General features: G+C 46.5%; 4 protein-coding genes across 4 annotated transcripts; all 4 read left to right on the top strand.

Annotated features, from left to right (window-relative positions):
• The first annotated feature begins 4,586 nt into the window (after positions 1 to 4,586).
• Bpifb6 (BPI fold containing family B member 6) lies at positions 4,587 to 15,244 on the top strand. The gene is made up of 15 exons (XM_051194192.1): positions 4,587 to 4,686; positions 5,743 to 5,842; positions 6,699 to 6,803; positions 7,136 to 7,285; positions 7,424 to 7,478; positions 7,943 to 8,003; positions 8,630 to 8,721; positions 9,354 to 9,527; positions 11,099 to 11,149; positions 11,502 to 11,675; positions 12,160 to 12,227; positions 13,254 to 13,299; positions 14,008 to 14,071; positions 14,418 to 14,494; positions 15,106 to 15,244. The coding sequence occupies exons 1-15, from the start codon at positions 4,587 to 4,589 to the stop codon at positions 15,136 to 15,138; spliced, it is 1,350 nt and encodes a 449-aa protein (XP_051050149.1). The 3' UTR covers positions 15,139 to 15,244.
• A 7,191-nt stretch (positions 15,245 to 22,435) lies between these two features.
• On the top strand, positions 22,436 to 36,368 carry Bpifb3 (BPI fold containing family B member 3). Its single transcript, XM_051194180.1, has 15 exons — positions 22,436 to 22,547; positions 23,316 to 23,472; positions 24,949 to 25,053; positions 25,313 to 25,453; positions 26,626 to 26,689; positions 27,592 to 27,652; positions 28,464 to 28,555; positions 28,680 to 28,859; positions 31,012 to 31,065; positions 32,530 to 32,703; positions 33,189 to 33,256; positions 34,384 to 34,426; positions 35,128 to 35,191; positions 35,373 to 35,449; positions 36,150 to 36,368. Exons 1-15 carry the CDS (start codon positions 22,436 to 22,438, stop codon positions 36,177 to 36,179), a joined length of 1,422 nt encoding a protein of 473 aa, XP_051050137.1. The 3' UTR covers positions 36,180 to 36,368.
• A 7,277-nt stretch (positions 36,369 to 43,645) lies between these two features.
• Bpifb4 (BPI fold containing family B member 4) lies at positions 43,646 to 67,054 on the top strand. Its single transcript, XM_051194170.1, has 16 exons — positions 43,646 to 43,780; positions 44,671 to 44,733; positions 45,226 to 45,739; positions 46,494 to 46,598; positions 47,261 to 47,404; positions 49,711 to 49,774; positions 50,150 to 50,210; positions 51,128 to 51,219; positions 51,782 to 51,985; positions 53,420 to 53,473; positions 55,706 to 55,876; positions 58,474 to 58,541; positions 60,178 to 60,220; positions 61,666 to 61,729; positions 64,059 to 64,135; positions 66,961 to 67,054. The coding sequence occupies exons 1-16, from the start codon at positions 43,675 to 43,677 to the stop codon at positions 66,982 to 66,984; spliced, it is 1,854 nt and encodes a 617-aa protein (XP_051050127.1). The 5' UTR covers positions 43,646 to 43,674; the 3' UTR covers positions 66,985 to 67,054.
• A 19,087-nt stretch (positions 67,055 to 86,141) lies between these two features.
• LOC127228974 (BPI fold-containing family B member 3) lies at positions 86,142 to 100,275 on the top strand. The gene is made up of 10 exons (XM_051194051.1): positions 86,142 to 86,201; positions 90,411 to 90,510; positions 92,253 to 92,473; positions 93,733 to 94,019; positions 94,573 to 94,677; positions 96,346 to 96,486; positions 97,527 to 97,590; positions 97,974 to 98,034; positions 99,310 to 99,401; positions 100,213 to 100,275. The coding sequence occupies exons 1-10, from the start codon at positions 86,142 to 86,144 to the stop codon at positions 100,273 to 100,275; spliced, it is 1,194 nt and encodes a 397-aa protein (XP_051050008.1).
• Positions 100,276 to 123,182: the final 22,907 nt, after the last annotated feature.

Genomic DNA, 123,182 nt, shown 5'->3' with positions numbered 1-123,182 from the left:
ACCTTCCTTATCCATCATCTTCCCTCTCATCAGTTTACCAATCTGCTTATTTCATTATTCCTTTCCTCAGTATTCAGTCAGGTGCCTGCTGGGTACTGGGTGATGAGAGGTATGGTGAGTGCCACAGGGTGGGACCAGTGGAAGAGAGAACCATAGAGCACATCAATAGGCACTCCCAGCAGGAAGCCTCACCACTCTGTGGAGACTGAGGCTGTGCAGAGGCTGAGCAGGTCCACACTCAGAACAGATGAACGCCTCAGAGCAGAGTGGTGGCAAATTGCTATATGATACCAGGGAGCAGAGAGCAGCTCAGGTTCGGTTCCTGGACAAACACGCCATTGCCCCCCTGCATGGTCCCCTTTTAACTTTCAACCTGGAGCCCACACAGGTCCCCTGAGGCCTTTGCTGCCACTCCGCTCTTTGTGGCTATGCTTGCCACAGCCTGATATCTTCTGGGCACCAGCTCTTATGTGGCCTCTTCTAGTCACAGAGTCTAGGCCCTGCAGCGTATTGTCCTTTAGTCCTCAAGCCTCTTTCCAGGTTACTCTGATATCCTTCAACTACAGTTATTGGAGTAGATGAGCTAGATATCAGGGGCTTCTTTCACACTCGATTCCCTGCTCTGGCCCTTCCCAGAGTTCATCATAGTAAGTTTGCAAGGTATGAATTGCTTGTACATGACTGTGCTGGAGCCACTTGCAGGAGTCATCTGGGGTGGATGGAGGCTGCTGGGCTTGAATTGCCCTTGCTGGGTCCTTGAGGGCCTGAGGGGAAGGAAAGAGGATGCGGAGCCTCAGGGGTCTGAGACAAGGGAGAGGAAAGACACAGGCTTCCTCTCTGGAGGAGGAAGAGTCCCACTGGCTGAGAAGGGTGGCTGGACTTGGAGCAGTGATGGGACAAGTTGTAAGGGTCCCAGAAGAGGACACAGTGAAGGGACATTAGAAAGGTGGGCAGGAGCCCACTGGGTGAGCCTTGGCAGGTTTTCGATGGGTTCTGGAGCTCTTAGACACAGGCAACTCCTGTCCAGGACACCTATTTGCTGTGTGATTTTGGGCAAATGGCTTGTCTTGTCTGAGCCCCAGTTTCTCTCTATATATAAAAAAGGGGATATTGTCATGTGCTTATCTCTCTGGGTAGTTTTGACTCTGGCCCAGCTGAGCTGTTCAAGAGATAGTCACTTATCACTGAATCATAAAGTTCTGCCTTTAGATTGGGAGAAATTGTAGCTTAAGGAGATAGAGAGAGCTGCCATGGCAACATGACTTGGGAGGACAGCAGCTGGGATGGGGCTTCTAATCCCTTAATCTTGTAAAGGACATTTTGTGCCTTCTCACAGTAGCATCCTTCAATTTGCCATCCTTTACCTTCCCAAGTGCCCAGTCTGGCCGAGGGGCAGTGGGTGTTTTGTGGGCTCAGGAGACTGAGCCACCTGGCTTCTCTGTGTGTGGTGGAGTGCAGTGGTAGGAAAAGAGAGATGCTCGCTGAACCTCGCAGATCAAGATGGAGCCTGGGCAGGCTGCTGGAGCCAGCTCTTGCCTGTCAACCCTGCCATGATCTCAGCAGGTCTCATCTACTCAAGGCCTTATGTGACCATGGGCATAGTGGTTCCTGTCGACTTCCAGACTGTGGGTTCCTTGAGGGGGGAAACATGAAAAGCCAAGGCCCCATTAGCTCTTTGGATTGTTCACCAAGCATAGAGACCCTTGAAGTATCCCCAGGCTAGGCCTTCCCAGGAACTCCTGCGGACCAAAGTTAAAGCTGGGCACCCGGAGGCTTAGGACCCTGGAGTCATTTCTGCCTTCATGGGCACTGGACTCCTTTATTATGCCCCCATACAACTTCTAGGAGGGTTCCTCCTAGACTTGACATGTCCCCTCAAGAAGGGAACCTCAGGGACAGTTCCTCCAGGTCCATCAAGTATCTTGGTCTTTGCACCTGCCCACCAGGGACATGGTTCCCTCGGGCATCAGCGGCAACATCTCGGCTGTAGGGATCTCCCAGCCCCCATAGCATCTCGTCCTTCCATCTGTCCCATTCCCCTGGCTTAGTGGCTTCCACCTGCCTTACCTCCCTCAGGAATGATGTGGACTTGTGCTGGTGACTTGCACAGTGTTCTTTCCGGGATAGGAACCTCAACTGTCACATACACTGTGGTCATCCCAGTGCCCTGCATAGGCCTGGAACACAGTAGGTGCTCAATAAGTATTGCTTGAAGTCCTGAATGTATACGTACTGTGTGTTCAACCTTGGGGAAGGTATAAGTTAGAGAGAGGGAGAGCCAGGGGCCTGGTGTCCTCTGGGTCAGTCACATCTGTCTCTTATACTGGTCTTAGTGCAGCCCTTGGGCTGCCCAGCCACCCTCTTCTGTGCTATTTGTGTTGGAACAGAACAATTGCTCATGTGAGCTCTGGGGCTCCTGTTCTCTGTGACTCTAGATAATTATCTACCCCTTATTAAGCCCTTAATTATCCAAGCAGCTAATCAGGCTCCAGAATATAAGGGTTCCCTCGTCACAGGATTGGAGGCAAGGGGCTGTCAGCTGCAGGACTTCCCCAAGCTTGGCACGGTAAGGACAGTTGCCCACCTGCAGCTAGCTCTTCCTTGAGTGTCTCATCTACTCAAGTTGGTAACTGACATTTTACAAAGGAGAAAGCCGAGGCTGCGGAGGGGAAGGAACTTAGCTGCGGCTGTTCAGCGAATGGGGGGATGTAGGGCTTGTGTCTATGACCTTGTTCCCTGTCTGCTGCTCTCACTCACAGGTAGCCCCTGAACGCTGCTGTCTTCAAACACACAGAGCTCAGGGTGGCTAGGTGGGCAGCAGAGTCAGCAGGCCCCTGTGGCTCCAACCAGGGGCCCAGGGAGAGGAAGGAGGGAAGCCTAGTCTGAGCTATGGAGGCTGAGAGCTCAGCTGGCCCTCAAGGGCTGGAGTGGGCAGCAGAGCAGCACAGTGGTTAGTTCCTATTGGTTCTGAGGACTTTGAGGCTGTGAGTGGGAGAGGAACCTTGCTGGTGGTGGAGGTGAGGGCTGAAAGGAACCCTCAAGGGCAGGCAGATGGGAGGTGGCTGAAGGGCAGGGATTGCAAATGGGAGGCAAAAGTGCAAAACCAGAACCCTGTTATCTCCATGTCTCCTGGGAATACAGCATGGCCTTTTTGTTCTAACATGGTGAAAACTCTCCCTGAGCCAGCAGTGAAGCATGGCATTGGCCCTGGCCTGGGAATGGGAAGTCTTCCGGCAGGGCTGTCTGACTGCCTGTGGGATGGCTGAGATTGGAGGAGACTGTTCGGAGCTCCTTTGTCCTTGCACAGAGCCTTGCGACAACTTTCAGAAAGTTTTGCCCTGGAGTGACAGCCATGAGTGCTTGCTTGGGGCACATACATGTGGCTGGAGAACCCCTGGCCCATATAGTTTTAGAGTTTGCTAGGTTTCACTTTCACTTAGGGACTTATAGGGCTGTTCTTCAGACTCTGCCTCTTACATCCTCTGCATCCCAGGTTCCTTAGCTGCTCTCTCTTTGTCATTCTCACCCTTCTCATCAACTTGCCCTCCTGACTTTCAGATCCAGAAGCAGCAGGACTGTCTGCTGGGGCTACCTTGTGGCAGTATGCCATTAGGGGAAGCTGGATGGGTGAATGAATTAATAAATAAGTGAATATGAACTAATGGACGAGTGAATGCATGAATGAACAGATGGGTGGGTGGATGAATAAATGAGTGAATGCATGAATTAGTGGATGAATGAGGGAATGAATGGAGGAGTGAATGTAAGAACGAATGAATAGATGAATGGTTAGATAAATAAATGTGTTACCGAATAGATGAGTGAACAAATGGCCATAGCAGTAAAGAGAGGAATTGATGATGATGGATGGGTGAATCAATGAACAAATACACGAATGAATGAGTGGATACAAGCTCACCTCATACCTGGGCTGGGAAGGTATACCCAGGGGGAGATTTGGTTGGGGTCGGGAAACCTATGGGTTGTGTGTGCTGTAGTATGTCGAGATGGCAGCCGCCCTCTAGGCAGACACAGGCCAGCTATGTGGCCCCTCCTTAATTCCTTTCATTCAGAGCTCAAACCAGGACTGCACACTTGGCTCCTGCTGGGAGAACTTCAGGAGTTGGTAAGTAGAGGGCAGGATTCCTGGAGGGCCAGTGTAGAGCATGGCTTTCTTGAGAACAGTGAGGGACCAAGCTAGGAGGTCATTACTCAGCTTGCCGTTCTCTGGCTATGAGGCCCGGTGTCTCTCAGTTTCCCTATTGGCAAGACGATGTCTCAGGGGACTTCCAGGGGCTGAGTTGGAGTTTTGGACTCCAAAGGTAAGTGAGGCTGGGCTGGAGTAAGCGAGGGACTTGGTGGTTATGTTCACCCTGCAGGAAGAACTACTTGATGCAGATGGGTTCGAATTGCCCTGCGGGTCCAGCGCTGAGGGCACTGAGGTGCATTTGAACTCATACTGGTCTGCAGCTGACCCTCCCACTGCCCATATGGCAGACTGGCCATTGCTTTATGGCTATAGGAAAGGGAATGTGTGGAGAGTACACTCCCTGAAGTGGCTTCATGCCCTCTGCACAGGTGGAGGCATGCTGGGGATCCTGTGCCTGGTCCTCTGTGGCCTGCTGGCTGGCACTCAAGCTGACCCTGGGGCTCTTCTGAGGCTGGGCATGGACATTATGAACCATGGTGAGTGGGTGAGTCCTGGGCCGGGGCCAGGGAGACATGGGGCAGGTGATAATGATTTCTCAAGTCTGTAGGGTTGAACATCTGTGATCTGCAGTCAGTCTAGAAGCAACAAGCTACTCTTAGCCTTCCATTCTACAGAAGGGAAAGTGGAGGCCCAGGGAAAATGAGCCAGCTTCCTAAGCTCCCTCTAGTTAGATGTAGAATCAGAAACCCTGCTTCCTTCCAGTCCCTTCTTTGCTCTAATGGACGGGACTGATGCCCAGGTGTGGGCTGTGGAGGTGACAGGTGTGGGTAAAATCCTGGCTTTGACAGCATGCTGTGTGACCCCAGGCAAGTCCTGTGCCCTGTATATGTTGTTTGCGTACCTGTAAATGTAGAGAAATACAAACAAGGCGACCAGACTTTCCCTGGCAGGTGGAGTGATACCTGGGAGTAACTCCTCTAGGAACCATGACTTGTTTTGCACTCTGCCCAGCTCCATGGAAGAGTTGAGCTCAGGTGCAAGAGGTCAATGGCGACTTACTCAGTATTTGCCCCCTCTCTGAAAATTAGGCTATGGCTCTGATGGGGGTGTTTCTGACTGGGTACCACTAGAAGTTTGGACACCCGAGTCCTGGGAAATCAGCATCTCTTGGTGCTGGGCTCAAACCTATAGTAACCATCTCTCAGAGAAGCTTTCTGGTCACTTCTTATGCGGGTGTTCCAGGTCTCTGTAGCTGTGCTCTGTGTATACCTCCTTACACTTTAGCTAGGTTTCTCACCACAGCCTTGCTGCCCTTCCCCCTGTCCCCCCCTGCCCCTCTCCCTCCTTCTTCCCTTCCTTCCTCTTTCTCCTCACCTAGCCCTGCCTCAACATCCCCGGCCCCCAAACCCCACTGCCTCAGTCCCCCACCTCGGCCACTTCCCTCCCCATCTTTGCCCTCACCACACCCTCTGTCTGGGCTGCTTCCAGTGGAGAGTCCCATTCTTCCTCCAAGAACCAGATAATAGTTGCCACCTCCTCCTGGCAGCTGTCGGCTTCTGTCTAAGAGTCAGTTGTCACCTTTCCCCTGCCAGAGGTTCAGAGTGCCATGGAAGAGAGCCACATCCTGGAGAAGATGGCCGCTGAGGCTAGCAATCCACAGCCAGGGGGAAAGGCCATTAAAGGCCTCAGCAAGTAAGCAGGGGTCCACAGGGAGGACGAGGCATGGGGGGGGGCAGGACACCAGGTACAGATAGGCATTTTCCCAGCTTTGGCCTGGAACTCCTCACTCATTCCTTGAGAACTGTTCTTGCCTAGAGTCATTTAGAGGAGAAACTGAGTTCATTAAATATACATGGAACAGTTCTAATGGTGGGGTTGGAAAGATGTTGACAGTCGTCCAATAATGGGAGGAAAAGGCTCCTTGCAAGCATCGTTATGGCTGGTTGGGGCTGCTCTGACTGCTGTCCCGGGGAGGGTCTGAGGCTCTATCTGGATTTAGCTGAATAGGATAGATTAGCAATGTCTATCAAGAGCTCAGGAAGGGCAGACGGAGGTATGTGTGCCATGTTCTTATAATTCTGATTCTCAAATGGTGTTTCCGAACCAGAGGTGGCAGTATCTCTGGGGGTGGAGGGGCATTTGCCTAGAGGCATTTTTGGTTGTCTCAACTTGCAAAGGAACAGGACAGTGCTCTTAGTATACATGAGCTGAGGCCAGAGTTATTACTAAACCCCAAATATCAAAGGTGACACTGTTGAGAAACCTGGATCCAATCCAATCTTTCTAATTTGTTGTTGGAGTGTTTGAGGACAAAAGAGGAGATGAGACTAATAGCCCAAGGTCATGTAGAGTCAGCCATGTGTCTCCCTTCACACATGAGGGTTTTCTGTACATAGACTGGTTCATGTCCAAGCCTTTGGTTTACGTATCACATGGCCCTAGTAGACGTGGGATAGACGTTTACCAAGTGAGATGGTGGAGGAGCATATTGAGGGCCTGGGTCTTGTCTTCTCGGTTCTCATCACTGTGCATGTCTGTACCCTCCAAGTATGAAGGTAAAGGATGTCCTGGAACCTGTGATCACATTGAACTTTGTACCTGGAGCGGGCATCTTCCAGTGTGTGTCCACCGGCATGACCATCACCGGCAAGAGGTTGGTGCGGGAAGGAGACTGTCCTTGTTTCCCCCTTCCATGAGCATTCACTGAGTACTGACTGTTTATTATGAGGGTGTGGGGATCTGAGTCACTGGTAGAAGGGGACAGGACTGGGCAGTGGAGGGATCGGTCAGGTTGGCTCTGGGGAGGTGATTACAGTGGATCAATGTTTCAGATGTGTCAGAGTTCATCGGAGTAAGAGGGGAGTGGAAAGTCCCCATCCTGGGTTTTCACTTCTTAGATGCTGAGGTTGTGGGCAAAGAGGGCGGGGATAATAGTCCCTGTAGAAGAGATATTGACAGTGCCTGTCTGTCTGCCTGGTCTTCTAGCTTCACTGGAGGGAACATGGAGATCAATGTGGTCCTGAACATCACAGCCACCAATCGGCTTCTGAAGGATGAGGAGACAGGCACCCCCATGTTCAAGAGTGAGGGCTGTGAAGTCATCCTGGTCAGCGTGAAAACCAATCTACCTAACAAGTAAGGGGCTGTGTCTGGGAAGCATGGTGGTCCTCATGCCCCTCCCCATCATTCCTTTTCCTGAGCCACTGAACTATAACTGTGTCCAACTTGGTGTCATTGATACATTGTTCATCTGCTCTCCCACGCCTGTCTCAGCAAGGCCATCAACAAGTTTGTGGACAGCACCCTGCGCAAGGTCCTCCCTGGCCTGGTGAGTGACCCTGAGCAATCCTCCATCCCTTCTTGGTGCAATTGCTGTGTCCAGGGCATCCGGTGAGTTTGCCCTTAAGTAGGGACCTTGATGGGTTGATAGTGGCTAAAGAAAGTTCAGTGTCTATGGCTGGCTCAGGAGAAGTGCAATGATCATCTAGTGATGTCTGCCACAAGCACAGGTATAGGCAACAACAGTGTGTGTGTGTTCCAGCCTTGACAACCCTGCTCAGCCCCAGGCCAGCCCCAGGAAATGAGGCCTTGGCAATTTTTGTGTGCAGCCATCTGGATCCTAGTCCTAGTCCAGGCTTTGCTGTTGATAGTCTCATGACTTGGGCCTCAGCACCCTCCCTCTCCCCCCCAGCTCCAGCCCTTGCCCTGCTGGGGTTCTTAGGATTCCCTGTGGAGTACTATGGAGTCTGCTTGTGTGTAACCCACTCAGGCTGGTGCTTCCTTTGCTTGTAGATGTGTCCAGCCATTGATGCTGTCCTGGTGTATGTGAACAAGAAATGGATCAACTTGACTGGTGAGGACATCCCTCTTCCACACAGGATGCCACATTAGTTGGATTTCAATGCCCATGCCATGGCTGTTTCTAGGACAAGAGGGGGATTGAGATCATGGTGTCCACACACTGTTTAGATGAGAAGCCTGAAACCCCACAGGGTGCCTGAGTCCTCTCATTTCTCTACCTGAATTCCATGACAGCCACTCTGCCGACAACCCCAGACCTCATGACCTAATGAGTTATTTTGACAGGGCATTCCTGAATCCTTTGCTGAAGAGGTCTTTTGTCTGTACCATTTGGGGTCCACAGGGTCCCCCAGGGTGGGAGAAAGAAATCTAATGGCTGTTTCTGAAGATCCTGCCTTCGTGTCCTCAGCAGTGGGGACCGGAAGAAGTCACCTCACTTCCCCCAGCCTCAGTTTACTCAGGGGTGAACAGCCCATAATTCCAACCTCACATGTATTATCACTGTTGCAAGAGTCCTGGCAAATGAATGCCCAGACTCTGGGCCAGCCAGAATCAGGTTACCAAGGTCACTTCTTGGGTCACACAGAGGGACAGGATGGCTCAGGAGCGTGGCTGCTTCTGGCTCTTCTAGTTGCTCCTGAGGCTGGTGTCCATCAGAATGGAACCTCTTCTCCACAGACCCCATGCCTGTGAACCAGATGGGCACAGTCAAATACGCATTGACAGCCCCACCAGCCACCACAGCTAGCTACATCCAGGTGGACTTTAGTGTAAGTATTGAGGGTGGTCAGAGTGTTGAGCTCAGGCTTGGTGGGGCTGGCGGGGCTGCTTCTACCTGACAGCTGGCTGAGAGGTGGTTAGTAGTTGCTATGAGAACCTCCCTCTCACCCTGCTCAAAGTGAGGCTGCTGGGGCTGGTGGCTTTGGTCTCTTTTCTTGCAGGGCTGTGTTTTTCAGGGTGTGGCTATGTCCTGATATTGTGTAGATGGGGACACTGAGACAGGGAAAGGCTTCTGAGGTGAGTTAGTGACAGAGCTGGGTCCTCACTCACACGAGCAAGCCTCTTGTAAGAATGCAGATGAGAGGGCAGGAAGTCACCTCCCTGAGTGGTTTTCCTCCCGCCGTGTTGGGGCTGTTCTCCTTACTTGTGAGAATGATGTGGTTGGGCCCAAGCCAGAGTCAGAGTCACTAAGGTGACCTAAACACACTTAAGAGAAACTGCCCAGGACCTAGTGGCTGATGCTCCTGTCTTCTTAAGCCACATCTATCCACCTGCATCCCTCTCTGCTCTAACAACGTCCTGCTGACCTGAGGTCTCACCCGAGCCCCAGTGGTTGGAGAAGCAATACTCCCCTGGCTTCATTTCCCGCATGGCTGAGTATTCCCTCCTATTGTACCTCCAGCCTATGGTGCAGCTTCAGGAAAGTCAAGTTATCCAGCTTGCTACTGATGGATCAGTCCCCGAGTTCCCCGAAGGCTCTGCCAAGGGCTCACAGCTGCTGCTCTCAGCCTCCTTCCTCACAGCCGAGCTGGCCCTTCTGCAGAAGTCCTTGGATGTGAACCTCAAGGACAAGAGGGTGAGCCACCATTGCACTCCACTGCTTTGCTCTTGGAGTGACAGGCTCTGCCTGCCCGGTGTCCCTGGGGTGATCCAGGAGTCAGATGCAGAACCAGAATAGAAGATGTGAGGCTGCCTGGGGTTTCAATGGCAGTTGCCCCTGCACGCTAGTCACTCATTTGCCCACGTGACCTGTCTACCCATCTGTACACCTGGCTGTCCGTACAACCAACCATTTAGTGACCCACCATTTTTTTTAAAAAAGTAAATAAAACCATGTACATGTGGAGGTCAGAGGGCAACTTTCTGAAGTTGGTTCTTTCCTTCTACTGTGGGTTCTGGGGACTGGTCAAGGCTTGTGTGGCAAGAGGTTTCACCCTCTGAGCCACCCCAGCACCCCTTTCCCTACATTTCTCATGCCCTGGCAGCCACTACCTTGCTTTTACCCAAATCATCACCCACCCACTGCGTCTTCATGACCTGGTTCTATTCCCTACCTCACATCCTTCTGTCATGTCATACCATCAACCCCACAGACGGGTGGTTCAGTCACCTCTACATCACCATAACCTACCATAGACTGGTGGATAAGTCACCTCTACATCACCATCAACCCCACAGACGGGTGGTTCAGTCACCTCTACATCACCATTACCTACCACAGACTGGTGGATAAGTCACCTCTACATCACCATCAACCCCACAGACGGGTGGTTCAGTCACCTCTACATCACCATTACCTATCATAGACTGATGGATTGATGGATAAGTCACCTCTACATCACCATCACCTACCATAGACTGATGGATAAGTCACCTCTACATTACCATCAACCCCACAGACGGGTGGTTCAGTCACCTCTACGTCACCATAACCCCACAGACGGGTGGTTCAGTCACCTCTACATCACCATCAACCCCACAGACGGGTGGTTCAGTCACCTCTACATCACCATTACCTACCACAGACTGGTGTATAAGTCACCTCTACATCACCATTGCCATACACCGTTGTCCTTCCTGCTACTCACCTGTTCATCCAGCTGTGTTCCCACCTGCGCATCCTTTCCCCCTTGTCCACTGCTCCATCACAATATCTCACCACCCACCCATCCTCTCACCAATCAGTCCATCTATCTTCTTCTCAGGCACCATCTGGTTTCCACTCAGTTACTCAGCATTCCATCCCACCCATTATCACTCACACTGGTGCCTTCCCCTATGCTCCCATCTACTCATCTACCAACCCTCCCCATCCCATCACTCATTTGTTTTTCTGTCTCCCCCTTCCATTTGCCTACCTGTCTATAAACTTTCCTTACCCTCTCATCCACCACACCTGGCCATTCTCCCATCTATCTCCCTGCTTTTCCATTCAACATTTTCTCTGCATTTGACAATAAGGGTCAGAAGCCATGGGAGCTTGAATGTGTAAATGGTGGTTGGGGGCTGGAGGTTCCTTCCCTAGTTGAGCATAGAGTTGTGTGTGCAGGTGAAGGAAGACTCTGAGGCCCCACCTTCCTGAGGCAGAGAGATGGATGTAGGGGTAACTGGACCTTACATAGTGTCCACTTTGTCTTTGAATTGTAGGTTGGTAAGCTGTCCCAAACCACTGAGACACTGGCTGGCTTCATCCCACAGGTGAGTGCCCCAGTTTCTTGTGACCACTGCACTCAGTTTGACCTCCAGGCAAAGGGGACTAGCTTGGGAGTCAGCTGCTCAATGTGTGCATGCCATTTGCCCATTGTGGAGACAACCTGTCCACAGAGCACCCTCTGTGTTCAGCCTATACACAGCTAAGCCCTAGTATCTTGTGAGTCCTGAGCGCATCACAGAAATAGCTAAAATGTCACATTTTTCTCCTTTCCTTTCCTGAGAGGCACACAGCCAGGTTTTTGCATATTGGACTTCCAGCAGAAACCAGCTATTTCCTGAGACACCCTTGGGCTGAAGTCCAATGGTTGGCTCTGAGAACATGTCCTGGTCTTCACAGGTAGCCAAGAGCTATCACAAACCAAAGCCTTTGCTGATCAAGGTCAAGATAAGCAAACCCCCCAAGGTCACCATGAAGGCTGGAAAGAGCCTGATGCACCTCCATGGCAGCCTGGAGATGTTTGTAGAGCGTCGACATGGCAAGCACCCAAAGTCACTCTTCCTCCTGGAGACTGTGAGTGAGGCCCTTCGGTAGCTACTCTCACCTTGGGGATGCTCCCTGGCTGGAGGATGCTAGGATTTTAGCTGAGAGTCAAGACACAGATGGAATGACCTGAGCACTTCCTCTCTCCCTCTCAGTCGCCAAAGACAATAAAGCCTGCACCAGGAGAACTATGGAAGCCCAAAGAAACCCCACACCAGGGCTGGCTGAGAGATGTTTGAAGGGTTGAAGAGTAGCTTTGCAGGGGAGAAATTGATGCTGAGAAGCCTGGGGACACCCTAGTTAGAGGGCAAAGGCCCAGAACTGTTATCACCATGTACAGACAGTAATCATGGGTCAGGTGCTTATGAAGGTTCATGCTGATCCAGGATAAGGAGAGACAAGGATCCTGGGCTAGGTTTGTGGAGAGGCTGCTGGGTTCAGTTCCTGGATAAGACAGGAAGCAGAGGTGCCAATGGAGGGCCCACTGCCTTCTCTGCTCCCTTCTCTATGCCAGCACCTTGGTCTGGAAATCCACTACTCAGTGCATGAGAACAGGCTGCAGATGGTCACCTCTCTGGACAGGTATGAGCTTTGGTCCCATGATGACATCCCTGTAGCAGCTCTGGTTCTATTCCCCACCTGACACTCTCCATCTCTCCATACCACTTACAACACACCCTGGAAGACAAGTGTATCTCTATACCGCTAATACCACACTCCTCGGACCACTGTCTACTCTTCCCCTTGTCCATTCTGGTGATGCCTCTTGGCTTCCAACTCCAGGTTCTCACCCAGATCCATCCACCATAGCCCACACTACCAAGCTGCTCTTGTCATGTAGCCTGCTCTAGGACCCTCAATGGCTCCATACTGTCTACATGGTCTTATCTTAAATCTTAGCTTGACACTCTGAGCCTTTCTCAAATCTCCTTCTGCCCTCACTCTTCCACTTTGCTTTTCCGTAGTGAATTTGGGTTTGAACTTTCGTCCCCTCCACTCATAGGCCTTTGCTGCCTAAATTCTCAGGCAGCCTCTCCTACCAGGTAGTAAAGGGACCCCGGCAACAATAGGTCACCAAGGCTTGGAGTCTAGTTTGGGTTACGAAGGCAAGTCTAGACCAACCATAGTTACTAAGAGATGGAATGCTTGGGTGGCCTGGTCCTGGGCTGTTGTCTCTGCTGCGGATTGTTGGCCCATGTGGCTGGCTTAAAACAACTGTAGAGATGCAGAGTCTTGTGCTAAGATGGAGTGTGTCCAGGCAGAGTCCAGATGACTGCCCATGGCCTGTTCTAGTACTGGTATGTGTTAGTGTCTCCTGGGAGCTTTATTGGGGAGGGGACTTACCTTGTGTCCTTCAAGGATCTGAGTCTGGACTGTTGGGTTGTGAATGGAGTTGTGGACATGGCCAAGGACCCAGAGTTTGGAAGAGCAGGGTTCATGAGAGGCCATTAAGGAGGGCTGTGAGCCATGGGGACAGAATGGGAGGTAATGAGTGATGGTCACCATGCCATCACAGATGTGTGCAAACAGGCTGTAGAGAGGACACCTGTGAAGCCGAGGAGCCCCTCTCTCAGCGGTTCTCTCCACATCCTCCCCTCTCCTTTACAGTTTAATGAGCCTGTCCCGGAAGTCTTCCTCAGTTGGTGACTTCAATGTAAGTGTTCCAAGTGCTCCTGCCTAGCCATCTGAAGGCAACACTGAGCCCTCAGGGGATGGGCTCTACAATGAAGCCAGAGTTAAGAGAACAAGACCACTCACATGCTTTGGGGCTCCTGACACACTATCTGACCTTGGAGAAGACCCTTAGCCTTTCTGAGTCCTTGTTTCCTTTTCCAGATAGTGCCAGCAACTAACCTGTAGATTGATTCTAAAAGTATCGCCATGGTAGTGGCTTGGATGGCCTTAATTGGCCAGGATGTTATTTCAATTAGTCTTTAGCCACAGGGCTCCCAGCACAGCACTGGATCCAGCAGATACTAATATGACACCAGCAACTATCCTTGTGGATATGTGAACCTTCCTGCAGCCCTGTGAGTAGGCACTGCCATAACTCACATCCATGCCATAACTCGAAGGTGGATGCATGGCCAGTAAGAGCTCTCAGCCTTCTGTCAGCTCAGGAGTGAGGCTACACACACTCTCCTGCCTCCTGAGTATCCCCATTCCTGCACCAAGACCCATTGCCCTGCATGTCACCTGAACAGAGATTAGGAGCATGGTGGGGCCCAGCCCCCAACTCTGAGGCTGGTTAGACAAGCTGTTTGCTGTCCCTAGTGTGGTCTTTTGTGTTCCCTAGGCCTAGGTGAGGATAGGGAGGAGGGGCGCTGAACTGTATTGGGTTTTCCCTGCGCTTCTTTTCCAGGAGACGGAGTTAACCGGCTTCATCACTGATTATCTCCAGAAGGCCTACATCCCTGTGGTGAATGGTGAGGCTTCTCCAAGAATCAGGATGCACTTCACCAAAGGGGCGTCCACCTGTGTGGTCTCAAAGCCTTGGGAGTAAATGACCAATGCCTAAACACTGAGGCCAATGTAGGCTTAATGTCACCTTCTTGGAGACAAAAGCCCATCTCATAATTTGGGCTCTGACCTTGACTTCCCATAGTGAGCGAGATTTTGGCTTGTGATGTAAACACAAGGTAGATAGATGCTTTCCACCTATGTAGCCAGCAGACATTATGAATCGATCATGACAATAATTCCCACCATTCAGCTAGCTCTAGGCAGCTTCTTAATTGATTGCCAAGCAGTTTTCCTGTGTTTATTTCTCAGATGTACTCCATGTTGGGCTTCCACTCCCAGACCTTCTGGCTATCAATTACAACCTGGCTGAGTTGGATATAGTAGAGGTAAGGGAGGGGCTGGGGGTGGCCATGTCAATTAACACTTTGGCCAATGGGAGATCAGCAAGAGCTGGCCTCTGCCAACTGGAGGGAAAGGGTGGGAGAAGGCAGAGGGCCACCACTGTAATCCCTCCAGTCCCAGAACAAGGGCCCTGGCTAGGATTGCAGAGAAGGATACTTCATTTTACTACTCTCTTGCTGTCACCATGATCTCTCTATGCCCCTCCCCCATTTCTGGGTTTAAATGGGAGTGAAAATGTGGACATCAGCCTCATAGAGCTGTCCTGATTTTCTGAGGCATTGAACCCGAAGCCATATAGTAAGTGTTCAATACATACAAAATTCTCGTTGCATGTCGGACTTTGAGCATGGAGTATTAAGTGGACATTTCTCCTGTGCCCTCTCTCTACCCTAGAAGGTGGCAAGGCATGTTCCTATTTAACAATTGAGAAAGTTAAGGCTCAGAGGGGCAAATGTAATTTCCAGGTCACAAGGCCTTTTGCTTTTATAGTGTTGCCCCATCTCCTAGCCATGGCTGGTTCCATCTGTTCCTGAGCCTGGGTGAATCCTTCCATCATTCCCAACCCCCTCTTCACCTAGCTCTCTTCTCTCATCAGAGTGCCCTGGTGCTGGGCTTGAAGGTGGAATGACCATGGTAAGACTCTGACAACTGCCTTCAACTGCCATGGTTCTGTACCAGCAGAGGAACCCAGATATGAGCCAGATGGGTCTGGCCCTGCCACCAGTGGTTACTTCTTGTGACCCGGAGAAAGTAAGAGGCCTGATGGGCCTCAATAATAAATGGGAAGAAGACTCACACACAATTCAGTGTCTCTGTCTCTTTTTGTAGCCAATGAACATGTGGTTTTTGGTCCCCTTTGATGGGTTTTAGGGTCTAAGATCAGCTTGGGATGGGTTAGGCACACGCCAAGCATCTGCTAATAGTTATTCTCCATTCTTTCCTTGCCCCCACTCATCCAGAACCCATGGGAATGACAAGTGGGGTCACCCTATTCACCGAGCAGATGGTGGAAGCCCAGGGTGGCATACCTCCCGTGTAAGACCTTCTTGCCTCAGCTCTGTGTCCCAGATCTTGGTAATTTGAAGATGTCTCTATTCATGTGGAGCCCGTGCCCCCAGGAGTTTCTCAATGTTACCTCTTTTAGTCCTTATGGCAGAGGAAGCGACCGTCAACATTTCACAGACAGGGGAGTTGAGGCTCAGAGGGCTTGATTGGCACATTAGGGCACAGGGCTGGGATTGAAACTTGGGCTCTGCAGCTAGCCAGCCTTGACTCAACTCAACTCTGCCTCTTTGTTGCTGTGTGTTTTGGTTGAATCACGGCACCAATAAGGACCTCATTTTCCTCACCTGTGCCAGTGCCAGCAGGGCTGCTGTAAAGCTTATAGGACTGGCATCATAGGGAATGCTCAGGCATAAAAGTGCTAGCTCGTCCAGGTGTCTCTGAGCTGGGGTGTGGGCTGACCAACATGGAAAGTGTGAACATCTGGCCATGTACAGTGGGTTTTGGATCTGGGGTCACCATAAGCACTAGAGGATCATGAGTAAGAGATGCCTGTGTGTCTGTACGACATACCCCTCCGTTTACACACAACTTGGACAGAGTGCTCCTGTGTCTCCCATCGGCACCCCCATTTTCTTGGGATCCTAATAAATATTAAGTTTCATTTTCTTTATGGTACTAAGGGCCTCACATAAGCCAGGCAAGTGTTTTTACCACTGAGCAATATCTGTAGCTTCATGGTTCTTAAATTGACTTTTTTTTAATCCAAGTGCACATTTACACGTAGCTAAGTTAATGGTGTATATTTTAAGTCATTGTTGAAAATGAGTATAACCTGCTAGAATGTAAAAATCACACATAACTATCCATGTCTTTGAAAAATATGTATATTGGACACCTCTTATGACCTACTGTTGCTCAGCCCTGGAGATCATCAGGGTAGTTAGTGGCTGAATGTCTGTGCATCCATACTCCAGCGTGTACATGTGTCACAACACTCATGTCTGCATATGGCAAGTCTCTGATGTAGCATTTGCAGGCAGATGTGGGTGTGGGTGGGTCTAAGTTTGGCAATGCAGGTACCTGTGTTGTGCACAGAGGCTGGTCAGGAGGCCAGTGTTCCTCAAGCCCGTGGGGCCTGGCAGGTGGCTGTCTTCCAATCTGGCACAGATCCATACCACAGAGGAGGAAGGCCCGGATGCCAGGGCCATGCCCTTGCCCCTCACCGTCACCTAATCCTGTCAGCCATTATCCCCTGGGCTGTGAGACAATAGCAACCTTGAAGCAGTGCTGGCAGGTCCCGATGTCTAGTTAATCCATGGGTGGTGACACTTGACACGGGTGTGTCATAGACTCCTCCCATGATCTAACTCTGTCCCTGTGTGCTCAAGAACACACTCATAGCCACTTATAGCCTTAACAGCCACCTTCCCAGGCCCAGTGTGCAGCTGGGAAACCAAGGCTCAATGTATTAGAGGGAAGGCCTGGGTTCTACTGGGACCCAAGGCATGGTGTAATGGTGTAACCTCTCATACATGGCAGGTCCTGCCTGGGTCTCTGTTTCTCTGGGAAAGGTCTAGATGCTTGCTGTGTGGTTGAACTCTTCAGATTGGCTCCGGGAAGAACAGGACCAGGCAAGGGAGCTTGGTCACCCTACTCCTGGGGCTCTATAACAGATGTTCTCTGCCCCAGGCACCTTTCAAGACTCCCCCAACCCTAGCCGATGAAAGGGAGGCTTAGAGAGACAAGGTGACTTCCCTGAGGGCCCACACATGTGTGTGAGGCTGGCCTTGAATTCATCTGCCGGAGTCCCACCCAGTCTCCTATCCACTCCTCTCTAAGCTCCCAGCCCTGGATATATCATGTAAAGAAACAGATGCATGGTCCCAGACAGGCGGGAAGCTGAGCTAGGTCTTCAGTACTGATTCACAGCTACCAATCCCCAGGAACCTGCCAGGACAGTGGACCCGGGAAGGACATAGTGATGTTCCTCAAAGTGGTGTCCCGCCTCCCCTGCCTCTCCATTCTCTGCCCATTGTTTGCTCAGGCGCCTGCCTGGATGTCACCTGCCTCTCCAGCACCCTTGCCTCCTCCATTCCCTGATGCTCTTGTCCAGCATCAGTCTGCAGTAGGGGCAATCGCAGGAGACAAGCCCTCTGCAGATGGTGAAACGACAAAACAAGGCAGGTCAGCCATTAAGAATAAACCCTAGGAATGCACAGGTGTCAATGCCCGTGCAAGGGGCAGGGGTGCCTTTTGCTTCCTCTTCCCCGACCTCTTCCATGGTTCCCATAACCACCACCAGGCCTGCACACTGCCTTCCTAAACATGTAGGCTACAGATCTCAGGCTGGTGGGTGGGATCTGTGAAAAGTAGGACCCTAAGATAGCATTTCAATGAGTTTCCTCTACAGGCAGAACCGTTCCCTGATCCCGCATGGGTTGGTGGAGGCTACCTGGGTTGCAATTAGGGATGGAGATCTTGAGAGGGGGATGTAAACCTGGAGGAAAAAGACAGAAAGCAAGTCAGAAACCAGTGGTATTTTCCTGCCTTCCAAGAGGGTCAGAGGGGAGTGAGAGAGCTCTAATTGCTTCTTGTTCTTGTTCTTGTTCTTCTTCTCCTCCTCCTCCTCCTCCTCCTCCTCCTTCTCCTTCTCCTCCTCCTCCTCCTCCTCCTCCTTCTCCTTCTCCTCCTCCTTCTCCTTCTTCTTCTTTTTTCTTCTAGCAGTATTTTTTTTTTGAGACGAGGTCTGTCTACATAGCCTATGTTGGCCCCAGGTTCACAGAAAATCATTGTGACATGGTGAAAGAGGGTCCTGGAAGGCAGTAGTGCCTGTGATCCTTCTCTGAGGTTCCCTGGACCCTCACATTCCTTCTTGTCTATGTAGTTCATTGGGTGGCCAGTAGCTTGAAGGCTGAGGTTGGATTGTGATGGTCGTGGGGACAGCTGCTTTCCTTTGGCCTGGCCTTGGCTCCCGTGGGAGTAGGAAATGATAATAGAATTAAGCTCACTGGATCAGGATGGCACCACTTGCGATTACACACACAGAGGCTGTGTGCACAGTCAATGCTGAATAAACGAGGGAGGTGCTACTGTTCCTTCTTCCTCCTTCAAAGTATCTTCAGTGCATTGTGGCTACCGGGTGCTGGCAGGCATGATGAAGCATCAATGGTGGCACTCACACACCTGGCTTGGAGTGAGGGACTACTTAGAATGACCACTCAGGAGAGGCATAGCTGTTGTGGTTATGCAAGGTGGTTCCTCACTCCCACTCAGGCTTGTGAGTGGACTCATGGACTCTGCTCCTAACTGTTCACCCAAAAAATGGAAGCTATAAGTACACATCCATAGAAAGATGTGACAAAAAACTACATTGTAGCTTCATTCATAATAGCCAACTACCAGGAGGCCCCAATGCTTCGAGACAGAAGATGGCAAAAGCAACTGAATGGAGCATCTGTATGTGTGGTGGTCCCTGGCAGAGACACACCACTCCTCACATGACCACGTGAAGTAGTTATGTAGACATGGAGTGTAGGAGGAAGGAGCCTACAGAAGGTCATAGACACCATTGTACCCTACACCCCATCCACTGAGTCAGGACAGAGGTCAACTTTGGTGGGTCATGATTTGGAGGAGACATGGGGGGGCTTTGGGAGCACCCAGTTTAATAGTTCATCAAGCTACACACTTGGAACTCAGGGATCCCTTTCTGCTCGGGTCCCAAGATGCTTTCTGTTCAGAGAGCTGTGGTGGAGGAACGGGCCAGGTCTGCATCAGGAAGAAGGTGGGTTCTAGCTTCAGCATTGCTGTGAGCAGCCAAGCGAGTGCCGTTGCTGTTCCTCATCTCCCTGGAAGGGCCTGAAGGAGACACCACAGGCACATGGAGGCCACCTTGACTGTCACAAGCTCTCAGACAGGAAGGCCCAGGGCACAGAGCTGGGCTCAGAGGTGGCGCCTCATTCAATATAGAGTTCCAGAAGACTTCTTGGAGGAGGTGATGCTGCAACAGATACCTGCGGATCTAAGTGCATATAAAGTTGAAGCCAGCTAGGCATGTGGCTTACACCTGTAATCCAGATACTGGGTAGGCTGAGGCGGGATGGTCACAAGTTCCATGTCATCCTGAGCTACAGAAGGATCCTGTCTCAAAAAATGATCGACAACAACAACAACAACAACATCACAGCCCCAGCCCTGGGGTGCACACTGTAGCCTGCTGGCCACACATCCATGACTCCCTGGGGCTCAGTACTGCTCTGCCTGACAAGCTCCTTCCCAAGTACCCATCATACTCCCTCCCACTTCCTCTTTGGATCAAGAGGTCCCACTCCCATTTGGGGTGACTGACCAGCATACTCAGTTACCTTCTTATTTTATTTCTATCCCTGGTTGCTGATTGGTTTGTGTGTGTGTGTGTGTGTGTGTGTGTGTGTGTGTGTGTGTGTGTGTGTGTATGTGTGTGTGTGTATTTTCTCTTCAGGGCTGTGTGCTCACAGGCTGCCATTGCTGGAAAAGGAAGGAAGGCAGCTCATCTCCGGTGTTCTGCTGAGGACACATTAAATGGAAACATGCTGGCTATCTGTGTGTGGTTGGTTAAATGAATCACACTATGAAGATTAATTTTAGCATCGTCTGTCATTTCTAATTCATTGCTGCTGAAATGCTAACGGGTGTGGAAGCCCCTGGAAACATGGTTGCTCTTCTGTTCATAGGGACACCCTGCATCAGGCAAGCAGTAGGCACCCCATAAAATGCCTGCTGCAGAAGGACTGACCGACTGATTGACTGAATGGATGTGCTGCACCATTTTCCTGAAACTGCTTGCTCTGGAATCCTGGGAGTCCAAGCCACGGAGGATGGTTGGAGTTGGTGACCATTCCTCAATAGGCTCCAGTCCCTTTCCCCAGGCCTAGAATTCTTCATGGTTGGCCTGTGGACTTCTCCATGTTGGCCTGTGGCTGCACTAGAGATCAAGAGGGTCCAGTTGTTTTAAGCAGCTTCCTTCCTTCCAGGCCATTTTAGAGGGTGGGCAAGGGAAGCAAGGTGGATCCTGTGCCACTGAGGTGATTGTTGGGGACATGAAGAGAACCCTGTGCGGCTGCCAGAGCCCCACCCATCCTAGTTGGGCAGAGGGGCTGGCCTCTGTGGCCCCTATGCATTTCTTCCTGCCCCTGGGCATTGACCCCAGCCCCCTGGCTCCCCAACAGAAGGAAGGCTTATTTCAGGCCCTTGGGGAAAACCACAATTGCTCCTGACATGACACACTGACGGGTTTCTGGCGCCTGTGCCCCCTTTGTGTATCCGAGCTGCTGTGGATATATAAGGGCCGCCCCTGGGCTCAGGTGTGGAGGAGTTGACGGGAGGCTGGGAACCCACCTGCAGAGCAGGAGGAACAGGCTGGTAAGGTGCCTCTAGGGGTCCCCGGGGGGCCTGGACCCATCCTGATCCCTCCACAGACCCAGTGACTCGTGATTTCCTGTCTGAATAATGGACACAGAACAAATCACTCTCAAAAGGGAGAGGGGCCTGGGAGTAACTGGAGAGCAACAGGAGGGGCCATCCCCCGTCTTACAGATCTGGAGTCCTTGCGATATAAGGCCGTGGCAGGGCTGGCTGGGCTAGGGCCCAAATCATCCATGGACAGAGTTTCAGGCTAGCCCCTCTCTCCCTAAATGGTGGGATCCGACTGGCCTCCTCCCATCCCTGTATTTCCTCCTGTGAGAGACCCTAGAGTGACAAGGCCACTCAGGACCACATCTTAGTAAACAGGATGTACGGTCAAGTTTGCTGCTGGGTCATGCGGTGCCCATTGGACACCTTTGTGCCAAGGAGAAGGTGCCTTCTCTGGGTTGACTCAGTCTGTACTAGAACCTCTAGCTTGCTGAGTGAAGAGCTACTGGATCCTACCCTCACCCCATGACAGGTGCCCTTCCAGCGCACATGGGAGCTGCACTGGGACCCAAGGCACAGTCCTCTCTTTCCTGTAGCTTACAGAGGCGGCCAGCAAGGATATGGACACATTTGAATAAAAGCAACTTGTGAGAAGGGACTCAAAATAAATATCCCAGTGACTGGTAGAATTCTCCAGACAAGGCAAGCGGAGGGGCCTCTTCCAGAAGGCAGTGAACTTGACAGACAAGGAGTCAGCTGTGAGGTTTCACAGAGACTTCCTAGCAACTGGAATATCGTATGCAAAGGCCCTGGGGTGGAGCAGGATTTAGTATATTTAAAACTAAGGTGATGAAAGAAATTTGTGGGTAATGGTGAGGATCTCTGGGCAGGGGGAGCCACTGAAGGGTATCTGGTGTGAGGGGATAGATAGAGATATGTCTAAAGAGAAATCGGCTCTGTGGATTTACACTTATAACCAGCTATCAGTGCCCTGCCTTTAACCCATCTCCATTTCAGTGACAATTGGAATAGAGGTGGGCAGGAGGGATACGTTAGGCTGAGTGCTGTGTGTCTCTGATCAGCCACTCCTCTGAAATGACATTGGCAGCCAGCAAAGAAGCAACCCGGAGCCACGGCCCTCCCTGTTGTCATGGAGGGTCTCACTGAAGTGCTTACACCAGACCCTGCCAGGCTTACAGCACCATGGAACAACTTTTAAGCCATGTGGATTCAGACTGGAATGTTGGTCCTACTGGTAGTTAGGTCTTGGTTGAGTTCCCTCCCATTTCTGGTCCTCAATTTTCCCACCTGCCAAAAGAGATCCATTGCAGGCATTGGAAGCTGTGTTGGGCAATGCAATGCTTCCCCTGTGTGGTGGCTGGATAGGGCAGGAATAAAGCCACACCCAGCTGTCCAGGAAGGAAAGAGGCCTCCAAAACAGCAGCGACCATGATGGAGAGCTAAGGCGACAGGCTGGGTGTGCAGACCTGGTAAAGTCTCTCCTCCCCCACCCAGGTGTGCAGCTGACGATGCTGGGTGTGTACACCCTGTTTCTGCTCTGGGGCCTGGCCACTCCGTGCCTGGGGCTGCTTGAAACAGTGGGCACACTTGCTCGGATTGACAAGGATGAACTGGGCAAAGGTGAGCCAGGAACAGGTGGGCAGGCTGGGAAGGAGCCGACTGCAGCTGTCTGCATGAGAGACAGATCGAGCTGAGGCTGTCGGCCCGCAGCTGACATACTCTGCTGTATCCCGTGAGGACCCTGGAGGGGCGAGCAACACACACCCTGGCTCGGGTTTGCTCTCCAGCTCCTCCAGTATCCCTTGATGCCCTTTCCTCTGAACAGAGACTGGATCGTGTGCAGCTGCCTGGGGCTGGGGACAGGCATGGAGAAGGGACTGGCTGGGTTGTATCCCCACCTCATGGCTTTGGGGTGACCATCTCAGGGACAGTGCAGGGCTACCCACAATGGGTTTCCTCTGCCCTGCCCTTCCCACAGTCACAGAGTCAGGCTGTGGACCTCAAGGTTGGGGTTGCTCCTGCATGGCCATCAAATCCCTGGATCCACCCTTCATTCCAGCTGCAGGGTAGCCCTGGGACCTGGAGCCCAAGTTTAACTCATGGCGCACACATCATCTTTGCTCTGACACTGGGCAAGTGTCTGCCCCCTTTCGGTCTTTTGTGTGTCTTTAGGTGTAGGGATTGTCAGGGGGTGTGTTCATTTATTCCTGGCACTCTCTGGGTACCATAAGTGGGCCAGTGGGAGGAGTTCCCACCCTTTGAGTGTGACATGTCAATCCTAGTGGAGACAGCTCCTGAAGCTCAAAGGAAAGGGCAGCTGCCTCCGTCTTGGTCCTCAGGGTGGAAGAAGAGTTTATTGACCCTTTCTCCTTCCTACCTTCTCTGCAGCCATCCAGAACTCGCTGGTTGGGGGCCCTATTCTACAAAACGTGCTGGGAACAGTGACATCAGTGAATCAGGGCCTTCTGGGAGCAGGAGGGTTGCTTGGAGGCGGCGGCCTGTTGAGCTACGGGGGCATCTTCAGTCTTGTGGAGGAACTTTCCGGGTGAGGCCTCAGGGCTCTGGAGGGTTTTGAAGGAAGGCTTGTCCCCACTGGTCGCTGGGAAGGGGGCGAGGGATTGTGACCATTGGTAGGCAGTGAGGGTGGTGCAGGAAGGTGGTGGAAATAATGACCTTGAGCCTGGCAGGCATGAATAGCCTCATGCCACTGTCACTCAGGGGCGGTGGCTAGAGACAATTGTATTTCTTGCTGCGTGACCCTGGGAAGATTGCTTGATTTCTCTGGGCTAACCCAGGCTTTTCTGGCTCCTTCCCTCATCCTTTTTGTGTGTCTCCTGAGAAGACCCTGGTCCTGCTCCTCTCAGCCCCTCTACACTCCAGGGTCTCCGGGGGACCCTCACTCTGTACACACCATACATTTTACTGGCTTGTCTTTGTTACCATAGCAGATTACAAAACCAAGGAGCTGTTCATCAGAATGCCCTCAGTGCATAAACAGGGCCTTGCGATAATTTTAGGATGAAAGAAAGGAGCAGGTGACTAATGCTTTTAGCAGAATAGTCATCCAGCAGGGGTTTCTAGCTGACCCTAAGCACTGCTGGTAAGTTGGTCTACCGAGTGCAGAGATGGGACAAATGTCGACTCCCTCCACAGGTGAGTGGGTGGAAGCCCCACAGGAAGGTCCTCGCTGTGTTCACTCAGTGGTGGAGGGGACCATGTTTGTGTATATGACTGCAGCCCATGCTAGAGTGAGTCAGGGCAGTCAGTCAGTAGAGGAGCACAGGCTTGTGATGACAGAGAAGGTGGAGCCTGGTCCCCACATAGCACCTGTATCTACAAAGGGGCTGGTGATAGCTGATAGTGCTGTGATTCATTGAGTCACTCTGAGGTAGACCTTGTCACTGTCTGGGTTTTACACACGTACACACTGAGACACAGCAGCAATGTGATACTTCCCCAGTCACAGGTAGCCACAGAGCCGGGCTGTGAAGCATTTTGGTTGGATACTATGATGTCAGGACAGCATTAATATGTATGCAGCAGGCCAAATACTGAGTGTAGTGGGCACTCAGTAAATGTTATCACTGTTAATAGATCCCACATCTCTCCATACCTCTCTGGCTGGATGAGCCTCACATTGCTTCAAGGAATGTGCCAAAGCCTGATATGGCAAGGCTGTAAGCTGCAGGCTAAGAACCAGGAAGGAGGACTTCCTGGAGGAGGGGATGTCTGGCTGAAATCAGGAGACCCAGGAGGACTCAGCTAGCTGGAAGAGGATGCTAAGTTAAAGAAAGTCAGGAATAGTGAGAATGAGCTGGAAGGATAGTAAGAAATCTCTTGTAGGGTGTTCCCTTTATGTGGCCCAATGTCACAGGCAGAGACCTAATTAGGGCCAAGGCTGCCAAGTAGGATAGGGCCTCCAACTGTGATATGCATGGACCATACCAGGAATCTGCTGGTCAGGGTCCGCCCAGGCCCCAGTGTATGCAGGAGTGAGCAGCCCACTCCACCCCTTCTCCAGGCTGAAGATAGAGGAACTTACTCTGCCCAAAGTGTCAATCAAGCTGCTGCCAGGGTTTGGGGTGCAGCTGAGCCTGCACACCAAGGTTAGCCTGCACGGCTCCGGGTGAGTGCACTTCTGGGGCCCCCATTCATTGTCCCCTCATTTCCTCTACCCTACTTCCTCCCCAAGGAACTCCCATTCTGTTTCTCTTGGGCCCACTGTGTTCCCCAAGCTTCCATGGCATTTCCCAGGCCCCCCTCCATTGCCTGAAGGGGAAGAGGGGAATGCAGGCCTCCTTCCATCCAGGCCCAAGGATGGAGTAGGCATGGCGAGATGGGGAGGCTCTGGGAGGAAGGTTGTACTCATTTTGGGGGTCTTGCAGTCCCCTGGTGGGCCTCCTGCAACTGGCTGCAGAGGTGAATGTGTCCTCGAAGGTGGCGCTGGGCGTGAGTCCACGGGGGACACCCATCCTGGTCCTTAAGCGCTGCAACACGCTTCTGGGCCGCATCAATCTGATGTCAGGGTGAGTCTCTGGCCTGGGACCAACTTGTATACATCTCGCATGGGGCACCTGTCACCCAGCTCTGCCTGCGAATGTCATGCTGCCCTGCAGTCCCAGGCTGTGTCCCAGACATGAGAACCAAGCCACAGCTCTCAACACATCTACTCCAGACTGATGTCTTTCTCCAGTGTCTAGAGTCCCACTCAGGGCTCCCTGTCTCCCAGAATCTCTGTCCCTGCTAAGAGCCTCAGCCTTGCCTCTGGCTTGTGTGACTCTGGAACCATTGCTCCATGTTGGGGGTCTCAGTGTTTCTTCTGTGTGCATATGCAGACACCTTCACATCCAGCCCTTCCTGCGGGGACATCTGCTCACCTGCCCACCACACTCATGACTAACTTCACTCCAGGGAGTGAGCAGAGCCCCCCATAGGACAAGGGGACTGCCCAAGGTCTCTCACACACAGATGAGGCAGGCAGAGAAGCTTGTTTCTGGCTATCACACTGCCCTCCCCTGGCCTGTTCTTTCTCTGTCTCCCTGGCACTGTCTTCATCCTAGGCCAAACCCCAGCTCCCTGACCTTGCTGGCTTAGTGTTAGCTCCAGTAACAGATCCTCTGTAAAGGCTTTAACAAGGGTTAGGAACTTTGGGCTCCTTCAATTCCAGTGTTTGTTATGATGCTCTGTGGGGGTGGTGGTGGTAAGTCCAGGGTACTGCTGCTGTCTTGGAATGTGATTTTGTGGGATGTGACCCTGTATCCCCATGGTATCCAGGCAGGCCCCAGCCCAACTAATATTGTGTATCCTCAAGCCATCTACCCATCCATCCATCCATCCATCCATCCATCCATCCATCCATCCATCCATCGTCCATCCGTCCGTCCGTCCATCCATCCACCCATTGTTTATTGAGCCCCATGCTAAGCACATGCAAATGACCCTTGCCTACAATTGAGTGAGACGGGGGTCAGACACTCTGGAGCACAGGCTGCATAGTAGGCATGTGTGGGCTCCTCTCTAATCTGGCAGTGGCAAAGGAGAGGGTGGGGCTGTCTAGCCAGGGAAGCTAAAGCCTTGGCCAGGGCTTACACACAGGTCCCCAAAGCCCTAGCCAACCTCACAAAAGGAAGAAACAGGAGAATGGCAGAGCCCCTGATCCAGCTGCCCTGCCATCCAGCTTCATGTCTCTTCCACCCAGGCTGCTGCCCACGCCTATCTTTGGTCTCGTAGAACAGACACTGTGTAAAGTGCTGCCTGGACTGGTGAGTATGCCCCCAACCCCAGCTCAGGCTGCCAGGGGAAGTTAGCAGGCATCCCTAAGTCACTGTGAGGAGAGCTGTGTGGGTGGAAGTGGATGGACTGAAGGTAGCAGTGTGGCCATGGGAGGGGAGAGGACTCAAGCAGGCAGGTTCATTCCGGACTCTGGGGCTGTGTGCTGGAAGCACTTGCGTCAGAGCCCCTGGCTGTTATTTGGGGTGGGGTTGTGCTTTGAGGTCAGTGTTGTGCTGTGGCTTCTCTGCCGACTCTTCTTCCTGGGCTGCCCAGTGCTACAGGATACACTAGCTGGCTGCCTGCAGCCATTCTCCTCCCGGTGCAGACCTGGAGACTGGGGCACCAGTCTTGCCTCAACCCTGTCTTATGCGTCTTCCAATAACTGACCTTGGCAGGTAGCCCTTCCTTCGTTTCTGACTCCAACTGTAGACTGAGGGGCTGGGCTGGAGTCTCACTTGGGTAGCAAAGCGCCTGCTCGATGCACTCACAGCACAGGGTTCAGTGAGTGTAGGGCAGGGTGCGATGGGTCTCTTGGATGACAGGGAAGATGAGGTCCCTGGGACTTCTGACCGACTCCACACTGGTGGCAGGATGGACTTGCGGCCACAGATGGAATTGCAGCCACTCTGACCTTGCTTCAGTGGCCCCTGTACTTTCTACTGCACACCCCTCGCAACCATTAGCACCTTCTAATGGGGTTCATATAACAAAGATGTGAGTTCAGGTGCCCATGTGTGCCCTTGCCACCCCATCCTCTGCCCGTCTTCACATTCTGCTTTGCTTTGAGCCTCAGTGACGCAGAACCAGGCATTTTGGAAGAGAGGCAGCCGTCCCCTGCCCCAAGCAGGGTTCACCCTTATCTCTCCAGTGACCCCCATCTTCTCCTGTACAGCTGTGCCCTGTGGTAGACAGCGTGCTAAGTGTGGTGAACGAACTCTTGGGGGCTACACTGAGTAAGTTGGGTCCTGTGCCTCCTCTGTGACCCTTTCTCCCGTCTGCCTTCCTTTGCCATTGAGCAGGTGGCCATGGAGGGAAGGAGGGGTACAGGGGTACTTCCTCCTCAAGACCGTCCACTCCACTTTGGGGATATCTCTGGAGAAGCCGCAGGATGGAGAACTAGGAAGGGGTGCTAAGGAGGATGTCTAGGGAGGATTCCAGCTACCATAGGGTGAGGAGCCTCAGAGCTGCCACATCGGAGATCTCCACCTTGCAGCTGCCACAGACAGACACTCACTGAGCACCCACAGTCTGCTGCAGACAGAGACCCCCAGGGTGACTCTCAGACAGACAGACACCCACTGAGCACCCAAGATCTGCAGGTAGACAGACACTCACTGAGCACTTGGGGCTAAAACAGGAGGCAAAGGTTCTCTGTGGAGATGGAAACCCCATGCCCAGAGGGCTTCAGCTAGGCAGCCATGGCCATGCAGCCCAGTAACTCGGTCTCTCTGCTTTGTGGAGACCTCTACACTTGGGAAAGTATGAGAAGGCACAGGGTGGGGTGGTGCCTGGCCACACCTCCATCAGGGAGTCCGGGAAAGAGGCCTGGCAGGCAGGAGCCAGCCACAGCAGGCCTAAAAACAGGAACACAGGCATTATCACTCTGTGTGGCCTTGGTCTGTAGACCTCCAGCAGCTAGGGTAACAAAAGCACACAAATGAGTTCTGTGGTAAAGGTAAGTATGCAGTAGGTGCTCAATAAGTGACCGTGGGACTGTTTCTGGTGGCTGAGTTGAGGTCCTAATGTCTGTCCTCTTTCTTGCAGGTCTGGTGCCCCTTGGGCCTCTGGGTTCTGTGGAGTTCACTCTGGCTACACTGCCCCTCATCTCCAACCAGTACATTGAACTAGATGTAAATGTGAGTGCTCCAAGACCAAGGCAGCAGGGTCCATGAGGGAAGCACAGAGGTGGATGGAGATTGTGGGCAAGGCCAGAAGGCTGAGCAGTCACAGACCTTCCTATCTCTGTCTGTCGCCTGGTAGCCCATTGTGAAGAGCATAGCTGGCGATGTCATTGATTTCCCCAAGCCACGTCTCCCAGTCAAGGTGCCCCCCAAGGAGGACCACACCTCTCAAGTGACTGTCCCACTCTACCTCTTCAACACTGTGTTTGGGCTCCTGCAGACCAATGGTGCCCTTGACCTAGACATCACCCCTGAGATGGTGAGTTCCCAGGATGGGGATGCTGAGTAGGAACCCTGCTACCAGACCTGGGCAAAAGAGTTTTTGTGTAGTCATTCACAGCCTTGCTTAGCCTGTTCTCTGTAAGTGAGGGTTGGGTGTGTTTAGAACACACACACCCTGTCTTCGAGGAGGATGTCCATAATCCTTCATACCTTGTTGGTGCTTCTGAAGCCTTCTAAACTCAGCCCTCCAGAAAGCCATCCTTAATAGCCAGAACTGGCATGGAGAGTGAAGCCAGCTTTCCTCTCATCCTAGCACCAGATGAACCTTTCTTGAGTGTAAGCTATTTTACAGTGAAGTAGGAATGGCTAACATCCTGTCTATTTTCTTTTTCTTTTTTTAATGAGTTTTTTTAGTTGGTTTTGGTTTGTGTGTTTTTTTTGTTTGTTTCAGTGTTTGGTTTTTTAAAAAACATTTTATTTATTATGTAAACAACATTCTGCCTCCATGTATGTCCTGCATGCCAGAAGGCAGCATCAGATCTCATTATGGATGGCTGTGAACCACCATGTGGTTGTTGGGAATTGAACTCAGGACCTCTGGAAGAGCAGCCAGTGCTCTTAACCTCTGAGCCATCTCTCTGCCCCCCCCTGTCTATTTTCTTAAGAGTAGATGCGAGTTGGAGCAAAAGAAAAAGAAAAACAAAAACAAAACCCAACTAGGGTTCAACTTGGTCAAAGGTCACTTGCACTTTTGTTCTGTAGCTTCTGGAACCCCCTTGATTCTGTGCTGGCCACTTGTCCCAGTGGCTTGGAAGGACTAGCAGCCCCACCAGAAGCGTTTTCTTGGTCTGAGCCCTACCTGGAGCAGTGAGCTCTGAGCTATACAGAAACCTCACATATAGCTTAAGCTCAGGCAAGAGGGCTGGCCTATCACATCATGTAGGGTGGGGAGGGATCTCCCTGGGACATAGGTAGGAGTCTTTAGCTAGGGATAAAGCAGAGTCTGAAGGAGGGAAATGTGTCTATTGTGGAATATTTGTTTATATTGTAAAGATGTGCCTTTGCCAAGGTGCCTTCTGATTGATGTAATAAAGAGCTGCATGGTTAGTAGCTAGGCAGGAGGTATAGATGGGCCTTCTGGGTAGAGAGAGAGAGGAAGAGGAATCAAGGAGTTTTTTCTGTACTGCCAGTTCCCAAATAATGACACAATAACTTACCATTAAATATGAAAACTTGGCCTTAGCTTAGGCTTGTCCTACTAGCTCTTATAACTTAAATTAACTCATTTATTTGAATCTACATTCTGTCACATGACTCATTACCTCATCTCTCCATACTGCTCATGCTGCTTTCTCTGTGTCTGACTGGGAACTCCACTTTTCTTCTTCTCTTAGTCCAAGAAGTTTTGCCCAGCATCTTCCTGACTAGCTGTTGGCCATCCATCTCTTTATTAAACCAATCACAGTGATACACCTTCACACAGTGTAAAGGAATAGTTCACAACATGTCACTGCATGGCCCATGGCTGGGGCCGTTAGCATTGTGATGAAAGGCCCTCCCAGAACATATATTATGTGTTGGCTGACCCTGAGAATGCTCCAGGAGCTCTGGAGGGACAGAGTGTGGACAGATCTGTTCTGATAGGCGGTTCATGTGGGATCACTATTGCTTAGCAACCTGGTAATGAGACCATGGTGACCACTGCTACTTAGATCACTAATGTTTTAGTTAGAGAGAAAATGAACCTCATGTCTTATGAAGACTGGCAATGGTCATATTCATGAGTGGTCACTGGGGTGATGGATAAGAGCACCTGGGGCCAAGCCTGTACTTTCTGATATGGTCTGGTAGTAATGTGAGGGGTCTGATAACAGGTGGCTCAGTTGCACATCCTGCACAACCAGGGCTGCTATTAGCTAAGGATAGACCCCAGGTAGAGACTTAGCATCCCTTGTATAAAGTGAAGGTAGCTTAGCTCTTAGCTGAGCTGCTGTGTGGGCTGTGCAAGGGAAGATGGGAAGAGCTCTGCACACACATCTGGTGCCTGGTATGGGTCAGGCCCAGTCTTCACTGAATAGGTGGGAGTGTCTGCAGTGTGCAGAGGTGGGAGGGACATACTCTCCTATTCTGCACATGTGCCCAGGGATTCCTTCCTTCTCCATCAATCTCTCGTTTGCTCTTATATCCAGGTTCCCAGAAATATCCCACTGACAACTACCGACCTGGCAGCTTTAGCCCCCGAGGTGAGTGGCACTCTTAGGGTTTGTATCAGTGTAGCTCCTTCCACATGAATCGGAATGGACTCAACAATCTTTCTCAGAGCATCTCTCTACTCAGAGAACAGGAGTCTTTCCCAGGACACTGATTGCTGTGGTCCTTCCAGATACTTTCCTTTCAGTTACTTGGTGGATACTCAGTGGAAGGAAGCACACAATTAGATCATTCTGCTTGTCCCAGTGACACCCAGCCTTTGAGAAGTGATGGAAGTCAGGATCACACAGCATTTTAGAACAGAGACATGCCCCTACCTCCACCTAAAGAAACCCACATCCTGGAATCTGAAGGCCAGTGCCCCAAGCCCAAATTCCTGAATTACTGAATTATCAACCCAGGGACTCATGAGATCCACCCTCAAGGGTTCCCAAGACCTGAACATGTCCCCTGCTGCTCTTCTCTGTCCCGGAGAGACAAAGGAGAAGGGTCATAGGTGGGGATAGCAGACATTACTACATGATCCCAGGGCCCAGATTCCCCAAATTCAGCTGGACCCACCACTGTCCAGCTGGGAAAATCAGAAATCATACCACATTGAAATGACTACTGTCACTTTAGGGATCTTAGAGGAGCAGCAGTCTTAGAGGGGTTGGACAGAGGGACAGAGGATGCTTGTGGCTGCTGAGTTGGGTATGGAGGACAAGGTCTGTGAGTCCGTAAAGGAGATGGCTCCAGTCAACCTTAGAGAGAACTGGGGAACACGTACCTCTCAGAGTCTCAGGGCAGAGGAGGCTCGGGAGAGAAGGGGCCTGAGGCTGGAACCTCACTCAGGAGGAGGGGGCCTGAGGCTGGACACTCACTCAGGAGGAGGGGCCTGAGGCTGGACACTCACTCAGGAGGAGGGGCCTGAGGCTGGACACTCACTTAGGAGGAGGGGCCTGAGGCTGGACACTCACTCAGGAGGAGGGGCCTGAGGCTGGACACTCACTCAGGAGGAGGGGCCTGAGGCTGGACATTCAGGAAACCCTCCTGAAGGCAGGAGGAAGGTGCACCAGGGGTTGAGTGGCAGAGAACCAGGAGGGCCCTCAGGATGCAGCAGTTTTTGTTTGTTTTGTTTTTGATACAGGGATGCAGGTAGCCCAGATTGCCCCTGAACTTGTTATTTTAGCGAAGGCTAGCTTTAATTCTTGATGCTTTTGTTCCTATCTCCCAGTTGCTGGGATTTTAGATGTGTGTCGCCACACCCAGCTTGCTTGGGGAAGATTTTTGTCTGAGCATACAGTCTGATTTAGGGGCAACCCCCACCCCGGTTAGAGTCTTGCCACCTTGATGAGACCAGGTGCCTGCTCTCCTAGATGGACTGTAACCTTGATGCCACACACAGGGCCTTTTACCCAGGGGATGGTCAGGGAGTTCGTTGACTGACTGACTGTTTCTAATAGTGGGCATCTAAGCTGCCTTCATGCCCTCTGCTCATTTCTTGTCTCTCCCAGGCCCTGGGGAAGCTGCCCCCTGGTCAGCACCTCCTGCTGTCACTGCGGGTGACCAAAGCACCCATGGTCACGCTGCAGAGCAAGAAGGCCACAGTCTCCATCCCAGCTGCCATCCATGTGCTGTCGTCTTCTGTCCCTCAAGGAAGTCCTGTGGCCCTCTTCCAGATGAATGGGGTAGATGGTTGGGTGGGGGGAGAGTGGGGAGCCCCATGTGGCACAGCAAGACCCCCCATATCTTCTCTGAACTAAGCCTAACCGTTTAGCCAGTTCCTCCCAGCCCCTAATCCTTCTGTAGCTCAGTGGGCCCACACTGTTTTCTCGAGTCTTGAGATTGTCCCTCAATGGCCTGCCTCTGTGCAGTGTCTTCTGGAGAACCTGCTGCCTACCATAGCCTGATGGTCCCAGCATGCCTTGTGCCCTGCCTGTTTCCTCTACCATCTTCCTAGGTTAGCTCAAGTGCCCTGGGGAGTCTTCAGCTCCCCCATGGGTTAAACACTGGGTCACTCCAAGGTCTGCAGCCCAGAATGCCCACAGCTCCTGCCACACAGTAGGGCCAGCGCAGCCCATGGAAGCAATAGTCAGAGGTTCTTCTGGCATCTAGGCAACTGCCCATATGCCTTTCAGAATCAGGAAAAACATCTGCTCTCTCTTCTTCTCAGGTTATGACTCTAAATGCCCAGCTGGCTCCATCCACTACCAAGCTGCACATATCTCTGTCCCTGGAACGGTAACGTGGGGTCCTAAGGTGGCCTTGTCCCTCTCTCTAGACACAAGAATCAGGAACTGGCTAAAATAGGGGTCACTTGATGGGCTTCACTGAGCTGAGTATTTAGTGGATTTGTCTCACCTTAGGGCCCACAGGGAGGGGACACGGTGATCACTACAGATCAAGCAGTAGGGCTCAGAGTAGGTGGCCCTGACTGGCCCCTCCACTGCTCCCTATGCTCAGAGGCTACCCTTGGCAGTGAGCCTTACCAAGGACATGGAGGCTGCACCCTGTGCCATCAGCCCGAGGCTGACCACTGGGACAGGAGCCCCGGAGTGCTGGCAGAAGCTTCTGCTCATATAGGACCCCTTCCTCAGATCCCTCATCACCTGCCTCATGTTAATTGTGCATCCAGAGAATCCAAACAGCCAAGATGAAGGCAGGAGACCATTCTCCTCTTATTTGAACACACTTCCCAGCACACACTTTACAGCTTGTAAAGTTTACTGTAGCCTAGACTCAAGCAATAGACCTGTGATCCCGGCCTCCCTTTCCAGCTGGTGCTATGGTTATGATGAGATCTGTCTGCCCTCTATCCCAGTGGTAGAGATTTTCCCAGGTATCATTGAGATTTGCCTGTCCTGAGCCACAGGACCCAGTATTGCACACCCTGCTTTGGTACCCACAGCTTCCCTGTGGTTCCTTCCTTTGCTGCTCCCCTCAACCTGGCCAGCTGCCTGCTCATCTCTGCCTCCTGGTGGCAGTTTATGCCACAGCACTCCATAGGTGAAGATAGAGGTCCAGGCTTGCCCTGGTTTACAAGGCCATTAGTGAGCTCCTGCTGGATGGGGACTGGTCCATGTGCAGTGTCAGGCTAGGGAAAGGCTACTGGTACACACAGGCAGCTGGGAGCCCTCTAGGAGGTGTCTTATGGAAGGTCTCAGAAAGAAAGTGAGGGTCTCTCAGGCCACCAAGGAGGAAAACAGAGACCTTGGGCCATGGCAGGAGAGACATGAACTAGGCCCAAGTCCTGTTTCCTGTCCCTGGAAATCCATGATTGGGGTTGGCCAGGGTAAGCTAAGTGAACAACTCTCAGCAGGAAGTGAAGAGCAGCTAGGACCTCTCAATATTTCTCTTCTCTCTGCTAGGCTGAGTGTCCAACTGGCCTCCTCTTTTCCCCAACCTTTTGATGTAAGTCCCTGGGAAGAAGGAGCTTGGCAGAGGGTGGGGAGTGGGGACTGAGTCAAGGTCACGGCTGCCTCTGTGTGGGCTCATCTCCAGCAGATCAGAGCAGAGAAACAGAGGATGTGTGCTAGTGTTCATGCCTGTGTTTGCCTGTGCACCTATGTTTGTGTTGCACCCATGTATGCGTATTTGTGTGTGTGTGTGTGTGTGTGTGTGTGTGTGTGTGTGTGCAAGTGGCACTGATTATCTTAGGAGAGCCAATTCCGTGTTCTTCTGAGGTCAAGTCCAATGATCTGGAACTTCACACAATGTACTGAGCCCAGAAAGTTCTAGCATTTTACAGTCCCACAGAGCCCTAAGGCTCCTGTTTCTCACAGACTTCCGAGGTTCTAAAATATCAAGGACAGTCTCAGATTCTAGAATGTTCTGAGAGCTCCTAAATTGTCTAAATTCTAAGGCCAGACTTCACACAGTTCTATTGCTCAGACACATCCATCCTAACCCACAGAATCTTCTAGAAGGGAATATCTTCTAAGATCTTAGGCTAAGGGCAAAGCCTTCATTAAATAGCCTCCTTTAGTATTATTGGGTAGATAGCCTAGTCTAGGGGATCCATTACCTGCCAGAAACTGTTTCTCTAGGCTTGCTGGAGGCTTCCAGGCCTCTTGTTTACCTCAAAGTCTCTCCCATACCATCCTCTGTTGCAGGCATCCCATCTAGAAGAATGGCTAAGTGATGTGATCCGGGCTGCCTATGTGCAGAGGCTCAATGGTATGGCTTAACTGCAAATGTGACTTATAAAAGACAGGTTTTGTCTTGTTTTGTTTGGATATGGTGGCGTAAGTTGGAATTTGCCAATGAGAAGCTGAGCTCCCATAGGGAGAAATGTCTGTCCACCATCAGGTTCTTGAGACAAACCCATCTTTGTCTTCAAACATTTTTTCCCCCACAGAACACCTGGAGGTTGGGATACCTCTGCCTAAGATTCTCAATGTCAACTTTGCCAATTCAGCAATATCTATCATTGAGGTGAGCTTCCTTCCTTGAGGATGTGCCCCCGATGACAATCTTATGCCTGGAGAGACATGTTTGGCATGTCTGAGGGGCATGTCCTGCCTTGTCTTCTGACCTGTCTCTGTATCACTTTTATTTATCCCAGAGAAACAAAAATCACATGTCTCAGAAATAGCTAATATATAGCATATATATTTCCACCCTTTCCTTCCTTGCCCATGGCAGATATTGATTAATCACAGAATTCTGTTGAATTATGGTATGTCTGACCTGAAGAAGGAACCTCAGATATACTCAGAGAATCACCGTTCTTTGGTTCACAGATAGCAAATACTTGTTCTGAGCTTCCCTCATCTTGTGCCCATGGCAGGCATGACTAATAGATTACAACATCCTTAAGCACTGATTATTTTTTTTTTGTTCACAAATCCGTTCAAATCAGCACACCTCTGAGTCTTGGGACAGCTCTAGGAAATGAGCATAACAGGGGTTTCTCTATGAATGGAAGTCCAGGGTGTCACGGTTGTTCAGTATGTTATTTGTAAAAACGGCCCTTCAACTTAAGCCTGAGTTAGCAACCTCACCCACACTGGACACAGCCACCTACTCACCCCTCATTTAATGCTGGGTCTCAGAGCAGGCAGCCAGGCACCAGGTGAGGCAGACACGCTGGGCTCAGGCTTGGAGACCTAACTGAGAATTTCTGTTCTTGCAGAATGCTGTTGTGCTGACCGTGGCACCATGAGGCAGTATGGCTGCTGCTCTTCCTGCTCACTTCCGAGTCGTGTTTGTCTGCACTCAGTCTCCCTTCCAGTCTCTAGCCTGCATTGGTGACAGTATAAGTGCCCCCTGTCCACCCGGGCTCACCTTGCCCTCTGTCCCTGTGGCTCTGCTTGTTTGGGGGTGGGGAATGGCTGTGCAGCCACAGGTCCAATTCAGAGGGCACACAGCACCTGGGTTCAGTCCCAGCTTCAATAAACTGGTCCTTGGTCTTGTGCCTGCCTGCTGGTTCGTTCCCTAATGATACAGAGCAGCTTTGGTCTTGGTCTCCAATGACCTTCCTCATTCTAGCAGGAACCTTTGAGAGATGAGGGCACATAGAGGGCTGTGTAACAACCCACCTGGCTGGCCTGGGCAACCTCTGGTCCTTGTCATGCCTTCCTGACTTTTCCTCTCCCTGTGGTTGATTCCCCACTGTCCCTCCTCCAGAACTGGTGTCTCTGAGTTTTGGACATTTCCCAGAAGGGTATATGAGCTGAGTTTGGGAGGGGTGAATAGGAGAAAAGGAGCTGGGACTCCATGAAGCAAGGTTGAGTGGGGCGTGCCCTGCCTGGGAGTGATACCCACTGACCAAGGAAAGGTAGGGATGCCCCTAGAACGTGAGAGCACTGCCGAATGCTCTTGATGCATGACATGGTCAGCTTCATTTACCATGTGGCAACTCTACAGGAGACACAGTTTATAGGGTTTAATTGGGGGTGGTGCTTTTGGGGGTTTCAGTCTGTAGCAGGCTGGCTTCATTGCTATGGACTGCAACTGAGGCAGACATCATGGTGCTGGGGATGTGTCAGAAATTCTTGCTCTTCCTCTCTGTCCTGTTTCCGGAACCTCCAGCCTATGGAATGACGGCACTGCCCACATCTGGGATGGGGCTCCCCCTCTAGTTCACCACTCAAACAAATTCATCACTAACAAAGATTAGAAAAGTAGAGTTTACTGGTCTTCCAGGCATCACCCAATGCACATGGTAGGAAGCTGCCTAAGCTCCCCCTCTGTGGTCCAGGCAGCTTCCTTCTGCAGCTAAAGGGGCTCAGACACCCGGCCTTGGGCTCTATCTCCATCCAGTATTCCCATACATGCTGATGGATTGAAACAGGATGTCTAAGACTGGATGGTTTATAATCATCAGGAATTTACTGGCTCACAGTTCTAGAGGACAGGATGTCTAAGATGGAGGGGCTGATGTCTGCTGGGGTTCTTCTTGATGTGCCATCCCATGATGCCAGACAGAAGGCCAAAGACAGGAAAGAGATGAAGAGGAAGAGGGAGAGAAAAAGGGAGAGTGAGACAGAGAGAGAAGGGTGGAGGGAGGGAGGAAGAGAGAGATCCCTTTCTGTAGGAACCATTCCCACACTGTGGATAGACTTCACCTCTTGCCTGCTGGAGTGATACTCATCTGTGCATGAGGCTGTAGCCCCCACAAACCTCTCATCTCACACTTGCTTTATCACACAGGAAACAGATTCAGACCACAGCAGGTGTTTGTCTGTGACACGGGGAAGTCATGATTCTTACCCAGTTCCTCAGAGGGCTAAAGTCAGCCCTTGTCAGGTGCTAACAAGAGAGCCTGGCATGTGTGGTTGAGGAGCAGCCAGGCCAGGCCTTCACATAGTTGCCTCTTCCTGGAGCATCTCCCTGAGTCAGCCGAGAACTCCTGTTCCCACCACTGGGGCTCTTAGTGTCTGCATCAAGATACCTGGCCTAATTTTCACTCTTGATGGAGAATTCCCCAAAGTCAAGGACAGAGTCCACTGACCACCCTACGGGGCACTGAACCTCACAGTGCCCAGACTGGGCGAGGGTTCCATGCTCCACGGGACTCAGCTTCATCCCAGCCAGGTGGCATTATGGTGGCATGGGGTGAGTAATTTTCCTTCTCCATGCTCTTCCACCGTGGAGTCTCTCCTTTCCACAGGACTAAAACTACGGAGCCAGTTGATCATAGACTGAGAGACCTCTGAGCTAAAAAAACATTGTCTTCCTTTAAATTGCTTTTTTCAAGTGTGTTGTCGTAGTAATGGAAAAACTGATGCTACACATCCTGGTTTTACAATTGGGAAACTGAGGTGCTAAGAAGTGATATCAGGTAGCTCCTAAGTGGCAGAAACAAGAAATTTGCAGCTCAAGCAAATATCCCATCGACCCCAATTGCAAAGCTGGGCTGTTCACTGTGACACTGTGACATTGTGATACTGCTGTCACACACTCACAAAGAGCTAGGCGCAGTCCAATGTGCTTTCACACTCTTACGGTCAACTTCTTGAATTAGCCCTGTTTTCTAGTAATTGCACAGAAAACCGAGGCACAAGGATTTTAAGTGACAAGCAAGGTTACACGGGTCAGGGTTTGAACTCGGTGTCTCTTTTCCCTGGCTTTGAACTTCCACCCTTAGGGTGGGGGATAGGATACGGTGTGAGGAGTGCCCCCTACGGGCAGTCCTAGTGAACTGACCATTCACCCAGGGGGCAGTGCTGAAGGGGGAGGTCATGGTGGTGCTGGGACTGTTTCCTGTCTCAAGAGAGTGACCCAGCACACATGTACACACTTGGCTCCATCATGGCTGGGTCACCTTCAGGGTGAGTCACCTCCTGGGAGATCTGGATGTCCTTCCCCAGTGCTCACTTCACGGCATAGCTCTAAACAAAGGGCCCTTTGGACACTAAGCCCATGTGATCTCCCTGGCGCCGCTGCACTAATCCTTCCAGGATGGCAAGGTGGCCCCAGGAGACGGGACAGACTCAGATCCACTGTGGCTGGGCTGGCCTCAGGCAGTAAGTGAGCCTGGAGGAGGGACAAAAAACACCCCCAGGCAGCCACCAGGCTTGGCTCTCAGAAGGTCACATGGGATTCTGCTTCCCACGGTGAGGAAAAAGATATTCGAGTTCTTGGATTTTTCTTCAGTTTAAATGGTGATGGATAAGTTCCCTTATCCAGCATCTGGTGCACAACTCCTTGGGGCCAGGCAGTAGAGAGTCAGACTTTACACAATGGAGGCCTAGCGACATAGATGGGACAGCAAATGCCACCCCTAATCTCTGCACGACACAGAGGTGTGGACAGCAGCGTAGGGAGAGCAGGTGTGGTCCAAATTGGTAACCAGAGCAAGTTGGATTCTGCTCAGGGCAGGTGTACTCACTCAGGGAGCAACGAGGGACGGCAGTCTCCTGGGGCTTCAGGCATGGTCCGGCATTTCCTACCCAACCTCTCACACTCTTCATTGCAGAGAGGAGGAAGTCATCCTGGTTGAGAGGCTGAACTATAATCCTAGAGCCCTTCTGGCCCTCGTGGGATTTAGACAGCTCACTCTGCCCCATGTAGCCTTGTGGAGCCTGGAAGGACCCTAGACGATGAAGCTGAGAAAGCTGTGTCCCTAGAAGCATTGCATGCCAGGTCCTGTCTTCAGTTTCATGGGCCAGCTTGTATTCGATCACCAATTTACTTTAAGCAGGCAGAATGATGGCAGCAGAGCTCATGCCTAGACTGTGTCCTTAGCTATTCCATTAATGCCCCTGCTGCAGATGGGGAAACTGAGTCCTGAAAAGCAGCCTGGCCAGGAAAACAGGCTTTGCTGTGGTGACACAAACCAAGCTTGTCAGGACTTGAATCTATGCCACATACCTTCTGAGTCCCTTTGCTGCTAGGGAGGGTCAGGAAGCGTCACTTGGAAGGGGGCTGGCAATGTAGGCCTGAGGCTGGTCTTAGCAGGAGAATGAACCCCATGGCCTCTCACAGGACAGTTTGGCCTGGAGGAGTAGATATGGAACGGGACCTGGTGTGGGGCTGAGTGTGTTGAGCAGGCGGCCTCAGTGAGTGCCTGGGCCAGCGGGGACAGCCACCATTTGTGTGTGACAGCTCTGTGCTGGGCTGAGAGCTAGGCATACTCCCGGCTTTTCCCGGAGAATTCATGTCTCAGACGGAGTACAGGGGTTGCTAAGTGGTCCAGAGGGGTAATAAAAGGCATGGCAGACAGCAGGGCTGGCATGTGCAAAGGCCCAGAGGTAGGAAGAATGAGGGTAGCAAGGATCAGGGAGGGGCATGACAAGAGGACAGGGGTGGGAGTGTTTGTATGCCAAGGGAGCCTGAGCAGTAGAGTGGTGGATGGGTGCCTCTAGGGGAGTAGGGAGTGGCTGGGGAAAGGAAAGACTGGGGAAAGGTGTGTGTGTGTGCGCGTGCGCGTGCGCGTGCGCGTGCGCGTGTGCGTGTGCGTGTGTGTGCGTGTGTGTGTGCGCGCGTGTGCGTGTGCGTGTGCGCGTGTGCGTGTGTGCGTGTGCGTGTGTGTGTGTGTGTGCGTGTGTGGAGTGTGGTAAGATGCAGGCTACATGGATTCATAGAATCATCACAGGCTTGAAGCTTTCACTGTATGGACATTTATATAAAAAGTTGTGGCCTGAGTGTGGCAGTGGGTAGTGGTGTCACATCCTGCTGTCTGCACCTCACTTTGAAATATATAAAAACAGGGCTGAGGACAGAGCTTAATTGGTCAGGCTCACTAGCATCAAACAGAAAGTCTTGGATTGAATCCATAGCATCACACAGACCCAATATGGTGGTGCCTAGCTGTAATCCCAGGGAGATGGATGCAGGAGGTTCAGAAGTTCGAGGTTATCCTCAGCTACATGGTGAATCTGAGGCCAGCCTGGGATACATGAGACTTTGCCTCAATATATAAAAAGTAAAATACTCATGAAAATATGGCTCTGTGGTTGTATAAAAAGGTGACAGAGCAGATGCCACAGAATGCAGATATCACAGGATGGTGGCGAGACTGGTAAGAACTTTCAGGTGTGTACTATTCACTGGATGACGCCCCCAGATTTGCTGTACATATGATTTTTTTTTGTCATGGTGAAATACTTGGGTGTGTGTATGGGGGGGAGACCCTCTGTAGATCTAAAACATCCTACCTCTGAGCTGCCCCACATCTGAACAGTTGGAGTCATATCTACCTCTCAGAGTTCCCAAATCAACCTCAGGAGGCATGTTTTTCCTCCATTTGCCCCATGGAAATAATACAAACTTGGAGCAGGTTCAACCTACCCACCAGGCCACCTGGAATGGGCAGTACCCGCCTTGGTCTATAAGCCAGTTGTGCTCACCTGAAGGCCTCTCTGGGATCTCCAGGAATGTACCCAGATAAAGGTGATAAAACCCAGCTCATGTGACACCATCCGGGGCTGAACACACTTCTTGGAATTAGCCACAAACCACAAACTCTTGTGGTTTTGGGGCTCAAAGCTCAGGTTTGTAGAGAAAATCTGAATTCCGGTCTTATAATTCTAGTCTGTCATAATTACACAGCCCTTCCCTGCCCAGGTCCCTGCTTGGACTGTGGCCACTTTATAAGGCTGACCTGTGGCCAGAATCAGCCCACAGGAGAGGCCTGGGCACCAGATCTCTCAGGATTGACTTGCACGACCCATCAAGGGTAAGGAGGAGTCCCTTCCCTGTCACAGGTCCAGGCTAATAGGAGAGGCATCAGCCTGGCAAGGGTATAAGAAATCTCTCACACAAGCCTTCAGGGAAGCCCTGCCAGCTGTCAGAACCTCAGATAACAGCAAATTGACCCAAATCAGGACAGATGTATGAATGCAAAAGCTTTGCCAGCTTTCCCAGGAGTGTGAGCCAAATGGGACTTTTGTTACCTCTGTAGTGCTTTTCAGTTGCTTGCTGATGCTGGAAATGCTCCCACTGCTGTCTATTTATTTTAATAGTTTGTAGGGCTCTTTAGGCATGGGGTCAAGACGAGTCAGGGCAGCCAGAAAAAAAAAATCTTGGGCGTACTAGTTTTTAATACCCTAGTACAACAAAGTGCCTCCCAGACTCCTGGGATCATCAGGTTGAGCAGATGGAGCTCAAGAGTGGTGGGAACGAGTTAAAGAGAAGAGTGTGTAAGTGCAATGTGTTGATGCTAACAATGGGAGACTGTCGCGTGCTGATACTCTGAGGCAGATGACTGACTAGCCTGGAAAGATGAAGTGGGTGAAGGAGGCAAGGGCACAGAGGCTGCCAAAGCTTCCTGGAAGCCAGTCACCTGAGCCTGAGTCAGGCCTCACCGCACCTCAGCACAGCCCTCACCTCCTGAGGGTCAGAGGTGACTATCCTAAAACAAGAACAACACCGCCCTTTACTAAGCTCCACTTGTGCGGCTTAGGTACCTCACTTTTGTGGTGATGGATCAGAGGTCCAAAAAAATCAAAGCCTTTGCCTAAGGGTTGGAATCGAGAGGGCTCTGATCCAAAGCCATGGTCTTAAGCATATGGTGTGGATCTCACTAATGGAAGGGAAGGAAGAGTGCTGGCTGGCTGGAAGTATGGGACACTGCCTCGATGAATGTGATGATGAGTGGAAGGAAGGATGGATAGATGGACGCACAGACAGATGGACAGATGGACGGATGGATTGCAGTGGTTCTCAATCTGTATGTCGCAACCTCTTTGACAAACATCTATCTCCAAAAGTATTTATATTGTGATTCACAACAGTAGCAAAGCTATGAAACAAAAACAATTTTAAGGTTGGGGGTCACTGCAATGTGAAGAACTGTATTAAAGGATTCCAGCATTATGAAGCTGATAACTGCTGGATTAATGGAAGGGCAGATAAATGACTGGAAGGTCTAGCTGCTTAGATAACAGCTCGATAGGGGAAATGGATGGGTGGATGGGAGGTAGATGTACAAATGTATGCGTGGATAGATGGATGGGAGAGTGGGTGGGTGTATGGATTGGTGTGCGAACAGATAGACAGATGGATAGATGGATGAATAGTAGGGTGGATGGGCTGAGGGTTGGGTTTGTGCTGTTTGGGTAATGGTTAGACGCGAGTGTGGATAGAATGCTGGGATAGGAGAAGGATGAATAGAAGGATGGGTGAATGAGCAGGTAGGTGGATGAGTAGATGGAGAGATGCTGGAGGGCTCTGAAGAGCTGCTAGCAACAGAGTGGAATTTGGTTTGAAGTTACATCCCTGCCCTTGCAGCACAGTTATTACATTCCATCTTGAGCAATGAATTTCCATGCTCTGGGATCATTTGCTTAATGGGTGATCTTGTCACTAGATGAATTTTTATTTGAAAAATTTTAAAATGGTATCAGGAATTCTGGACTATGTCCAATGGTGTGTGTGTGACCTTTGTCAATGTCTTGTCTCTGAATCTTGGGATTCTCATATGACTTCCATACTGGGAGTGCTTATCACTGCCTCCTAGCTAGAATTGGATGGATGAAAGACAAGGATGAGGGATGGATGATAGAAGAAGGGATGGATGTGTGGATGGATGGATAAGAGAATCGATGGATGGATGAACATCCGGATAGGATAGACAGATGGGTGGCTGGGTAGATAGCTGGATTGGTGGGTGGTTGGGTGGACAGATGGATGAATGGATGGGTGGTTAAAAGGATGGATGGGAGGATAGCCATAGTGGTGACACAGTGTTTCAGCAGGAAAGCAACATCAGTATGTGGACTGCATGGTGTGTAGCTGCTCTGTCTGTGGCAGCTGTGTGTGGCATACCTCAAGAAACAAACACAGTCCTCAGAGTTACAAAAGATGTGCTGAGCAAGGGTGAGTCTGGCCCCAGGGAGGTCATGGGTAGCATGGGAAGGGCAGGGGAGGTGAGCCAACTCTCCAGCACCTGAGGACCCCCCCCATGCCAGCAGACCCCATGGTTAGTGACTGGGTGACTCTTCCCTTTGGGCTGTAGTTTCCCTTTTCTCTTGGATGCCACTTTCTAAGCACCAGCCCATTCTTTCCAGGAAGTAGATAGCAGAGGTTAAGAACTTGGACCCTGGAGCTAGCCTTCCTGGGATTCAAACCCTGGTTATACAACTTGAGTATCAGTTTCCTCATCTGGAAAGCGGGTGGAGCCATCCCCACCTCTGAGGACTGGCGTGAGCAGGGTGAATGGGATGACTTCTGGAGAATTGTGTGGTCCCCAGGGCACAGGAGTTCACGTACAGGTGCCTCTGAATCTCAAATCCTTACTCTGGACCCTGAGAAATGAGTACCTGCTGTGGCCCCAGTCTCTGCCCAGGGCTCCTGTGAGGATATAAGATGACTTTTTACCTAGTAATCTGAGATTCTCATAACCTTTGCTGCCTTCATTCCATCAAATGGACGCCGTCATTCTGGCCCTGGCCCAGGAAGTTGTAATTCATGAGAAAGTAGACTTTACCAAGCCATGAAGTGAGGGATACTCAGAAGGGAGAGAGACAAAGGAAGCCCATGAAGGTTTGGACCAGTGATGTGCCAATCCAGCTAAAGGGACAACAGTAACATCAGAACATTAGCCCACTGGGTGCTGCCCTGTCTTCTTGGTCTATCGCTGCTTTTTTCTTGTTTTTTTTTTTTCCTGAGGGGAGTGGGATGAGACCCCACAGTAGGGTGATGCTCTGAGGTGGTGCCTGGGCACTGGGAAGGGGTGCCCCCTGGCTGACACCCATGTCTCTCCACAGCCATCTCAGGCACAATACAGCAGAGTGATGCCTTCCGCTCCGCCCTGAGGGAGGTGCCCGTGGGTAAAGCCCGTGGTGATGGTGGTGGGCCCTTCCTGGGTGGGCTGCTTGGTGGAAGCGGAGGGAGCAGTGGTGGGGGAGGAGGTCTCTTGGGGGGCCTGCTTGGTGGTGGGAGCGGAGGAGGTGGCGGTGACCTGTTGGGTGGAGGCTTATTGGGTGGCAGTAGTAGCAGTGGTGGGGGGCTGCTGGGCGGTAGTGGGGGGCTGCTGGGTGGTGGTAGTAGCCATGGTGGGGGGCTGCTGGGTGGTGGTGGGGGGCTGCTGGGTGGTGGTAGTAGCCATGGTGGGGGGCTGCTGGGCGGTAGTGGGGGGCTGCTGGGCGGTGATGGTAGCAGTGGTGGGGGGCTGTTGGGTGGTGGTAGCCATGGTGGGGGTCTTCTTGGCGGTAGTGGAGGGCTGCTGGGTGGTGGTGGAGGGCTGCTGGGTGGTAGTGGTGGCCTGCTGGGTGGTGGCCGGCACCACTATGATGACTACAGACGAGCTGAATTCCCCCGAGGTGTTGGTGGTGTTCCCTACAACGACTTCCATGTCAGAGAACCCCCACCAAAATACACCAATGGCAGACAGCTTGGTGGCAATTACAAATATGGTCACATTGAGAAGAATGAGAACACAGCTCAGCTGGGGGGCAAATACCGCTATGGGGAGATCCTGGACTCTGATGGGAGCCTCAGGGATCTACGACACGAAGACTACCGTCACGCAGACTATGCCTACCACAGGAACCCTGGGCGGTACAGGTCTGCAGCGGACACATCCACGGTGGGCAGGCTCCACCGGCGAGAGCTGAGGCCCGGAGAGATCCCCGCTGGTGTGGCCACTGGGGCACTTGGTCCTGGGGGCCTGCTGGGCACTGGAGGCATACTGGCGAATGAAGGCATTCTGGCAGGCCAAGGTGGCTTGCTTGGCGGAGGTGGTCTCCTTGGAGATGGAGGACTTCTCGGAGGAGGTGGTGTGCTTGGTGTGCTGGGTGAAGGAGGCATCTTGAGCACCGTACAAGGCATCACTGGGTAAGGAACTGCCTACTGACTGGTGAGCCACAAACAGGTGACCCTACACCGAAGCAATCTGAGGAGATGTAAGGACTGGACATCTTGGCAGGTCCAAGTTACACAGTTTGCAGAGTTCACATGAAAGAGGCTGGAAGCCTAGACCCAGCACTGTCTGTTTTATATATACCACACCATCTGCTACACTCTCATAATGAAGTCCATTAGCGTTATTACTTACAATTATGCATTGTAATTCCAGCCATGCCCAGATTCCCCTGACACAGTCATTAACTCAAGAAATACACTGAGTTCTTATGTGAGGGAGACTGTTGGCCTAGAGACTCAGAGGACTGGGGAGTGTGGGATTGGAGAAAGAAGCAGAACCCTGTCACACAGTCACAAGGGCTGCTGGTGAACAAGAAGGTGCAGAATGAGGGCGTTACCAGCCCGGGGTTCAGGGCAGGTGGCTTCATACAGGAGTACCCTGGCTGACATCTGAGGAGTGTGCAGGAAGGATTCCTCAGGGAGCAGTGTCCTTGCAAAAGATTCAAAGGAAATGAAAGTCACAGATATGCAAACAGATGCCCCCAGGGGTGGGATACTGGGCCATGGTGTTTTCTGCCTTGATCTTCTCTATGTTCTGCCCATGGATCTCAGGTATCTCTGTGGTAGGAGGACAGAGTGTGGGGAGCAGAGGAGGAGGAGTGAGGGACGGTGCTCTGAGGCAGCAGGTGGCAGTCATCACTAACTCACCTCTCTTGACCACATGCAGGCTGCGTATCGTGGAGCTTACCCTTCCCCGGGTGTCTGTACGGCTCCTGCCTGGTGTGGGTGTCTACCTGAGCTTGTATACCCGAGTGGCCATCAACGGAAAGAGGTGCGTGCCCTGTGCTCAGAAGGGGTCCCTGGCAGGGGAGCTTGGGCAAGCTGCCTCTTCTCATCATCATGCACGGTTGCTGCATCCACCATGGTGGGAGGAGCAAGGGGAAGCATGTATCTTAATTCCAAGTCAGTCTGCAGTCCCTTCAGCAGGAAAGGCAGCCCAGTGTGGTGTTTAGGATCCAGGAGGCTGGAGGTAAGGAGTAGCTTGGGTTCTAATACTTAGACAAGTCTACTATTGCTACCAAATTTTCTTGAGTTCACTTGCCCAGGGTAGCAAGGCCACACCTCTTCCAGCTGTCTTCAGGCACAGACAGAATGCCTTCCTAGACATCCACTATGTAGACCTTGGAGGGTGAGCCTTAGCATTGGAGTCATTTCCTCGTGGTAGGGCGAGGTCATTTCTACAAAGTCAGGATGGGTACCTTACAAACCAGAGTTTATACCAGGCCCTGTTCCTAGCCTTAAAAATTGTCATTGGCTGAGGGCGAGAGAGATTTATCACGTTGCCTTGAGGCACTGGGATAGCACTTGTCTGGGTCCCCTAGATACAACGTCAGGAAGATCTAGTGCTAAAACCTGAGCTGACAGGTAGCTGACAGGCCTTCACCTGGTGGTGAGAGTGGCTCATGGTCTTATTGATCCCTTGGTCTCCTCCAGCCTCATTGGCTTCCTGGATATTGCGGTGGAGGTAAACATCACGGCCAAAGTTCGGCTGACTATGGACCGCACAGGCTACCCACGGTTGGTCATTGAGCGCTGTGACACCCTCCTGGGAGGCATCAAGGTCAAATTGCTCCGAGGGTGAGTGTGAGATGGAGAGGGACAGGGCAGGGCTGCAGGACACTACAGTCACCCATCCCAGGAAGTAAGATGGTCCCACACAAAGACCATTCTTACTGAGTCATCTACACTGTTGCTCTGGCTGTGGTCTGGCACCTGCTTGGTAGTAATTCAAGGGCTGTGCCTTTGAGTCCAGGATGTGGGCATCCACCCACTTTGGAGAGACCTGCCCAGATTCAAATCTCAATTCCATTGCTGCTGTGTGACCCTGAACAACTCTGCTGCTCTCTGAACTCTAGGTTCTGAATCTGTGGAAATGAAGTAAACTCTGTCTTTAGGAACTGAGATAAGTGTAAAGCAGTTGCTATAGCATCTGGCATGGTGTCAGTTTATGAAGATATATCCAGTTGGGCTTATGGGTCCATGAGTGTGCCAACCCATGGAGCAATTTCTCATCTGGTTATAGTTAAGTACCCCTGATCGAGGGGACATGTGAGATATTTCTCTACCTTTTCTACAAAGTGACCAAGCCCCTACCCTTCATCTAGAGAGCTGTCAGGCATTCCTGTGTTGGCCAGCACATTGTCCCCAGGCCTGAGAGATCTTGGAGGAGGGCACACTCATGACAGTTTAGAGTGGACAGCCTATCTACTCATGCCATCAGTCTTTGGTGTCCCCAATCTCTGTTTTCTCCCTTGTATTAATCCTTTGGCGCCATCATCCCAGCCCTCACCTGATGTAGACAGACCCTAGGAGTGAGAGACTCACTGTGCAGCAAGAATTCCAAATCCCTGCCTTGTGTAGCTTCTATTCTTGTGCTCCAGGATGGATGGGGACAGAAAACAACAAGGCTTCAGGACCCAAAACACAGATCTTCCCAGACTTTCACATTCATTGTAGCCCCCTCCCTCTTCTCTGAGTTACCTCAGGCAGACACCAGTGTGGTTCTGCAGCCCCCACCTCTTCATACAAACAGGTGCCTGCTCTAAAACCTGTTGTACATCACTCTTCTCCTTTATTCAACCTGGATACTCCTCCATGTCCAAACATTAAAGAACCCTTGTCTAACTTCCTAAGGCTGCCTGCTGCTCCCAGATGAGCTGTCATTTATTTGCCCATCCCCTGTTTCATTCATCTGTTTCTGTGACATGACTGTCTACAGATGCCATTTTACAGGAGGCCTGATGTAACTCATCATTTCTCATATATATATATATACATATATGTGTGTGTGTGTGTGCGTGTGTGCGCACGCGTGCGTGTGTGTGTATCACTGAAACACATACACATATGTATGCATTATGTATATATGTATGTATATCAGAGGCACACTGCCTCCAAAACACGAGCACATGTGCACCTGTGCATGCCCTCATGCACATTCCCAGTGACCTCAGGACAACCAAGACAGGATCAGCCTCTTTAAGGTGAATCCATCCACAAAGAAGACCAAGGTGCACAGCAAGCCTTAGGGAGGTGTCTAAGCTGGTGTTTTCTCCAGATTGTTGCTCCATGGCCTGGAAGAGAAGTGGCAGTTGACTATTTATGGGGGAAGGGGTCCAAGAATAGTGTGAGGGGTGAACAGGAGTAACTTTAGTGACATTGTGTCTGTCTGTCTGGCTACCTGTGCACCATCTGTGTGCGTGACCTGTTTCTGGATGTAACCAGCTGGGTCCAGGTGGACACTAAGAATCCATTCTGGTCAGTTATCTGGCCTACTTTTTGCTCTATTAAATGGCCCCCCACCCCCCAACCTTTTCAGTCCCATTTTCTTGTACTTGAGTGTGAACATAATGGGCATATTTTCATTGCTAGAGTTCTCCTGTCCTGTCCACCAATGTTTTTTGAGCACATGTAATGTTCTAGATGACATGTTGTGAGCTTAGATAAAAAAGCAAATTCATTTGTCCTCTGGGAAGATGACAAGCCACTAGCTCTACAGAAGACCACAGGAGTTGGAGGGAAGGTCATGACAGCTAGGAATCTAGGATGTCCCTGACATCTTTGGCTTGTGGAAAGAAGGAAGGAAATAAAGAAAGAAGGGAAGGAAGGGGGAGAAGGAAGAAGGAAGGGAAGGAAAAAGGGGAAGGAATGAAGGAGAATAGATTGGAGGAGAGAATGGAAGGGCCAGGGAAAGAGAGGAAGGAAAAGGGAGACTGAGAAGGAAGTTTGCTGTTGGCCTATGCGGGCAAGTCTAGGGAGAGCCCTCTGTCCAGGGCTCAGGGGCTCTCAGTGCTCAGAGCTGGAGCCAGACACCAGTATGGATGGACAGCTCAGAATGCTCCATGCCTGTTGAGTGTGTCCTCATCCTGCCCCTCCCTCCGTAGGCTTCTCCCCAACCTGGTGGACAACTTAGTGAACCGAGTGCTGGCCAATGTCCTCCCTGACCTGGTAAGGATGCGTGAGAGGGATTGTGCCTCTAGGGTCAGACAGGTGGCTCAATGGGACGGAAAGAGCCAGGGCTGGCATGTCTGTGTGGGTTGGGACAGTTGAGTGGCAAGATGGGAGGTCCAGCCTGAGCACCCACAGCTCTGGACACCCAGCTGGGGTGCTTCCTTGTTGTGGGACAGATCTCATCATCATCTCCCTAAATTTGTTTCCCATCTTAAAGATGGCAACTAGGAGAGGTCCCTCTCCTTTGGGCTGTGCTGAGGACAGGGCCCACAGAGAACAGTTAACCCATCTACATCACCCGCTGCTTCTGCCATGGGCACATGCTGGTACCCAGCTTCTGCACCTCCTGAGCTCCCTGATATCTCTCCACAGCTTTGCCCCATTGTGGATGTGGTGCTGGGTCTTGTCAATGACCAACTGGGTCTTGTGGACTGTAAGTATCTCCTCTTTATGGTGTGGCCCATGTGTATTGATGTCTGCTTAACTTAGCCCCAGGGACACTGCAGCATCTGGGAAGAGGGCTCAGAGTGATGGGCCTCCTGATAAGCCCCAGCAGTTCCACAAGAATAACTGGGCCTTCCACACTGGCTGTTGCTGTTGCCATGCCCTGCTTAGGGCTTGGGAGGCCTGGTATAGACAACAGCCAGAATCCGGGATGGAAGCCTGGTTCTGCCCTGACAGCTATGGAATTGGAATGAGCCCTAATTCTCTATAAGGAGTCAGTGCAGATACTGACCAGGCTTCAGTGCTACCACCAGTCCTGGATTTCCTAGAGGTCATTCCTGAAAGCACGACAGTGCTGTGTGGCTGTGCAGCACAGACACTAATTCACACGGCAGCACCCACAATGCTTCAGGGTTTAACTCCTGCAGCCACACAGTGGAGCCCCCCCCCTGCTGGGGACCTGGTGTCTCCTGGACACCAGGCAGTTGGAGGATGCTTTTTTGAGATGAGGAAGGAAAGCACAGGAGACAGAAGGTTTATTGCAAGCAGTCACGGGGATGTGGATTTAACCAAGCAGTACATTGTGCAGCCTTAGGTGATCCCTGGTGCGTTGTGTTTCACAGATCACAAAGCTCATCAACATTGGGATTTCTCCCCCAGTCCTGCTACAGTATCTAAAAGGTGATATTAAACATACTTTACAGAGGAGGAAGTGAGTTCCAGAGAGATGCAGGGACTTGCCTGAGGTCACACAGCAAGGAAGAGGCAGAGCTGGGCTTGGAACAAAGCTGCCTCTGCCTTGAAGCGTGAGCTGGGGCCTTGGGCCACATCCATAGGCATGGGGACACTGGAGGTGGATGTGTCTGGTGGATAGAACTGTAAAGTGACCCATCCCTTTGCCCACAGCTTTGGTGCCTCTGGGGATACTTGGGAGTGTGCAATACACCTTCTCCAGCCTCCCATTGGTGACTGGGGAATTCCTCGAGTTGGACCTCAATGTAAGTGATGGACTGGAAACATCCCTGAAGTTGAGTGTGGGCTTACCACACACATGTGAGCACGAGGCATGTGTGCGTACTTTGAACATCTGAACAGTTCCTTTTGTGGAATAGAGATCTCTAGGGCAGAGCACACACCATCCAGTGCTTACTGTGAGCTAGGCTTGTCCAAAGTAAGTGCTTCTTGCTGATAAACTCCATCTGCTCTCATGGGAACCACAGAGTGAGACTTGTTTAGTGGCACAGAGAGGTGGCTCCATTTGCCCAAGGTCACACAGCTAGTGATTGCATGCCTGGATTCTGAACCTAGACATCCAGATGCTAGTGCTGCACTGCATGCCATTAGCAGGCTAGTATGCAGTTAACAACCTGATCTTAATGATTTTTCCAAAGTCTGGTTGGTAGCCTTTGCTGTTTTCTGTCGTATAAACACTCCCACAGTGGCCAGTGATGACCTGGGAAGATGACTGAAGGTGAAATTCTGAGATTGGATCTTGTGAGCTGGGGTGAGCAGCTCTTCCTGCACCACATGGATCTTCACCCCCTTTTCTGTGCTCCTCAGACTTTAGTTGGAGAGGCAGGAGGTGACCTCATTGACTACCCCCTGGGGCGGCCAGCTGTGTTGCCCAGGCCACAGATGCCAGAACTTCCCCCCATGGGTGACAACACCAACTCTCAGCTGGCCATCTCAGCCAATTTCCTGGGCTCTGTGCTGACCATGCTGCAGAAGCAAGGTGCCTTGGACATTGACATCACTGATGGCATGGTGAGTCAGTTCAGCAGGGAAGCAAGTGGCTCGTCTGGGGTCTCTCCTAGCTTGTAATTAGAGGGAGGACTGAAGATGGTCCTGTTCTTTACCCCATACTTGAGTTAGATGGTGGTTCACCCACCCATCCATTCTACCAATCCATCCATCCATCCATCCATTTATCCATCCATTCATTCATCCATCCATCCTTTATCCACCCACCCACCCACCATTATCTATCAGAGTCTCTCACATGCCTCAGGTATGGTAGTAAGCTGCATCTGATCCAAGGAGGAGACAGTTGCTCTCTTTTTGGTGTGATTTATTTCAGTACTTTATGAGTTAAGCACCTTAATATGAATATTTAGAGTCCCCTCAGTTGTTCAACATGCATACACACCAGTGATCAAAAGAAGCATGAAAATAAAACACTAAGACCCAAGAGTAATGCTCAGAATCCACTCTCCTCAACTCCTTTAAGGGATTTCTCCCATTCAGAACTGCTGCAGAATAGTGTAGTCATGATTGTATGTGCCTCACCCAGTTTACCAGATCATACTTTGCCACATGTGATTCATTTTCATCCATCCAGATGGCTCCCTCATGACCTACTGGTCCATTCACCCATCCATTCATCTGTCCATCTACTCCTCCATTCACTGTTTATCCATGCACTTCCCATATAACCATTCACACATCCACTCAGTCATCTTTCTACTGGCCAATCCATTAATTCATCTATTATCCACACATCACCTATCCATTATCTATCTATCTATCTATCTATCTATCTATCTATCTATCCATCTATCCTTCTACCCACCCATCTATGAACCCTCCTTCCTTTATCTGCCAATCAGTCTATCCTTCCATATCCACCTATCTACCTATCCATTATGCCCATCCATCCATCCGTCCGTCTGTCAATCCATCCTTCAATATGTTTGGAAAATTTGAGATTTTGAGATATGGCATTATGTCATGACTTTGTTTTATCTTATCTGCTGCATTGGTACAGTGCTCTCTCTCTCTCTCTCTCTCTCTCACACACACACACAGGAACAACTGCTTTTCATTGTTTAGCATCTGACATTTTAGAAAGTGAATAGACACGAAGGAAATAACAGAGTGAGGTCAAATAGATGCTAGGCAGTGCACATGAACTTGGCCAAGATTTCCTAAAGAGTTCCACTAAAGAAGAAAGATTTGGGCCTTCCTTGAATATATCAAGCCATATGTTTACATAGAAAACTTAAGTGGCTGCTGCCATCCATTTAGCTATACAACTGCAATGCGAACTACACAGCAGCCACTCTGGAGTGTGCTCTTGGAGTGTGGGGCTTTTTAGGGGATCTGTCTGTTTTATGGTGTACTGGAATTTAAGCACTGTGTTATAGCACCTGCCTGTTCCCATCACCTCAGGACTCACATGACCTTGTCCTTGTCCCACAGTTTGAAGATCTTCCTCCACTCACCACATCCACACTGGGGGCCTTGATTCCTAAGGTAAGTAAGTGATCCCAATGGTGTCCTTGTCTAGCCTCTTTTATGTCCTTAGGGAATGCCTCCATGTCACTGGAGTATATAGTTAGTGCTCTGCATGTTTGGTTAAGAGATAGCAGAAGTCATGCCCAGAGCCCTCTGCAGACAGTAATAACCATGAAACGGAGAAGGGCCTTGCCTCTGAATCTGGGCAGGGTTTTAACCTGGTTCCCTGGAGTTCAGGATAGGTGTGGAGGCCAAATCCTGGTGAGGGGATACAATGAGGGTGAGGATGAGAGGTCCTGGCCTATGGTGGTGGGACAGCTTGGACAGTCTCCTCCTGGCTTGGCCACTCCTTGGCTGGGTGACTGTTGTAGTATTGAGTTTGAACTCAGGGCCTTGCATATTCCAGGCAAGTGATCTCCCTTCTGTGACCTTGACCACAGTTTTAGCATTTCTGAGTTCATTCTCCTCATTTGTATAAAGAGGCTTGTCCAGGTTGAAAAAGGGACATCTGGTGAGGGCATACGCTGCCACATGGTGGCTGAAAAGGGAGTTGGCAGGTGTTTAGAGCAGGGCATGACTCAGCATGTCCCAGCCATATTCCCACTGCCAATGACCTCACCTGTCTGTGCCTGTTTTCTCATCTGGAGATGAAGGCCCAGAGTGGGCAACTTGGCAGATGTTAACAGCTGTTTTTGCTCCCAACTCTATTTCTTGGCCTGTTTCCTGGCATTAAAGAACCCTATGAGTAGGAAGTGCCATGCAGGGTGGAGGATACTCATTTACAGCCCTCTCTACCTTTCCCCATCTCTTTCCATGCACTGCATCTAGTCCAGATGGGAGAAATTGGGAACAAAACTCAGCAAGTGATTGCTCCTGCTCTCATGTGGCTGGCATTGGAATAGCAGAAGCACCCTTCTTAGTCATAAACCTCTGTAGCTCTACCAGGGACCTCTGATACTGGAACACTTCCTGTGCTCACTACCAGGATGGACAGCTCATAAGATTGTCCCAGGATCCCCTCCTTCACTGGGAGACAGACCCCTGTTGTCAGCTTGGCAACAGGTACAGAGAGATCAGCCCATCTCCAAGGACAGAGCTATATATGGCTCAAGATGGTCACAGAATTGAGGCTTGACAAAATGACAAGTGGCTGGAGCCACAGACAGCAGCCTGACCCAGGTTCTGGTGGCCTCCTAGAGCCCTGCTTAACTGGGAACACAGTTCTAACTTTCCTGGGGCCTCTCTGAAGGAGGTGTTGATAATCTCTCAGAAACATTGCCTGTTTGGGGGTGATGGTCTTGAAAATTTCAGAGAAAAGCCAGTTGGTCAAATGCCTGACTAGTTGGCACTCACGGCCTTGAGGGTAAGTTTGTAAGGTGAAATAAATGGCTGAATTTACTGAATTTGTTCATGGACTAAGAGTTCCTATAGAACACTATAGCCCACTTGTGTCAAGACCAAGACCTCTTGCTTCTTAAGCCTAATTACCCTCTTCCTAACCATGGGCAAATTCAGCTTGAGGAACAGTTGCTTTCCATTCCCTCTGAAAGTGACTAAAAGTTTGTGCAGTGTCTGGGGCCTGCTTTCCATACTTAGGTAAGAGTTTTATATGGAATTAGCTTGGTATTTAGTAACTGTGATAAACCAGTATTTTCAGCAAGTTAGATATGGGGATCTGATTTGCAGAAACAGGCTCAACTGGCTGCTCAGGGGACACAGCCAGTCCTTGATGGTGAATTCTACTTTGAGATGGCCTGGAGCCACCTTCACATCCCAGGGAGGGTGCAAAGGGCCCCGTGACCCATAGTTGGTCACGGACAGTATGTTATAACAACTGCCTGTGGCCTCTGCTTTGTCCTTTAGTCCAGAAAAAAATAAAAAGCACAACAGAGTTTGTGTGACTCAAGTAATGAAATTTTGACTGTCACTTAGCCCAGGGCTTCAGATGATCCCACTTGTCTCTGAGCCATTTTCTGAGCATCTCTCTGTGTCTGGCATTGCTCTTGAGGCTGTATCCATCTTGTCACATGTGGTTTGTATGGTGATCCTATGTGAGGGGATCAGAGAGGGCAGGCAGCCTATTGCCCCAGTGCACAGCGGATTTGTGTCTTTTCCTGGAGTGTGTGGGCCTCCTGTGATGGGGAACCCACCCCTACCTCTACCCCTACCCCTGCCCACTCTGTGTTTGGAGGTTGGATGACAAAAGTCTACTTCCGGTGACCCTGTGCACAAATCTGGTGCCGCCCACAGGTGTTCCAGCAGTACCCAGAGTCCCGCCCACTCACCATCAGGATCCAGGTACCCAATCCCCCGTCTGTGACACTGCAGAAGGACAAAGCACTGGTGAAGGTGTTTGCCACCTCTGAGGTTGTGGTCTCCCAGCCCAACGATGTAGAGACCACCATCTGCCTCATCGATGTGGTATGTGTCTCAGGATGAAGCTCCAACAGCTGGGTCTAAAGACAGAGCCACGAGGGCTCTTCAGGGTCCCTGTCTTCACATCCCCACAGTCACCACCAATGGCCAGCTGTCCAGCTTCTGCGCTGGGGGAGCTGGCTCATCCAGTCACTTCTGGCTGTGTGACTTTGTGTTAGTGGCTTTCGGTCTCTAGGTCTTACTTTTTCCTCTCCTTGAGAAGTGGCAGCTGGACATTAGTAAAGTGCTCAGGGAAGCTTTGGGGACCCTACCAAAGTTTTGAAGTATAGCTGTCTGTGTTCAGACAGACCACTTAGGCAGTACTCACTGGGCACTACTGTGTGTTATACCTTCTATATGGTGCCAAGGAAGAGGGAAAAGCACATGGTACCTATTCACTTTTCCCTGGTGCCTAGTGAGGGGTAAAATAGCTGTTTCCACAATTATTTCACAACAGAGAACCTGCCTTATAATAATTGTTACATGATAATTGGATATATTTATAGGGCATAGATGTTTCAATGTACACATACTGTGTGCAGTAATAAAACCAGGATCATTATCCATTCATATACACACCCATCAGCTCACACACCCATCAGCTCACATACCCATCAGCTCACATGCCCATCAGCTCACACACCCATCAGCTCACACGTCCATCAGCTCACACATCCAGCAGCTCACATACCCATCAGCTCACATGCCCATCAGCTCACACACCCATCAGCTCACAGGCCCATCAGCTCACATGCCCATCATCTCACACATCCATCAGCTCACATGCCCATCAGCTCACACACTGATCACCTACCTCACACTGTGAGACTGCTCACACACTCACCTCCTCTTTGCACTTGAAAAACAATATTCTGTCCTCAAGCTATCTTGAGGTATGATAAATTCTTGTGAACTCTTGTCACTTTGCCACATTATTGAAGACTTCTCAAGGAGTCTTTAAAAATCAAAACCATCCTTCTCCCCTGCTTCCCTCAAACCTCTGAAGGAAAGCAATCTCCTAAAAGTGACCCCAAAGTCCTGCAAGGTCTCCTTCTGGTCACTTTTCAGCTCCTCAATGCTCTCCAGAAAAGTCAGGCATAGTCTAACCACAGGGCCTTTGCTTGGGCTGTCCCTTGATGTCTTCATGACTCAGTCATTTTCTTATTGTAGGTTTTTGTCCAAATGCCACCTTCTCAGACACCCCTCATCTGGAGCAGAGCCCATTGCTTCTCATATCACCCATCTGAAATACAATCCTCCCACACTCTGTCTCCTAGGCTTGAAGCCTTAACCTGATGCTGCAAAACAAATTTGTGAGTTTATTGATAGGCGGAGATTAATCCCATTCACTGTCAGATCTCCCTCCCCAGAGCCTGACATAGGCCCAATGCATTTAGTTGCAAAGTAAACATTTTGCAAAGGAATGTGTTCTGAGGGCTACTCCCTCTCTCGGGAGTATCAGGTAGATACTCAGGGCTTTGGTCCCATCTGCTGCATCTTCACAATGCTTGCTGCTCCAGGGTTGGGGACCAATGAGCTATTTCCAGGCTGGAAGTGGTTTCCTTGGCTGAAGCCACTGTGGAAGGAGTGGCCAGGAGAGCCCGTCCTATCTGGGCATCATCGGATGAGAGGTGGAGATGGGAGTGTGTGCTCTACCTACCCCGTGAGGCAGCTAATAGGCACTTTGCCATAGCAACATACCACTGAGATGCAATCCTGGCTTCCTGGGTCTACAGCCTGGCTTAGTCTAGCCCAGATCATCCCACCTCAGCCTCAGAATCTTCTCACCTCCTTGTTGTCCATTCTTCTGCTGTATAATGCTTTCTTCTTTTCTGTCTCTTTGCAAGTGCCCTGCCCTATGGCCCGGACACCTCTCACTCCTTTTCATCTCTCAACCCTACACACTCTTCAGTCCTTGGCACAAATACCGTTTCCTCCTGATGGCTTCCCGTACCAGCTTAGACCCCTGACTCTGTCACCAGGGCCCCAGCTCTTCTCCATCACTGTCTTATCTACACTGTCCCCGGTTTGTTGGAGGCAGACTTTAATTTTCATAAGATTGTTTTGTTTTATTTATTAGGTGAAGGTTATGAGAGGCAGTGAGAAATTTTCCTAGGGCAACTTTTGCTTGAAGGAAAGGAGGAGTCTGAACATTTTATGCCTCTCTTAAGGCACAGGGCAATTGTGATTAGCAGGGGTGCTGTCCAATTGCATCTTCAGTGGCTCATTCCCAGCAAGTTCCATAGGCTTAAAGCCCTCTCCTGAAGGGATCTTGGTTTGTTTTTTTTTTGTTTGTTTTTTTTTTTTTTTTGGTCAACACCCACAGTGCCAATCTTGGGCATGTCTCAGAGAATGTTCACTCAGACAGTGCAGAGATATAAATGGAAACAGTAGTGGATATTGGCTGACTCCTGAATGCAAGCTGTAGGTTGTGGGGAACTTTTGGCAGTCTTGTGCTTACAAGGAGGCCAGGCCTCTTGGTAGAGGAGTGATCTACCATGTTCAGGTGAATGGGGCATCATCGGGCACTGTACACTGGGAGTAGCTGGCATGCAGCAGCCAGCATGACCACAATGGTGCATATTCTTCCCCTCTTCCTGCAGGACACAGACCTCTTGGCCTCATTTTCCGTGGAAGGGGATAAACTCATGATTGATGCCAAGCTGGACAAGTAAGAGGGTCTGCAGCCATGGACTTCTGCTCCTCAGAGCACATCTTCTGTATCTTCTGTACTGATACTGTCAGTGTGGGCTCCTGCAGGGCCACCAGGCAGGAGGTCGAGGTCTGCTGTGTGATTGTGAGGGCTGGGTAGATCCAAGAGGCTGCAGAGGTGACCATACCTATCTGCTGAGACCACAGTGGGCCAAAGCCAGGAATACAGCCAAGAGAACCTGCTGTGCCAAGTGTTGCACCGGACTCACTAAAGTGCAGATGACATCATGTTGCTCTTGGTCTTTTATCCATGTGTGCGGCCTTCCTAAAGGCCCCTGACATCAGGGCCCTCATTCTCCTGTTTTAGAGATGAGAAACTAGGGTTCAGAGAGGTGGGCGCGCTAACTCAATGCCACACAGAGTGGAGCTAGGAGCCAGTGCAGGTTCAGATTCCTGCTCTTTTGAATGGTGAGTGCTGTGTCTAGAGTCCAGCAATACCATTTAGATCCTGATGTGATCACTGACTGACTATGTGATGTCAGCCAGATGACTTCTTTGAGCCTCATGGGGATGATAACCTTGACTTTATAAGTGCAGGCACTGAGGAAGCCTCTGATGCAGGCACCGAGGAAGGTTCTAGAAGGTTCTCTGCAGAAATGAGGGTTGCCATCACCTCCATATCAAGATTAAAGAGTTCCTACTTTGGGCTCTCAGTATACACTTAGGTTAGGGTGAGTTTTTCTTTTGACAGTCAGTCAGTGTTTATGAAGCCCAGCAATGGAAGACACTCACAGGTGGTGCTAGTAGGCCACCCAGGAAGGACCAGGAGATGGCCAGCCAGGTCTGGTGAGAAGAGCAGTCATGGGGAGAGCAGGGAATTCCAGAGAGGGAGCTGGGTTTCCAGTGGGGAGAGTGACCTGGACAGTTTGTAGTGTCAAGGCATTTGGGTGGTGTGGGGAGGAGAGGGCTGGGCACGGACCTCAGAATGTCCAGCCAGGAAAGTCTTCTTGAGAGGCTGCTGTCTGTCCAGATAGAAGCTGAACCTTCCTGTTGAACAACCACAAACTCCCTCTCCTTCTGGGGAGAGTCTGTGGGTCCCCTTAAGGCAGGGCTGTGAGACAGGAACCCTCTTGCTGTGGAGTGTGAGCTCACACACGGGCCTCCCTTCTCAGAGCAGCACAGGAGTGGAGTGTACAGGCTCAGGGTGAATCCTGTTAGCCCTCCCTAGCTTTGTGGCTGATCCGAGAGAACCAGCAGTCTCAGCTTTGGGTGGGGGTGCTATGAGGATTCAGTGAGATAGAGACAGTGTTCACACAGGACACTGGCTGCATATCACACATGGGCCCAACTACTTCATAGGGACCCCTCCCCCTTTAGTCCTGGCAGCCATCCCCTCTACAGATGAGGAAACTGAGGCACAGAGAGGTGAAGTTCCTACGATTGCACAGCCAGTGTGTGGCAAAGCTGTAATTCCAGGCTTACTTCTGTTAGCCTGGCATATGAAATGGTCTTAGTGCTCAGCGTAAGTGAGGAGAACAGTCATGGCTGTGATTAGTCCTTCCAGGATGAGGGTCTTCTGATGCATGCTGGCTGAGGCGCCTGACAGTTGATTATGAGTCCTACTGCTTTTAACAGGCCACTTTCTTTCACTGCAGAACCAGCCTCAACCTCAGAACTTCAAATGTGGGCAACTTTGATGTAAGTATTAGGGTTTAGGCATCAGAAAAGATCTTCTGGCTACTTTGTTACTCCTGGTTTCCCCACCTAAGGCTTCAGAGGGTGCTCCCTCTCTCCCCCTCTCTCTTCTGTCTCTCTCTTGAATATTAGTGGTTTTGGTTGGCTTGGGTGAGATTTCTGCACAGAGAAAGGCAGACCCATTGTCCTGTCATTTGTCTTTGATCTTCTCCAACCCCAAACCCTGCCACCAGTGACATCGATATTACCAGCTCAATTTTAGCCACAGAAGCTCTCCCCAGCTTCACAGATGCCTGGGTATAGCTCCATCTAGAACAGGCATCCCTGGACTCCAGGTTGGGAGGAGCACCACACGCCATGAGCATAATGGAAATGCAGGGAGTGCCCAGGCATGCCAGCAGCTCAAAACATACCTTGCCCCACGTGGGTCCCTTTTCTCTTCAGTCCTCACATCAGTCTTGTGACTTCAGCAGTTAGTAGCCTCCCCTTTCCAAATAAGGACTGTAAACTCAGTGACTTCTGTGACTTGTCACAGGTAGCAGAGCCATGAAGGAGTGACCAGAGTCAGCCTTTGCCGACTCTGTGGCAGGTGTTTACACATGTCACTTGCTCTGATCTCCAATAATGTAGTGGAGATTGTCCACTCCTGTTTGTAGACAGGGAACCCAAAACCTAGAGAGGTCAAGGGCAGTTGTGCAGCTGTCCCTCAGCATCAGTGAGGGATCTGCCCCAGGGCCCCCAGGATGCACATGTCCACTGTGTAAACGGTGTGGTGTTTACATGTGGCCTGTCAATCCTTCTGTATACTTTCCAGCATGTGACTAATTATTATCTGCATTGCCTACAGAATCATGATGAGAAGAATGAATCCAAACATTTAGTGTTGATTAAAAAAACAAAAGAACAAAGAAATGTTGTTGTTGAGACAGAGTCTTGTATTGCTAGCCCAGGCTTACCTTGATCTCACAGCAATCTCCCTGCCTCAGAATACACGTAATTCTGTTTTCCAATAACTTGAAGCACATTGATTGAGTCCCCAGAAGCAAGGGTTTATAGAGTGACCTGACTATTTGACTAATGGCTGAAGGCCAGCCAGGTGACAGGACCCCCTCATAATCCCCAGAGTCCTTGCAAGTGGATCCACTGCACAGTTGAGGAAGTTCAAGATCAGAGAGGCACAGAGCCTTCCCACAGGGCCCTGAGGTTGAGCTGGGATGTGCAAGGTAGCTATGGAACCTCAGCCTCCTGGGGGAGGAGCTAAGCCTTCTTTGCCTCTTAGCAGCCTCTGCCTGTACTGTGAGCTGGAGAACCGTGGGCACCAAGGGGCTGCCATCTGAGGCCTTGTGTGTTCTCTCAAGAGGCACTAGGCCTTCACTTCGGACTCCAGGTCATCCAGGGTCCATCAGAGCTGTCTGCGGCCCTGCCTGAGCTCAGTTGTTCTTCCTCAGGTGTTCATCTTGGAAATGCTGGTTGAGAAGATCTTCGACTTAGCGTTTATGCCAGCAATGAATGGTAAGAGTGGGTATCCAAGCCTCTCTGGGGCACGTGGGTCATGGAGCTAGTGACTGCTGGGTTATTGGGTATACTGAGGACTTTACTAATTTCTGAGGACTTTACTAAAATAGATTGAGTTAAGTTTTTGAGGGCAAATGTTCTTCAAGCTTACCAATAAGTAAGAATTACTTTTAGATTTTTTTTTTTTTTTTTCGAGACAGGGTCTCACTGTACAGCCCAAGCAAGCCTCGAGTTTGTGGTCCTCCTGCCTCAGCTGCTTATATGTTGGGATTATAGTTGTATGCCACCATGCCAAATTTAACATTTATCTTTACATGACAAGCAACACATGCTCACATTTCTGTTGATAAGGAGCAGCATGGTTCCTCCTACATCTGCTTCCTGTTTGGCTGATGGTTTTGTTTTTCTGATTCCTGTGAAAATTGTATGTGTATAAATTTTATGAATCACAGAAGAGCTTTTAGAAGCCTCCACCCAGAGATGAGTCATCTGAACATCTAAGTATTTGGTATTTCCTTGTAAACTTGTTCCCCTCATTTTTACACCCTCAAGATCCCATCTTACTCCTTAAGTGTCACAGAAACCTAGCAAGGAGAGCGGAAAGTATCAAGACTTGGCAAGTCAGAGCCAGAGACTCTTGACTGGGCCTAGTATCTGTCTCAGTTAGGGTTTCTATTGCTTTGGAGAGACACCATGGCCCAGAAAACTTAGAAAGGAAAACATTTAATTGGGGCTGGCTTATGGTTCAGAGGTTCAGTCCATTGTCATCATAGTGAGACACAGCAGAGTGTAGGCAGACACGGTACTATACCTGTAGCTGACTGTCCTACATTTTGCAGGCAACAGGAAGTGGTCTGAAACACTGGGCATGGCTTGAGATCTCAAAGCTCACCTCCACAGTGACACACTTCCTCCAATGAGACCACACCTACTCCAACAAGGCTGCACCTCCTAATAGTACCACTCCTTTTGGGGGGCCATTTTCTTTCAAACCACCACATTCTAATCCCTGGCTTCCAAAAGCTTGTAACAATATCATAATGCAAAAATTCATTTAGTCCCTTTTCAAAAGCCCCCATGGTTTATCACAGTCTCAACACTGTTTTAAAAATTTCAAAATTCAAAGTCTTTTTTTTTTTTTTTGAGATTCGTACAATGTCTTAACTGTAATCCCCTATAAAATTAAAATCAAAATCAGATCACATACTTCCAACATCTAATGGCACAGCATATACACTACTCTTCCAAAGTTTAAGGAAGGGAGCTCAGTGAGGAAATAACAGGCCAAAGCAAGATCGAAAGTCAGCCGAGCAAACCCCAAACTTGCATCTCTATGTCTGATGTCTCCAGCTCCTTTCAGCTCTGTTGACTTCAGCACACTTCTTTCTCTTGGACTGCTCCCCCTGGTTACAGCTTTGCTTGGCAGGTATCCCACAGCTCTGGCATTCCTGACCTTTTGGGGTCTTTAAGGTAATCCAGGCTTCAACTTCACAGCTTGCTTCATGCAATGGCCTCTCTAGGCCTCCCTCCGGGGACGTCCTCACACATGCCTGACTCAGCAGCTTTCCTTTGATGTAGAGGCCAATTCCATAGCCCTTTTCTTCTATCCTTAACTCCAGAACCACATGGCCGAAGCTGCCGTTCTGCTATTTAGTGGGGCTGGAACATGGCCCACTTATTTAATTACATCTTCAACAGCTTTCTGTTTTCCTTCACTGCCTAAGCTTGGCTGTCCTTGAACTTGCCCTGTAGACCAGGGTGGCCTCAAACTCAGAGATCTACCAGCCTCTGTCTTCCAAGTGCTGGGATTAAAGGTGTACACCACCGCATCCAGCTCTAAGCTTTTCTTTAAATCCTTTTCACAAGCTGGAATTTATCAGGGTAGGATCTTGCCCTGAGGTCATGACTCCCTTCATTCTTAATCTGTTTCTCTCCTTGAACACAGGACTTAGTTCCATCCCACTTCCTGGTGCCCCTTTCTCAATCTGTACATTTAGCATTTGCATTTTCTCTTTTTCATTATAAATTTTCAGTAGAATTATCACTAATAACACCCAACGGAGTCTATACTCCGTTGTTTTGGGAGTTCCTCTGCCAACAGAATTAATCCAAAACTCCTCACTTAAGCCTCAGATAGACTCTTAGGATGATGGCAAAAAGCTATCTGAGGCCAGCCTGGGCTTCTGGGCAGGAACCTCAAGGACAAAGCCCGAGAGGCAGAAAAGACATCTATGGTCTTGAAAATGCTGGTTGCTTTTGGCCAGGCTGCCACCTCTTGGCCACATGGACCACACTTGACTGACTCTCCCACCCACCCCCTTTACAGCTCTGCTGGGTTCTGGAGTCCCTCTGCCCAAAATCCTCAACATCGACTTCAGCAATGCCGACATTGATGTGTTGGAGGTAAGGAGAGAGGAAGGCGATTTCCCTTTCAGCTCTTACCATAAACTTTGTTACTTTGAGAGAGAGAGAGAGAGAGAGTACAACTTGAGTTTTTCCCCTTCAAATCACAGTACCATGTTGAGGGAACAAAGCACAATGCCAAAAACTTTTATGCCTGCTGCTCCTTCTTTCCCAGCTGGGAAAGCTGAGGGTCCAAGCAGTGGCAGGTGTGCCAAGTTGAAGTGTGGTTGAGTTCACTGAACACCTACTTGGTGCCATACATTACAGGAGGCTGGAAGCAAGTTCAAGCCTAGCTCAACCTGGCTCACCCAGTCCAGTAGCGATCCACACTCATTAAGTAGTTGACTAATTGCACTGACAGTGGGTGGCTTGAAGTTCAAATTCAGGGGCTTTGTTTCCATTATAAAAGACATGTTTGCTCAGCATACAGCATGTGGGAAGCACAGGCAAGATTCAGCCTGTGTGCCACTAAGGTGGACATTCAAGCCAGAACCCCATCAGATACTTGCTGGCATTCATTCTGATCTTCCTAGAATTTCTACCTCATTTATGGTTCTGATCCAGAGGGTGCTGGGCTTAAAGAATGAGGACCTCTGCCTGGTACTGTCTGGGTAGCTTGAAGCAGGTTATGCACCTTCTCTGATGGTCACTCTTGCAGGCATAGCCATTAGTCACCAGGCTACTTCTAGAATAAAATGAGAAAGTGGAAAGGGTTTACACAGCCCTTGGAATGCAGTAGGCCTTCTGGAATTGTCTGCTGTTCCCAGTGCCACTAGTATAATGCTGCAGGGGGAGGGGGCATCTGAGGCCCTAAACCCAGAGTTTATCTCTTCAGAACACACTCCCAGAATGGGCTGAATGAACCTTTCTTCCACATGGGGAATTACCCCTTGCAGAATGCTGCGTGTATTTGCACGACTCTGGGTGTGCAAAGCACACTCACCTTGTGACTCGATCTTGGGCTGGGGAGCAATACTCCCTCTACATCTGGAGAGTGGTTCAGGAAGCTGACAGTGACCTTGGATGGCCAGAACAGGCGTGGAGCCATCCCCAGGGTTGCCTGCCCTGACCCCATCAGACAGACTGATGCTGTCTGAACAATTGTGAACAGTGGTTCCCATCACTCATGTGACATCACATTGGCAATATGGCTACTGGAACCAAGGGGCTGGGACACAGGAACAGGACTGATATGGGTTTTCACTCCCTGTCATCATTTCAGCATTTGCTGGGCGTGTGCCCTGTGTACCATATCACGAGTTCAGTCACAGCCCAGCCCCAGGTCCAGCAAAATCTCCAGCTGACTTTTGGACCTATATAACAGTGGCACTGGAAATGGTGGACAGTCCACACACTAGGAGAAGGACTGAGTGTCAGCAGGGTAGACCACTTACCCAAAGTCACTCTTCTGGAATTTGCAGGGAAATAACATGCCGTGACTCCAAACAGTGCCTCTCTGTGGGGCTGCCTCTACCTCCCAGGCTTTTTTGAAATAGTAGGCATGACTTTTTCCTTCCTGAAAAATCACTCGTGACTGTTTACTTATCAAAATGCTTACCACTTTATATTAATGAATTGTGTTTTAGTTCTCCTTCAAATCCCAGTAAGGAAATTGTGTGATCTCTAAATTAAACTATGTAACTAGAATTTATCCAGAGTAGTTAGGAAACAGCACAGTGCTGTAAGGAAGTAAGTCCAAATCCGTGTCTGGAAAGTTTGAAGATAAGGTCAGCTCTGGGCCTGGCCTTGCAACCCCTTGGGTGTTTATCTTATCTTTTTATTTTGATACCACTTAAATTTACAGGAAAATTTGAAAAAAGAGCAAGACTAGATCATTCCAGTATGCTATCTCCCCAGCTTCCCCTCATGGTAGCGTCTTATAGAGCTTGCCAACCAAACAGCGAGCACCAGCGCACGGCTCCATCAGCTCACCCACATGTCCTCATGTCTTCTGTGCTGCTCAGAGTCTGCTCGAGGGTGTCCCAAATTGTACTGGGTTGCCCTATCTCCCTTGAGTCCTGCCATCTCATGGAGACTCACATTTCTTTGGCTTCATGACTGTGACATTTTCTGTTTGTGGGGACAGCCACAGCTTAGTCAGAGCTGACCCAGCCTTGTGATGGGGCTGGGCTGTCTCTTCCCACTGTCACCTCCCAGGACACTGTGTATCCACGTGGCTTATCCTGGACAGTCTCTCTGGTTGTTACTGCCTGGTTCCTGCCAGACTTCCCCAGTGTGAAGCCACCTTCTGAACCTCTGACAGGCACACATACCTTGTGGGGGAACTGTGACACTCGCACACATGTTTGGGAAACTTACAGATGTCCATTGCACCCCACCACTCACTTAGGCTCCTGTCAGCAATAGTTTTCACCAAGGGTTTGCCTGCTTCAGTTTTCTGCATGTGTAATTTCGTTGATTAATCAGAAATCTTATGTAGGAAAGAGCTGTCTCTCAACTCCAATTATTTATGTGTTCACTCAGCTTTCTGTGTTAAGGCAAACCACAATGGACATTTTATTAGGGTTATAATCTATGCATTATTTAGTTTGTTGTATAACATCCTAAAGTTATGTCTCCTGGGTTTGGGAAGGCTATAAACAGGGACTTAGGCCCGCGTCTCTGATTTGGTTGAAAAAGATGAGGAACAAAAAGGGAAGTGTCTACCACCTGGCTCAAGCTCCTCTGTGCAGGGCAAGGTAATGGTCCAGACAGGTGGGCCACAGACTGCCAAACTCTCTCCATCCCACGAGATGGCAAGCAAGTGGCCAAGGTTGCAGCCAGTGCTACCCTGTCTTCACCTGGTTATCTCTTCTGCCCTGAAGGACCTGCTGGTGCTGAGCACATGAGTGACAGAGACAGCTACTATGAGAAGAACTCAGAACCAGCTCCAGAAAGAATTGCCCTGAACACCGTCCCAGTCCCAAATCCCTTCAGTCTTCATCACAGGTCCCTTCCTAACCCTTCCCTCCTTCTCCCCCCTTCCCTCACCCTGGGAAAGGATCCAGCGACTACCCATTGGCCAACGGTATCATGCTCAGGACAACATGGGGACTGAGATCTTGTGCTTTCAATAAAACATTTCACTTTCCCTGCAGTTGAGGTGTCTCCATGAAGGACCGTCCTGGGGCCCAGAATTTCCTTCCCTCCTTGAGTGTGCTTTGGATATTGGCGTGGAGTTATATCTGCCTGGCGGAGTACCCTGCTGAGAGGCAGGGTTGGGAGTGGGGTGAGGATAGGGACTTGGAATCAGCTTTTAGTGCCTTCCTTCTGCACCAGCCATGGCTTGTCCCTCTTGTCTGTTTTCCCATCACTGCTCAATGCACAAGGAGGGCCTCAATCCAGAAATAACAGATTCAAAGCCAACAGGCACCACGTCACTAAGTGATTGTTATGGCCTAACTCCTGCTGCTATTATGACAGAAGTTCCCTGCCCCCTGTGGCTTTTGGTTTCTCTCTTCTCCCTTCCTCTGGTTTTTCCAACTTGCCCAGGTACAGAAGGGTGGACAGATGTATCCCCTAAACTTACACACACACACACACACACACACACACACACACACACACACACATCTCTCTCTCTCTCTCTCTCTCTCTCTCTCTCTCTCTCTCTCTCTCTCGCTCCTTCTGACTCATCCCCCAAGAGCTTAAGTCCAGGACTTGATGACATTCAACTTCTTGGGTGCATCAGGGGACAGGAACCAGGATAACCCCATGATGAAACTGAGGCACTGAGGGATTTAGAGACTTGACCAATGCCACACAGCTAAGTCTTGGACTTGGTGGCTTTGCTTTGAGACCTATTCCTTAACTGTTCAGTACTCTGCTCCAGTCCAGCTGTGGGTTTCATGTAGCCTTAAAGTATTATGACCCTCACAGGAAGGACAATAGCTCTGATAACAGGCAGACCCCCAAAGCAGTTCTGTGGATGCCAGTCCTTGGCTTCTAAACACACAGCCAATGGCTGCACATTCAATGAGCTCTAGGCTGTGGCCACTGAATTGTTCCCTCACAGCTGACATACTCCCAAACTTCCAGAAACACCCAAGGGCAATGACCATCTCTTCATCATTAAAAACAGCCATGCAGCATTCTATGTCAGGTACCCTGTGGACAGGCAGCTTTGTATCACTACATCAGGAGCTCACTGAAAGAAAAGAGAGAATGGAGAGGCTGGAGGGATGAGTCAGGGCTTAGGAGCACACACTGCTTTTGCAGAGGACCTGAGGTTAGATACCAGTGCCAAAGCTGAGTAGCTCATAACCACCTCGGACTCCAGCTCCAAGAAGATCTGACACCTTCACCCTCTCCTGACTTTCATGGACACTTGTTCACATGTGCATATACCCTGACACACATACACACATATCATAATGCTTTGTTAATTAAAAATAGGGATTAGAGAGTTATAGCTCAGCAGGTAAGAGCACTGGCTGTCTTCTCAAGGACCCAGGCTTAATTACCAGCATCCATATAGCAATCAACAACTGTCTGTAATTCCAGGCCCAGGAGATTCAACACCTCTTCAGGTCTTTGTAGGTATTGACAGGTGGTACAGTCATACATGAACTAAAATTCCTATATATATGACAACACATAAGAAAAAATACTTTAAATGGAAAATTTTAAATCCTCAGCTAAAAATGTATTGTATGTGTATGATAAATACTCATATACTCAAAGAATATATAAAAGTATTAATTAAAAGAAAAAGAGGACTCCAATACTACCTCTGACACTTGGTAAAGTTCTCAGCCTCCTCGAAACTCAATTTTGTCATGTGCATGATGGATGTGAGGCTACTAAATGAAATTACTTTTAATGAGGTGCTTAGCACTGATGCTGGCATAGTAGGTAATCTATGTTCACTGTGGTCAGAAACAGTTGGCAAAGATTATTTTATGTGTGGCTGTTTTACCTGCATGTGTGCCTATGCAGTTTGTGCAATACCCTTGGAGGCCAGAAGAGGAACGGGAGTAACAGAGGGTTGTTATCTGCCTTGTGGGTGCAGGAAATCTAAATCAGGTCCTTTGGCTTAACCACTTCCCACCTCTCCAGCTCTAGAGCTGGAGAATCCTATAGCAAGAAGCTATTAGAAGAGCTGAACTAACTGTATTAGGTGCCTCTCCCATCCCTTTAAGACAACACCTGACAGAAATACCCTAAAGAAGGAGGGTTTTCTGGGCTGTTTCAGTCTGTCCTGGTGGGAAGGCATAGTGCCTGGAGTCCATGCTGGTGGGAGCCTGCAGCATGATGTTCAGATCTTGGCAGAGAGCAGGAAGCAGATGCTAGATGGGTACCAGAGCAAAGCTAGAACTTTGAAGGGTTCATAACCAGTGTCTTGTTTCCACCAGCTAAGACTTGCCTGCTAAAGGCCCCACAACATTCCTGAAGAGTACTGCTACCTCATAGTGGGGGGACATTTCATTTCACACTATGACAGTCTTCTTTTGGTTCTTGGAGGTTTAAGACCATCTTACAGAGAAAAACATATTAGGTCTAACTTTAAGAGCCCAGAGACCCTTATCAGTCCCAAACACTCTTAAAAAGTCCAGAGTGTCTCACAAATTCTTAGTTATTAATTTCTGTTTAAGCAAAACAAAATTCACACAAGTCCAATATAGAAAGCACAGAATAAACATTCTAAAAGTGAGGAAAGGAGAACAGCAAGGAAAGACTGACCTAGAGCAAGACCCAAGCTGGTAGGAAGAAGCACTGAACTCCAAATCTCCATGTCCAGAATTTGAAGCACATGCCGTCTTCCCCTGGGATCCAGGTCTTGGCTAGCCCAGCTCCCGTGCCAGGGCTGCCTACTGCAAACATGGCCTCTCTCCTGGCTCTGCTCCCTGCGATGCCTTCAGCCTTCTTTGGAAGTGTTCTCTCTCCCTAGCGTTTCATTGTCACATGGGCTAGATTAGAACTTAAGACTCATTTTCACACCAAGTCCCTCCTGAAGAGAACCTGAACTGGTACAATTTTCCTGGCTCCACAGGCTTTTCTCTAGAACACTGGCATAAGCCTCCATGCTTTCTTGACTCCCCCATTCTGCATGCTTCAGAACCAGCAGGATGCAGATGACATCCAGGTCTGCTGACAGCTCAAGATGTAGCTGCAATGGCCTCTGCTTGCCAGCAGAGCCTGAAAAAAAAAAAAAAAAAAAAAAAAAAAAAAACACTTTGCTATGTGACCTTGTATTGGCAGGGCAGCCTGATGTTGCAGGGCCATTTCCTGTCAATGGAGGGATTCTCTCCAGGGAAAAGGGGGAGGCTAACAAAATTCCTAGGGTCAATGAGAGATCTCTTTGAGAAATTCCAAAATCTGGAAGATTTCCAAGTACCCTCCCCAGCTGTATAACAGCAGTAAACAGCTGTTGAAGGAGGAGAATCTGAACTAAGAGAAAGGAGAGTGTTGCAGGATATCTGATCACACTGTGTGAAAATGCTTTGCTCTCTTATTCTGAGTTTTCAAAGTAAAGAGTGGAAAGGCCAATGGCAGGAGAGAATAGGTGGGACTTCTGTGGAGAGAGAGGAACTCCGGGTTAGCATCTAGTCACATGAGAGATGCCAGTGAGACAAGGAGGGAATCAGACATGCAGGATGGAGGAGTAAGGAGCCACATGGCAGAGCATAGATGGATAGAAATAGGTTAAGTTGTAAGAGCCAGTATCCCTAGGAGGGATACTCTCTCAGCCCAGATACAAAGAGGGGGGGCCAAGACCCTCTCCCAAATGATGTGGCAGACTTTAATGATCCCCCATGGAAGGCCTCAACTCCCTGGGGAGTGGGTGGGGTTGGGATGGGGGAGTGGGTTGGGGGGCTTGGGAGGATGGGAGGAAAAGGGAACTGGGAAATAAGATTGTTTCTAATTTAAATAAATACATAAATTTTAAAAAGAGATGGTTGGGAATAAGCCTAAGATAAAGGACAAGTTTTCATGATTAATAATAGGGCTCCATGTCATTATTTGGGGGGGCTGGCAGTCCAAAAAATGTCCAACTCAATGTTCAGCACTTATAGCCATATAGGGCCTCAGAAGATAAAAAAAAAAAATGTTCCAAACACAGAGTCAGACGTGACTTCCAGGCAACTGTGGTCTTTTGGGCTGGCTTGGTGCTCACAGCATACAGAGGTGCAGCTCCTTTAAGAGACCCTGCTATGCAGCAGAGCATTTGAATAGCAAACCACCACCCAGAGACTAGTTAGAAACACCTGCCACAGGGTTGGGGCAGATAGGCAAGCTCCAGGCCTTCAGGGATGATGCTCCACTACCACTGACCCAAAGTGGGTGGAGCCAGCTGCCAGTGCCATGTGTTAAGTGCAGCTGCACAGTTGCTGGTCTATCTAGTTAAGGTTTAGTTCATGTAGTCAGAGAAATGAAGAAATGCTGTAGACAGGGAAAAAAAAAAAAGTCTGGTCCCAGCCCAGGAAACTGTTGAACAGGTACATTATGCTTTAAATCAGCTTAGGAGGTGCTAAAGAAAGAAAAGAAAATGGGTAAAGACATAGAAAACTAGTTTTAAAATAGTAAAGTCTTTAAAGAAAAGTAAAGTAATATAAAAAGTATAAGCCATGCGAAGAAGGGAAATACACAGGATGTCTGGATCCTGTATGGTGCTTTGTTGACATTAAAACTTTTCAATGATCCTGAGCAAGAAATGATAGCTGCTAAGAGACACTGGATTATGGTAAAACTACTGAATTAAACCAGCCTATATAGTTTAAGGATGCCTCAACTTCAGAATGGAGTCAGAAAAATGTGTTTTGTTGGGGGAGAGGTTATGCCTTTGTTTCCACAGGAAACAAAAAGCTATGCATTCCTTCAAAAAGACAAGATTTGATTTGGGGAGACATTCTGAAAATCTTGTTTGCAGAGCTATGAAAGAAACCAAGAAAAACTACAAGACAGATGACATATAATCTGATCCCGCTACATGGGAACTACTAGATGAGACACAATGAATTTTGTTAGTTACAGAGTCCTCATGACTTACTATTACATGTCATCCTTTCATATGGCATGGATGGAGATTTATATTATAGTTTGTTTATGCAGTACAAATGGACTTAAAAAGTTGACAGATGCCTTTTACCTGCTAAAAAAACAGAACAGAGAATCATCTTTAGCTATTTTGTGCATGCACACATTCCATACTTGTGTCGATGCAGATATGTAGTTGCCTTTAAAAGTTTGTATGCTTTCAGAACAAAAGGACCAGTCACAAGTAAAGAGGATGGGTAGCCTAAGCTATCTGGCCTCACAGAATACCTCTATTACATTTTCCTCAAAAGTATGCATCCAGAACAACTTCAAAGCTATTAGCTGAGGTGGTCCATAAATGTTATCTTACTGGCTGATTCAGATACAGATACCTTAGAACAAATGTTTGATGAAATACAGAGAATTTTGCCTTGATGGGGATTACAAATTGCTCCTGAAATATTACAAAGAAGGGATTCTGTTCATTACCTAGCATGTAAGACAAATTTACAGAAAATTCAACTATAAAAAGTACAAATCAGTAGAGATCAATTATGAAATCTTATGATTTTCAAAATTGCTGGGAGATATTAACTGGTTACAGCCTACAACTAAGCTAAGTAATTTATTTAAAAACTTACAAGGTGGTAAGTTCTTAAACATCTCAAGAAAATGTCCGAAGAAGAAGAAGAAGAAGAAGAAGAAGAAGGAGAAGGAGAAGGAGAAGGAGAAGGAGAAGGAGAAGGAGAAGGAGAAGGAGAAGGAGAAGGAGAAGGAGAAGGAGAAGGAGAAGGAGAAGGAGAAGGAGAAGGAGAAGGAGAAGGAGAAGGAGAAGAAGAAGAAGAAGAGTAAGCTGGCCTAATGGTGTAGCTCACCTTCAACAAGGTAGAATTTCATAAATCTTCCCAATGCTTGTTTTTGCTGTTCTCTACAAACATTAAAATCAAATGGCCTTTTGTGGCCCCAATTCATTTAAAATTCAAAGCTGGCTTTGGATTTGGAGTATGGCTCTTTCCTTCTCTAACTCATGCATGCTTGTTAAAGGAAAAAGCAAAATCTCTTTCTCATATCAGAAAAGCCATCTGGTATGGGACAGAAGAAACTAAAAATAAGGGACTGTTTTATTGCCACTAATCTCATAATCCTTTGGTTTTATTTTTTTTTTCAATTTTTTTCTTATTTTACATATCTATCATCCCAGTTTTCTCTCCCTCTCATCCTCCCAAGCCCCATACAGACCCCCCCCATCCCATCCCATATCCACTCCCCAGGGAGGGTGAGGCCTTCCATGAGGGATCATAAAAATCTGTCAAGTTGTTTGGGGTAGGATCTTAGGCCCTCCCCCCATGTCTCTAGGCTAAGGGAGTATCCCTCCATGGGGAAATGGGCTCCTGAAGTCCATTCGTGACTAGGGATATATCCTGGTTCCACTGTTAGAGGCCCCATAGACTGCCCAGGCCTCTAGAGGGTCTGGGTCAGTCCTATGCTCTTCCCCAGCTATTAGTCTGGGGTCCATGAGCTAGCTCCTCCTTGTTCAGGCCTGCTGTCTTTGTGGGTTTCTGCAGCCTGATCTTGACCCCTTTGCTCATCGCTTCTCCCTCTCTGCAACTGGATTCCAGTACTTAGGCTCAGTGTTTACCTGTGGGTGTCTGCTTCTGTTTCCATCAGCTACTAGATGAAGGCTCTAGGATGGCATATAAGGTTGTCATCAATCTCATTATCAGGGAAGGGCATTTAAGGTAGCCTTTCCACTATTGCTTAGATTGTTAGTTGGGGTCATCCTTGTAGATCTCTAGACATTTCCCTAATGCCAAATTTCTCTTTAAACCTATAATGGCTCCTTCTATTATGGTATCTCTTTTCTTGTTATCCTATATTCTTTCCCTGACTCAATCTTCCTGCTCTCTTGTATTCTTCTCTTCCCTCTTCTTCTCCTTCTCTTTCTCCTAACTCTCTCTTACCCCACCCCTGCTCCCAATTTGCCCTTTCCCCTTCTCCAGGGGACCATGTAGGTGTTTCCTAGCTTCTCTGGTGGTGTGGATTGTAGGCTGGTGATCCTTTGCTCCATGTCTAAAATTCATATATGAGTGAGTACATACCATGTTCATTTTTTGTGATTGGGTTATCTCACTCAGGATAATTTCTTCTAGTTTCATCCATTGGCCTGCAAATTTCAAGATTTCATTTTTTTTTTTATTTTGTTTTCTGCTGAGTAGTACTCCATTGTGTAAATGTACCACATTTTCTTCATTCATTCTTCAGCTGAGGGGCATTTAGGTTGCTTCCGGGTTCTGGTTATTACAAATAATGGTGCTATGGACATAGTTGAACAGATGTCTTTGTTGCAAGAATGTGCATGTTTAGGGTGCATGCCTAAGAGTGGAATTACTGGATCTTGGGGTAGACTGATTCCCATTTTCCTGAGGATCTGCCATACTGATATCCAAAGTTGCAGTACAAGTTTGCACTCCCACCAGCAGTGGAGGAGTGTTCCTGTTTCTCCACATTCTTTCCAGCATAAACTGTCACTGGTGCTTTTGATTTTAGTTATTCTGATAGGAGTAAGATGGTATCTCAGAGTTGTTTTGATTTGCATTTCCCTGATTGCTAAAGATGTAGAGCACTTTCTTAAGTGTCTTTCAGCCATTTTAGATTCCTCTATTGAGAATTCTCTATTTAGTTCAGTACCCTACTTTTCAATTGGATTATTTGGTATTTTGGTGACTAGCTTCTTGAGTTCTTTGTATATTTTGAAGATCAGTTCTCTGTCAGATGTGGAGTTGGTGAATATCTTTTTCCATTCTGTGAGTTGCCATTTTGTCTTGTTGATAGTGTCCTTTGCCTTACAGAAGCGTCTCAGTTTGAGGAAGTCCCATTTATTAATTGTCTATCTCAGTGTCTGTGCTACTGGTATTATGATCAGGAAGCTGTCTCCTGTATCAATTTGTTCAAGGGTACCTTCCACTTGTTCTTCTAAGAAGTTAGGTGTGACGGGATTTATGTTGAGGTCTTGGATCCATTTGTACATGGCAATAGATATGTATCTATCTGCAGTCTTCTACATGCCAGCATCCAGTTGTGCCAGCACCATTTGTTGAAGATGCTTTCTTTTTTCTATTGTATAATTATAGCTGCTTGGTCAAAAACCAGGTGTTTTCCCACAACTAACCACTGAGCTAAACTGGAATCCAGATGCAGAGAGGGAGGACAAGACCAGGCTGCAGAAACACATAGAGACAGCTGACCTGAACAAGGAGGAGCTAATGGGTCCCTAGACTTATAGCTGGGAATCCAGCATGGGGCTGATTCAGACCCCCTGAACATGGGTCTCACCTAGAAGGCCTAAGCAGTCTAAGGGACCTCAGACAGTGGAACCAGGATATTTTTCTGGTGCACAAAAGGACTTTGGGGGCACATCCCCCATGTAGGGATACTCCCTTACCCTAGAGACAGGAGAGAAGGCCTAGTCCCTACTCCAAATGACTTGACAGATTTAGATGCCCCCTCCTGGAGGACATTACCCTACATGTGGAATGGGGGGATGGGAAGGGAGGGTGGTGGTGGGGCATGAGAGGGTGGAAGAAAGAGAAAGAGGGAGGGAGAGGGAACTGGGATCGATATGTAAAATAAAAATAAAAAATAAATTAATAAAAAAAACCCAGATGTTTGTAGGTGTGTGGGTTAATATCAGGATTTTCAATTTGATTCCATAGGTCTACCTGTTAATTTTTGTGCCAATACAAAGATGTTTCCAGGACTATATAGCTCTATAATAGAGCTTGAAGTCAGGAATGATAATGCCTCCTGAAGTTCCTTTATTGTACAGAGTTGTTTTGACTATCCTGGGTCTTTTGTTTTTCCATATAAAGTTAAGTATTGTCCTTTCAAGGTCTGTAGGAATTGTGCTGGGGTTTTGAGGGGATTGCATTGAATATGTAGATTGCTTTTGGTAAGATCACCATTTTTATTATGTTTATCCTACCTGTCCAAGGGCATGGGAGACCTTTCCCCATGGTATCTTCTTTAATTACTTTCTTGAGAGATTCAAAGTTCTTGCTATACAGGTCTTTCACTTGTTTGGTTATTTTATGTTGTTTGTGGCTATTGTAAAGGGTGATGTTTCTTTGATTTCTTTCTCAGCCCCTTTATCATCTGTATATAATAGGGCTACTGATGTTTTTGAGTTAATCTTGCATCCTGCCACTTTGCTAAAGGTGTTTATCAGCTATAGGAGTTCCCTGGTAGAGTTTTTCGGGTAACTTATGTAAGCTATCATATCATCTGCAAATAGTGAAAATTTGACTTCTTTCTTTCCAATTTGTTTTCCCTTGATCTCCTTTTGTTGTCTTATTGCTCTAGCTAGAACTTCCAGTGCAATATTGAAGAGATATGGATAGAGTGAACAACCTTGTCTTGTACCTGATTTTAGAGGAATAGCATTGAGTTTCTCTCCATTTAGTTTGATGTTGACTATTGGTTTACTGCATATTGCTTTTATTATGTTTAGGTATGTTCCTGTTATCCCTGATCTCTCCAAAACCTTTATTTTGAAGGGGTGTTAGATTTTATAGAAGACCTTTTCAGCATCTAGTGAGATGACCATGTGGTTTTCTTTTTCAGTTTGTTTATATGATGGATCACATTGATAGATTTTTGTATGTTGAACCAATCTTGGTTGAAGCCTACTTGGTCATGGTGGATGATTTTTCTGATGTGTTCCTGGATTTGATTTGCCAGTATTTTATTGAGTATTTTTCCATCAGTGTTCATGAGGGATATTGGTCTGTAGTTCTCTTTTTTAGCTGTGTCTTTGTGTGGTTTGGGTACCAAGGTAATTGTAGCGTCATAAAGAGTATGGTAATGAATCTTCTGTTTTTATCGTGTGGAATACTTTGAGGAGTATTTGTATTAGCTCTTCCTTGAATTTCTGGTAGAATTCTGTACTTAAGCCATCTGAACCTGGGCCTTTTTTTTTTTTTTTTTTTTTTTTTTTTTTTTTTTGGTTGGGAGACTTTTGATGATTGCTTCTATTTCATTAGGGGTATAGGTCTATTTGAATTGCTTGTCTGTTCTTGATTTAATTTTGTAAGTCATGTCTATCTAGAAAATTGTTCATCTCCTTTAAATTTTTCAATTTTGTGGAGTATGACCTGATGATTCTCTGGATTTCCTCAGTGTCCGTTGTTATGTCCCCCTTTTCATTTCTGATTTTGCTAATTCGCATCTTATATTTCTACTTTTTGGTTAGTTTGGATAAAGGTTTGTCTATCTTGTTGATTTTCTTGAAGAACCAACTCTTTGTTCCATTGATTCTTTGTATTGTTTTCTTTGTTTCTACTTTATTGATTTCAGCCCCCAATTGATTATTTCCTGGATGTTGGATGTGCTCTTATACTGTCTTCTTCCTATCTCTTCTTCCAGTGGGTACAGTTGTGGTCCCTCCCTCTTCTCTCTACCAGAGGGTGGAGGGGCAAGACAGGACTAGCAGCAAATGCTGGGTGTTTGTTTTGCACCCAGATCCCTCTGGGAGATTCCTTTATTTTGGCTCTTTAAAACGTTTTCAGGTATAAATTTTTTCTTAACATCCTTAAGATTATTATGTATACATAAGCCTTTTGTTGGGATATGTATTGTGTTAAAGAGTACTAGCCAATTCTAGAAATAAGCTTCATTTAGTGTCCCGTATGTGTTTTTGGGTTTGAGTGTGAAACAGGTAACTAGGAACTAAGTTTGTGTACTTTGGATGCACTTAACAGATTGTGATCCTCTAACTTTTTGGATATCTGCTGTTTCTGACATTTAATATGTTTAAGTTTTCTATAGTCATCTGAAACCATTCCTGATAGTAACCTTTGAGGGCTCTAAGAAGATGATAGGGATCTGAAACAATGGATTCACCTGGATTGTAGTAATGTCACAAAGCTGACAAACACCACACAAAGATCAGCCTTGGACTAGAAACTGCTCAGAACAACTTCAAAATGGTTAGCTGCAATGGTACAGCTTCACATTGTATTTCAGCTAAGCCCTGCAGTTTCCCACCACAGAGAGACTGGACAGCAAATAACACAGCTAGCTTTCCCAAGACTTGTCCATTATTACAACTTTCTCAGGGATCTTTAAAGAGGCCAATGCCCCCAGACAACAGAAAGTAATATTAAGAACATGATACCCACATTCCTGATAGATGGGGTAAGTGGTTTTGGTCATTTGGTGGATGTTTGTCCTTGTTTAGAGCATTGGTTGCAAGTTGTTATTGATCATGGTCAGGGTAAAAACTATGCAAAGGAGGTTAGATTTAGAAATTTCTTTCCTGTGTTCTTGTTTCTATTCTATCTAATATTTATAAGGGGGGTGGTGGTGGAGGATGAAATGAAAGAAAAGGGGAGATACAGAAATGATGGGATAAAAGGGTAGATTACTAAATCTAATTTTAAATGAAAAAGTAACTACTAGTTTCAAATATTTTACATTAGTGTGAATTTTTGTATAGTGATACAAATTTAAGGTTTTTTTTGTTACAACATATTTTATATATGCTTCTACTCTCACATAGATATTGTACCTATGCAGCTCATTTAAAATGTAATGTAAAGTTTTAGTCTTTAAATGGTACTATTACAAACTGTTCAGAATAATTAAGAATGCAGACTAGTAGTCACCTATATAAATCAAAATGTAGTCATGTTGGGTATATTTTCAAAGTTAAATAGAGATACATTTTAGAAAGATAGGTGGTCTTAAGATACTTAAGAGATCTACAGATGTTTTAATCATATAAGGCTTTTAATAACAGTGAGATAAGTCTGCTTCTGGCAGCACCAATCTACTCCATAGAATATGATGGACACTGAAGAATCTCCATATGAAGTTTGCTTCAAATGTAGAAATATTAGTCACTTGGAAAGAAATTGTTATTGTGCTGACTAATGACAGTATACTGTCAAAATTGGAAAAGAAGAACACAAAATTATTCTACTGCCAAACTTTGCCAAGACAAGGTGGGTAAGTCCTTCAAAATCCCCATGTCACAGAAAAGTCTGTCAGACTTTCTGGGTCTGTAGACTGATGCCTGATTTTCCAATGTTGCAGGGGATCTTTGGATGGCTGTCTAGGTATCAAACTATCTCTGTCATTTCTATAGTATTGGAAGTTGCTTGCTCTGCACTTCCTGTTTATTCAGGTAATATATCTTTCTTAGGTCTCAGATGGGTTTGAAGACTAGATAGTTATTGTTTTAACATTTTTTTGTTACCAACTTCAAATAAGAAACTCACAAGTGATGTAAAGTTTATAAAGGTTGAGGGATATAAAAGCTTTAGTTGTTTATCTAAGAAAATGTTTTAATGTAAAAAATTATATTTGAGTTGGTAATACAAGTTATGATAGAAAGAGATGTAGGTGCAAATCCTTGGTCTCATCAACATAGGATAGATAATAGTGATGGGAGATGCCATTCTGTAAATGTTTCTCATATTGGTTAATGAATAAAGTACTGTTGGTCAATAGGAAAGCAAGATGGGTGGGATTAGGAGGTGAAGAGGAGAGAGGAAGAAGTAGGGAGGAGAGTCAAGAATTCTGGCCCCTCTCTCTGGTAAGATAAGACCACATGGAAATACTTAGATTAATAGAAATGGGTTAATATTTAAGACAGAGCTAGCCAATAAGAAATACTAGTAACTGGCCAACCAGCTTTATATCAAATACAGTGTCTCTATGTGTTATTTGGGGCTGGTGTGGTGGTGGGACCAGACTGGCAGGGAAAACCAACTCATAACAGAGTAGTTTTTCCAAAGCTGCCAAATACAAGTTGAGTGGACATAGTGAAAGTAATTTTATCTGGTAATTGCTCTTATTGTACACAGTTATACTGTGTTAGTTTCAACCTTTCCTTTTTATTTAGACAAAGGGGGGAAATGTTGAGGGGTATTTGATCACACTGTGAACCCCAAGATTATGTTAATTAAATAAAATCAACCTTGTGTCAGGAGATGGAGCCACCAACTAGTTGACAGAAAGTGGTCCTAGAGTGTCAGAGGGAGTCAAGAAGATGTATATAGAGACATACAGGAAGTAGTAGGGAGGAACTTTGAATGTGGCAGTCTTTCTTTTTTTTTTGGTTTGGGGCAGCAGTAGGATGCTTTCTTGCTAGGTAGCAGAGGAAGGCCAGTTGGTTGCTTCTTGGGGCCTCTGTGGCTAGCAGGTTTTCACAGCATCTGATTCCTGAGCATTTGTTGGCAAATAGAATGATAAAGATTTAGTTAAAAACTACATTTTGTGTGATTGTAAAGGTGAAGTCTTAGTTTCAGTAGAGACTTTAAGACAGAGACATAAAGATGCTGTAAATGTGGGACACTCACTAAATAAAGCTGCAGGCACAGAATGGAGCCAATCCAAGAGAGAAGCTAAGTATATTTCAGTGCAAGACCTACAAGGTTAGGCTTCCCAAGGTTGTTGATCCCAGAAGATTCTATTATGAGACCCAAATGTAGGACATGTGGCTACAGGACACAGTGTTTGTTCTGTTCGGTCTTGGTTTGTTCAATCTTTTTTTTACCATCTTTCAGTTCTTCCCCTTCAGGATGGAGAAGTCTATTCTATGACATTGTATATTGGAAGTACTTAACTTAAAAAAAATGGATGGGATATAATAATAACTCATGAGGACTCTACAGCCAACAAGATTTATCATGTCTCATTTCATTTTAGAGCTTTCCCCATGTCAAGGGATCAACTTACATGTCAACTGTCATGTAGCTTTTTTGGCTTCCTCCCACATGCCTGTAGCCAAGATACTCAGAAGGAGATCTCCCCTGATCAAATCTGATCTCTGTTACTCTGGAAGGATTCCACAGCCTTTCGTTTCCTGTGGGAAAACAAAAGCATGACCTCTCATCCATTGCAATACGTTATCTAACTTCCATTTTGAAGTTAAGAAAATTTAAAAAGTATATAGGTTGGTTTAATTTAGGAGTTTCCACAATTCAATGTCTCTCAGCAGCTACTGTGTGTTTTTTTTTTTTTTTTTTTTGTACATTTGTATTTGAAAGAATTCAAAGTTTACAAGACACTATATAGGATCTAGTCTCCTTGTGTGTTTTCCATTCTTTTCTATTACTTTACTCTCTCTTGGTTTTTTCAAGACAGTGTTTCTCTGTATTGCTTTGGAGCCTGTAATACAAATTTATAAATGACCCAGAGACAGATATTGGGGTTCAAGCTTCAAGCTTAATATAAGAAAATCAAAGCATCTAGACATTAGCTCTCAACTCTAGCTCAGGCTGAAAGGGCTGACCCATGTACGAGCTTTTCACCAAGTCTCAAACTGTTGCCTCTCCTCAGTGTGGCTGGAGAATGAATACCCCTATCTTCAGTGTGGCTGGAGAATGAATGCCTCTCTGAGACCTTGCTTCTGTTCTATGTACTTCCTTAATGTTGGCATTAAAAGATGAGCTACAGTTCTCTTTAAGACCATTTCACTCTTATGTAGATCTGGGTGGCCTTGAACTCACTACCTCTTAATCCTGAGACCTAGGATTAAAGGTGCGTACCATCACCTCCTAGCTTCTGGCTGCTGGGATTAAAGGTATGTGCCTGGGTTCTAAGTTCTGTGGCTAACTTTGCTTTTACAGAGTTCTTTCTTGTCACTTATCACTATGTAAGTGCATGTCAGGGTACACTGGCATTCAGGATCTGAACAAAGGACTGTTAGTAGCCCTCTGTAGTTAAGAAGGCCTGCCAAGTGGCTTCCAGTTTGATTTCAAACAAAGAGGAGCATTGTGATTATGGCACTCTTAATGTGTAGCTGAGAGAGGGTCCTGATAACAGCCCGTCATGTGCTTTCTGGTGAAGATGCTGGAGCAGCTCAGCATGTTGAGCAATTCTGCTCAAATACCACTGTTCCCACCTGCCAACATGCTGAACAGATGAATATTTTTTAGAACATTTATAATATTAATAATGACAGTCAGGTCTATGATGGGAGCTGAGGTCCCACTCCATCTAGCAATAAGTAAATTAATTCACAGATAAAGTAATGGATGTGGAGAAGAGCTCCTGCAGATTCCTTCATGCTTAAGTATTATTAAAAATTTTATTAATTTATTATATGTGCTTCTAAAGATAACACTAATAATCTAAGAGATTGTGGTAATTTTACATTTTCAAATTTATCTTACTATGTGTGTTCAGAAGCCCATGTGCTATGGCACTCATGTGGATCAAAGGATGACTTACAGAATAGGTCCCCTTCTTCCAATATGTGGGTTCTGGGGATTGAACTCATGTAGCCAGGCTCGGTGGCAAGCGCCCTTACCCACTGAGCCATCTCACTGGCCCAAAGACTGTTTAGATACAGAGTATCCTAAGGACAATGGAGATTAAGAAAAATGTAATCAAGATATGTAATTCTCTCTCCATTTCCTCTCCCCCCTCTTCCTTTCATTGATTCCTTCCTAAGGTCTTTCTATGTAGCTCAGGCTGGCTTTAAATTCTCAATACTCCTGTCTCTGCTTCCAGGGTGCTAGGTTTTAGTAGTGTCGCCAAACCTATCTTAAGAAGTCTCCCTCTGTACATGCTTATATGTATGTGTGTACATATACACACATATACATACTTACATACCATATACATATCTCATATCTCTTCGGCTGGGTGCCACCCACTCTGGTGGCAATGCTTTTCTTTCTTGTGAAAATTAAATGGTGAGATAGGCCCATGGGCATCCAGAGGCCTGCCCATCCAGTCTTCCTGGTCTTATACCTTGTGATTAATTCCAGGTCCTTAGCAATGTGAAGTATTGAGGCTGGAATGTTTTGAAGGAATAAACAGGTTAAGCTGGGAATGTCCATCTGGACCTCGGACCCTCACTGGGTGACCCTGCAGCTCTCTGGGCTGCTGCCTCTTCTTGCTCTAACATTTCTCTCACTCCCAGGATAGGCACAGGGAAAGCCACACTGAAGTAAAATGAGAGATGACAGGAAGACCCATCTTCAAGTCCTTAACACCTTCTTCAGTGCTGTGTTCAAATAGAGCAGAGACACCCACCCCCTCCCCCACCCCCTACATAGACACACAGGCATTTATCCGCCTTTGGGCACACAGACTCATTCAAGCATGCATATAGTTTTGTAGTTTCGGGAAGTCACACTCCTGCCCAAGTCACTGATATGCATGACTTATGGTCTCATTCTCCTCAGGTCCCCAAGGCACAGCCCTACCTGCCTCACCTCTGTTCTGTATTAGCAGAAGTGGCCCATTTTCCAACAGCCTGCTCAGGCGTCTAGTACTCTGACACCCCTTCCTCTCCCCATACTTGGCCAGTCCCTTGGATTGGTCCACCTGCTACTTAAATGCCCTGCGTCTCTCTCTTGTCACTCTGGAGGCAGGTGCAGAAGACCCATGAGATCTGGGTGGCCAGAGCTGAAACCCAGGTAAGGTCCCTGTACCCCAAGGCAAGGACACTATCTAGGTGAGGAGTTGAGTACTGGGGTCCGTCCTGCCTCTGTCCCTACCCTTCCACATCACCCTGGTGCCTAAGATGGGGACTCTTGCCTTTTATATACTATGCCCATCAAAGCATCTGGCACCATAACTGAGGGAGACAAAATCTGATTAGCCCAAGACTCTTGTGCCCATCTCACTTATCTCTGTGCAGACATTTCAGAGCACAGACACATATTTCCCTGGAATTGCTGGAACCTGATATTGTTGGGACCAACTTTCCTTCTCTGACAGTCAAAAATAATGACTCTGTATGCCAGACTAGCTCTGTTGAACAGACTGAAGACAGAGTTCTCCTGGAAATGAGGGGACAAAGCCTGATGTGAGCCTAGTGCCAGCACACGCCTGACATTTAAATGGTGTACTTGTCAACACTGTTGTTGTTCAGTGGGCCCGTGGGAGCAGGGCTGCTTCTTGCTACCTCAACAAAAGTGCCAGATGCCCAAAGTCATTTGCAGAACTGAGCTCAGGCTCCAGTGAGAGGCTAAAGCTGAGGCAGGAGCCAAGAGCTGTTGATGAGGCAATACTAAGCTGGGTCTTTAACAACAATAATAACAGCTGTATGAGTTCCATTTGTCTGTCCACTTTACAGGAGCCATTGTTTCCATCTACTTCATCGGCAAGGTCCTCCAGAGGGGACTGGAATGTCACAGCTGCATAGCAGCTATGCTCCTATGTGTGCATGCATTTGTGAGATACAATCCCACTTGAGAGTGAAGTAAGGAAAAATGTGTCTTTGAGCTAACAAGATGTGGTCATGAAAACCTTGACGGTGTGGTAGAGATGACCAATCTCCTGTTTCTCAAGGGGTCACAAGTGATCTTTGTCTCTTTCCTCCCTTCCTCCACCCTTTCCTCCCTTCATTCCCTCTTTCTTGTAATTTCATGTATTGAAAGGTCTGATGCCATGAATACTGCAAATAATGAGCATTTGTTGGCTCCTTTGTGGATACGTAACTGACATGCTTTCCATTCCATAAACTTTTGCAGAAGACTTGAACAAAGTTTAGTCATACAGTGCTATGCACTTTCAGTAATGCATACATATGGCATTGGTTATATTAAAAATTTCTGAGTAATTGCTGACAAGGTGGTTTGAAATACTGATATAAACAGACACTTAAGTGGCCCTTCACTTTTTTAAGACTCAATTTCCTGAGCTCTTCAAAATTGATGAAGTCAGAAAAACCACAATCATCTTGATAAAGTGTAAACCTTTGTCCTCCAAGTCAATTTTTTTTCAAATGTTACTAAGAACAAAACAATATTCTTGAGAGCTCCTTGTTACTTTAGACACAGAAAATTACCTCCCCCAGGATTGCACCAATGCATTGAATCTTGACCTTAGAAAACTTAAATTCATTTTGAAATAAATACCTTTATAACAATTGAATTTAGAAAATTTTATTAATACTTTTTTATAGTTTTCTCACCAACATACCTTAATTTTTCATATTTTCTAAATATGTTAATTATATTTTAAAATTTTTATTTTATTCCATGTGTACCGGTGTTTTGTCTCTGTGTGTTTACATGTGTACCACACATGTATAGTGCCTACAGAAGCCAGCAAAGGGTGTTAGATCCCCTGGAACTGTAGTTATAGATAGTTGGAAGCCACAATGTGGGTGCTGGGAACCAAATCCTGGCATTCTGGAAGAGCAGCCAGTGCTCTTAACACTGAGCCATATTGCCAGCTCTGCTCATTTGTATTTTACCTGAATAATTTTAGTCAGGGAAGACCCAGAACAAAACAATCTTAGAATCCAGTTCTCTAGGAATTAGTGATTTGAAAAAACAAATTTGTTAATAATCCCCAATACATTGCAAAGCAGAACTGAACCCAGATGAAATTTATGATGGAATGGGACATGTTAAGGTCACCCACCTGCACAGGCAAATTTGAAGATGCCTGTCTTAAGCCTATAAGTAGTCAACATCAACTTGGCTTTAAAATGATTAGTTTTATTCTTTATCCTTTAGCCCCATGCTAACAGAGGAATTTCCATAGTGAGGAGTGGTTAAGACCTTGAGTAACAGGCAGACTCAGAAGTGGAAGGGAATGGACAAACATGTAGAGGAAATGGCCCCTGTATATTAACACTATGAGGAACACACACAACGACATCCAAAATATTTATGTTAATTTATCCATATATACATGCTTTGATTAGGCATGACAAAAAAGTTAAAAATAGGTAAAAACTAAGCAGCCATATGTTTGCTACTCAGTTATTTTTAAAGAATTCTAGGAGGAGGTGAAGATTTCTATCATGTTCTCTTGAGTTAGATGCTCATCTTGGTAGCTGAGGTAGGAATTGATTCTAGTGAAGTGCTTTAGAACATGGCTGTGTAATGGAAATTCCTTCCTGGAGTGCCACAAGTTGGTCCTCCAGCACCTCTTGGGAGTCACAGACTACGCCCCAAGCCAGTTTTGGCTATTTGTTTGCAGTAGGACAGTTAAAAGAGTCAAATTAATAGTGGAAAGCAGGAAAAAATAAATTTATTCATGAGATCACATTGGGAAGATGGACAAAGGGATCTATCTAGTCACCATCCACACCTCAGTCAATATTTGGGGCCCTAAAGTGAGATTAAACTTTAAATAGAGAGTCAAGGATATGCACATCCAAGCAGTATTGGCCAAGGTGTGGTACCCACACTGGGCTTTAGTCTCATCCTGTAAGGAAGTCTGAGGAGTTGTTAGCCTCTCTTTTCAGGAGATAAGTTCCTCTTCTGGTGGCACCTTTTCCTTCTCCCAGAATAAGTCCTTTTTGGGGGGGAATTTCCATTTCTTTGGAGTTCATTGACTCAATGCTCTGATAGTCAGATTTTAAGACACGAATGTTTCTTTACAATCTCTTAATTTCCAACATGATGGTTCCAGTTACTCAAACCACAACAGAGTAATCAAACACCGTTGTTTCTTTATGTGCTTTAAATCCTTTCCCGATAGTTCCCAACACAAATTACAGAATTCAGGCTTCCCTGTCACACTGGCAGGTCCCCAAATAGTTCAAAAGAACACCAATGAGTCAAAGAGTCCCCCTGTCCCCAAGAAAGGAAACCGCCTTCTTGTCAGACAAATGACAGAATTAAAGTTTGTTCATAAAGAACCAAAGGAGCCTCAAAAATGATAAGGGAGGTGTATGTCAGAGTGTGGTTTTATTCATGGGAGTAAAGTGCCCTTGAGGCCAAGAAAGGATGCCACATATCCTGGAGCAGTTCTGAATGCCCTGATGTGGGCATTGGGAACTGAACTCCGATCTTCTGCTAGAGAAATATGTGCTCTTAACTGCTGAGCCCTTTTCAGCCCTCCAAAGATGATACAGAGTGGGGAGAACAGGGCTGAGGTGTACAGATCAAGAGAATTTACCAAGGTTCTGACCAAGGTTTAGAGTTCAAGCACTCATGTCTCTTCCCACCGGACATGGTGGAATGCAGTTAAGAAATGAAAAGGTAAGGAACATCCTCCCAAATAAGCTGATGCTAGAAGCTCTATGGGACTGTCAGTCTGTGTTTGGGGTCCTGAAGTGACACTGAAGTTTAAACAGAGGACCAAGGCTATGAACATCTAAGAAATCTTCCCATCTGGGGTCAACTTGCTGACTGGCTAAAGCCCCAAAGAAGTCTTTTCCCCTGGCTTGGCTCACAAAAGTCTGTAGCCACACTTACAGAACAAAAATGTGGAATCCAGCAGCCATGAGAACTAAGTGGGCTGTGTGTACAGCAAGTCAAGAGATAAGTGCTGGTATAGAGCAGAAGATATTTAATCATTACAGGTTCATTGAGAAGAAGGTGACACATGCCTTTAATCCTAGCACTAGGAGGCTAGCCTGATCTACAGAGCAATTTCCAGGACAGCCAGAGCTGTTACACAGAGAAACACCTTAAAACCCTGTCTTAAAAAAACCAAAAAAAAAAAAAAAAAAAAACCAAAACAAACCAAAACAAACAAACAAAAAAAAAAAAAAAAAAGAAAAGAAAAAGAAAAACAGGAGTATAGTGACCCCCCAAGTCTTCTAGGTATACTGACCTGGGCTTTAGATTTAAGTAAAGGAAGAATTGAAGTGGTGTTTTTTTGTGCTGTTAAAAAACTGTGATCAAAACAACTTAGAAAGAAAGGGATTTACTTGGCTTATACTGTTAGCTCACAATACATCATTGAGAGAACTCTGGGCAGGAAGTACTGATGGAGAAATACTGTTTGCTGGCTTGCTCACTAACCTCCTTATGTAGCCTATGGATGGTGCCAAGTAGAGTGGGCTAGGCCTTCTGCATCAATTGATAATCAAGACACCTGTCCCAGAGACATTCCCACAGGCTAATCCGATAAAGACAATTATTCAACTTAGATTTCACGCCCCAGGTGATTCTAGACTTTATCAAGTTGACAGTTAATGCTAACTATGGCATGGGGCATGAGGCAAGGGGTATGTATGCACAGCTGAGCAGTCCTGGTCAAGATGTGGTCTGGTTGACCATTGTCTCAGCTCTTGTTCTGACAGCTGATCTGGTCAAAGTTTATCTGCCACCACTTGAAGTGATCTGGCTGGTTCTCACAAGATGATAATTTCTGCTCCAGGGTATGGGCTTATCTTTACAGATAATTGCCCTTACCCAGCAGGTGGACTATTCCCTAAGACTTTCCTCTTAAATCCAAAGTAACTTGTGAGCCCAAGTGAATGATGAAGCATTTTAGCAAAAGCAGTATCTAAGTGCCGGTTACAGGGGCCACCGTGGCACCAAATATGTCCTCTTGGCCGTGTCTTTGCTTTGCTATATCCACTCGCCTAGTCTGTAAAAGAGACTAATGGGGTACTTGCCATGCGTTTGCCCCTCAGCTTCCTTGGCATTTTGGGCCTGAGGTGCTTCATAGCCCCTTCTTCCCAGCATTTGCCATCATCCCTGCCAAGACCACATGTTCAGGACCTTCTGAATTGTATTGGATGCATGTCTAACCCCACTGTTCCATGCTCATGCTCCTCCTGCCCAGGTGGGTGAAATCTGCTCTCTTCTCTCCCCCTCCAGGATCACTGAGGCTACCTCTTCCTTCATCTGGCTCAGTCCCTCACAGGATTAATACAGTCAAGGTGGTAGGCCCAGGACAGATGAGTGTAAGTCATGTGTGTCTTACAAAGAATTTTAACTAATTTTAAAAGTTGAACAAGTTGCCAGCATATTAAACTCAAGAGTTCCAGTCCCTCCTCTTGTTCTTAGAGCTTTAAACTAGACCTTGCTTCAGAGGCTGCAGACACAGCTTTGATCAAACCAACCTTGTCAAAAGGACCTTGTCAAAAGTTGCTTGTATAAGCTTGTATAAGCTTGTATAAGCAACTCCATTTTTTACACTAGAATATAAGCCCCTGCTTCTCTTGAAAATGCAAAATGAGAGCAGAATGGTCCCTTTCCTCATCTGGCAACAGTAAGGGTATGCCCTAATGATGGGAGATGTTATTCTGTATATGTTTCTCTTATTGGCTGATGAATAAAACACTGATTGGCCAGGCAGGAAGATAGGTGGGGCTAGAAGATGAGGAGAATTCTGGGAAGGGTAGGCAGAGAGGAGTCGTCATGTGAACCTGGGAAGAGAGGACATGAATCAGGTGTTCTCTGGTAAGATAAGACCATGTAGAAATAGATAGATTAGTAGTTATGGGTTAATAATTAAGACAGAGCTAGCCAATAAGAAGTCTGAGCCACCAGCCAACAGTTTCATAATTAACATAGCATCTCTGTGTTCATTTGGGGCAAGGTGACTGTGGAACTGGGCGGGAAATCCCGTAACACCTTAATGCTTCCCTTTCTTTATGTGGGCAGCTTGCCATCTCCTTAATTTAATTTTATCATGGCCAATGCTCTTTCCTCATGGCCTCTACTTCCTCACTATGTGGAGTTTGAAGGGCAAGGAGGGAAGGAGAAGAAAAAGGAGAGAACAGAAGCCATGTTTTTCTAATGGCATAGCCACAGAATCACAATGTAATTTATATGTGCTCCATTCTTTGAGACAATCAACAACCCCCACCTCTCTTAGGAGTAGGGAACAGAGCATCTGGCTCTTGGAGGAAGAAGCATCAGTGATGCTGTAAGCACACACAAAGGAGAAGATGACTACCAGGTGACCGTCTCTGAAAAGCTCAACCTACTTCAGTATCCCTCCTCACCCTCTGGCCCAAGAAGCTATGAATGAATTCAATAACATCTTTTGTGTCCTAGCTCTATCATTAGCCAATGAGGGACCCTGGCCAAGTCATTTTGCTTGGTCTTATGGCTGTTAGGATTTAATGCTGCTAAGTAGTGAATAAAAGGAACTTAGCATGAGAACCAGTGCAAATAAGGTCCTCAGTAAATGGTAGTCTGTGCCCATCCACTTCTGCCAAATCACCTGTTATAACATAGTTGGGTTTTAGGCCCAGCTTACCCAGATTTGGAGTTTTACTTTGACACTCACTCACAAGCTGTGTGACGTTGGTTAGGCCAGCCTCCTACGCTTCATTTCTTCCCTGAATTCTGTCTTAAAAGGACATGATAAACTGTCATATAATAAAGTTGAGGGGGGAAAATCTTCCCAGTTTTAACTATTGTGCAGAGGAGCTCACTGCCTAATAAAGTCTCCCTCCACACCCAGTGCCAGGAACAGTCATGGAAAGAAAGTAGGAAGCTGCCGTTTTTACAGACAGGGAAACTGAGGCTTGGCTCATCCACATAGATAGTGATGGTGAGAATTGCCCAAGACCTCAGGACTCTGGGGTCACACTGATCAGTGTTACCTAATTCATCGACTGTTGTCTCCACAGGTGTTTGCAATGAACACGAGATTCTTGTGGATATTCTTCTTCCTTGGCTGCCTGTTTAACCAGAGCCACGTTTCATCAGAAGATTTCAGCCATGGATTAGGTAAGCCCCCTCATCCTTCTTAGAAGTTCTGTCCAAGGAAACCCCCAAAGGGTTTAACTGACATTTCCCCTTGTATCTGACTCATCAGAATAACAAGATCTTTCAGTGTCTCTGCAAGCTTCTGGAGGTACTGTACCCTCTCTTAGAGACATCTTGTCATGTTTGGACCATATCTTATCATCCAGATCACTTATCTAATGTAAACGACTTTCTTCCCATTACTGATTGTCTCAGCATAGTCTTCCATTTTTACACCCACTTCCAGGTAGGTCTTTTTGGCCTTCAACTCTAATAGTCTAAGTCTCATGAAACTTTGCCCTAAAGAACAAAAGCCTCAGCTCTGGCAGTCCCAAGATTCTAAGTTCTCCCACCTGCCACAATGTGCTCATTAAAGACATGAACAATGGTGAACAAAGAAGAAAGAGGGGATTTAATCGATACATTTCAAAAGGAACAAATAAAGGGGTTTAATGATCCCCCAAATTCATTTTTAGGGCTCCAACTTTAGAGTTCAGTAGAGTAGGGCTGGGGCAAGGAGCAAGAGGTCTGTATGATGAAGACTCAGGGTCAAGGCGTAGTCTAGTTGGTTATTGTCTCCATCCTGATTCTCCAGGGTGTTCTGGAGTTGTTACTGGTGTCATTCCTCTGGGAGAGTCATCTGGTTCTCACAAGACATCACTTCTGTTCTGTGTGTGACCTCCCACTCACAAAACGTTGTTCTCATCTGCAGGGGGTTTGTCTGTCTTTTGAGGCTTGCTCTTCCTGGAATCCAGATGTCTTGTCTGTTTAAGACAATGATCTATCCCTGTGCTTACAACCTTGCAGGGAAAAGAGCTAAATTAGGAGGACAGATGATTGATATGTCCAGGAGGCAGAAAGCAGGTGTCTAAACCAAAGTCAAAAGCCCAGATGCCAGGTCAGGCTTCTGTCCTGTAGGCTCAAGTGAGGCATCCATGCTTTTCAACAAAAGCAGTTCTTAAGTGTCTGATACAAGAACACAAGCAAGAGCTTAAGAAGATGCTTGGGGAGAATACAACACAGAGTTACAGTTCCAGGTCTTATGACCAACCCTTTGCAAACAACTCCTACCTTCAGGTCTACAGCCTGGTCTTATTATCTCCGAGGAGTTCTCACCTGGATTCACACTCCTGTTACAGACTTTTGTCTTAGGTCTAATTTTGATGTAAAGAATAGAACCTTTATCTGCTAGAAAAAATATATAGTTAGGAAAAATATTTATAAAAGGGGAGAGAATCTGTCCTATCTATCTCTTAAGTTCAGACATCCCCTGGGCCTCCTAGGTTGCTAAAGTGAGGATCTAGAAGTAGGAGATATACCTCAGTGCTTGCCCAGCAGTCACAAATCCCTGGGATTCATACCCAGCACTGAAGTAAAAGAATACATTGTGTGTGTGTACATGCGTGCCTGCATGCTCTAGCACCTGTGTGTGTGTGTGTGTGTGTGTGTGTGTGTGTGTGTGTGTGTGTGTAAATCAAGATCAAGAAAGGTATGAGCAACCAAATTAGTTACTCCCTCACTTTACTATAGATGCCCAGTGTGGTCCTCATGTATCTGACTTTTCATTGCCTTCTGGGCTCAGGTGCAACACCAAACCTAGGTTTTCCTTTTGCAAGAAACCTGGCCCCAGGGTATGGCCACAGCTGGCTCTGAGTTGAACACCTAATTTCCTGACCCCAGTGGGAGCTTGTACCCCAGGGCTCGACTATATGTCTCTGTCTCAGCAGACATAAAAAGTGAAGGCAGTGATGCATTGAACACAGAACTTCTAAATGATGGTGAAGGTGAATACATTAATCTTGGAGATGACAGTGAAAAACTAGCTTCTATAACTGCTACTTCATCTATCAAAGTCTCTGAAGCCACGCAGGACATCATGGATGAACTTGATCAACTCAAGATGAATGCTTCAGACTCCCTGGACACAAGTGACATCACCAGCCAAGTATCCTCTGGGCAGCTGAGTAAAAGAGTGTAAGCAGTCCTGGTCACTATAGCCACAAGTGCTCAAGAGAGTCCAGTCCTTCAGTGGTTGGTGTCATGAACTTACAGGCAGTGGCTCTGCTTATGATTCTCATGAAGGTCTGAGATGGCATCTCTGGGCTGAGTCATCTGGTGACCCAGGTTAATCTGGAGCAGGGTCAACAAATGGGACTTGGTTATCTGGTGATGTGGATCAGTCTGAGAAGTTTTAATAAGTGGCCCAACTGTGATAGGTCATGCTGGTTGTTGTGGTAAAGGTGATGTTGGATCAATTTTCTAGAAGGGTTGTTCAGTTTGGAGCAGGACCATTAAATATCCACTGTGGCTTTAGGTCATCTAAAGGTTTGGACAGAGAGTCAAGGGATGGTCAGTTTGTAGTTGGGTTTTCTGGGGATTGAGTCAGTCTGGAACAGGATTAATGAGAGTTGTACCTGGGTTTCAGTTCATTCAATGGCTATGACCAATCTTGACCATGACTATTTAGTAGTCATGGTTAGTTTGGGCTTAGGATATCTTTTGACTCTGGTCCCTCTGGTTCCAGGTTCCATAATGATTATGGTGAAATCTAAGGTGAGGTCATCCTTGTGTTAGAAATTAAAGCAGCTTCATTGAAAGGTGCTGACAGGAAATGTCCCTTGGATGAGTTTTATAAGGAGAGTTACAGGCTTGTCACCATAAGCAGCCATGATAAAACCCTGTTGTGGGAGATTATTTTGGAGAGAGAAAATATTATGGCCATAGGCAGCCATAATTTGGCTTTGAAGGGAGAGTCCTTTCTTTCAAAATGATAAGACAAAAGTATTTTCTGACTCTTAATAGGTTTTCAAGAGTAGGTGATCAAATTCCATATTATGTGATCTTGCCTGGCCTGTCTATGTGCCAGAGTCTGGAAGGTACTGATAAAAGTAAAGTTATTATTCAAGATTGTTCTTGATCTAAATATCAGGGAGTGTGGGCAGGCTTACAGTTTGTTTGAGGAAGAGAACTGAATATATAAGCAGTTCAGTATGCTTTCTTATGACCTTTGTCTGGAGAGAGCTGTAACCTACTACCTTAGATCAAGGCTTGGTGTCCCTAACTGCTGTGTTCTCACTGGGGAAGGACCACCTGAAGGCCTTGTTCACATGGGGACTCCACTGGATTATGCAGCAGCCTCCATCAGTTCAGCACAATTAATGCGAAGGCACCATAAAGAGATCTGGCAACCTCCTTAACCAATAGCTGTCAACACCTGTTCTCAACCAAGACATCCTGAGTCAGGAAGGATTGTTGAGCACTGTGATTCTCAACAACCAGAATCTTGTCACGGAGAGAGAAGAGCTACAGATGCTTCTCCTGGGTGGCAGCCTATCGTTTGGTATCAAAAACGAGCTCCTGGAGGCAGCAGGGACCAAGGCTGTGGAAGGCCTGGTTTGCAAGGGCTCCTTGGGTGGACTTTGTGGCCATGGGAGTCTCTCTGGCATGAATGATGTTCTGAAGAACATGAGTTCTGGGAATCTCAATAGCTGGTGAGTTTGAGTTCTCTAATAATAAAACAGTTCTCTAAAGCATTGATCAGAGAAGGTTCTAGGTATCTAAAAGACATCAGTCTGACTCTGTTTAAGAAGTTGGTACTGGGAAGTATCCACTTCCTCTTCCAAAGCCTCAGTCACTACCTAGTGTTTTTCTAACATGGTCCATCCCTTGGGTTTACGTGGGCTCGAATGAGCTCTGCTATATTATAAGTCACATCAGGAAACCATATTGCAGTTATCTCTTAGTTATCATATGTCCCCCAGTGAGCAAAAGAACCTCTTTGTTCCAAGCGAACCCCATAGTTACCAGCTGAGGCTTTCAATACGGTATCTGTGTTTTTCGTTTACTGTTTTAATCAACTACAAAGTCAGTTACTGGCTGATGCTTTCCTGGTCTAGGATTTATAGAAATGGGATTCATAATAGACATCAAGGTTAAGGAGGAACAGACATAGGACAGAAAGAAGGGAAGCCACTACAGCCTGGGTAGAGAGCTAAAGAGACCAAATTGGCTTTTCTGCTTTACTTCACTCTTCCTCTTCTGTAGGCTTAATGTCACTCGCTTCGATATTGTCCAGTTGTCATGGAAGGTCTTTGCTTCATCCAGTCTCGAACTTAAACTTCAGACCAGGTTGACTATCAACTTTTCAGGGTGAGCAATATGAAGAATGTTATGGTTTGAATCTGAACTACCCTCCACAGGCTCATTCTCTGAACTCTGGTGCTGTTTTGGGGTGCTGTGGAGACTTTAGGAGCCTTGGATGGCTGAAGTGTGACACTAGAATCAGGCCTTGAAAGACCACACAGCCTGTCATTGAGCTCTGGAAGCCTGGAATATTTGATCCATAGTGATGTGAAGTAACTAATACAATGAGCAGAGGAAATTCCTAGAGCTAGCGAGTAGTTTTATTGGTGATTTTTTTATTGGTGATTTTTTTCTTTCAACAGACAAGATGGCCTTTTGTTTTTCTAGCATTTAACCAAGATCTTTATCTTGATACTGTCTGCATAAGTATACAGTTTCTTAGGATGGCAGTGATGGCAGGGCAGGAATGGAAATTTTTTTTCTTTTTTGCCACATTCTGAGGCTGTGTTGAAACAAACTTGGGGAGAAAATTAAAATACAAAAGAAAACAGCTACCAGTCTTACAGCAGAGAGGTAGTGAGTTGTCTTTAAGATCTCAGTTGGTGTCTTTTTCAGTTCTTTTCCCACAACCATCCTGAAGGTAATACATGCTCCATGCCACATATACACCAAGGTACTTGTGAGCATGGTACTTGTGAACCGAACATCAGGATTGTTCACTATGTCACTCTTTTAAACTACCCCATGATTGGTGATTGATACAAATAACAAATCTGCCAATTCTCTGATTATTAGAAAGTCCACGAGTACAACTCATAACTTGCTATTGATTTATTTGTTGTGCTGGGTGTTAAATACAGGATCTCACATGTACCAGGCAGTCAGTCATTTGGTTACTGAGATATATCACCACCGTGTAATGTATAGCCTTTGATAAATATTACTAAATTACCTTACAGAGACCTGGCAACGGTGATAAAATGTATCTACCATTCTTGAGTACTTCACACAGTCTAGCAATTTCCTTTGAGGGCTCTTCTCAGTCCCTATTGTAGGCTTCTAAGGGAAGGAGTTATTACATCCATTTTACCCAACAGTTGGCAGAATCTCAGAGAAATTCAATAAGATTACACATGAAGACAGGGAGAGAGCTCAGTTGGAAAAGTGCCTGTGATATAAGTTTGACAATGTGAATTCAGATCTGGTTCAGGATCTGTGCCTGTCATGCCAGTGTTGGTGAGGACAGAGGGATCCCTGAAGCTCACTGGCTGGTGAGCCTATCCAAATAGATGAGCTTCAGGCATATACCATCACACACACACACACACACACACACACACACACACACACACACTGCACATGGGTGGTAGTGGGCATACTATAACTCTAGAAGGAGATACTAATACTGGTGATATTCATGAATTCAGCAACACTACGGGTGGACAGGGCAGGCAGAGGTCAACCTATCACTATCACTTTTTATCTTTGAGCCTTGAGCTGTGAATAAGCATCACACATTCCAATACACTATTTTATTGACTTTATATATACATGCATATATATAAAACAAATTATGAGTATATCTAGAAAATCAGGAATACTTTTTGATGTATGTGTATCAGTTACCTCTCACCCACAAGTACCTACACCTATTTACAAATTATAGTGAAACCTTTAGAATGTTCACAGGCATGAATGCATGCAGCTTCTAACAGCCCTTTCCCATGCACCCAGGATGCTTTCATTTCTCAATGGCTCCACAGTAGACGTGAACATTGTGGTGCCCTTGGATTTGCACCAGATTGAGCCCGGCCAACTCTCATTTTCTGTGAAGAGCTGCCAGGCAGTATCCACTGGGATCCAAGTGAATACAGGGTAGGTACAAACCCAGGAGAACTGGGCACCACCAAACTGGGCATGGGATGATGCTGTGCACAGAGTAGTCCCCAGTCTCCTTGAGATCTGATCAAGATGACAGAAAACTATGCCACCAGTGTTCCCTATTTCTAATGCCCTCCTTCTAGTCAAGCTTCTGTCTTAAAGAGCTTGAAATCCCAAGCAGATGGGGATACTTTCAGGACAGAAGCACAGACCTTCATGGCAGCACCCACTTGTGGAGGATATTGGGTGCTCCTGTTTCCAAACTCTCATGGAAAGATCCTGGGTAGGAGCTTTGTAGCATCACATTTCATGCTGGCCTGACATCTCCTGATGTGCCTGTATGAGCTCTTTAGGGAAGAAGTTGCCTTACATTCATCATTCATTTGTCCAGCACATATTGAGCTAATACATACTGTTGCTCCTGGAGATACACTGGGGAACAAGACCATGGGAGATAATGTGAGTGAAAATAAATGGAGAATGAATGGAAAGCTGGTTTGATGAGAAGTGGATGGATAGATGGATGGAAGGAAAGAAAGTGAGTGCATACGTGCATGGATGGATGAGCATGGATGGATTCAGGAGTAGATTAAAGAAAGAGTAGAAAATGACATGTTAAAAGACATTAGTGGTCTACCTGAGAGGTCTAAGCTAGGTTCATTGGAGGGGGAGGGTCCTGAAAAATGCAAACTTACTTGATACAACATAGTGGTTTTCAACTTTCCTAATGCTTTGACCCTTTAATACAGTTCCTCATGTTGTGATGACCCCCAACCATAAAATTATTATTATTACTACTTCATAGCTATAATTTTGCCACTGTTATGAATCATAACGTAAATACCTGATATGCAGGATATCTGATATGCAACCCCCTGAAACTATTGTTCAACTGCTAAAGGGGTCACAGCATGCAGGTTGAGAACTGCTGATTTAACGACAGAGACATAACCATTATTCAGATTGTATAGCAGAGTACTTCAAGGCCCTTAGTGGTGATGATCATTGCCAATGATTCCTTTTCCCTTCCTCAGCACATTCTCCAAAATGATGGAATCGATGATGAAATGGTCCTTGAACATTTCTTTGCCCAATATAGTAAGTCTGACAACATGGCCCTGGCAGACCCTGCACATGAGCTGTGGAGAAACCTCTGTGGCTAGGGGGTCAGAGGACTAGCCTATGTGGGCAGAGGACAGCTTCATCCTTGAGCTGTGCAGAGTCTCTTTCCTGTCCTTTATCAAGGCCCCTGCTTCTGAAGAAGGGACAGAGAAAGAGACAGTGGTTGAGGGATGACAGTAGCAGGCAGTTTAGGCCTATGATAGAGGGAGATTGTGATATGTTTATGATAGACTTTCTCCATCTTATGTGAAAGACTTGACCTGCCACATTTCTTAGATTATGAAGGATTCAGCATGTATATACTGGTCAGGTAGGTACAGGTACTGTCTTAGCATGGCCTCTGATCCTTTGTATTGCAGTTGTGCCCAGTGGTCCGATTCTGGTTCTACATCATCAACCAACAGTTGACAATTCTGAAAAGTAAGTAGAGCTGTTGCCTGTACACTGCTGCAGTTGTATCAACTGCTGCAGTAGCCACCATACCTACTCCTACACAGCTGCCAGAGAGACCCTATTGAGTCACAACTCAGATCCTTCATCTCCTGGGAGGATCAATTGCAGACCTCAGGGCATGTTGTCAAGGTATTTCCTGAAGCTAAGTCCCCAGTGTTCTCGTCCTCCTTTAGTGGAGTACCTAAGTCACCTCCATATACTCCACAAGGTTTGGTGACACAATGGCTGAGCTCTGCAGGATTTCTCACTCCAGCTAGCTATGCTTGAAATATTCCTTCATCTTCCAGTATAATCACAATGTTTGGTTCATCTCAAAGCCTTTAAAGCTCTCTCCCAGCAGAGCCTCCTCCTCAGGACCCTGCAGCCCTTGGGTGCTTCCCCCACTACTCACTGCATTGTGTGAAAGGTTTATATCCTGGCTATCTCTTCTAGAAGCCTGGAGCTCCGGAAGGGAGACTCGGTTACATTTGCCCTTCCATCTGTCTCACAGTTCAGATTGGATACAGAGTAGACCTCCCCACAAATAAACTCCACTGGTCTATGAAATGGAAAAGGAAGGAGGGGATGTGGTGGACATGAGTGAGTGGGAAAGCAAAAATGTGGAATGAGAGAGAAAATGATGGGGAGATGATGGAGGAGTAATGGACACTTAGAAGGAGGAGAGGATGGGGTTGAAGTGGATAGTAGAAGTCAGGAGTGATGGAGGGATACAAAGATAGACAAATGGGCATGGAGGAAAAAGGAAAAACAGAAGAATTTGAGGAAAGGAGGAAGGAAGGATTGATGGACAAAAAGAAACAGTGTTGCAGTGTGAATGTGTGATTTATCGATGATGGATAAGTGATGACTGGAGAGAAGGGTCTATTAGCAGCTGTGTAGAAAGACAAGAGGAGGTGACATGGACTATGATCAAGTCAAGGGAAAAAGTAAGCTACTTAGATGGGTAAAGGGCAAGTACTGTAATAGGGAGGGAAGGAGTCTGGTGGGCCTGGAAAAGGAGAGGTCTACTGCAGGAGAGGTAGGTTACCATTTGTAGGCTGAGAGCACTAACTACCCTTACTGGATGATGGTGGGATTCTGTGTCTTCACTCTATACTTAATAGTTGGGGAATAATGTCGCTTCTAGACACACCTGCTTGTGACAGGAATGAACAAGGGAGTTTTATGAGCCTCTGTTTCCATCAGTTGAAATGCATCCTGTCTTCTATGTGCTTTTCATTGTTTTGTTTCTCTTTCCATCAGATATTGCCTCACTCGGGATGTTAGGGGACAACAACTTGCCCAGTACCCCACAGCCCATGTTGTATGAACGCTCTTATCACATGGACTTTAAGGTATGAACAGCCAGTTCCTTTTGAGGACTCAGAGGAGCTAGGTCTCCCCACCTGAGATCTCTTTGGCTTGGATATGAACTTTGATTTTGAATGACTGTGCAGCCATGAGCACCATGCCCTCGCCTCTGGACCCAGTTTTCTTGTGTCAGGTAGGGTGATTTTCATAGTCACACATAGTTATCTCGAATGTCTCTTCCAGGATACATGTTTCCCTATGTCATAGCCTACCTGGAGTTGGTCTCTTCTATTCAATGGGATAGCATAGTTTAACTGGCAAGTTTTATAATGTCTTACTGGTCCATTAAATAACACGTACTTGATTTGATAGTGTTCAGTACTGTGAATATTATTTTCACAGTAGGATCTCAGGAAACGATTGGCTTATTCTGTTTTACCATTGATTTAAAAAATATTTAAACAACCAATCAAATTTATTTCTTGGCACTTTGTACACAGAGCCTTCAGGGTGCTGGGGCATCTGTCCTGGTGGCCTTGACTATATCCTCCCTACCCTAGCTCTTTCCAGGCTGGGAACTTGGGGAAGTTCTTAGATTATTCCACAAGGTGGGATCTTGGGGCCAAAAGTTCACTTCCTCTCAGCCCTCAGCTATCCAAGGTCAGAGTCTGGAGTTCAGAATTTAGGAACAGTGTTGTGATTGTTCACTGTTTGACCTGGGAAAATCATTCTCATCTTCAAGCCTCCTTTCCCTGTCTGCTATCCCCGTGCTGCCAAGTTGGTGTCAGGGTTACATGGAACACAGAGGTTGGCATGTAGTAAGTACATACTTATTGTGAATTTTTGTTTTTCCAGGACAAACCCTTCCCAGCCTCTTTCATCAACTGGCTTATTAAAAGTAAGTTTTCCCCCCCTTAAACCCATTCCAGAATTCCCCAATCTCACCTCTTTCTTCAGTGTTGAACATTCTGTGGGAAGAATACTGAAAACAGATATAAAATCATGGAGCCACAGAACCAGGGCGTGGATCAACCTCACTGAAGCCAGGCTCCTGGAAATTCAGCTCTACCGTATTATAGGGGGCTTCTTCTTGAAGCAGCCGTCTGTAAGAACCAGCCAAAGGCATGTGCTTGAGAAGGGGTAGGACACTAAATGGCCTTTCAGTTTATACAGTGGGCATGACTTACAGTTCTGACAACTCTTTGGAATATCTGAAGCTGGTGCTGGATACATCAAGACAAGTGGCATTCTAGTAAGATGTGTCAACCACATTTTAAACAGGTGCTGGGGGAAAAGCCACACAGAGCCCTGACCCTGAACCCTGATTAGTTGTGCCTCTGCACCTGACTCTCCTCTCTTGTGTGAGAAATAAACTCCAAAGCCATTTCCCCTGTGTATAAGATTCCCTTTGGGGTCTGCCTAGGGACAGGTAGAAGGCCAAGATAACGTGCATCTTAGCTACTCTTCCTGTTGTTGTGATAAAATATCCTGACAAATATAACTTAAGGGAGAAAGGGTTTATTTAGGCTCAAGCTTCACAGTGATCTTCCACCATGATGGGAAGTCACAGAAGCAGTACCCTGTCACATTACATGCTGGTGCTTGGCTAGCCTTTTCATGTAGGCCAAAGAATGGTGCCAGCCATAGCAAGGGGTTCCTCTCACTTCAATTAACAACCAAGACAACCCCATACAGGCACGACTAGACTGGATGGTTGTAAATTCTTTTGAGTTGACAGTTAACACTATCACCACACTTTTTGAATCCAGGAGGTTCCAAGTCCTGCCTTCGGAGGCAGAAAAGTTCCAAGACCTGGCTGATGGCCAGCCATAAGTAAGCATGCTAGGCCTATGGTTCTACACTACTGAAGCCTGAGAATAAGGATAGCACCTGCCTATTTGGGTGGCCATGAAAAAAATGCAGGAAAAACCTAACTTCAGATCTTGGGCAATGCAGCAAACTGCTTCCAGAGCCAGATTGTCTAACCCACCAGGAAAGGGAAGGGATGAAGCGAAGGTGAGAAAGGGGAGTCTCAGAGGCTGAGAGGGGGGCCACAGGTTCAGATGGTGAGCCTTGGGTGCCGTGAGACCATGCACCACTTTCCTACCCCTCACCGACAGGCCCTGAATGAGCAGAGAGGGGACAGTGCATGTATACCAGCTGCCTTTTTCCCTGACCAGGAAGAACAAGGGTGTCTAGCTTCCTGGACTGGCCAGGGCTAGTCAGTTCTCAGACAGGCCACTAGGGGGAAGGCATAATACTGCTAACACATGTTTCTCAGATTACAACTAAATTTATGGGCTGGAGTTAGAATTCCTAGTGTGCAATCCCAGGTCTTCAGAGAGTAGAATATTTAATTTCACTCTGCCCCATTCTCTTCACTGAGGACTAATAATAGAAATAATGCATTCACTTTTATTCTCACCAGCCAGAGCATTTGTCATTAGCACATTGATTGTAAAATGTGGAGGGTTCATAACAACATCCCCACTCAGGTGCTTTGACCATGCTAACCCCCTGCTCTCCTTTCCTTCCCTTTTTACTTTTACATCATATACATGGACACACACACACACACACACACACACACACACACACCTCTGACAGATTAAATATTATTAAGAATAATTTATCACAGGGTAATGGAAAACTTTAAAGTGTTCGCACAGCAAAGGGAAAGATCACCAGAGTGAAGAGACAACAGACAGGATGGGAGAGTATGTTTGCAAGCTTTGCCTCCAACAAAGGATTAATGTTGATAATGTAGAAAGAACTAAAAAAAATTAATCCTTCCAAAAAAAATCTTTCAATCACTAAATGAGCAAAATTATTGAATGAACAGTTCTCAAAAGAATAAATACAGAGGTAATCCTTTAGGGTGAATCTGGCACCTTTTTATAGAGTGGCTGATGAGGAGACTCCCGTACTCATCTGAGAAGAATGACCATGTTAGTTGAGTGGCGTGAAGCAGGATGGTTCAGTGGGGCCGTGGAAGACAGAGAGAAACACTCCACTTAGCAAACTGATGGACGACAGGGATTGCCAATGAGGCTGATAAGTTTCCAATTTGATGGGCAGCCAGATAGTGAGACAGACACACCCGCATAGTCAGGAGTGAAAGCCAGCAGCAAGCAGGAGGTGTCTGCTAACAAGTGAACCTACCACCTCACTTGAATATGTTCTAAATTAGAAACGATGGTCAGCTCTACTGTGTCCTCACCACTACAGAACAGTTCCTTTCTCTGTCCTATTGCCTTTTCTGGTCTCTGTGCACAATCATATCCGTCTTAAAAATCCTAAACTGAATGGCCAGTATTATGTTTCTGTTGATATTAAATGGAGATAGCATGGAGAAGTTCTGGTTCTGTGGAAACACCCTCCTTTGTTAGTGGTACACCCCTTCACCTTGTAGCCTTTAGATTTCAGTAAGTTGTTTTGTTCTTATTGTCTCAACAACACAAAAGACACAACAGCATAATAACCCTTGCAAACTTTCATTTGAAAACTTTAGTGTTATTTACTTAGTACTGTAAAAGGACAATTTTATAGCTTTTGCTGTATACAGCTGTTATATGTGGGGTAATGCATCTTTAAGAAGGGGTAAAGTATTCTTTATAAAACGAGTCTCAGATAGTTTCCCCTTCAAATCAAGTGTCTTGTTGTTTAAATAAATTTTATTTTGTTTAACATGGAAGAAAGGTAAGTACAAATAGCCAATATGTATTTGGAGGAAAATGTTTAGTATAGTTAGCTGTCAGAGAAATGGTCAAATCAAAATCACACCAAGCCTGCAACATACCCTAGTCAGATATAGCTGTGATGAAGAAAAGAAATGACAACAAATGGTAGCAAGGATGTACTGAAAGCAGAGCCCCTCTCTATCTATAACATCTATATCTATATCTCTTTATATATACATATACATATATAATATAAAATATATGATATATAATATTATTTTTAAAATAATGTGTGGTCAAAAATTAGGTGACTATAGCAATGTGGGTTCATGTCTTTGTTATCTATTCTATTCCATCGGTCTACATTTCTGGTTTTATGCCAGCATCATGTTTTTGTTACTATGGTTCTGTTATATAGTTTGAGGTCAGACACTGAGATACCTCTAGAATTGTCTTTTACTCACGATCACTTTGGCCATGAGTCACTTTATTCAGTACTTAAAGCTACCCCAGCAGGTAGATGTTGCTATTCTTAGATTACAAATCAGGAAACCGAGACTCAGAGAGATTAACTGCCCTGTCCACTTCCACACAGCCAGAAGGAAGGAGAGCTGGGGCAAACCCAGGTGGTCTTCAGCTGGAGGAAGTGTGAGGGATGCCCTGTTGTGTCCTAGTAGAGTGTCCCCAGCTGCTTTGGCTTCCGTCCCCCCACTACTATCAGTGGTTTGGACATAAAGTGGGACTCCTTTATCACTCTCTGGCTCTCTGACTCTGCTCTGAGGAAAATGCACTGTGGCAGCCAAGAGACCACACCCTGAGGTCCCTGCCCTGAAGGAGCAACTTAAGTGAAGTCTCTCCACCAGAGTGAAGCTGACAAACTGCTCTTTTGAGGATAGCAGAGCCATGCTTGGTAAGCAGACAACAGCATTTGCTTTTTCAACCTTCTCTTGCCAGGACTCTCTTTGTAAATTACTCCAGACACCCTGTCGGCCTGAGGGGGACTCCCGAAGCCAGACAACTGTGCAAGAACAGAGAAGGGGCAAGTGGAGTCAGCCTCCAGGTCTCCAAGCCCAGACATGAAGGCTCAGCACCCAGGGATCTCCCAGGGAAGGCTCCTGGGAACCCCTCTACTGTGACACGTTTTCTTCCTGCAGGTCACACTTGACAAGACTTTACTTATGAGGATCTGTCATGGTATCATGCACAGCATTAATAAAGTATCATATTGTGAACAGAAAATTAAATAGAGCTGTTCCCTTCCCTGTGTGCTGCTGCTAAGAATATAGCAGTGTCTCTCAATTCAGGAAGAATAAAGGTCACCCTGGTCATGTGTCCTCCAGCTTCCTCCTCCCTCCGTCCCCAGTTCAACCAAGCTCCCGGCTGGTTGACCATCCACACAAACCACCTGGGAGCTTACTTACTACAGCTGTGGGCAGAGGCCCAGAGCACACCTACTTCCACACCTGTGTGGTTCCTGTTGCCTGTCCTGCAGACAGGCCCCCAGTGGGTCTTCCATACACAACATGTAGAGAAAGGCAGTATATGGGAACACCCACATCCTGGCCATTTTAACCTGTAGCTCTTTTCTCTACTATTCCTTCACTCCCCCCCTGCCACAGCTGTCTCTGCACAATGCCTTCATATTGAACCACAGGCGTTCTCTTCACCCTGATTGCTACGTTTAGTTTAGAGTTTAGCATGTGATCCTGACAGGGATGGTGGGAATGAGTTCTAGAAAGCGTGAATGGATATCATGGGAGAGATAGATGTTGGCTTTCTGCTGTGGTCACTAAGTTACTGGTGGCCATGTCTACCATGCCCTCAGGCAAAGACAGCTTGAAGTCAGGGCAGAAGAAGCCAGAGCCCAGCCACAGAGAAAACATTGTCTTGAAGATTTCCCTTGAATGCCCGGAATCTATAATATTTCAAAGACTTCCTTTGGTCCGTAAGTCATTTGTGATTGTGTTTTCTACTTTACAAGTAACCCAAGGAGCCTGACAAATGCAAGTGGCAAACATATTCCAGATCATTCATTCTGTGTAAGGTGTAGTGGGAAATGAGAGAGGACTGAAAGGCAGAGCTGGCTCTCTCTCTCTCTCTCTCTCTCTCTCTCTCTCTCTCTCTCTCTCTCTCTCTCTCTTTCTCTCTCTGTAGCAGAGAGTGAGGTGTCTGCACAAGAAGTGCTATAAAGGACAGAGAGGACGTGCAGATGTGACATGTGACATCCTCAGGCCTTGCTCTGGTGCCAGGAGGAACTGATGCAGAAAGAGTGAGAGGTCATTTCCTGGAGGCTGTCACTGTCTTCAAACTTGTTCCCTCCTCCATGCGAAGTGATTGCCAGGGTGCCTGCTGCCTCCCTCCCTGGGAATGGACACATGCTTTCTGCAGATGGAATGGAAGCCTTGGGGTGGTTGAATGAAGGTCCATAGGAGGGAGGGCTCTGGGTCTCATCTCCAGTTCCCATCAATCCAGTCATCTCATCAACCTATTCAGTAGTTTTTTCTTTCCACTTTTTTACCAAGAATGGTGTTTATTGGGTCTCACCAGAAGTCAGTCCAAGGCTGATGGCTGTGTACATAAAGAGGGCAGAATGAGGGTCCCCAGGCTGAAGGAGTCTCAGGCTTGCAGGAAGAAAGACAAGCACACATTCCTTCAACCAACTATGTCTTGAAAAAGAAATATATTTGTAGGCAGAGCTTTTTTTGTTGGAATGGTGATCAGCTGTGTTCTGCCAGCCACTTTCCAAATAAGCACTCAGAGACTTATTATAAATGCTCACCCAAATGCTTAGGCTTGTTACAAGCTATATCTTATAACTTAAATTAACCAATTTTTATTAATTTACATTCTGCCACATGCACTTCCTGTTTCTTCTGGCTCATGACTCCTCTTACTCTGTCTTCTTCCCAGCATTCTTTCTGCTCCTAAAATCCTGCCTATTCATCAGCCAATCAGCCTCTTATTAACATTTCCATAATATACAAAAGGATTATTCCAACAGCATTTCCCCTTTTTGTCTAAACAAAAAGGGAGGTTTTAGCTTTAAAATAATAAAATTACATACAATAGATGCAGTTTTCCTCCCTGTGGAGTGGGGGTGGGGAATGGGATGGGAAGTTGATGGGGGGCATGGGAGGGAGGGAGACAGGGAGGGAGGGGGAGGGAACTGGTATAAGAGCAAAAAAAATTAAAATAAAAAAAATTTCAATAAAAAAATAAAATAAAAGAAGCAGTTATCAAGTAAGAATTTTTATTTGACAAATTTAGAGAAAATATTCTATTATTAATCTTTGTGAGTCAAAAGTTTATACCTAATTTACCTTTTTACCATAACTAAGGAAACCTTTCAATCTAATTATTTAGTCTTTAACTTCATCAAAGTTACCTAGTGACAGGGACATCTGGACAGACACTCAAGAGTTCTTCTGTAACATTTGGGCATCCAACTTTGACTTACAAGCCTAGTAGATATGACAGACATTTTTGAGAAGCAGGGAATTTTGAAGTACTCCTACCTTGTCTTGACAAAGTTTGCATCCTGCTGGTCCAGTTTGGACAGTATACGGTCAGCAATTGAGGCAAGGACAGTTTCTCTGTCTAAATGGCTAGCTTTTGCCAGAAACTCCATATGGACTTTCTTTGATTCCCATCATCCTCTTTTGAAGCAAATTGCTGCTGTCAGAAGCAGACATGTCTCATCATGAAAAGCCTTAGGTTATTAAAGTTATTAAATGCTATATTCTGTAGGTTTTTGAAGTGTTTGAAGTCTATCTATCATCTATCTATCATCTATCTATCTATCTATCTATCTATCTATCTATCTATCATCTATCTACCTACCTACCTATCTATTCTGTTTAACCTTAAATATACTTAATATGACTACAAACTTGATTGTTACAAGTTATTAACTACTAACTATATTTCTTAATTATACATTACATTTTTAAATGAGCTGCGTAAACACAATACCCCAAAGAAGAGTAGAAAAATACATAGAGTATAACAAAATTAAGTTTAACTTTGTATGAATATACTAAAATCCATACCAATGTGAAATATTTTGTGATTAATAGTTATTGTCTGGATTAAAGTATATTCAACAACCTACATTCTATCTCATCATTTCTATATCATATCCCCCTCTTTTCCTTTATAAAGATATATTTGAATTTAACTCCCTTGTTTAGTATTTTTTTCTAAGACCAATAACAATTTGTAACCCTTAAATAATAACAAACTTCCATAATCCATCTTTTGGGAATGCGCATGACATTCTCTAGACTATTTCCTGTTGTTTGGGGGTATTGACATCTTGGGGGGACCTTGAAAAAAAATCCAGGTTAGTGGTTAAATCTTGGCTTGTTTGTGAGGCTTGACCATCTCAGTCAGCAACCTTGAAGATGCTGAACTCCAAGGAAACTGCAACAGAGGTATTTTGATAGGCTGGGTCACCTGGGCCATTTGTTTTCATTGGTATCTGGTCACCTTGCTCTGAAAATATGCAAACTTTTTAAGGTAACATACATATATGTATTAGTACAAGTATAGACTATATGTTGTACACTAGTTAGCCAAAGATGATTTTTTTGTCTTATGATTAAGTAGGTAAAACATGTGTTATGCATTTTGTAGGTTTTTAAAAATTATTTCTTTATGCCTGTAGTAAGAATTTTATGGGGGTCTTCATTCATTAAACATGATCATCTTTAACCTGGAATGAATCCACAGCCTCTCTTTTCCTGTGGAAATAAAGGCATAGCCTCTTTCCTAAAGAAACACACCTTTTGTCTTCCATTTTGAAATCAAGATAGATATAGATATAGATATAGATATAGATATAGATATAGATATAGATATAGATATAGATATAGATATAGATATAGATATAGATATAGATATAGATATGTTTAACCTAGCATTTTCCATAATCCAATTTTTGGATATCAGTCCTCTGTCAGATGTTGGGTTGGTGAAAATCTTTTCCCATTTTGTAGGTCTTTATTTTTATCTTATTGACACCATCCTTTGCCTTACAGAAGGTTTTCAGTTTTAGGAGGTCCCATTTATTGTCAATTTCAGTGTCTGTTGTACTGGTGTTACAGTCCTAAATTAGTCTCCTGTATCAGTGCACTCAAGGCTACTTCCTATTTCCTCTTCTAGCAGCTTCAGTGTAACGGAATTTATGTTGAGCTCTTTGATTCACTTGGACTTGATTTTTTTTTTTTGCAGGGCTATAGATATGGATCTATATGCATTCTTTTACATGTTGTCATCCAGTTGTGCCAGCACATTTTGTTGAAGATGTTTTCTTTTTTCCATTGTATATTTTTGGCTTCTTTGTAAAAATCAAGTGTTCATAGGTGTGTGGGTTTATGCAACGGTCTTTGATTTGATTCCAGAGACACTTGTCTGTTTTTATACTTATACAAAACTGGTTTTGTTACTACAGCTCTATAGTAGAGCTTGAAGTCAGAGATTGTGATACCTCCAGAAATTCTGTTATTGTACAGGATTGTTTTAGCTAGCATGGGTTTTTTTGTTTTTACATATTGAGTATTGTTCTCTTGAGGTCTTTGAAGAATTGTGTTGGGATTTTGATGAGGATTGCATTGAATCTATAGATTGCTTTTGCTAAGATTTCAATTTTTACTAAATTAATCCTACCAATCCATGAGCATGGGAGATCTTTCTATTTTCTGACATCTTCAATTTGTTTTTTTAAAGACTAAAATTCTTATTCTTCTTCTCCTCTTCCTTCTCCTTCTCCTCCTCCTCCTTCTCCTTCTTCTTTTGTTATAAAGTTGTTGGCTGGTTACTAGCATTTCTTATTGGCTAACTGTCTTAAATATTAACCCACTTCTATCAACCTAATTGTTTCCAAGTGGTCTTATTTTACCAGAGAAAGGATCTGGACCTCTTCTCTCGCGTCCTACATATTGACTTCCCTCTACTACATTTCCCAGAATCCTCCTTTCTCCTAGTCCTGCCTATCTTGCTTTCCTATAAGCCAACATGGTTTATTCATTAACCAATAAGAGAAACATATTTACAGAATGACATCTCCTATCATCTCCTATTTTCTGTCTAAAATAAAAAGAACGGTGTTAACTTTAACATAATAAAATATATAACAAAACAGTTATCAAATAAGAACTATAGTTAACAATATTTAGTCTATTAACATTATTGGGAATTAAAGAAAATATTCTATCATCTATCCTATCTTTGTGAGTCCAAAGTCTTATATGTAACTTATCTTTAATCCTAACTAAGGAAAACTGTAACCATAACTATCTGTCTTCAACTCCATCAAAGACCACAGAATGATAGTATATAAACTCTAGAGATGACAGAGACATCTTGCTACCTGGACAGTCATTTGTATTGGAAGTTTGTCAGTCACTTTTCTCTGTGTACTGTCGACTATCTGGCAGACTCTGCCATGAAGCAGGAACCCTGTAGCAATGTCCATCTTGTTTCAGCAGTCACTTTCCTGTGGGTCTTGCATGTCTGTTTTATAAAACATATAGTTAAATAGTCTCGACAAGAGCAGTATCTTGCCCAAATGGCTAGTCTTGCCACACTGGAAGTAAACTCCATAACAAGTTTCTTTGATGTCCACCTGATGCAGTTGGTGTTGCCAGGAGCAGTTGTGTGTCCAGAGCGGTCTTTGAGGGGCTACAGTTGGAGCCAGCCAAGCGGCCCCAAGTCCGTACCTGAGTGGGGGAGTGTGGATGAGGGAAAGGCTAGCTATAGATACTAAAGAAAGACAGATAGACAGAATAAAGGTCAGGAGGGCAGATCAGTCAATACTGAAATGCCACAAGTTTATTTTTCAACACTCTTATATACCATAACCAAAAAGGGGAACACAGTATCATGTGTATGGAACAAACAGACTTTTCTTCTTCCCTTATTCTAAGGGTTCAGTAACCACACCTTAGCTCTAAACTTCTTGTTCCCTAGCCTTGAGGTCAGGAGTAGCCACACCTCAGATCCAACTTCTCCTTCCTTAGCCTTGATAATTAGAAGTAGCCACACCTCAGATTCAGGTCTGTTGTTATTTAGACTAAGACAGCCGAAACATCCTTCTGTAGCCACACCTTTCATCTTTAGGTCTTGTGACTTGCTGACAGCTTTGAATTCTGTCCTTGTGTCAAGATGGAGTGCAGCCATCTTTGTGGGCACCCACAGTTGTGCCTCACTGACAAGAAAAACCCTAAACCACTTTAAATGCCATATTCTGTAGGTCTTTGAAAGGTTTGAATAATGCCTATTCATTTGAAATATATCTCTATATATCTAGGAAAACTAACCAATCTAACTATAAGCTTTGATTATCATAGATAATTAACTATAATCTGTACTTAATTATACATTACATTTTTAAATGAGCTATGCAAACACAATACCTAAATAAGAGGAGAAATATACTTATCACAAAATTGATCTTAAATTTGTATCAATAAATGAAAATCCATTCCAAGACAAAATATTCATTTCTATACCATAATCCCACTTTTTCCCTAAAAAAAAAAAAAAAAAGAGATTGATTGTGATCATTAACCATTTATAACCAACCCCATTTAAATGAAACAAACAACTATAGACAACATTTGGGAATTTGGGTGTCTTTCTTTCCAAACTGCTCCCTGATAGTTGGGGACTCTATTACTATGGGAATCCTAAGAAGACGCAGAAATACTGGCTGTAGTGATCTGCAAGGCTGCCTTGTCCCAGCCGTTTTGAATGCTGGATCACCTGGGACACTGTTTCAGGGGGGGGGTCTTGCTTGATCAAATCATGTTAGTCTTTTCATTTTCTGTGGAAACAAAAATAGGAATTCTTTCCCCCGGTAACCTGTCCTTAGACTTAAAATTTGAAGTCAAGGCATTTTTAAAATATATAAATTGTAATGATTAATCCAGCAGCATTTCTTTTAGTAGTTGTTGCTATTTCCTCAGCAGTCAAACAATTCAAAGACAACACAATAGTATCCAGACTCTTTGTGTATTTTCCATCTTTAGGTGGCTTTTTTTATTCTATTTATTTTACTTTTATTTCTTTCATTTTCTGAGTCAGGGTTTCTCTGTGTACTTTTGTCTGTCTTGAAATTCACTCTGTATACCACAGTCACTTTAAAGTCATAGAGATTTGCTTGCCTCTGGCTTGCAAGTGCTGGAATTAAATGCATGTGCCACCACACCTAGCTATTCTCTTTCTTTCTATTTGTTTTTAAAACCACTTTATCCTGTTTCTTTTTCTCTCCCAAACCTATGTATATTTTTAAACACATAGAAAAATCCTTTTAGGTTTTACTTCATCTGAATCTGTCTTAACTGTATACCTGTACCTTTTTTCTAGCCACATGTCTTTTATCTGCTACATAACATTGATAAAATTGAAGCTGCAGCTGTTTTAGACAGCTGTTCGTGCACACTATTCAATTGTTTGCAGGGCCTCTTAAAAGAGCCCTGTGGGTTTTTTCTGCTTATGCCAAGTCAGGAAACCTCTCTTAAAGGAGCCACATGAGTCGTTGCATGTCTCTAGCAAAACAGAGCCCACCTGAGAAAAATGCTGCTACCAAGAAGCCCTGCTTGTCTCTGTTCTTTTGTTTTAAAAACCCTTTTTAAGCTTTTGTCAAGTTTTAAGTGGAAATTTTTAGTGCCCACATTGTTGTCAGCATTTTGTTATGAGCAGTTTCCTGCCAGCCTGGTCCCAGAGCCGTGTCAGTCCCCAAATAACACACAGAGACTCCATTAGTTATAAAGCTGTAGGCCTGTTACTAGCATTTTTTATTGGCTAGCTCTGTCTTAAATATTAACACATTTCTATCAACATAAGTGTTTCCACATGGTCTTATCTTACCAGAGAGAGGGTCTGGACCTCTTCTCTCATGTCCTACATCTTGACTCCCCTAAGACTTAAAATTCTTGTCATATAGGTCTCTCACTTGTTTGTTTAGGGTTACCCCAAGATATTTTATATTATTTGTGGTTATTGTAAAGGTTGTTATTTCTCTGATTTATTTCTCAGCCCATCTATCATTTGTATATAGGAGGGCTGATGATTTTTCAAGTTAATATTGTACATAGCCACATGACTGATGGTGTTTATCAACTGTACAAGTTCTGTGGTAGAATTTTTGGGGTCACTTATGTATACTATCATATCATCTGCAAATAGTGAAAGCTTTACTTCTTCCTTTCTAATTTGTATCCCCTTGATCTACTTGTGTTGTCTTATTGCTCTAGCTAGAAACTCAAGTACTACATTGAATAGATATGGAGAGAGTGGACATCCTTGTTTTGTCCCTGAATTTAATGGAGTTGCTTTAAGTTTCCCTTTATCTAGTTTGATGTTGGCTGCTGTCTTGCTGTATATTGGCTTTATTTTGGTTAGTATGTTCCCTGTATCCCTGTTCTCTCCAGAACCTTTGTCATAAAGGGGTGTTGGGTTTTGTCAAAGGCCTTTTCAGCATTTAATGAGATGATCATTTTATTTATATGGGGAATTATATTGACAGATTTTTATATGTTGAATCATCCCTGCATTTCTGGGATGAAACCTATTTGATCATTCTGGATGATTTTTGGATGTGTTCTTGGATTCAGTTTGCCAGTATTTTGTTGAGTATTTTTGTATCAATGTTCATGAGGGAAATTGATCTATAATTCACTTTCTTTTTGCATATTTGTTTGGTTTGGGTATCAGGGTAACTGTGGCTGTATAAAAAGAATTTGGCAATATTCCTTCTATTTCTGTTGTGCAAAACAATTTGAGGAGTATTGGTGTTAGCTCTTCTTTGAAATTCTGATAGAATTGTGTGCTGAAACCATCTGGCCCTTGGCTTTCTTTGGCTGGAGACTAAATGACTGTTTCTCTTTCCTTGGGGTTTATAGATATGTTAAATTGTTTATCTTGTCTTGATTTAATTTTGGTATGTGGCACCTATCAACAAAGTTGTCCATTACTTTAGATTGTCCAATTTTGTGGAGTACAAGCTTTTGAAGTATGATCTAACAATTCTCTGCATTTCCTCAGTGTCTCTTGTTGGGCCCCCTTTTCATTTCTGATTTTGTTAATTCAGATATTCTCTCTTTTGGTTAGTTTGGATAAGGGTTTATCTTGTTGATTTTCTCAAAGAACCAACTCTTTTTTTTATTGATTCTTTGTAGTCTCTTTGTTTCAATTTTATTAATTTCAGCTCTGAGCTTGACTATTTCCTGCCATCTACTCTTCTTGGGTTTGATTCTTTTTGTTCTAGAGCTTTCATGTGTGCTGTTAAGTCACTTGCATGAGATTTCTCCAAATTCTTTATGAAGACACTTAGTATAAATTTTTCTCTTAGCACTGCTTTAGTTATATCTCATAAATTTGGATTTTTTTGTGGATTCATTTTCATTGGATTTGTGGAACTCTTTGATTTTTCTCTTTATTTCTTCCTTGATCGAGTGGTAGTTCAGTTGAGAGTTGTTCAGTTTCCATGAGTTTGTAGGCTTTTTGTAGTTTGTGTTGTTGATGAACTCTAACCTGTGTTGAGTCGATAAGATACAAAGTGTTATTCCATTTTTTTGTATCTATTGAGATTTGCTTTATGACCAAGTATGTTGTCAAATTTAGAGAAGGTTCCACGAGGCACTGAGAAGAAGGTGTGAAATGTTCTGTAGATATCTATTAAGTCCATTTGAGTCATAACATTTGTTAGTTCCCTTATTTAACTGTCAACTTTCTATCTTGTATGAGTGGGGTGTTAAGTCTTCTTATTTTTTCTTTTTATAGAATTCTTTTATTCTTTTAAATTTCATTTTACTTTCCAACCACAGTTCTCCCTCCTACCCCTCCTCCTACCTCATCACCTTCTCCCCAGCCTACCCCCAGTCCACTTTTCATGGGTAAGGACTCTCATCATAAGTCAACAAAGTCTAACATAACAGGTTGGGGCAGGGCCAAGCCCTCTCTCACATGTATTAAGGCTGAGCATGGCATCCCATTATAGGCAATGGGTTCTAGCAAGTTAGTTCATATACTGGGTTTTTATTGTGTTCATATTTTCAGGGGCTCCTCTGATAAATCAAGCTTCACAACTGTCTCCCACATATGGAGGGCCTAGTTTGGTCCCCTGTACTCTCCACTGCTGTTGGTCTAGAGTTCATGAGTTTCAATGAACTTAGTTCAGCTGACTCTGTAGATTTCTCCATCATGATCTTGACCACACTTGCTCATATATTCTCTCCCTCTCTTTGCTTGGATTCTCAGAGCTAGGCCTGGCTCTGGGCCATGGATCTCTGTATTTGGTTCCATTTGTTGCTGGATGAGGGCCCTATGATGATAGTTGGGGTATTCACCAATCTGATTACAGGAGAAGGCCAGTTTGGGCACCCTCCATACCATTGCTGGAAGTCTTAGCTGGGGTCATCCTGTGGATTCTTGGAAATTACCCTAGCACCAGGTTTCTCCATAACACCATAGTGGCTCTCTCTATGAAGATATATCTTTTATTGTTCTTCACAGCATCCTCCCTTCTGTGATCACCCCAGTCCCTCATGTTCTCATCCCTCCTCTCCACTACCTTACACCCACACCACCCCTTTTTTACCCAGTAGATCTCATCTAATTTTTTTCCCCAGGGTTGTTGTTTTTTTTTTTTTGTTGTTGTTGTTGTTGTTTTCTAGTTCTACCCATTTGCCTTAAATTTCATGAGGGCATCATGTTTTACAGCTGAGTAGTACTCCATTGGGTAAATGTACCACATTTTCCTCATTCAGTCTTTGGTTGAGTAACATCTAGGTTGTTTCCAGGTTCTGGCTAAAGCAAACTCACATAGCAGGAGTAGACAGCAGGAAATAATCAAATTGAGGGCTGAAATCAATAAAATAGAAACAAAGGAAACAAGACAAAGAATCAATGAAACAAAGAGTTGGTTCTCTGAGAAAATCAACAAGATAGACAAACCCTTATCTAAACTAGCCAAAAGGAAGAGAGAGAGAATATCTAAATCCACAAATAAGAAATGAAAATGGGGACATAACAACAGACACTGAGGAAATACAGAGAATGATCAGATCATACTTCAAAAACCTGTACTCCACAAAATTGGAAAATTTAAAAGAAATGGACAGTTTTCTTGATAGGTTCCACATACCAAAATTAAAAAAAGACCAGATAAACAATTTAAATAAACCTATACCTGTAGGGCCCTGCATGGACAACCCCCCAATCCCCCTGATTTCTTGCCCCCACCTTGAGCAAGCCTGAAGCTGTTGGCTGGAACTCCTTGCCCCAAGGCTGTTGTTGGTACTCTTCTTGTTTTGATACCACACACCTTGTGACAACACACACCTCATGGGGAGGAGCTAAGCCTAAAATTCCTACAATTTTCCACTGTGCTATAAGTCAGTATTTAAGCCTGCTCTTTCCCCTCAATAAATGGCATTCGGCATTTGGCATTCTGACAGATGCCATTGAACGAATAACCCGCTGTCTTGTCTTTATTTCAATCTCTAGGCTTTTGCCCGATTCGTGGAACAGATTTTAGCATGGGTGCTACAATACCCTCTAAGGAAATAGGAGTAGTCATTAAAAGTCTCCCAACCAAAACTCTCCCAATCCCAGGACCAGATGGTTTCAGCAAAGAATCCTACCAAAATTTCAAAGCAGGTAGAGTTTTTGTTGGGACCCCCAGCTTCAAAATAAATGCCCAGAGACTTACTAATTATATCTGTTTGGTCAATAGCTCAGGCTTGTTACTAGCTAATTCTTACAATTTAAATTAACCCATTTTCATTAATCTATATGCTGTCATGTGGTATTACTCTCTTTCATCTTGTACCTCCTGTTTCCTCTCTATGTGTGGCTGACAATGCTTTTGACTCTGCCCTTCTTTCTAGTATTTTTTCTGCCCCCCCAACACTGCCTATCCATTGGCCAACCAATCAATTTTATTAATAATGAGAGCAACACATTTTCACAATATACAGAAGGATTATTCCTCAGCATGTATTTTATCACATATATTATACATGAGACAGCTAAAGTTTGCTCAGGTGGCATTCACTTTGGGAATCCCTGCAAGTGCCATAACTGGCAGAGTAACAAACCATGAGAGAAGACTGGTTCAATGCGGCTTAGTTAGCTGGTGTTGGTTCAACTTTTTAGAGTCTAACTGCAAGAAGTTCATTTTTGACACATCTAAGCACAGTACAACTTTGGAATAAAATGTTCTCATGATAAATGTCACAATAAAGCTTAAGGCATGATTACATGGAAACTCCTTTCCAACTGGTTCTATTGACTGACAAACAATGCTCAGGATAAGTATCTAGCGAGGAAGGATCTGGAATAAGCATAACACTAACCTCTTTTGCAAAGTGCATGTGACCTCTTTCCTAAGAATGGGTTCTATTGACTGAGAAACAATGTTCAGGAGTGTGGGAAGAGTTTAGGACAGATATAATCATCTGGGAATTTGGGTGAAGCCTGGTCCCACTAGGTTATAAACTATACCAGTTCCCAGTTTTCTGAGAATAATCAAGTATAAATCTGCTAAAGATAAAAGGTCACTTGTTTAACACATCTGGTGTCTCTAATGCTATGAGTGTGAGGACTTTTTGCCCTATACAACTGCCACCTGGAATGGAATCCTGTTACTTCCATGGTACATTACATATCTAGACCAGATCATCCCACAGATTTGGGACTTTGTCTCCTAATCTCCATTTCTGATTCCTCCATCTGTACCTCTGTCCTGGTGACTACCATTTTGTTCTCTGTATGTTTGAGTGCTATCATTTTCAGATCTTATCTTTACACAAGGTCACCCAGCATTTGTCTTTCTGTTTGGCTGTTTACCTCTACTCAATGACTCTTCTCCATCACTGAGCTCCTTTTCCATGAAGACATAATGCTTGAGAAGCTGTGGAGCTTTCCTTCAGTGGTGGACTGACTACTGAGACTCCTTGCTTGTCCTGAAAGGCCTCCATTGCAGGGACAAGAACTTAGATGTAGGGGAAACTGCTGACCAGCCTACCAAAGCTGCAGTCCCCTTGCATGAGCAGGTGCAGCAGCTACTTCCTGTTATTATGCCCAGAGACTGCTGATGCAGAGATACCTGACTGCAATGAGGCAAGGACAACACAGCAGTCAGCCTCCTGAGCCAGTGGAACCTTGGGAGGGGGTATAAAGGCAGGCCTAACTGCCTTAATAAACAAGTCTGCAGCATGCTCTGCTACTCACTCAACTCCCAGTGCCTGCATCATTGGTGCTGTCTTCTCTCCTCCCCCAAGAGGTATCCAAGCTCATAGATCCCGTGCAGGCATGGACCTTGACTCCACTTGAATCAAGTATATTCTTTTTTCCATTGGCACGGCAATTTTCTGGGCCCTGATCTTTGCCCTTTGTTGCTGGCAGTGCATTGGCAATCCTACATCAGTGCACTTTTGCTTTCTCTATCAGCTCCCTTTCAGGCTACTTTGCACGATCACAGAATGTTTTGGTATCCCCCTCCCCTTTGGTGATTTGTTCAGTGAGTTGGCCCCTGTGTGTTTCATGTCCTTGGTCCTCATGAAGGTGAGCACAGGGACTCTCCTTTTCTCTCTTTTCCTTTGTGTCTGTCTGGTATTATACTTTGTCCTTGTCTATGTCTTTTGACATTAAGAGAATGGGGGAACTTATCCTCCTACTGTAAGGATCTCAGGTGACAACATTAAAATCAATATTGATCATCAGGGGCATTAAGGTTAAGACTGCCTATTTGGAGGAGTTTTGGGACGAGGCTGTGGTGTTGCCCCCTGGGTTTCTCCTGAAAACATGTGGGAGCCTGACCTCTGGATGCATGTGTTCTTTCTTGCCCAAAAGCACGAGGTCAGCTCAGGAGTAACACCCTCTGTTTCCTTTGTCCCCATTGTACTGGCCATCATTGCCAGCCTCAAATCCTCTTCTCTGGAGGCAGTGATAGCTGCCCACAATAAGCATTGTCAGGAATAGACCATTGTTAGCCTATTACCTCAACACCACATATGCCTGGGGCCCCTTCCTCATCAGATGAGGAGTCAGACTGCTTACGCCAAGCAGTGCCTCCCAAACCACCATGTTTGAACCTTCCTACTCCCCTTCTGGCCTTCACTCCTACATCCCAGTACCCATGGAAAGAATTTCAGCCCCACACTTGCCCTAACATTCAGCCCATGGCACTCCTTCCCCACTCTGCTCCCCCGGTCTGTGTTGTGACATCTTTCCTGCCCTCCCCCCACATGCCATGGTCTTCCCTGTTAACATGGGATCGAATGCAGCCAACTAGCCATGGATGTGGCCGATGAGTTGATCCAGTGCCCCAATCCACCATTGGCCAATATGCCTATTTCCAGTGGGTCTCGAACCTGGTGTTTAAGGCCCTTAAGGCATTCACTCCCCATGACCAATCTGCTTATTTCCACAACTTTGTCCAACAATCTGGGCAGTCTTTTACCAACTTCCTCACACATTTCACTGAGATTGTGGAATGAAGGGTGGATCCAGGCCAAACCTGGGAAGTGCTGATTAAACAATTAGCATGGGAGGGGCTTAATGTCCCTACCTGGAATGCAGTGACTGCTGTGAATAATGATAGGATCCATAAATGGGTCTTGGCCATCAGAGACATTTATCCTGTTGCTGGCCCTATTGCTGCCTCTATCTGACTGCCTCTATCAATGCCCTGTTGTCAGACAGGCAACAGTCTACTGATCGATGGGGTCCTTCTGCCCTACCAAACCAATCCTGTTGGGGCTTCAGCAAGCCCACACCTAATGAACATCCAAAGACACACTGTCCCAGATGCAACAAAGGCTCCCACTGGGCTAAGAACTGCCATTCACAGTCTTTGGATAACCCTGCTCCTTTCAACGCCCATTGGGGCATCCCTCAGCTCTGCCAGTAAAGAGGGAGTGTTTTCACCCCCCAAAGTGTTCTGAACCCTGCCTGTTTTCCCCCACCCCCATGTGATGACCATACATCTGGATGGACAAACTGTTAAAGGATTGATGGACATGGGAGCAGACGTTACTTGCCATCCTCACAGAGTTCAAAGCTCTCTGATTTCTCCACTGGCAGTTCTGGTTTGGCCCCTCCATCAGTGGGGTGGACAACAGGACTTCTAAGCCACCATATGGCTGGTCTACTGGAAAGATCTTGATGACAACCTGGGCTCCTTTTCCCCCATAGTAGCTAATATCCCTCATAACCTTTGGGGAAGGGACATTTTGGAAGACATGGGGGGTCATCCTAACCATGGATGACTGTGCATTTTTCAACGACATGACCCATGACAAAACTGGCCTCTCAGGTTTGTACAAATGCCACCCTCTTCTCCAATAGAACAACACCCCCAATTCTAGAGGTCACTATCCATCTAGAGACCACTCAAAACTATTATTAGATCCTATACCCCTCTCATGACTCTCTGATGATGATGTCTGGGTAGAGCAATGGTCCATCTTTGAATCAAAGTTATCAACACTTAAAGAGTTAGTTAAAAAAAAAAACCAATTAGACTTGGGGACATTTGAAGCCATCTACCAATAGACACAATACTCCTATTTTTGTCCTCCAAAAGAAGTCAGGCCATTATTGACTTCTCCAAGACTTTTGTGCCATTAATGTCCAAATGGAAAAGATGGGGACCATGCAGTCTGGCCTGCGGCACTCATGTCACATTGTTGTGTTAGAGGTTAAGGACTGTTTTTTTCCCAAATAGCCCTACTGTCTACCAGCCATGTTTTAAAGGCACTTTAAAACATCTCTGGGGATATCCTGCTCGTCCTTATATGGATGACATCCTCATTGTCCACCCTAATGGTCACGACCTAAAAAGGACACCCCATGCTCTCCTGTGTGACCTAGCATCCTTAGGTCTACAGGTTACCCCAGAAAAGATCCAGTGTATTGCCTCCTTTGCATTTTTGGCCTTTTCTGCTGCCAGACAAATATGCCCATTTTCCTTGAAATTAGCCCACAAAACCCAATATACACTGGCTGAGCGCCACACTGACCATGTGGCATGGTCAAGTGGCTCAAACCATTCCTCCCAATCCTAGACCAAGAGATGCACCATCTGTTTTCTCTGTTGGAGGGCCCTACATGCCCCACCACAAAAATTCAGTTAACACCCAAGACAATTACTATTCTTAATAAAATTGCTTCTCTGCCATCCACTTCCTCCTTGGATGGACATGACCCTCAGAGACCCTTCCTGGCCACTCATTATTCTAGAGACTCTAACAGGTTTCTTTGAAGCCCTGTGACAATCTGGACCTGTGATGTGGATATACTAGGCCTTCTCCCACCTTCATAAAATCACTTCTAAATTTGAACAAACCTTTTTGCCTTGGCTTAAAGGCTCGAATATTAGTCTGTAGGATCTATAAGCACGAGCCTGATAAGATTATTCTCTGCAGATGGAGTTTCTGTTCCACCTGGTCCCACAGCCACTCTGCCCCAAATAAACACACAGACTTACATGAAGTATAAAATATTTGGCTAATGGCTCAGGGTTGGCCAGCTCTGACTGAATTATTAACCCATTTGTACTACTCTATGTATTTCCAGAAGACTGTGGCTTACCCATAATCTGGCATGTTACTCCTGTGTTGGAGGACTTCAAGGACATCAAGGAAGATTCTCAGGACCTGTCCTCTGGCATCCTGCCTTTGCTCAGGGGATCTTTGGGTCCTGATTCCCCTCCCATCAGTTGTACAATGTACAATACCTTCTTCACTCCTCTGTATCAGGCCCGTGCTTCCATGCTCATCTTGGTGATACAACACTTGGACATTGGGATTTTTGTGGCCCCACCAGTTGTTTGGACCTTTGACTCATTGCCTTCACCCGAAAGGGCTGTTATTTTGCTGGCATCCTTCTATGCACCAACACTTCAGTGTAATGGGCCAAATCTCTGAAGGTTAATGTTACACAAATTGCTAATTTGACATAGAGCCCCACTCCTGTGTTTGACCCCATTTTCCCTTATGCTTTGATTCTGAATATTGTCATATTATTAATCATTCTCTTTTGTGTGTTTCCTACAGCATATTTCCACACTCTAGGTTCTCATGGCACTTAATCACCCATAATGTGGCCCTGCTCAGGAGGTCATTTGGACCTGGCTCACAGGAATTCTTGAGGCATCAGTTTGACAGGTGCTCCTCCTACCCTGGCATGTTTCCCAGAGATGCTTCAAGGGCAGGTAGTCAATGATGGGTAAGGATCTGTGAGGCAGGCCAACCTAAGACAGACATGGTCTGTAATGCTGGATGCTCTCTGAGGTGGGAAAAATGGGGCCAAAGGTAGAATTTTGGTTCCTGCAAAGCCACATGCAAAAAAAAAAAAAGTGGATATGTGGGAGAAATGTGTGGGCCAGCCTACTCAAGTTGCATTTGTCCTCAGATGAGCATTCATGATTCATGGAAAGCACATCCTCCCTGAACCAAGCCTGCCACTATGCCCAGAGACTGCTGACGAAGAGACACCTGACCATAGATGCCTGACCAACGAGGAAAGGGCAATGAAGCTGAGTCAGCCACCTGAGCCAATGGGACCTTGGGAGGAGGTATAAAGGCAAGCCTAGTTTCCTTAGTAAATGAGTCTGCAGCACGATCTTGTACTTATTTCAACTCCTAGTGCTTGCATCATTGGTGCAGTGTCTTTTCACCCCCTCCCCCAAGGGGTATCCAAGTAGGGTCACCTGCAACACTTAGAGCCTTCATCATTGACTCCACCACAATACTCAACATCAAGTAGAAGCTGACATACAGTAATCAAAAGGATCAGGGGTTCAAGTGCAGGACACTTTGGGATGAACTAATGAAGGAAGGAACATACAGATGCATACAGGCAGGTCCTGTGCCCCAGGAAAGCTCTGGAAGGTGATACAGTGAAAACAAAGGAGATTCCAGGACAAAACTTTGAGTCAAGTGCATGGAGGAGCTCAAGCAAGTGGCCATGGCTAGGGGTCACCTACCCTATTCTCCTCGTGGGAGCAGCTAAGCAGTCAGCCAAGGGTAGTAAGTTGGCAAGCTCCCATGGAACACACGGAGAGGCCAAGGACAGTGGGGTCCAGCCTCTAGTATCTTCATTCTTAGGACACCACTGTCTCACCACCATTGGCTCTCCCTCAATTTCTTCTTCCCCGGCTTCATTTTCACTAGCTCCTCTCTCTTTTTCTTCCTTCACTTTCTCCTCTCCTCTCTCCTCCTCTCCTCATCCTCTCCTCCCCTCTCTCCCTCCCCTTTCCTCTCCCCATCCCATCATCTTGCTTCTTTTCTTTCATCCTTCTTTCCTCCCACAACTGTAGCTCATGTACTAGCTCTATTAGACAAAGATGCAGGCAAGAGCCTCAGATGTCAGCATCTCAGAGGACCCAGGCCCATCTAAGAACTCTTTCTAGGTAGCTTTCAGAAAATGCTCACAGAACAATCCACAGAACAAGAGGAGTACACAAGACCCTTGGTTAGTTCCCATCTTCCAAGACAAGGCTGAAGGGCTCTGTGTAATCAAGATTCAAGGCCAGGGCTTAGAGCAGTATTTTGGTTTTTGTTTTTATTTAATGTGTAAGTGTCTTTGCTTGCATTATTTTATATGTGCCACCCTGAGATCAGAGGAGAGTTTGATTTCCCCGGTGACAGGAAGTTATAGGCAGTTGTGAGCTGCATTATGCATCCTGGGAATCACCTGCCCAAAGGGGCAGTGTTTTATTTATACAGATGATATTTCAACATGAAAGTGTCAGCATTGCTGAAAGTGGAATGAAAATTTTTAGACTCTAAGATTATACAGTTTTACTAATTGCTGCCTTTAGCGGCAATAAAATTGCATGCGGTTGATTTTTTTTTTTTAAAACTTTGTTTTTCTTATGTGCAAAGACTTCTCTGCTGGTGGTTCCAATGTGAGAACTGATCTAAAAAGTAGGTGATTTCTCTTTCTGTCTCTGCCTCTGCCTCTCTCTTTCAGTCTCTCTGTTTATCTTTCTCTCCCCCTTTCTAAAAGAGAAAGCATTGTAGCTAGGTTGTAGCTCAGCAATAGAGAATTTGAGAAAAATGCAAAAGGTCATTGCAATGATGGATGATGTTTTAGGCTAGCTTCTTGTGTCCTGTGAGGAGGGCCTGGGGG

The sequence above is a fragment of the Phodopus roborovskii genome, unplaced genomic scaffold (genome assembly GCF_943737965.1).
Source record: "Phodopus roborovskii unplaced genomic scaffold, PHOROB, whole genome shotgun sequence".
In the NCBI taxonomy this organism is placed as follows: Eukaryota; Metazoa; Chordata; class Mammalia; order Rodentia; family Cricetidae; genus Phodopus; species Phodopus roborovskii.
The sequence above is the reverse complement of the archived record's forward strand: the minus strand, read 5'-3'. Positions and strand labels throughout refer to the sequence as shown.

Bases quoted from the DNA above. Each gene is read 5' to 3' on its own strand.
- LOC127228974 (XM_051194051.1), top strand. From the start codon at position 86,142: ATGGACAAAGGGATCTATCTAGTCACCATCCACACCTCAGTCAATATT. The intron at 96,487-97,526 runs GTAGGTACAAAC...TCCCTTCCTCAG, and splicing joins GGGATCCAAGTGAATACAGG to CACATTCTCCAAAATGATGG. The intron at 98,035-99,309 runs GTAAGTAGAGCT...TCTTTCCATCAG, and splicing joins ACAGTTGACAATTCTGAAAA to ATATTGCCTCACTCGGGATG.
- Bpifb4 (XM_051194170.1), top strand. From the start codon at position 43,675: ATGTGGACTGCATGGTGTGTAGCTGCTCTGTCTGTGGCAGCTGTGTGT. The intron at 50,211-51,127 runs GTAAGTATCTCC...CTTTGCCCACAG, and splicing joins CCAACTGGGTCTTGTGGACT to CTTTGGTGCCTCTGGGGATA. The intron at 51,986-53,419 runs GTGAGTCAGTTC...CTTGTCCCACAG, and splicing joins TTGACATCACTGATGGCATG to TTTGAAGATCTTCCTCCACT.
- Bpifb3 (XM_051194180.1), top strand. From the start codon at position 22,436: ATGCTGGGTGTGTACACCCTGTTTCTGCTCTGGGGCCTGGCCACTCCG. The intron at 35,192-35,372 runs GTATGGCTTAAC...TTTCCCCCACAG, and splicing joins CTATGTGCAGAGGCTCAATG to AACACCTGGAGGTTGGGATA. The intron at 35,450-36,149 runs GTGAGCTTCCTT...CTGTTCTTGCAG, and splicing joins CAGCAATATCTATCATTGAG to AATGCTGTTGTGCTGACCGT.
- Bpifb6 (XM_051194192.1), top strand. From the start codon at position 4,587: ATGCTGGGGATCCTGTGCCTGGTCCTCTGTGGCCTGCTGGCTGGCACT. The intron at 11,150-11,501 runs GTGAGTGCCCCA...TGGTCTTCACAG, and splicing joins TGGCTGGCTTCATCCCACAG to GTAGCCAAGAGCTATCACAA. The intron at 14,495-15,105 runs GTAAGGGAGGGG...TTCTCTCATCAG, and splicing joins CTGAGTTGGATATAGTAGAG to AGTGCCCTGGTGCTGGGCTT.